Source organism: Setaria viridis, chromosome 9 (assembly GCF_005286985.2).
Source record: "Setaria viridis chromosome 9, Setaria_viridis_v4.0, whole genome shotgun sequence".
Taxonomy (NCBI): Eukaryota; Viridiplantae; Streptophyta; class Magnoliopsida; order Poales; family Poaceae; genus Setaria; species Setaria viridis.
Window position 1 is genome coordinate 18033086 of NC_048271.2, and position 143373 is coordinate 18176458.

The window sequence follows — 143373 nt, forward strand, 5'->3', positions numbered from 1 at the left end:
GGACCGCCTCTCGCAGCCGGCCTGCTAGGGGCGGCGGGGCACCGGCGGCGGTGGTCAAGGCCATGGAACGACGCGCGGCCTGTGGGCTCGGCAACCGGCGCGGCTCGGTCTCCATCGGGGGCGCGGCTCCCGCGACATGCCATACGGCCAGCAGGGGCGTAGCTCCTCGCAGCGCGTGACCTGCGGCTGAAGCGTGGCGATGGGGGAGGCACAAGCGACCGAGGCCTCGTGATTGGCGTGGGAGCGCACGGGCCGGCGGGGCACGTGGCGGCCGGGACCGCCTCCCGCGGTCAGCCTGCTAGGGCGGTGGGGCGCCGGCGGCCATGGCCAAGGCCATGGAGCGGCGCGTGGCCTGCGGCAGGAGCACAGCGTAGGGGGCACGAGCGGCTACGACCGCGCAGCCCACTTTTTTTAAAAAAAACTTTTTAGTTCCGGTTGAACCGGGACTAAAGGAGATCTTTAGTTAAATAGGGGTAAAATCATAAAGTTATCTAAAAAGTATGGACATATTTGCCGGGTCAAATTTGTCTTCTTTGAGCTCATTTGACACGTTATGTGGTGATCACGGAGTAGGGGCAAACATGGAGTTTTGTAGCATCCAAATTCCATCACAAAATCAACTTAAGCTTCATGCGTGGTCTAGATTTTTTTAAGGACTTAATAAATTTTCTTTAGATAAATCCCAATCTTTAATAATTTAAACAACATTTGAAATAATTTTAGAATCGACAAGTGGTTGATAGTGCAATTAGTTTGCATTTGTTTGAGGTGTGTTTGCAAAACTTGAATAAAAAATCACTCTCAAACTTCCCTCTCTCTAGCCCAACCCAACCGGTCCTTTTCTTTTTTTTCCCGACCCAGCTGTAGCAACTCGGGCCACCGGCCTCCTTTTCCTCGACGGCCCATTCCACCAGCCCACCTCCCCACCCACACCCGCTCGGCCTCCCGCACCCGCGACACTCGCCCTCCCCATGTCCCTCCGCCTCCTGCGCGCATGCTATCGCCCCTCCACTTCCCCTCCCTTCAACCAGTAACGGCCGCTCCACCACCACCGCCGCCATCAATAGCCAACCGCCGCCCGCCTTCTCCCCTCCCACCTATGCCACCTCTGCTTCCCCATGGCCTATAAAGCCTCCTTGCCTCCTCCTGGTGCTCATTCACCTATTTTCTAGCCGCCAACCCTCACCGGAGCCACCTCGCACTGAGCTTCGCCACCGCCATCGTTCGGCCCTCTGCTGCCAGGACAAGTCCGGCCACCCTCGTCCGCCACTGCCGCCGGTGAGCACCTCCCCAACCTCCTCTCACCCTTCCTCCGCGCCTGCACCCACACCTGTGCGCCACTCCATGCCGACGCCGATCGAGTCCCACCGGCCGATGGATAGGTTTAATCGAAGGAAGAAGATGAGGTGGTGTTTTTGCGTTCAGGCCCCTGAAGGAAAAGAATATCTAGATCTAAAAGTATGTGTCTTGCGCCTTTTGCAGAAAAGCCCTAGAAGTTTTAGTTTCTCGTGATTCAGTCCATCTTAAAGCTTTTGCATGTTAGCCCTTGAGTTTCTATACAAAATTAGATTTATGCCCTTAGTTTCTTGTGTTATGCCCTTGGAAGTTTCTAATCCTTGCCAGCAAGTCCCTAGAGCTTAGTTAAGCCATATCTTCTTTGTTTTAACTCTGATTTTAACGGTCAGTCTCTGCATGAACATTAGTTCTAGGAGTTTGTTTTAAGTCTTCAAAACTGTTTGGTGTATTGTTTCTTATTTATTATTTGTTTTGCTTGTGTGATCGGGTAGACGACATGTCGTTCGAAGAAGGCTAGGAGCAGCAGTTAGAAGAAGAGTTTCCGTAGTTTGTCAAGGAAGAAAAGTGGCTCCCCCCTTCATATTCTTTTTCATCCCGGTAACAGCATATTAATTCATTTTACTATTTCCTGTATTGCATAATTTGACGGGATACCTATTAAGGACTTATCTAGTCTTTTTCCCCAACCCTTGAACACCGAATTTTAATCTTGTTGGGTAGAAATGTTTAGCTACTTACTTTGGGATGGTAACATCATAAATTTTGTGAATATTAATCATGACTTTATTTGTTGTTATACCTGGTTAATTAAAGATCATTTATTTTAATTGGAATATGGAGAACCTCCCAAGAAAATAGTACAACCACAACATCATATGGCTCTGATCTTAGCCAATTAATTAGACATGTTGTTGACTAGTAGTCTTATCGAAAGGGAAATGAGGGGGAAGGTGTTGGGTATAGCCCGGTCCTCTTGGAGTAGTAACCTTGGCTAAGGTGCTGACTCATTACGGAGGGTTATGGTCCACACCGCTACTGAAACTCTAACGGGCTACTGGTTACCTATGTGTCTTTGTAAAGGCTTCGTAGTAGACCCCAGCCACTCACCAAAGGAAGTGTTTATGGGCTTTGCAAACTCAGGCGACACGGGGAACACCAGCTGTGGGTAAAGTGTACAACCTCTACAGAGTGTAAACTAGTATATCGGTCATGCTCACAGTTATGAGTGGCTTGGACCCTCACATGATAATTGAATTTAAAGATGAAAATAAATCGTGGTTCCTGATTTTTGGGATAATGTTGATTCTTTATACTTAATTGGGTTGGTATAAACTTACACCTAGTAAATAGGTGCTTGCTAATAAAATGTGACCAACTAAAAATGCTAACCGATGAAAGCCTATCAACCTCTCCTTGTTAACCTTGCATATTTCTCCCACTTGCTAAGTATCAACCATAAGTGTACTCATCCTTGTCCAATGCTGCTCAGAAGTTTTTGACGACGCGGAGTACTTCGACGATTACGAGGAGTTCTAGACATGCGTTCACCAGTCAAGTGCCTGTGGAAGAAGCTGTTGCTGCTTGTTTGTGGTAAGTTAACAGTGAAACAATTAAAGACCTTTGTGTCTATTTACCGGAGTGTAATAAAGTTATCTATTATTTTATTTATGTTTTGAACACTGTCTTTTGATTTATTCACTTAAGACGTCATGAGAACGGATCCTGACACACATATGCTATGCATTCGATTTTGTCCTAAAATCAGGTGTGACAAGTTTTTTATTAAAAGTAGGGGTAAAATTACAAAGTGGATGAAAATGAGGATAAAATCACAATTGGAGTTTAAAATAGGAGAAGAACACAATAACCCCGAATATAGTCAATGAAGTCATTAGAGGGCTTCACAAGCAACATGCATATTACGTTACCTTTGTAGCTCAAATGTGAGAAGCTGGAAATTCTTTTAGGGATTAAACTTCAGCGAGGCACCCAAATTGATCTCACATTGTGATTCAACCCACTATATTCACTAACCACGTTAGTCATTTGAAATGAATAAATAGGTCAAGGACAACATAGATAAACATTTTGATATTACTCATATGTATCTCGTTCGGATGTCTAGTGCCATTGCTGATAATCTTTGTAGTCGTATCGGTGTCATGTTAAAAAATGTTATTTACCTCTTACTTTTATTGCTGTTTTCTAGCTAATGCAACATTTGATAAAAATAAATACGCAGTCACTTCGGAATAATCACTGCCCGTCTAGCTCAGTCGGTAGAGCGCAAGGCTCTTAACCTTGTGGTCGTGGGTTCGAGCCCCACGGTGGGCGTGTTTTTTTTTTATGTAAGCCAAACTGTTTGTCATATTTTTCACCGGGAGAAGTTCCAAACACAAGTACACAAAGGCTCCTGACAACACCAAAACCTGAGAAGCCTTAACTTACGATACCAGCCATCCTACCTGAACTAGACCGAACGTTTTCGCCTTAGAACAGGGGTGCCGACCACTTCGTCGTGCATTCATCTACTACAAACCTTTGCCCATTATTTGCCTTAGCAGATGGGCCATCCGACGCCTTCGCGCTTCGCTTGCGTGAACATTACACAAACATAGAACAATTACAACGTTACAACAGATACCTATCAGTACAACATCTCTTTCCCAGGTACATTCCCATCTGCACTGCTGTTTCCTTACTCTCTCAGTTACTCAGTCCTCTTGTTTCCTGCAGCATTCTTGCTGGCTACTGCTGCTGGTGCTAGACCCTTGTGCTGGTTTCAGTAACTGGCGACGATGAGGAGACCAATCGCGGTGACGATGATGGTCGATGGCACGCCGAAGCGGAGGTGGCTCCAGAAGGTGAGGTTGTACCCATAGAACTGCGCACGCCGTGCCTGCTCACACACGATCAGGTTCGCGGCTGAGCCCAGGAGAGTCAGGTTGCCAGCCACCGTGCTGACCCAGGCTAGAATGAGCCAGGCTTTCTTCTGTGAAGCAGGGGAGATCGCAGCTGCTGATGCTGCCACTCTTGAGCCGAGCAGCAGGACTGAAAGAAAAGTTCAGAACTCAGATTTGTTGGGGATTAAGATAGACTCTAAATTTCTATGTGCAACAAAACTAGTTCTGTACTTCTGTGTCCAACAAAAATTGCATGTATCATTTTAAGGTTCAGTTTAAGTTCGTCGACAGCCCAATGGGTTTAGCAGGTTACTGTCAGTTGATTCTGAAGACATGAGCTAAACGTGAATATAATGTTGTACTCCCTCCATCCCGAATAGTACCCAAATTACTATTCGTTTTGGGTTTTCTAAATACGTAACTTTTACTATGCACCTAGATATATATTATGTCTAGATACCTAGCAAAAGCTATGTTTTAGAAAAGCCAAATGAATAGTTATTTGGGACGGATGGAGTAGTAATTAAGATTTTCACCAAACTAGTACTGCAAGTTCCCTGCATCATATGACCAAATATGGGTCCACTACCACTACTATGATTCTGAGCTAGTCAGTAATAAAGCCAAGCAGCGTGTCAAGAGTAGTACCTGTTGGAACATTTGAGGCCACATTTGACAGAACAAGAATCACAATTGCGAGAAGCGCAGTGCCTTTGGCGCTGTCGATTCTCGAATACGGCTCGACCAGCTCCCAGAGCGCGTTCGGAATGCCGGTCCTGTTGAAGCCTTCGACCGTTATGAACATCCCACAGAAGAAGATTAGCAATGAGTATGACACCTGCAGGTATAAATCATCATCAGTGTCATGCCTTGATTAAAAAATGTCTTGGTCAGAGGAATGAAATGCCGAAAGTTCAGTAGGCCGGCCGTACCTTCTCCAGGCAAGCCTGTGCGTCAGTGAAATCAAGTGCCAGGAGTACGAGAGCAGCAGTGATGGCGGACCAGGACATGTTGAGCCCCATGAGCAGGGCGATGAGCATGCCAAGGGTCGTGAGGTACACCGCACTCTTCCACACGAGCACCTTCCACCTCTTCTCCTTGACCTCGTCGCCGTCCTTGCCCTTCTCGCCGTCCTTGGCATCGGCCTCAGGCGCGTCCTCGATGATGACGCTGCGTTGGTGGCTGGTTGTCCTGGTGATCTTCCTTGGTCCCACGGCGTCGTCGCGCCTGTCGCAGATGGTGGACACCTCGACCATCTCCTGCGACATGGTGGAGGCGCGCATGGACCTGATGGCGACCTGGATGTCGCCCTCGGAGTTGTAGCTCCGGCTCCTCATGCTGTGCGTGTCGGCCCTGTTGAGGCTGTCGCTCCGGCGGATGGGCTCGCTGATGCAGTCTGCGTCGACGCCGTTGACGGAGGATGCGTGCGACATCCTCGCCGGCGTGAAGCGGTGCGAGGTGACCTCGTCGTCGGCGATGACCTCGGGCCCCGCGGCGGCGCCGCCGCCCCCCTCCTGGTCCTTCTCCGGCACGGAGAGGTACTTCCAGAAGTAGCAGAGCAGGATGCAGGTGTTGGTGATGACGCCGACGATCATGGCCGGGAAGACCCCGATGAGGAACTGTCCGAAGGTGATGCCGCTCTGGACGGCGATGACGAGGTTCTGCGGGTTGCCGATGGGCGTGGCGGCGGAGCCGATGTTGGAGCTGGAGGCGAGCGCGAGGAGGAACGGCTGCGGCGGGAGGTTGTTCTGGCGCGCGAGCTTGAGGATGAACTCAGTGAGCACGACGCAGCAGGTGTCGTTGGTGAAGAGCGCGCTGGCGACGGCGGAGACGAGGCAGACGCGGAAGAGGAGGTCCTTGCTCCCCCGGCTCCGCCAGGCGAGCGCGGCGCCGAGGTACTTGAACATGTCGGCGCGCTCGAGGAAGATGCTGACGACCATGGTGCCGAAGAGCAGGCCGAGGATGGGGAGGTCGATGGCGGCGTAGGCCTGCTCGGGGGTCATGACGCGGAAGAGCACCATGAGCATGGCGCCCAGGAGGGAGCCCGCGGTGCGGCCCACGGGCATGAAGGGCACCGAGGGGAACACGGCCAGCACCCAGAAGATGCCGAAAGCGATGCACCCCAGCACCACCTTCTCCGTGCTCGCCAGCGCCATGATGGTCTCTCGCTCTCGGGGTCTCGTCGCGCGCTAAACCACCGGCAAGGCGACGAGAGGAACCGAATCGATGCCGAGCCCTGCCAGCGACGACGGCCAATGCCGCTCTCGTGCGATCTGCGCGTGGACCGGGACGAGCGGCCGGGCTTGTTCCTGGCTGTCTAGATCCTGCAAAACCGGAGCACACAGACAGAAACAGCGTCAGCAGCAGATGCTAGACGTTTCAAAATGCTAATCGGCGCAGGCAGGCAGAACCCTCCTCGGCGAGAACCGAGTCATCGGCCAAAGGAAACTACATCAGCTAGCCGCAGATATTTGGCGCGATCGGGAATATCCTTCGGCCACCGTCCGCGACTGGCGGCCGGCACTTCTGGAATGGAAGCCGCGAGAACCAATGGCAGCTAACGGTCACGTCTGCTAGGCTATGACACACTGCTACCACCAACAACCGGCACCTCGCCGTGAGCCGTGCCGTGCTGCGAGCGCATGCAGGCGTTCAACCCGAGAAGATCACTCGATCCACCGGTCAGCGGGGGCGCGTCCAGAAATAGGCCACCGCCCGGCCGCCGCATCGCAGGGGTGTCTACACGCTGGCCTCGATCGGGATCCCGCGCGCCGCCGAACCCCGCTCGGTGAGATGGGGGAAGGGAACTCCGGTTGGGATTGAGCTGCTCACCTCTCGCGGCCGCGCCGCGCCGTCTGCGGTTTTACACGAGCGGCCTCGGCTAGGACGGCCGCCGCTGCCTGCAGGGCTAGCTGCGAGACGCCGAGATATTACTAGGGCGCGTGCGTCGTCGTCAGCGTGGCTGCTGGCGCTCGCTGATCGATCGATATTATCTCCTCCAGGTTGGGACATGGGACGGGTATTTATTGCAGTCCGGCGGCTGCGGCCGGCGCCATGTCCATCCGCGAGATAGAAGGCGCGCGGCATCGTCAGCTCGCATGCTTGCGTCAACAACGGACAGGGTTGGGTTGGGTTGGGCTTGGTCAGCTTCGTTCGATGCTGAGGTTTGGTGGTGTGGCGTGGTGAGGTCAAAACCAGAAATTAATTCGTATGGTCATGAGGTCTCTCTACTGCTTTCATGAATACAGCAAAAGGAAAAAAAAAGGTGGGACGGGCTCTTCTTTCGCAAATATCTTTTTGAGACACATTTATACACCGTAACATCACCCTCATCTCTTTGGTTAACAATTTGAGCGTTTTACCATAGGTATTTTACTGCAAATGAACTTTATAGTTCCGAGAATATCAACGAATAAACCCTATGTTATTCATGCCTTAAGTGACCTTATTTCTTCCAATTCATCATGAACCCGAGTTAAGTTGTACTGTGATCTTCTACTGCAAATGAACTTTATCTTTTTCAAGAATATCAACGAAAGAAGAAAAATTCGAATACCCGTAAAAAAAATTTGCAGATATCTTTCGTATAAGCTCCCGAATAACGTCATGTTACTCATGTCATGTGTGACCTTATTCCTACAGATTCATCATGAACCCAGTTATTGTGCTCCACCTCACAGCCTTCCATTAACAGGACCAGATCGATCCAGCTATTTTGTCCTGTCTTCGGTGTGGGTGTGCTAAGTAATTGTCAAGGAAGCATCCATGCATGGATGTACCAAGTGTGCAACGCAACTATCTCGTGCTTATTTGTGGCCTCAAGTACACACACATACGGAATAAAGGAGGTGGTGGTCACGCCAAGAATGTCACAGCACTGTGTTGACTTAGCTTCTGTTTAGTGCTGTCCCTAGCTATGGTTCAAGTGACCAAAAGGAAGTGGCGTTATTCTCACTCGGTGGCATGAGGGGTCAGCAATCACACTGCTGGTTTAACTAACATGTTTCAGATTTTTTTTGGTCAACTCCTGTAAAATTTAATTCTATGATTCTATTGATATAAGGTTTCTGAAAAAAATAATCCGAAAAATTACGTACATTGCACTGTTGTTATGCATGATAATTGATACACTGGAATTTACTTGAACCAGTCGTATATATGATTCAAATTTCCAAAAAGATATAGATTTAAAGTAATATTTTTACTATCAGTATTAATTGCAAATTAGAATATTGAGATAATATTGGCCCCAGTTACCTATTCCCTACTGCAGCTGGACGCCCATTGGCTATATTGTACGGAGTAGTTGACAAGGAGGAAATATCCTACAAGAGTGCGGGTGGGGGTTACGATTCACTTGTTCAGCTTGCTAAAATCCTGCTCATCCTCATTGCAATTGCAACTGGCCAACTGCGTTTCGTGCTAGACAGGGTATTTGATATGGCCACTACCTGGAGCGCTCCGTGCAATGATATACGGCAAAAAGAAAAGTTGTCGCTGCTGCAAAAGTTTTTTCACGGTTTTCTTTTCCGTGAAAACCTTTCGATGGACCAACCATCACTTACTAGATCCAGTTCTGCAGGCCGACCAATCTATGGTGTGCGTGTGCTGGGGCTGTTGCCCAAGTGCCCCCTCCAACAACGTGGAAGAACAGAGCGTTTGTGGCAACCAGGTAGATCGCCAATACGGCGATACCAATTGCATGCAAGACTGCAAAGGATAAGGATCTGTAGCTCGGCAACTTCGGTTGCGGTGATCTTTTTGGTTCCCACGCACTAGCTAGCTAGGGTGGAAAGAGCACGTTTGAGATCTGCTCGGTTTGTATCCAAGCTGGGGATGATAACAATCGAGCTAGTATGATCGAGTTCCAACTTCCAAGTTGCTGGAAGAAAAGAGACAAGATTTTACAGGTCCATTTTGGATAACATGCAAATGTGTAGCTAGCCAACTTCCGATAATATAATCAGGATTAATTCTTGAGAAAGCAGACGCTACACCAGACAAGGCCTTGACTAGCTCAAAGCATGGCTTTATACACGTTAACAACGGAGCGCTGTTTCTCCTTAAACGAGCGATGATGGACGAAAGGACGACGTTCTACCTAAGCTTCCAGTCGTACTACTACTACTACTACTACACCAAAGCTACTTGGAGTGGCGCGTGCAGTGCGACGACGACTACATACGCAGCTCGGTGGTCGCGCGGCTGCCCGGGCCACGCACCGTCCGGCGATCTGGTCGCTGGCACGTTGCTGCCACGCCACAGGGACGCCCTGCGGGGTTTTTTCTGGATGGCCTCTGCGATTCCTACCCGTCCCCTGTCTTCCACCACCAGCTCTGCACGAGCTGCTCCCGAGTCAAAGCCTGCAGAAACCCCGCGCGCGCCATCGATGGCCGGCCACAACTATCCCCCCGAGATCCGATCGGATCGGCCGCCTGATATTTACCCCTGGCGTTACTGTCCAATCTCAAGTCGACGAGATGCTGCTGCTTGCTGGTTTTTTGTGAGGCCGAGATGGGAAAAATCTCGAGATCCGAATGCCCCGGAAAGTCCAAAGGATCCAGAGGCGCAAGTACACACGATCGTGGCGGGATCCATTGGTGCGTGCGATCGAGCCGCGTCGCGCGCGACGAACTGAGAAGCCGACCGGCCGGCCGGCCCGCCGCTCGTGCGTCGCTGTTGCCGCGAGCGAACGATGCCGGGACCAAGCGAAGCAGCGGCGGCAACTACCAGCAAGAGCGCGTGGCGGGGCACTCGCTAGGCTCCTAGCCGGCAGTTAGCTAGGCTAGCAACGGGACGTGCGTGCTCAAGCAACGGCTGGTGAAGCCGCCGTGCAGTGCGTCCTCGCCGCAACCGGCCGGCCGGCTAGCTGGCTCTTGGCTCCCTTTTCGGCTGCGCACTCACCATCGGAGTGTGATGGATGGGCGCATGCACGGACCGTTAGCGGTTAACGCCGGACTAATTATAATCAGCTGTCAAGCTGAACTGACCGGCCCGGCCGGACTGCTGCCGTGGTGCTTCAGAAGCTCAGACTTTGCCGAATTCGTGCACATAATCTAACAAAAGTCCTTCCTAGGATCCGTGTAGGAGTAATTCGCCCGTGTGTTTGGCCATGAGCTAAAAAAAAAGGAACTAGGATCCGTGCACATAAATCATGAATCCATTTAGCTAGGACACATACTGGCAAAACTTTATTAGCTTTGCCACTAACATCTAAAAAATGTATAGATTGACTACGACTAGCTTATCATGAGAAATATATTTATAATTTTAATCTGAAAATTGTATTTTTTTTTCAGACGTAGACCGACTACTGCTATTTTAGTGTAATGTGGGAGATCATGTCAATATCCTGATGAAATCATATCTAGGATGGACGAAGTAGTTTGCCATGCATGATTAGTCCTCGGAACGAGCGTTGGCTGCCCATAAAACTCATGCAACGGCGTTGGGTGGAGCCATCCTTACTTCCTTAATTACACGTCTCTACTAATGTATAGAAATGATTTACTACTACTAGCTTATCATGAAAAATATTGTATAATTTCCATTTGAAAATTGTATATTTTAACAAATACTGCTAAGTTAAGTAACATAAAGGAGATCATATCGACAACCTGATTAAATCATATTTAGGATGACAAAGTAGTTCGCCATGATTATTTCTCGGGAACGAGAGGTTGCCTGCCCATGTAAAACTCATGCAACGGCGTCGGGTGGAGCCATCATTACACGTCGTCTCTACTAATGACAGTTACAAATATGTATGTATAGCCGTAAGCGTTTTGTGTCGTTCAAAGATAGAACGGTAGTACTCCCTCTGAGAAAGACCGGACGTGTTCTAGCAACAGTGCGTAACGGTGATCAAGCTGATCAACCACCAGCCTTTTGGGTCGACAATTCCCAGGGGATCATACGCATGATACGCAAGTACGGTTGGTCGACAGCAAAATTATGGTGCAGCTGTACGACTACTACTTGACACCCGAAAACCCCGCCAGGAATTGATGATTTGGTCCAACAAGGACCTACGTACTAGCTAGCTAGCAAGCTAGTGCTAATCATCCAAATCTCAACCTACGTGTTGCTGCATGCATATTCGTTCTGACATGACACAGTACTACTCCTCCATACACATGCATATGCATCTATATATCTACGCCGCCGTACGTACTCCAGACAGATCGTCAGATCGGGATACGTACGGCCGGCCATGGCGTCGTCTAACGCTGCTGCCATAGTTGCCAAAGTAAACGCAGGACAGAAAGAACAATTCAGTGGAAAATTACTTACATTGCTATCACATCACCCGGCCATTGACGCCATGCCCGCAACCACCACCTCTGTCGCCTGCCGCCGCGTGTGGAGATCGAGGTCAGCTGCGGATGAAGAAGATCAGCTACATGCGTCCATGTGCGTCGGAGAAGCTGCTTCAGAGAACAAGCACGCACTGCACGGAGCCTGCAGAGTGTCTTCGCTAATCTGGATGTGGAAGTTTTTTTATACGGATTATTTCTGTGTGGAGAGAATAGGAGCAGGAAAGTCTACTGCGGCGTGCTAGCTAATATAATCGGCTGCTTGATCGACTGTCTGGACTGGAACGACGTGGCGCTCTCGCCGGCCGGCCACCGCGTCAGCCGGTGGTGGTGGTCTGGATCCTCCCTCTCTCCCTCTCTCTGTCCGCCGCTGGGATATGGCTTCGTGGTGGCCGAGCGCGGGCGTATAAATAAGCCGTGGCAGGGAGGCGCCGCGCGAGTGATGAGCTGGTGCGGCTTTGGATGGTCTCTCTTGATTCCCGCTTGTACTTTTCCCCATGCGTGTGATTAAGCCCTGCTTTTGACACTCTTGGTGGTAGCGGCGCGGCGGTTCGTTGTCCGACAACGAAACGTTTGTTCGGGAGAGAAAATGTGTCCCGGCTAGATCGAGAAGCTGCCTACATTTCAGCTGCGCTTGCGCTAGCTGCAAATGAATAAGTTGGGGTTAGTTACTCGGATTAACTGTTTCACAGCTTTGCATCCAGAGCTCTTTGCAGAAACAACCACAATCTGTTAGGAGCCCATCACTATCGGTTTTCCAACTGCCAGTGATTCTCCCCAACATTATTACGATAATCAGATATTATAGCTGACATGTTCCTGAAGCGTGCCAATGATGATGTTACCACTGAAATGACCGAAGATTCGTGGTTTTGCAGGGAGCTTGGCGTTCAAGGCTTAAGAGGGAAAAGAAAGGTGGGGCAATGGCAGCGAGAGGCAATGGTGTCAAAACAACTTTTAGGCCCAACAGGGACATGCGTGATCACATTGAGTTGACTGGCCGATCAAATGATGACTTGAAGAAGCTAAGCGAGATAGGTGGACATTTGGTGTGTGTATTTATCAGCATGCCACTATATACAAGCAATGTAACTGAAGGAGCAGTGGATGAGAGATTGGATGCAGTTGATATATAGGCATGATCAAGCTGGTGCACCCATGGCCGAGAGGCTCCGATAGAGGTGGAAGTGATGCTATAATTAAGCATGTGGGGTGTTTGTCCCCACGGTAGCACGGCCCGAGGAAGGAGGCATTGAATCTAGGGAATAGGTCGTGAAGAATGTACAATGGAAATGTAGCAATCAGCTGAAGATCTAAGGATGAAAATAAATAACTAAATCGATTATTGCCTGATAGCTGTAATATCAATTTTGCGTACACCGACCTATAGTTAAGTGAAGGTCCATTAGAATTTTGTCAATCTAATGCAAAGTGGAAGTGTAGAAACATTTGAAAAGATATGAGTGGATTATTCTTGAAGAATAGTTTTGTAGTAGTACCTTTTTGTGTTATACTTTGTAAATATATTGTGGCATGTTGGAGTATAATTAAGTCAAATACTGTCACATAGGAGTATTATATTTGCGATTGACAGGGAGTAGGCTGGATAATTTACAGGTTCGTTGCATGTCTTATTAAATGAAGTTGGTAAACAGTCAGCATAACTGAAAAGCATGTATGATTGGTACTGCCTGTAAGAGGTCGGAAAAACCGTCCATGAACAGCATAAGCGGAGCTACGTGGGGGCCAAAGGGCCACGGCCCCCCCTTACCTGTGAAGTTTTTCACTAGTAGATGGTTGCAATCCATTAGCACAAGCAGGCTATAGTACCACCTGAATCATTTCAGCATTAGGAGGAACTAGCAGCACATCATTTTACTTGGTACATGCTCATGATTGCGAACTTGATGATTATAAAGAACTAGCTACTTTAGATGATCATCTACTGTGTAAGAAAAGTGGAGTGTTTTGGCCCCCCCTCCAGTTTGTGCCTAGTTCCGCCACTGATGAACAGCGAGGACGACGAGTGTGATCTTGCTTGACTCGACTGGGTAAAGAGTGTGCTGCTAGCAAGGACATGGATAAAATGGATCGATGGCCCATTTTGTAAATGAGATGGTGAAGACTTACCAGAACTAATTATGCTAGTTGGCTTAGTCAAAGAAAGCTACTAAATCTGTCTACTAGCTTATTAAAGAGATTGAGCTGCAGTCGTCATCGTTGAAACAGATGCAGTTCCTCCTGTTACATGCAAGCAAAAATACGATGTAATCTTAGAAATTTCATGTTAGCATTTGGTCCAAGCTGCAGTCATAAGTTCTTCGCTAGCTAGGGTACATACGCCCGGAATAATGTAGGAACTTTAGGAATTTTGCAAAATAATCACACATGATGGTTCAGTACGATTCGCTCTAGATTGAAGAAAAATTTCAACTTTCCAAAGAAGGTCCTAGGTCCAAAACGAAAACATTGGGCCTATGCTCTAAACGACAATTGACAAAGAGAAGTTAATGAACTTCATCTTGTATAAGTAAATATGCAACCAGATACTTGTTTTTTTAAGTAACTCCATCAAATGTTTTGTTGCATTTTAATTTGTCTATGTATGTAGCTTCAAAATCAAGCACATTCCACCATTTTTACTTAATTCATATACCCCTGATCTGAAGCAGTCAACACAATTGGCATGAAAGATACATAGTTCAACATCGCTAATTGACCTATTTTTTGGTAACCTAATTGACCTTTACCATGTAACTATCGCTAGGTAAGAAATAGTGGTGACTCATTTTTCAAAGTTCTGATGCTAGCAGACACAAAAACAAAAAGGTTAAGACAACTGCATTAACAAGCGAAAAGGACACTCTGATCATAACAGAAGGGTATGTGGCCTTCCCTGTGCAAATTGTCCACCTCGACATGATCTTCAGCTACAAGAAGTGGACATGACTGGGACGATTTCACATAGAACTTTATCTCGCGTCGATCTTTTAGCACGATTAATTTCAAAGAATAACTGTAACTATATCTTGTTCTCCATATCGTTACCAAAATTTGCGGACTCTTGAGAAGTTGTTCTCACTATTCAAGAAAAGGGAAACAAGCAATGTCCCATTGCTATCCTCGCTGAAGCCATCGTGTTTTCTTGGGGTTTTCTTCTTGCACATGGTCTCCTTGGTCCAGATGCAATATTCTCCTGCATCTCAAAAGAACACGGAGAACCAGCTGTCATAGAAAACGAAATTAGCTGCAGAGCCCACTGTTAACTCGACAGATGTACTACTCGTGCCTCAGCATGATTGCATGAAAGAAACGACTCATGGTTGTTTGATAAAAACCCTTTATATGTTTATGTGACCATGAGGCAAATGTGCATATCCCAAATCTTATCTTCTTTTTATTAAAAAAAACAAAGGAAGGGGAAAACCTCTTCTTTGAGTAAAATGTTGAAGATGATGATGAGGATGATGGTTGCGCTTCGAAGGTCGAATACGTGTTAGTTGTTCTAAACTAGCTTTCAGAAACTCTGTTCCGTGGTCCCCAAGCAAAAACAATCCCCTCTGATCAATGCACGATCGCCCAGCTGATAGACACTAGCCAAGAGATTCGACACTCAATTAGGGCTGGATGATCCATTTTTGCTTGTAGGGAAAGCAATTATGGACACCCATAGGTCCTACTTCACTCTTGTCCAGGCGTTATACAATGACTGTAGCGTATTCACTAAACATATCTCTTCCTCTTGGTGAAAATGATGTAAAATGTAGGAGTTGTTTGAGCTGAAATAACAACAACATAAGGTCAGGAGGAGGAGATTTTGGTCACTGTTTGTTCTGTATCGAGAAAATGATCGATCATCCATGTCGTTTTTTGTCACAATTGTCTCATGCGCTCGTCTCTTTTAATGTTTGTTGACCTTGCTCTACACTTGTCATGCAAAGGTAGAGATATCTTGATTATAACTCTCTGGACTTTTCTTAAAACATAAAAAGGAAAAAAATGATGGACAGAATTTAGCTATGCTATATGGTGTTACGTCATATGACGCAGGTGGCCACGTTCTCTCGATTGATCTGAACTGTTGGTTGTCTGATCCGATGGTTCTTGAATCATGTCGATTCTACACTGGTGGCCTCTCTGCCGCATGAACTTTCTGAGAACATGTTTATAATATGACATTTTTCTCGAATCATTTGGGAATCGAATTGATCATGCAAAAAAGAAAAAACAAATTGAACTGAAAACATGTTATAAGGGAAAATTTCTTTCGTCTTGCATGATTGTCTAAATTGACGAAATTCTGTTCAGGATTTCTCAGGAATGCAGACGGTGATTCTCCTTATAGCACACGACCAAACATGTCCACTCTCCCGTGATTATCTTTCACTCTTTTGTTTTCAGAGATGATGGGTTCTTTGAACCATACTTGCCTTGAACAAAACATCATGTACTGGTGAACTTAAAGACTTCAATCAATTATACTGCACGAAATACTGTCAAGTGCCTATTTCACGTCAGAAGTTCAGTCCAAGCAGTCAGTGAACAGCTTCAGTCCCTTTTAAACGATAGCCCCACAATCGGAAACTTGCTGTATTAGATAAGTCTCGCTCGTTACAAAAAAGAAGTAATTTCTCGTTACGTGAAAGAATGCGCTTGAATAGAACCTTTAACCCATCATTCAAGGTTAAGACACAAACAAAACAAAATGTTTCAATCCAAAACTCTAGCGGTAAAACTGTTGAAAAGCTTCCCTTCAACGAACTGTTATGTTCTTTCATGTACCGCTAAAAGTGATTATTCACACTCCACAAATTTTCTGCTTTAAACACCACAAGCCTAGAGTATGCAACAGTTGTTCGTTCATATTTGAAGGACGGTACGAGCTTTTGTCAAGAAATAAGGCATCAACAAGTCTTTCAACTGACGGTTTTCCAAATAAATGACGTGATTTCCGTGGAAATCACAACATACCTTCTGACAAAAGGCAAAATCTTTTTACAGGGTGCTGTAAGGCTATTTAACGGTAGACAATTTTTCTCAGCAATGCTCATCCAAGATGAAACCTTGGAAGAAACTAGACCATGATGAAAAGCTCTGAAGGAGCATATAACTAAAACGGTTGATCCATACACACGTGGAGCTAGCTTTTATCACACAGTCTGACACTGGAAATTAGTTAGATGCATGCCTAACTTTTTTTTGACCGAATAGCAGGGAGGCCCCTACTGGATTTTTTTTATAAATAAATGAGGGAATATTTACAGTGTACAAGGTCCTAGACCCAAAAGAAGAGAAGAGCCATTAGTCTAACGGAAATTACAAAACCAGCTTCCTAACTCCAGCTTCAGAGAGGGTTTCGCTCTGTGAAGAGTGAGAGCGAATTCCTCTTTGAAAATATGCCTCTCCATGCATCTTCCAAGAGATAAGACATGTCCATCGAAGATAATGTCATTCCTGTGCAGCCTCGCCAAATGCACAAACAGGCGACCATAGAAATTTCTCTGAAGATCTGGGCGCCAAAGACATTCTTCGGGCATTGATGATCATCTCATCTGATGCCTAACATAGAAACAAAAATATATCAGGACGTACTGAGCGAAGTGAAAGGGTTCAGCTTTCTGTCCCTGGCATTACATCGTATCAACAAGTTGCCAGTCCACTCGAGCCTGTACGTTCACCAAAGCCCTCTCCAATAATCAGGTGTCGACCGTGTTTGTGTGGCTGGCTCCGCCGGCCTCGTTTCCCGTTCTGGTCACCCCGGCCAAATCCTCCACGTCGAGGGCACACCAGCTCCCGTCCCGTCCCGTGTCCATTTCTCGGACCCGACAGGGGAAGGCCACCCCCGGGCCCGGCGCGGCCCCCGCCGGATCGCGGTCGCAAATCGCGATCGGTCACGTACGCCGCCGCCCTTCCCCTTGTTCTCATCGGCGAAAGGCGCGTCACACACGGCCGTGTCTCTGCCCCCGCGCGCGCCTAGCTAGCTCTCTCGACCGCGCCCGCGCCGGCACCTGTCAATGACATGCCGCCGTCGCCGTCGTGCACCGGGCCGGCACGTACGCTTCAATCGCGGCACGGTACGGGCACCGGACACGGGGCATGTGTCGTCGGCGTCGTGGGTTTGTCGAAGCTCCGGCGTCCGGAGATGGGCGCCGGGAATTTTCCATCGGACAGCTGACGCGTCCGGACAGCACGGACGACTGTGCAGGAGGCCGGAAAGGCAAGTGTGTGCGACTGTGCGAGATACTGGGACAGCGAGGTGTCGTCACCAATCGGAAAGGTGTTGTGTTTTTTCTGAGTGAACAAGTACCAAAGAGGAGCCCTATAGTAGCTGCCATGTACACGGACGGGGATGTGTCGTGGCAAAAAGGGGTGGTCCGTCAGGTCGCGTAGGACCATCCTCCCGCGCTCGATCTTGTGACAACGTTGATAGCATGGCCGCCGCAAAAGTGTCCCAAGGCTATTATAAACGTGGGAGATTAGTGGGAATAATTCTCAAAGGGAATGGAATTATTCTCGTGGGCATGACGTACGATCTTACAAATTAAAGCCCTTGTGTGATCTGTTCACATTAGCAGAAGCAGCTTTTTTTTAATAATGAAAGAGTATTTCTTAGAAGAGGAGGAAACCAGTCCACACTTATTACAAACACCCACAAATAAAAGTTAAAAGGAAATTAACAACCAAATTCAATAACAATGCGCAAATTGAACGATCATCCATGCCATGCGAAGAAAATGTAGAGTGGCAAAAGTAGCTTGCACTTCTTGGTATATATGCGGCATGTATCAATGGTCCAAGATTGCAAATGTTGTAGTTCAAATGTTCGAGTTGAATCTTTTTAGATGAAGGAAGTTTTATCCAACATAAAGTTCGGTTTATGTAACAAGACAGTACACACAACCACTGGAAAAGGAAAAAAGGAATGAAAGAAGAAAGAGGTCCAGTAAGAGCTAAGAAACATAGAATCTCAAACTCAACATACATTTTCCATCTACAGATAAATAAATGGCATATGATTGACAATATCAAAAGATAACATATGCAAATGACCTGATAACTGATGTTCCTTGAGCAGTAATTAAGTTTCTTTCTTTCCCACAAATTCCAACAAATGGGAGCAAACCCTTCTCCTCTTAACCTATGGAAGCATAAGAACGTCGGGATGAAGCCTAAATTCTTGCAAAGTGACGCTGGGCACGACGCCACTGGAGCCGCTGTCCCCAAGTCATCAAAGATAAGATTTTCGCCTGCATGAACTCACAACACAGGTGGAAGGAGAGGGTGGATAGGGGCAATTGATTGATACCTCCAAGAAAGAACGCAGTGCCTGCGAGCGTCACCATTACTTGCTCGATGAAGGGTAAAAGGCTTCCCCCATAGCATCCCCAACCCACCTAGAGACATTGCTATTGCAAGGCTGATCTGTGTACCCGTGTCGTCAGTGCCGCCGGAAAATAGGCATGTCCACCACCAAATGTAGGCAAGGGCATCTCTTCCGCCCCCTCCATCCTCTAAGAGGCCGATCCTAGCGGCATGGCGGCACCAAGCTGCCACCCCTAGTTAGTATGGGGCTCGAGAGGATGGATCGATCTCGGCACATGACTACCGATCTGACCCTCAATGGCTAAGGGCATGTTTGTTTGAGCTATAGCTTTTGAAGTTTTTCTGAAAAGCTCTTGCTAACTTTTGGTTCTGAAAAGCCAACAATAACTTTTAGAAAAAATTTTTAGCTTCTGGACTCAGAAAGCTATGAAATCATGAAAAATTAAGCTTTTCAGCTTTCCAGATAAACTCAGATTTTCTAAGCTTATGACTTTTTAGAAACTGCACGAGAAGTTTGCTGACTTTTCACGCTGACAAGCTGCGCAAAAGGTGTTAACCATAATTGTTTATAGGAGAAAAGGTTGGATTTGCTTTAGCATATACGCTGGAACATTTTGTTTCAGATAGCACCCCGGATCACATGACCAGCTTCAAAAATTTTGGAATGACTATACTGCTCTAAGATGGCCGTGCGGTTGTGCAGCCCGAGGTGGCGATGGCACATACCGCCACGCCTTGGACCATCGGACGCACCAGATTTGCCATTGGCGAGCCATCCTGGAGGAAGGGAAAGGGTAAAAGAGCAGGGAGAGAGGGGGCCGCTGTGACCATGCTTACAGCTGACCGGACTTGCGACGGCGAAGCCAGGTTGAGGCGTGTCTCCGTGCGGAAGGGAGATGCTATTCGAGTTGATGAATTAAGCAGTAGTACACTGATCGAACCTCTTTTTTTTTCAATAGGCAGTACATTTTATTCCTACATCTACATGTAGTTTTCAATTCACACACCGCGAGCCCACAGCATTCACGCACCACGCCTGCAAACGGGTGTCCATGCATTCAGATTCCAAGGTTACAGTACGAGCATATCGCGTCACTGCGGGCGACCAAAGTCGTCTCGCAGGTCAATCTTGTTCGATCTCTAGAAGCCAAGAACGCTTTGTGTGCCGCCTACGCTCCCCTGGCGTCAACCGCGTCACGTCTAACGAATTACCATTTGGTCCATGAGTGACGAGCCCAAACCGTCAGTCCACTCCCGGCGTCCCGGCCGGTCGTCGCATGCCCCCAGCTGATCCACGTGCGCGCTCACGGCTGACGGCTCCGTGCGCGCTGCGCGGTGAACCGGTGAGCACACCAACTCCCGGGCGGGGCCGGCCGGGGCCAGGATGGCAGGATCGTACGGTCTCTATCGTCCACGCCGCCTCAAACCAAAGCCAAATCCTTCGCGGCAGGCAGCACCCGGCCCGCGCCTGCCCCGGCGCGTCGCTCTTGCGCTTGCTGCTGCGTCGTCGTACGGCTCTTTCCCATTCCCATCCCCATCCCAGGCGACCCGATCGGTGGCCGCCCGGACAAACACACGGGGACAACCGAGGTCGTTGCCGTCCCTCCCGACCTGTAACGCTCCGATCGAGCGGATCGCCCGCCGACGGGGACGGAACGGGGAGAGAGCTAGCAGCCCGCCCGCGCGCTGCGCCGTCGGGGTCGGGGGGTTCGTGAGCTTGTCCAGGACCGCGCGTCCGGAGGCGGCCGCCGGCAAATTCCTTCCGCGGGGCGGAGGAAGAGGAGGCGCTCCTCCTGGCGACTGGCGCTGGAGCGGGACACTCGCTCGGTCGACAGCGAGAGACGAGCCTGGCGGGATCGCGATAAGAGCGCTGCTGCTCAGGAGTCAGGAGTTAGGAGTGACAAGGCTCGTGTGCGTGACCGTGCACTTGTTGTTTTCTTGACTGGCTTCTACTCGGACAGGGAGGTGTCGTAACGACAAGTGGTTTTCGGGGGTGGACGTGCGTGTCACGGGGCAGTTTGGAACGTGGGAAACTGGCAGCGATTGTATATTTGCAATGATTCTCCGGGGGACCTGGGAAATTAAGCTCCCGGCTTCAGTAAACATGTTGGTAATCATATCGAATTAGCCTGGGCACCCTTGGGGCGCTAATTATTGCGGGAGTGTTCGGTCAAGGGAAACCTCTTCGTACTCCAGCTGTCTCCTAGTATAGCTGCGATTAAGTTGGTCATAAGTCCAACTATCTTAGGTTTGACCATTTTATATGAAAATATATCAAGATACGTGACACACACCAAATTTGTATTATCAAAAAAAAAAAATTTAAGCTACTGGCTTCAAGAAACATGTTGGTAATCATATCGAATTAGCCTATGCACTTGCACTTTATCGGCCACTAATTGGAGGAGCTTTAGGAGTGTTCTGTCCAGGGAAAATTGCTTTGCAGTGCTAAACTGTTATGATTTGCAGATTTCTACATATATAACCCCAATGATGTTGAGCCAAACACTCTTAGTTTCTGCTTTCTTTTCTGCGGAGTAAGAAATTATTTGACGAGTCAAGTGTAGCACTCCTTGAACTTCAATTTTCCTACGCCTATATGCCTGAAGGAAATTGGTTGGCACTACCTGTACAGCCGCCAATATCATTTATGGAAAATTTGTGCGGTCAATCTTCGTCTGAGGTCTGAAACCTCAAGGCTGAACGTTTAGTCCGTGCAGGGCCGGTGTTTTTGTTTCTGAAGCAAGACAGCATGCAGGTGCACCGTCCGGCACTCCGGCCTACCAAGATCATTAAATTCATCCACTTTGTCGATGTAACTAAATGAGCCAAGCTTTCTATTTTTAGATGTAGCTCGTATTTCCTAGTCAGAGGCCAGGTAGGCTACGCCACTACATACACAGTACAGGATTTTGTTAGAATGTCTTTGTCGTTTTAAAGAGAGCACGATTGGCATCGAACTATATCAACTTTGTTGGTTCATTAGGGGGTCTCTTGATCCTTGGCTAAAATTTAGCCTAGATCACATCGGATATTTGATGCTAATTAGGAGTATTAAATATAGACTAATGATAAAAATAATTGATAAATGAGGGCTAATTCACAATACGAATCTATTAAGCCTAATTAATTCATGATTAGCACATGTTTACTGTAGCATTACAAGTGCTAATCATGGAGTAATTAGGCTTAATGGATTCATATCACGAATTAGCTCTCATTTATGCAATTATTTTTATCATTAGTAACATAGTACTTTTAATTAGCATCAAACATCCGAGGTGTCCCAAGCTAAACTTTAGCCAACTTGGATCCAAACACCCCCAAAAAAAAGAAGAAAATAGCATCCGTACATTAAGCATATCACTATCATGTTTGTAATAGAAAGATGCTATACTTTTTTGTCAGGAAAAATTTGCACCAAATTAAACAATTTATCAGGACAAATGTGCCAAATTAAAGATCACAGTACTCCCTTTTGTCTACTATTTCAATAATACAAGAATTCGACTTTGCATACTGATACAGTGTCGGTTAGATGATGGTAACACATTCTCGTTGCAACATCAGCAAACATTACTGTCTTGCAGACGACTATCTTGCACATCATACCCACCGCAGAAATCGAGCATGGTTTTCGTCGACGGATCGATCAACAACTCCTGGTCAGGAACAAGCCTGGAGCAAATCTTTCTTCGCTGGCATCACTGTCGTCTCTGCCTCCAGCATTTCCACGGTAGAAAATTCACCAGCTCTCACTCACAAAAGGCTCGAGCGTTCACGAAGCAACACGGCATGCACGTTTTTCTACGACGGCGAGGGCGGTGTGGAGACCACAGATCTGTCGTCGTCGGCGACGGGGACGTACCCAACGGACCCAGGTACCGTCGCTGCCGTCCTCGTTGTCGGAACAAGGACAGGGTTGGCGCCTGCCTGGTGAGACTACTACTAGGACTAGAGGTGGCGGTCGAAGCAACGCTGCTGACCGCGGCGCAGAAAATTACGGCACCGAGCGACGCCGAGGGTCGCCGGAGTTGGTGACGACTCTTTCGGCTGCGCTTTCGGAACGCGATGCAACGGGTCCGGAGGAAGACTGGCGCGGAATCGCTTCAGCGCTGTCTGCTTCTATGAATGCAGCTTCAGTTCGAAGCTGCTGACTACTGCGACATGGGCCTAGGCTGACTGTGAATGGGAATGGAATCACTGTATCACCGAGTGAGAAACGAAGGCAGGAGCTCTGTCGAGCAATGCTACAGGTAGCCGGGTACTAACATTTTCTCAGAACTCAGATGAACATTGCAAAACTAACTTTATTGTTGGGGAATTTTTTCATGACTTGCAATCGTTTCTCGCCTCTTGAATATTATCGGTTTCTTTTGTGGATTTTTTTAAGATTTTCATATAAACAAATTTCATATGTGTTCCTTTTCCCAACTGGGTATTGATGTACTCCCTCCGTTCCAAATTGTAAGTCATTCTAACTTTCTTGAAGAGTCAAACCATTTTATGTTTGACTAAAATTATAAATAGGATCACAAAGATTTATGACACTGAATAGATATAGTATGAAAATATATTTAATGAAGAAACTAATGGTACTTATTTGATATCATGAATATTATGAATATTAGTACTTTATTGTATAAATTTGGTCAAACTTGAGATGCTTTGACCTTCCAAGAAAGTTGGAATGCCTTACAATTTGGAATGGAGGGAGTAAGCATTGATGGGACCAAAAGAAGAAAATGGAAGCAAAATGGAGATATTGTACCCGATGAGACATCATGTGCCTGATCTGAATTCTGAACCAATGGTGGCTGACAAGACGCAGGGGGTGGACATGGCACCTCGTGCAGCGACCACTCTGCTCGCCCCATGATTCCACACCGGTCATCGTCTATGTCTTTAGCTTAACCAACGAGATCAACGCCTCTCTGTTTGGTCTTCCACAGCTCTCAACTTTTGAAATTGAAATGGCACAACAGCCGCACCTATCGTCAGGTGCCTTTACATGTGATGGGAAAGAAACAGAAACAGCCGCAGCGTAGCAGCTAGTTCTGCTTATACACTGCATTTGATAGGAAAGAGGTCTGGGCAAGGACATACCTAGTCCTGAGCCAAAATCTGGCCCTACCTTCATCTTCAACAGGACAAGGTAAACAGTGAACAAAGCAACAAGTGCAGTGGCTGCCAAGTGATGTATCCTAGAAAACAAATATGCTAGTGACAATGAGACGATTTGCATGTTTTATCTTGGAGAAATAACAACAATGCTATATCTGTGACCTTTTCCTCATTACCAGCAATGCAAGGTATTTGATGAATTGTCTACCGCTATACCTAGAGTCCTAGAGATATGGTGCTGCTGGTGCACTGCCCACACATTGAAAAGTTGACAAATTGAATGGATACAGTTTTATCAATACTGATGGTAGGAAGCAATGAATAGTTTCCTTGAAACAAAATTTCTGGATAGAAATGATCCAGCTCAAATAATGTTACAACAATCTTGGGGTGTTAAAATCCATATGATCTGCACTTGGTCTTCCGAAAGGCGCACTGAAGCCATAAGTATCAAAAGCATCATTGCTGTCAGGGCCAGCTCCTCCCTCCAGCATTCCGAAACCTGCCATTGGAGTGGAAGCCCACGGTGCCGGCATCATGGTTTCAGAACCGACGACAGTCACCACGTTCTGTGACGTGTTTGCGCCAGGTCGCCTGTTTGTGGAACTGCTAGATCCTATCGTGGGTACCGACTGCTGATTCTTCTGTGGGGACTTGGGACGCAGGCTCTCGATTTCTGGAGTTGTCACCACGAGATGAGGAGCATCAGGAGGGGGGTTACGACCACCACCTCCCTGCCATACTTTTCCATCTCTGTCCGCGAAGTTCTTGATGTATGCCTACAAGGATGCAAGTTCTTAGCAGCAATTCATGGAGTAAATGTTCTTCAAACTCAAGACTTCATCTGTGTTCGGACCATACCTCTTTATTAAAGTTTGATGTAGACAAACCTTTACCAAGGGTAAGCCAACCCGGACGAATGTTATGGTCCTCGCCAAAGAGTTCAAGACGCCTCCTTCCAAGAGCAAAATGCTCAATGATCCTATACATGTCTTCAGGCTTTTTCGTTGAACCTGTATAATACATGAATATTACCAAGCTAGTGACGGTTTACCAATTTGCATGCCATCAATAATAAAATTGAAGTGAGTCAGCAATAAAAAGTGACAAGTATCAGATGACTGTATATAACAGTAACAGATAAGTTGAAGAACATATACATAAGATTGGATTCTTTCTGTGAACTCTCTAAGGGGGACCATGCTATAAAAAGGACAAGAAAAGGCAGCAAAGACGAGTTCTGCAAAAGTAATTATAACGGTTACATTGTTTTTTCACATTTATTTTCTCCCCCACCAATCTCCTTTGAGACAAAATGGATAAAAAGTAAGATGAACTACACGAACAAGATCAATTAGGGACAGAAGTCCACGTGCCCTCTGTATTATGGAGGAAAAAATTGCAAAAGTTACAGGGTCATCAAAAGTCATTCTAGATGTTTGCAGATAAATGGTATCAGGTAACCTGACTAGATGTTGGCAGGTCGAAAACTTGGTACCTATGCAGAATGACATTGAAAGGCAATTCACATCATAAACAAAACAAAATAGAAAATTCTGACATGAAAAAAGAGCATGCAAAATATGACAGGTGAAGAGAGTATTATTCACAAGGTACTAGAGGGCCATCTGATGAAAGATTGCGGCAAGGGCAATGCTACCACTTATTAGTTGGCAATTGGTAGTTAGGAAAGGGTGAACATGAAGCAATGAAGAATGCTACTGTGTATTATAAACGTTTATTAAGAATCAAATACCATCAGTAGGTTCCTCAGCTATTATTATGTCGGTGTCAATGTTTGCATGGATGATATGCCCGTCAGTGCTGCGCCGTACAGTTCCTTTTATGCCCATTAAGCAATGCTCCTGAATAAGGGGAAAACATATGCTTAAGAAGAAAGCCAGCTACAAGTGAGTTTATGAAGCCATTGAACATAGAGAATAGCTAACCTTTGAACGCTGGAACAGAGTATTAGAATCATGGCGCAGACCTGGTGTTGCATTTTTCTTGTTGGTTTTTACCCAACATACATCCTCACACCTACGGAATCCCCACTGCAGGAACAAATATCTCAGCACTATGCATCTCAATACTATTATTCACTAATTAAGCTAGAGTTTTCTTGGACTATTTTTTTTAAAAGTAACCTAATCAGACACCCCTTCATCTTTATTATGTAAATAGGGCACAATTCCAACAGAAATTGCAGTGTTGTGCACAGACAAGAACTGGCTACAGTAGAATATGGAGTACAACACATTGTGAACAGCAGTGCAGCATGTTTCAGAGTGATGAAATCATTAATGTAATATTATTTGAATAGCAATTCGATAGAACACCCCTTAGTATTTATGAAATAAATAGGCCCTTTTGTGAACGAAGCATGGGGTTTGGGTCAAAACAAGTAGCAGCTACAATAAATGAGATGAGTAAAGCACATATTGGGGAAAATGGAAAGAATGATTCAGAGCAGATTATAGGAGTCTGGATCTGGTCTTCTAGAAGTTGAAATCAATGCTAATGTCCCCAAAGAACAGGTCAACTGTGATAAATAAATAAATAACACTTCAAAAAACATATGAAGAACTTCTGTCTCATTATTTGTACCCTAGGCAGAATTGTTTTAGAGAAATCTAGTAATTAGTAAAACATATACAAGTTACAGAAACAGCAATTTTGAAGATACCAAGTTATACAAAGAGCCAACTATATCCCACCTTCTTCAAACATTGTCTGCCCTGTTCAAGACCAACACCATCACCAACCCAAAGGAAGATAAATGAAGGCGTATCAGCTATGGCCTGTTGAATCAAATAACTGACTATCACATAACATCTCCACAAGAAAAGGACAAGCACCCAAAGAAGAAGAAAGGCTGTAATATTCACTAAAAATAAAATTATGCAGTAATTCAAGATAGAGAATGACCTCGATTTTCAAATTCATAATCTCCTCAGCAGTCCAATACTCAATGTGATCTGTGATACCTGGAGCACGATGAACATATTCCTCCCACGGAGGATCCACAAGGATAACATCAAACTTTGTGCCCAAAAAATCTGGGGAAAGCACATGCTCCTTGAGGTCACACTTGTAGTACATTGGTGCCGAAGCTGAGTTAGAAACTATTTCATCTTTCCTCTGTATGAGTTCTCTTAGCTTAGGATAATCCTCCACTACACTTGTAAGCTCTAGTTCCCTAATGAAATTCTGAGGTCGCAAGCCAGTGTCAACAAAGTTCTGTGAATAATCATTCTGTTCACCCCTTGAAGGAGCTTTTCGAGCAGGTCCGCTATTCCTCTGTGGTGTCCAGCCTCCAGGAGGTTTATCATGCAGCATTTCATGACTTGGTGTAGCCACTGGGTTGAAACCTGGTACTGGAGCATCTGTTGGACCTCCCCTTCCCGTGTTTGTTTGATCTAATTGAATATTATGGTTTGGGCCAGCTCCCACACTAGGAGAGAACCCAGGTCCAGCTGCTAGAGGAGGCATGAGAAGATTGGGTGGAACAGCAAGCATATTCACATCCATACCCCTTGCTCCAGCCCAAACAAGAGGCCCTTGAAAAGGCGGCATGAAAATACCAGGTCCAAGAGGGCTTGGAGAATGGGACATGTTTGGGCCCATTGGTTGCATTGGGCCTGGTGGCAGACCAAGAGGTCCAAATGGAGGAGGTGGCATCATGGGCACCGGCCCTCCCATTCTCTGAGGGTCCCTTCCATTTGGCCTCCCTCTTACACCTCTATAAAGTTTACTGCCTTTTGATCCTTGCTGATCAATTGGAGAAGCCAAACTGCTGCTACCACTTTGACCAGCTACTGGTGTATCGGACGTCATTGGCCCCTTCAATCCTGCTCTCGCAGTTGGGGAATCAACAGAACCTTTACCAGTATTCTGATTCCTATTTTGAGCATCATCATAGTATCTCTCTTTCGAATCTTCTTCACTTCTATAATTCCTTTTGTCCTCTTCAGCAGGATCATTTGTTCCAGCTGTTAAATCCTGATGTGCAGCCATGCTTGTTCTTCTCCCAGAAACAGAGCCCTCCCTTCCAAAATCAAGATTCCTGTTAGGCCTTATTTCTATAGAATCAGAATTATCATATCGATTTCCATATGAAGAAGGGCCTTTGCTGCTCTCATATCTGCCCCTAGAATCTTTGCTGTATGCAGACCGGCCCTGGAAACTTCCACCATCTAACCTTTCAGGCCCATGACTCCATTCTGTAGTAGTGCCATAGTCATTTGTGCCTTTAGAATCTTCCCTTTGATGATTTCTCATGTACTCTCTAGATTCTTCAGATTCTTTGTTGCGCTCCCTCCCTCTGTGTGATATATAATCATCTCTAGGTTTCTCTTTCACGTTCATACTTTGTTCCCTGGCATTTCCACCATCATCCAAATATGGCAACTTACCTTTCGTTCCTAAATTGTCATTACTTCCATATGTATACTCAGCTTGGTGCCTTAGCTTCTCATCTTTCTCTTCCCGTTTGGCAGTCCTATGTTTATCATCTCTTTCACCGGATCCATCCCTGTAGTCTTGAGCCTCTCGTGCACTTTTGTGATTATTCTGACCAGAAGATGGCCTACCACTAGCTTGATCAGAACTTGCTTCATCAGCTCTTTCACTGGTGTAAGCGTCATCCAGTCCCCTCTTATAATGTTTCTCCTCTAGGTCTCGGTGCCATTGCTTCTCCCTACTCCCATCTATTCCCTCTGAGTGCCGTACATCCTTCTCCTCGTGTCTCCCATGATTGTATGGACCCTCAGCCTTGCTTCCACCTTCACTATGAGAAACATCGTGGCCAGAGGTTCTGGAGCCAGATCTTCTTGATGAGTCCGAATCATTCTCATCTTCTCTTCTTCTCCTACTGCTGTCCCCACCTCTATCCTTGTAGACATCAGATGATATCTCACTTTTCTCTTCAGGGCTTCGCCTTGGAACCTTGGACACCCGTGAATCCTTTCTTACATTGTAGTCTTCCTCATCGTCGCTGTAGGCCTGTCCTGAGCCTGAAACAGACTTCCTTCTAGGCTCGTACCTATTGGTAGAAGATCCCCGCCTAGCATCATCTGGATCCTCAACTCTATCTGCACAGCCATGCTTTCTCACCTTGCTTGACTGGCTCTTTCTGCCGTCAGCATCCTCTCGCTCATCGTCTTCCTTCCAACTGCCCATGGCATCAATGCTGTCCTCGACATCTCTCTTGCAACTCCTGCTAGATTCGGACCCCTCCATTGCAGAGTTCTTGTACTGTATATAGGCTTCCAGACTCAAAACTTATCTGAATTTGTCCATTTCGGCCCAATTAGACAAAATGAGCATCTCCCACCACAGAAGGAAACCTGAGATTTCACCTGAACAAATTAAAACTTTGCTATGTTGCATAAAGGCGTCGCCCAACGGCATAAGTAATCAGGTAGTTGTTAAGGAACACAAATAAAATTATAATCACCACTTGCCCACTGCTTTGAGCATCAGCAGCAGACAACCATATCAAAATTGAAGTGATAAAGGAGAGCGAACTGCTAGTTTTTGCTAGTTCTGAGCAAGATTAAAGCAAAGGCCACGCTTCACCAATCTAAATTCGAGTAGACTGAGGGGAGGTGCCGCCGTACCTCCAAAGCGCTGCAGCTGAGGCGGCCGCGACCTGCGGCCCACAGCCAAGGTGAAGCCGCTGCTCCAGTTAAATCAGGGGCCCGGGCACGCTGCCCTCGGGCGCTCGAGGCGACCAGTGGAGTCCTGCAGCCTGCTGCCGCTCGCGAGCGGTGAAATGGCCCGACCCGCCGAGGGGGTGTGTTGGCAGGGGTAAGAAAGGAGGCACGGGGAGGAGGGGCGTCGTAGCATGGCGCGTGCGCGGCGCCGATGGGGAGCGACGCTGGCTGGCACAAGGGTTGGGAGCGCGCCGTGCCGTGCGGGCGGCGGGCGGCGGCGCGGTGCGATCGCGTCCGGTCGGCAGCTTCGCGAGCGAGGCCGCCGACCGAGGGAGAACGACGCCTTGGAAGTTAGTTGGGATCTGGGCCGAAACCGTCACTGGCTGGGTTGGGCCTCGATGCTGTGTGCCGTTAGGAGGCTTATGGGGTTTGGTAGCCTGTGGGCTTGTGTGGGCTTGGTGCTTGCTTGTGGATCGATAGATTTGCATCGTGCTTCGCAAACGAAGGAAGGGTGAAAAAACTTACTCCCTCCGTTCCAAATTGTGCGTCATTCCAAGTTTCAAATTGTACGTTATTTCAAGAATTTTAAAAAATCAAAGTATATCAAGTTTAACTAATTTTATATAATAATATAATAATATTTATGATGTCAACTAAGTATCATTAGATTTCTTTATCAATTATATTTTCATATTATATCAATTTGATGTTATAAATCTTTATATTTTTCTCTATAATTTTAGTCAAATTTAAGATACTTTGACTCTTCAAGATTCTTGAAATGACTTACAATTTGGAACGGAGGGAGTATCTGCAAATTGAGTATGGTATGAGTAGTATGACTAAAGAAATGAAGTGGGCTAGTGTGAACAGAATCTTGCAAAAAGAAAATTTAGCAGCAATCCTCACAACCATCAATGCTAATCAAACAACTTGTCAAATTGCTAGTAAAACAACTGTTGGTTGGTTAAACATGCAAGCAATCAATACCCGTCATGCCCACATCAACAGCCAATGGAGGAAGCTACAACCATAGTTTATTCCCTGAAACGAAACCTTTACGAGACAAACGAGACAATGTAAGAGCTACTGCAAATTCAACAGGTTGACTGAAGAAACAGCATAGGATAACATACAGGGTACACTTATTTACATGACATCCGGAGTTTTTTTTAGTTTTTCAGTTTTTTTGTTTAATTGCAATTTCTGCAATGAACATTGTATTGATTTGTTGGGAGCGCAGCTTCCAACTTAGACTAAGGATCGGGATTGCCGAGTATAGCTTCGTCCCCAGAGTCATCTTCCTCCTCACTAAGCTCCTCGTCACTGGACTTGTCTTCTGGGGTTATGCCAGCATCCTCTGGTTTGGCATACTTCTCACAGTATTCTGCAGAAACATGGGAGGGCAAGTTAGCACTGTAGTGTCAATGGGGCAGTAGTGACAGGCATAAGGCTAGTTGGCCAATAATGAACAAAGTAGTGCTCCAACATATGTCATACGAAATGCGATAAAGATAGAATATGCTTGTTGGCAGCATGATGCCACCAGACATAAAGAAACCCTGGCTGATATAGCACCAAACAACCATGTCACTAGAAGTCTCTGTCAGCATGCATACCAACAATTTGAGATAAGATCTAACATCAGGAATATAGAAATAAATTGTCCACTAACCCAGTAGTTGTCCAGCAGATAGGTAGTGCAAGCATTAACTTATTCAAGCAAGTGACTAATTTCAAGATCAGTATTTATCTTAGCAGGTGAACTTAACTCATTATAGTGTCATGGAACTGATAGAACTGGCAGCCATAGGAATAAATCATGTGCCATAGGTTTGTCGTCAGTTAGAGAACATAGCCTTGGTTTCACAGTTTCAAATGTATTAGATCATCCAACCAACCAGACAGACTTCATTAACTGGTTTAGGCAAGTAATCAGAGTGCGCGTTCATTTATTTATCTGATCCCAAACCCCATCAAATAAAAAACAAAAAAAAAAAAACTTTCTCCTCAAACATGCAGGAGGGCTGCGTATCATTTCATTCAGAGAAAAGGTTTGATTTTCTATCTTCTGTATAACCACATACAAGGTTTTACCAGGTCTCTTCTGCAACAAATGATAAGTTAACTTGCGAGTCTGAAGATGAGGAGGGTTTGTTGCCATCTTGATTAAAGCCCCAAACCATCAAGAGAAATGAGCAATATTGTGTCTTCATTCTCTAGCGACACAGTATTATGTCCAACTCGTCTTGCTAGAAATCATCTTCTTTTGCATTCAGATCAATAGATCTAGCTCTTAACATTAGAATCATCTAGCCCACCCTTACACACAAATTTGCAGGACTACGCCCCCCCCCCCCCCCCCCCCCCCCCTTCAGTACCTGAAACCACCACATGCGTGACAGGACAAGTCCACTGCTCTAGCTCAGGTACATGAAAAGAGAGCAGTATAGGAGGAAGCGTGCAACACAAGAGGAGGAAGAACCCACTGCAGCAAGCAACATCTATGGTGGAGTGGTAGGACTGCACAGGAGTTCCATGAGCTCACTGGCTCCAATGGTCCCTACTAGTGTCCTGTGATGCCTCTTACTCTTTTTGTTCAAACAACATCAATGCCAGAAGAAGAATTGAAAGGTACATTGGAGATAGGGTACAACAAGACTTGAGATCAAAGTAATTTGACTAGGATTTAGTAGAATTGGACAATTGGTAGCAGAGAAGTAATATGATGATAGACGTTGGTGATGTGCATTATATCAAGGGACATATTTTTAGTAGCAAGTTTGAAGTTCAAGCACCAATTCCTCAGACAATGCAATACATGCCCTCTTATGTTTTCTGTTCAAGACAAGTAACTGTTTGTGCTCCTATCTTTTCTCAAACTTGATAATTGTTATTAGAATGTCCTCTTAGCAATATGACTCGTGGCGTTAAGTTTTGGACGGCTTAGTAGACAATTAGTTCGGGTGCAACTACTATTCATTGTTTTTGTTGCAGTGTAACTGGAACATGTTAGGTTTGAGAGAAGAGTTAACTAACGCATGCATGCATTACGGGAAAACGATCAGAACTTTTCATGTTGATTTGTTGCATATACGGGCCAGGTTGCAAGAGAACATCCTAGTGTGGGTTTACACTCCATAAGTAAATATTTCAAGGTTGCAATGCATATTGCAAAAAAGCTGAGTTTGTAGTAGAACATAACAGACAGACAGACCTGGTGATGATTTTTCAATCAAACATAATCTTAGAACTATAGACTATGTACCAAAAACAATCAGGGATTTTGCTGAATCACATTACCTTTCACTTTCTGTTCATAAGCAGGACGGTCACGCATCATCAATGCTGCAGCCTCCCCATTTAATGGATCAGAAGGATTGGGATAGAGTAGAAGCTGTGGAAGAAATACTTCAAAAACATTTACTAAATCTGCAAAAGGGGAATGTGAAGAAAAGAGGAAGTTCAGGTTATAGTTGCTACAATAGGAAGTGCTCATAATGACACTGGAATGGAAGGGACTATCTAACCAAACATTGGGCTCCATGTCTGGTTTATGACATCCAAACAGACAGAACCAGACCTGCATTTTTAAAGCAAACAAGAGCAGGTCAGGAAATGCTAGTCCCACGAGCTTCAATTGCAATGAAGAAGGTGGTTCAAGATCAAAGTACTCACATTTCATCAACATTCGGGTGATAAATCTTGTTGATGAAGCCGATGGATGGGGATTTGTAAGGATATGCATCAGGTAATTCTACCCTAACCTTCCAGACGCCGCCTTGATAGATACCTACCAAATTGGGCACAAATTCATTAGGCAACGCAGCTTCTCAAATCAGAATAGCCTACTAAAAATTCACTGTAACAAGAGGATGCTTCAGGTCAACTGAACAACTGAGCAATCAACCCAGCATAAAGCTAAATCAGTAGTTGCCCAAGTGATCAACAGGGGAAATTCACGGTTTTACTTCATATTCGCTTCCTCTAACTAAATCTAGATCAGGAACTGGGACGCGGATCACCAGCCCAAGAGGCAGGAAGTCAGGTAGGAGAGGAAGCGGGTTGCAAAAGAGGGCTCGTACTTTCTGTCGGCCCCTTGAATTCGACGAAGAATTCCTGCATCCCGTCGTTCACCATCTCCACCTTGTAGTCGCTCATCATCCTGCAACGCCAACCCAAGAGCGCCCCCAAGAAAGGCCAGATCAAAAACACAAACAAACAGAACCCATCAAGGTGAAATTGAAAGACGAATTAGAGCTCCAAGATCCTCACAGCTTCATGAGGTCCATCTCGCGGCGCTTGCTTGGTGACGACATCTCGGAAAGCGGAGGTGAACAAGAAGCGCCCCCCTCTCCTCGCCCTCTGGAGTCCGGAGACGCGGCTCCTGCCTTCGGGATAAGAGGGAGAAAGGGATTGCGCAGCCCTGTACGGTGCGTCCGCGTCGCCGTGCGCCCCTCCCCCCACAGCACGAGATTTATTTTATTGTTGCGGCCGCCGGGCCGAGACCGGGAGGGCCGTGGGAGGGCGAGCGGGCGGGACAAGGAGATGCGGGGAGGAAAGGGACAAAGCGAAGCAAGAGAGAGGGAAACAGGAGATGATGGGAGAGGAGGATTAGGGACGCAAGCGCAATCAATCACGCAAATGGCTTCCGGGTGACGCAGAGCACGTCGACTAATCTCGATCCTCTCCCTAATCACGCCTTCTTCCCCGTGATCCAACCGCGTCTTCTTTTTCTCTTTTACTAGTATTATCTGGCCCCTTATTTTTCTTTTTGCTCTAGAATTGTGCTCTGCCTGCGTGAGGAGGAGGAGGAGGAGGAGGGTTTGTTAATGGAGGCGGCGAGATCTGGCTGGCGCCGGTTATGATTTGCCTCTGCTCTCTTCTCGTGGTTTCTGTGTGGGGCTCGGACTCGGGCCGGCCGAAACCGCCGCCTGCTTTGCTTCGGCGGCCGGTGACTGACAGAGGCGTGTGCTGGCAACTTTTCCCGGGCCCCGACGCGAGCGCGTGGCACCCCAGCAATGGACGGACGCCTCTCGTCAAGGTGCTCGGCGGTTATTAGCACAAAGCACGTGCATCGCCAACGGATAATGTGCCAAATATACAGCGGAATGAAATTGTACTTGCATCTACTGGGAATGCGTAAGACTTGCAGGAACTTTTTTTTTCGAATAGACTTGCAGGAATTTTTGGGAATAAGTCAGTTCATGTACATAGCAGGAGAAAAGAAAAGTGCCGGTGTTCCTCACAAATTGCAAATTGCTATGCTTGTTTCTGGTCGAGGTGGTGGCAATGCCTCTTGAATGGTTTTACCAAACAATTATTTAGCTCTTTCGCAAAAAAGAAAAAAATGTTATTTAGCTTTTGCGGTGCCGACACCAACTGGCCCACTCGCCAACACTACTATCTACCCATACTCCTTGATTGTTTTTTGACCTTTCTCCTGAGATACAAAATTTCGAGTGCAACATTCGTTTAATTTCTTCCAACCGAAACTTTCGAGAGCCACCAATTAGAAAAATGCAGAGAATCAAAACAAGATCCAACATTTAATTAGAGCTTTACCAATTACCACTTTTATTTAACTAACTTTGTATACATCTACTATCATTCAAGCGTTTGAGAGTGTTTTTCAAACGCCATGGTATGAACTTGGCTTGCTAAGGTTATGAAAGCAGAGTTATTGAGGTGGAGCCTCGCCATGACCTTAGATGAGGCTTCGCACGTAGCATGCTTGCTTGAACGACGGAGGTGGACGCAGCTGTGGTGTAGCAAGACGGCGGGACGCCATTAGACATGGGAGAGACAAAGGATGACCAATAGGCACGAAAAGAGTGGGAGCAGGAGGAGATATACTGGTACAATTGGTTTGGGCGTCGCCAAGAATGGGAGGAGGTTGGTAGGAGGCAAGGGAGTATCTCGCAGTCGCGTGTGGAGGGAATTGCATTGGATCGGAACAAAGTTGAAGAAAAAAATATATATAATATTCTATTTTCTCGGATTCATATCGGAACGGTAAGATTGATTGGCTAAGAGATGAAAAAATTAAGATACTTAATTATAGCATCACCTAACTTTTTATCAAGATAATTAAACGACCAACTTGTTATTATAGGATCCCAGGAAGTCTTTTTCTTGACATAAACATGCTCACCGTCGGAAGCACCGGTTTAAGTTACTGCATATGTAGCCTCCCTAAACACTAATTCCACTCGGTGTATGGATAAGAAACCATAAGATCAGTGTGGCATACATGGAAATTAATGGGTAGTCCTTTATCTAACAACATGGAAATTAATGGCACTTCGATCTCAATCTGCCTGGAGCAGTGAGGTGGTAGTATGCCCGTCTACAATTTTTTTTTGTTTGAACATGTGTGGAAGGAAAAGAAAATGCATCTTCAGTGATGTCTAAACATGGAACCCTTATGGTCTGTCGACAAACTATTTGCCGCTAATATAAAGAAATCTATTTATTGCAATAACAATTACATCTACCGCTTCACCTAATAAACTTGCGAGTAGAGGAGTCATGGATCGTTACCACTAGACGCGCGACACAGCGGAATAAGAGTTGGAGCAGCCGGTCCAACGTAGATGCACATCGGTGTAAAGGAAGTAGTCGATCGGATCGTCTCGTCCTCGCCTCAGCAGCCGCCTCGCGCCGGTGTAGCCGATCAGCACAGCAGCAGCGCCTCCACGAAGTCCACATGTATGGGGAAGGAACGCCGTGCGACGATGTGCTAGCACCGCGCGCGCGGCAGGGGTCTCAGACTTAGGCCGAGAGGAAGCGACGGCTAGGGTTGCGGCATGGTGGGATGGTGCGCCCCTAGCCCCACCCCTCATATTTATAGAGAACACTAATGGGCTTCCAAGCTGAAGGTCCATCTGTTACCCTAATCCCTCATGGATCAATGATCCCGTGGGCATTTAGTCTGAATTGTTATGATTGCCTCTTGGGCACATCACCAACAATCTCCACTTGCACTCAAGACAATCATATAGGCAAACTTTTCCAATATTTAAAACCCCTTAAGTGTGTGACCCGTTAGGTTCATATGCAAACGGCCGTGAATGGAAACCGTTTCTGAACCACAAGTCAGCAGCGGTACCTAGTAGGACATATTGACTCCCAAATGTACATAAAGATCGTATCGGCTGAACCTAGGTATATTTACTCACATACTAATCCTTTTGCCTCACGATACTAGTCAAGCTCAAGGCAAGATGTGTGCCACCCTTGTGATAACTCGACCATTCACACGATCAAATAGTGAATTCAATTCATGACTAACCTTTAGTCATCGTAATTAACTCTTTAATCATATTAGCATGGCCATGCACTTCCCAATTCAACAATCTCGAGGGGCTAGAGATATCTTTCTTGTTATTTAGGAGGGACAAATTCCATCTTGATCCGCTCACATCGCATTCCATCTTTCATGATACACCCGAAGACTACTTTTATGACTACCCAGATACGGAGTAGCGTTTGGAAGTCCCAAAGTGCATCACTACACATAATGAGAAACAATGGTGATCTCAGGTCTAAGGATCTAGCAGGTGTACCACTCGAGACCAACTAATGGCACATACAAAATAACAATCCCAGCAGTGTCTCGGGGTGGGTCAATCCAACACCATGTTCACTAACATGTGTTCACATTATTAACCTGATATCTCCATATCTATGATCCGTGAAACGTGATCATCAATTAATACATGTGCCAGTCTGTGTCATTATTGTCCCACATAATAATATAGACTAGGGATCATTTAGAATAACATCATAATCAACAAAGAGTTCCACGAACCAAGTCACATACTTGTCAATCAATGTAAATGATAGTTACTCAAGGAACGAATAACACTTTATTCAATAGTACATAAATATACTCATAACACAAGTCTCCCACACACACTAGGATCACTTATGTAAGTATCTAATACCCATAGATCTGATGTGCGCCTCATGCTTTGGTTGTAGAAGAGGCTTCATCAACGGATCAGCAACATTCAAATCACTGTGCACCTTGCAAATCCTCACATCACCTCGATCAATGATCTCCTGGATGAGGTGATAGCGCCGCAGTATATGTTTGGACTTTTGGTGTGATCTAGGCTCCTTTGCCTGTGCAATGGCTCCACAATTATCACAATAGAGATCCACTGGACCGGACGCACTAGGGACAACACCCAACTAGAAACAAATTTTCTGATCCAAACAACTTCCTTCACAGCTTCAGAAGCTGCAATATACTCATACTCTATAGTGAAATCTGCTATCGTCTCTTGCTTGGAACTTTTCCAGCTCACTGCCCCTCCATTGAGGCAGAACACAAAATCGTACTGCGATTTGGAATCATTCTTATCTGTTTGGAAGCTAGCATCGGTGTAACCTTTTACAATAAGCTCTTTTTCACCTCCAAACACTAGGAACACATCTTTAGTTCTTCTGAAGTACTTAAGGATGCTCTTCACAGCTGTCCAATGAGCATCATCATAATCTGATTAATACCAGACACTTAGAGCATAGGAGATATCTGGGTGCATGCATAGCATGGCATACATGATGGATCCAATAGCCGAAGCATAAGGAATCGCTCTCATCCTCTCTTGCTCATCAGGTATCGACGGACACTGATCCTTGCTAAGTGTAATGCCATGTGACATTGGCAAGAAACCTTTCTTAGAATCTTGCATATTGAACCGATTCAATATCTTGTTAATGTACGTGTGTTGGCTTAATCCAATTAGCCTTTTCGATCTATCCCTATAGATCTTTATGTCCAAAATATATGCCGCCCCTCCTAATTCTTTCATTGAGAAACTCTTTCTTAATAAAGACAACTGCGCTCCCACTGACCTTCTTGTAAATACAAGGCTCTTCTACATTTTTGATGAAACCAAACCTTTTGACCACTTCATCAAAACAAAGATTCTAATTCCGAGATGCTTGCTTCAATCCATAAATGGACTTTTGAAGTTTGCATATCTTTCCAACATTTTTAGGATTGACAAAACCCTCAGGCTGTGTCATGTACACATCCTCACATAGGTTTCCATTAAGGAAAGCCGTTTTGACATCCATTTGCCATATCTCATAATCAAAATATACAACAATTGTTAGGAGAATCCGAACAGACTTTAGCATTGCAATGGGTGAAAACGTTTCATCATAGTCAACACCTTGAATTTGCTTGAAACCTTTCACCACCAATCGCACCTTATAGATGTGAACATTTCCATCCATGTCTGTCTTTTTCTTAAAAACTCATTTGCAATCGATAGGTCTCACACCGTCGATCGGATCAACCAAGTTCCAAACTTGATCGTCATGCATGGATTCTACCTCGGATTCCATGGCTCCAAGCCATTTCTCAGAGTCAGGTCCCATTATTGCTTCTATGTAGGTCATGGGCTCATCATTGTCCAACAATAATATGTCACGCTGCTCCATTGTTAGGAGTGTCAACTTTTGAGTTGCGCGATATGCCCTTGTAGACCTTCATGGGGCTGGTGCTTCAACAACAAGTTCAGGTTGCACAACATCTTGTATATCCTGTGTAGGTTCAGTGGATGTTGAAATATTTTCAGGTGCTTCTTTAATTTCTTCAAGTTGCACCTTGCTCCCACTAACTCCTTTTGAGAGAAACTCTTTCTCCAAGAAGATATCACTACGAGCGATAAACACTTTGCCTTCCGATCTATTATAAAAAATAATATCCTTTAGTTTCCCTCGATACCCTACAAAGAAGCATTTGTCTGACTTTGGAGTAAGTTTGTCTGACATCAAACGTTTGACATAAGCCTCACATTGAAAAAAAATTTAGGATGCTTCCTGATCCACATCTCATATGGTGTCTTCTCAATGGACTTAGTTGGAACCCTTTTCCATGTAAACGCAGCAGTTTCTAGAGCAGAACCCCAAAAAGATAATGGAAGATCAGTCTGGCTTATCATCGACCTAACCATGTCTAACAAGGTTCGGTTCCTCCGCTCGGAGACCCCATTTCATTGAGGCGTTCCAGGCGGAGTCAACTGTGAAGCAATTGCACATTATTTTAGATGATCACCGAATTCATGGCTCAAATATTCACCTTCACGATCAGATCGCAAAAATTTAATTGTCTTGCCTAGTTGATGTTGTACTTCATTCTAAAAATCTTTGAATTTTTCAAATGATTCAGACTTGTGCCTCATTAGATAGATATACTCATATCTATAAAAGTCATTAGTGAAAGTGATAAAGTACTAAAAACCACTTCTGGCTATAGAACTCATTGGTCCACATATATCAGTATGTACAAGTCCCAACAAGTCACTTGCCCTCTCACTTTGACCAGTGAAAGGAGCTTTAGTCATCTTCCCAAGCAAAAAGACTCGCACGTGTCAAGTGATTCAAAATCAAATGAGCTCAACAAACCATCTTTATGGAGTTTTTCAATACGTTTCTCATTTATATGGCCTAAGCAACAATACCAAATAAAAGTAGGATTCAAATCACTCGGTTGAGCCCTTTTTTATTAATGTTACAGATAGATTTATCGTCAAGATCAAGAACATATAATCCATTCACCAATGGATAATGAGCATAGAAAATATCATTATAATATATTGAACAACGTTTGTTCTTTATTACAATCTCATAACCATCAACTTCTTCCAAACATGAAGAAGAGAGCATGTTCTTACTCAAAGAAGGAATGCAATAACAATTATTCAATTCCAAAACTAATCCTGAGGGTAGTGACAAGTGGTAAGTGCCGACGGCTATGACCGCAACCTTTGCTCCATTGCCGACACGAATATCCAACTCGCCTCTCACTAACCTTCTAGTCTTACTTAGTTCCTGCAACGATTTGCAAGTGTGAATCATCGATCCAGTATCAAATATCCAAGATTCAATAGAAGATGTAGCAATATTAATTTCTATAACATTTATATCTAAAGTGGAAGTCTCACTTCCCTTCTTCTTCTTATCCTCCAAGTATTTCTTGCAGTTCCTAGACCAATTTCTCATATTTGCCCTTTGGCTTAGGCTTAGAGCTTGGGGGCTCATTAGGAACGATCTTTCCCTTGCCTTTGCCTTTTGGAGGCGTCCAACGCTTCCTCCTTTTGTTCTCCTTTTGGACCATCATCACATGAGTGGGGTTTTTCTTAATGCTTTTCTCAGTTGTCTTTAGAATGCCATGCAACTCAGCCAATGTTTTCTCCATGCCATTCATCTGATAGTTCAGAATGAATGGCTCATAGCTCGCCGGGAGCGACTAGAGAATGATGTCTATACCTAGGTCATCCTTGAGTTCAGAACCAAGTTTGTCTAGAGTCTCAATGTAAGCAATCATTTTGATCACATAGGGACTAATCGGGCTACCCTCCACCAGCTTGCATGCAAACAAGGACTTTGAGATGTTGTACCTCTAAGCCCTAGCTTGGTTCTCAAACATTCCACGCAGCCCCTCAATCATAGTGTGAGCATCCACATGCTCATACTACTTCTGTAGATCAGGAGACATGGTGGCAAGCATGAGACAACTGACGTTGAGTGCATCATCACAATGCTTCTAATAAGCTCTGCGGGCTGCAGCATTGGCATCAGCAGGGGGATCATCTAGGTATGGTTGCTCAAGAACATACTCAGTTTTCTCTTGCCTGAGAACAATTCTTAGGTTGCGGTACCAATCAATAATGTTAGCTCCATTGAGCTTTTCCTTGTCAAGCACAGATCGATCTACAACATAGGATAAAAATGCAAAGTTTTAGCACTAGGTTATGTACCAATCTTTTATTAACCAAATTAATAAAAGATACTTCCACTGTATCAACATCGTCTTCCCTCTAATGACATATAGTGGTCCAAGATCCATATTCACTAAAATCGTAGTGAGCTTTGGCTTCACTGCTAGAAAATTTAGTGACATAGGTAAACAACAGTTTGTTAATCATATCCCTATATGACTCTTGTTTGTTGGGCGGCATCCAATGCCCCGGCTCCCAACTCTATGCCATAAAGCCCAAAACCATTTTGATAACTTTGCTGAGTAAACCAATACTATGCTTGTGAATGTCCGACATCCACACCCTATTCATAATGATAGCTGATGGTACTTTACTTTGGTAAACCTACCACACAACGATCAAAATTGTAGGTGCAGCTAATGGTAAAAGGCATAAAAAACTCAACTTTTTTAAGGGAAGCTATTCTACCATGATAAAAACATCCCCCACATGTAAAGCATGAATAGAATAGTAAGATAGAAAAATAAACATCACAGGCATATAATCATATTATATCGTGAATAGTATGGCCTTTGGAATCATAGTGGTCTCCATCGCCATGGTTCCACCTTGATCTCCATCGCCATGGCTCCTGTCTTGTGGTGATCACCATCACCACCATGCTTGATAAGGCCTACTACACCTAATAGTTGATATATAAATTACATGAGAGATCAAGCATCACAAGTCGATACGCAGGTCATTGTACAATAAAGGGACAACCTCAACCCGGTTGTGTTAACTTGCAACATCGCAGGTTGCACAAATGTTACATACAAATCATCACATGACATTGAGTCCATACCATTCACATCATACCTTGCAAAAACAAGTTAAGCGTAGAACGTCTTCTTCCGAAATGATGCTAGGATATCACTACAGCAGATAGCAATGGCGGTTAGGGGGGAGCCGTCCCCCGCGGGTTTCAGGACCTGAAAACCTCACGGAATTACATAGATCGCATCTATGAAATTGCTATGGAAATCTCATCGGATTGATCACAACAACCCAATTTCTGAACCATTCAGAATATCTCAATTACCACTAGATCAATCATATTGATTAGTGTGACATGTGTACATGAGAAGACTGCAACACATGACCTCGATCTGCTGGCTCAATCCACTGACTATGCACACGACTAGCTCTAATGGTGATTCCACACGGTGGGGACAAGTCACGCGCACAATAGAGAAGGAGCACGAACTAATCTTTTTGGTCACATGATGCAATCTACTCAAACCCGTTCCATCCCCTTATGACCAAAATATCTAATCAAACCGTGCAACATAAGATCCATCACATGAACCTAACCGTAATAGATCATATCTACTACCATCACATATCACGTATATGTGCAAGATCCAGACTAAAAACTACGCAAGACGGCTCTGATGTCACTGTAGGGAAACGTGGGTACGCTACTCTAGCAATAACAATTACATGTACCACTTCACCTAGAAAACTTGTGAGTAGAGGAATCATGGATCGTTACCACTAGACGCGTGGCGCAACGGAACAAGAGTTGGGCAGCCGGTCCAACGTAGATGCGCGTCGGTGTAGAGGAAGTAGTCGATCAGATCGTCTCCTCCTCATCCTCGCCTCAGCAGCCGCCTCGCGTCGGTGTAGCCGATCAGCATAGCAGCAACACCTCCATGGAGTCCACACGTACAGGGAAGGAACGTCGTGCGCCGGTGTGCTAGCACCGCGCACGTGGCAGGGGTCTCGGGCTCAGGCCGAGAGGAAGTGACGGGTAGGGTTGCGGCGTGGTGGGATGGTGCGTCCCAGCCCCATCCCTCATATTTATAGAGCACACTAATGGGCTTCCAGGCTGAAGGTCCATTAGTTACCCTAATCTCTCATGAATCAATTATCCCTGGACCTTTAGTCCGAATTGTTATAATTGCCTCTCGGTCACATCACCAACATTATAGCGGAGCACTCTATATTCTACATGCATTGTTATTGCCTTGCAGTTCTTCCAAGCTCATTCGAAACTAAGGGTGAGCAACCACCCAACTGTCGTATTCTCCAAAAAAGGGTTTTAGTGGGGTCTTGCTCTTCCACAATTCCACTTAAGAGGATCGCTTGTTAATTGTTACAGGTCATACATGTACAATTCGACGTCTTTCAACCTCTCGCGACCTCCGGATCAAAAACAAACAAAGGACAGTTTGGTGCAACCAAAATAATACTGCATGTAGCGACTACATTCCCACAGGATTACAGGAAGACGCTTCCGTGTGCCGTCTACCTGCCTTGGGAGCCAGAGAAGGCAGAGGATTGCAATTGGGAGGTCCCTTTCAGAAACAAGGCAAGGACCCCGTCCAGATTCAGTTTTCTAGAAAGGTACGGTAGAGTTGAATGAATACAGTACCACAAACCGGGCATGTGCAGCTTAACCTAGAGACGTTTCTACTTTCCACACAACTTTACCTGAACTGGGGCTTCCAAAGCAGAGCGCCCTTCACATAGACGCAAACAGCAAAAACCACGCGAGGGTACATCATAGTCTGCAGAGAACTGGTAATCGGCCATTGGGGAACAGTCACTGAAGAAACTCGGCAGCAATAATGCTTGCCTTCCAATGCCATGCAAAGCTTACCAGGTGAAGAACATGCTCTGAACCATGTGCTTCAATGAAGAATTGTACCATCATTCAGCAGCAACCATGTCGACATTAACAGATAAACTCAATGCTCCACGTTCTAAAAAGAGTAACATATCACTATCGCATTCATCCAAGAAACAATTAAAATGGTAAAAAAAAGAAGAGAAGATAGCCTAAATGTCAACATTAAGATTAACTCAGACCAACGAGGGGGATAATATAACAAATCACCATATTCATCACCAAAAGGGAAATTAATTAATAAGTCATCACCGAGAGGGAAATTAAGTCTCAACGAGATACACAACAGAAGTGTACCATCTTCAATCACCAATCTGGTGACTACAACTCTAACATTTGAGTTCAATAGGAAGCAGCTGATACACTACAGGCAGTGATTGCTTATCAGAATCAGACAGATCGAGCTAGCCTAGGAGCTTCCCCTCTTCCGGGAAGCAGCAGCAGACCTGGAGCTACTCATACCGTCGCCTTGACGGGAGTATATGAAGCCAGGCTCTATGTTATCATCGTCACTATCTGCATCCAGGGCGAGGTGATTCTGGTAGGCCCGTCGCTGGACCTGGAAAACATTGTGGTAATAGCTTACAAGGCCTTTGCTGCCTTTAGAGCGGAAGGCGGCACGCAGTTTGCCCAGAAATTGTACTTGGATGTAGGCAGGTTGTCCTGGATAACGGTGTTGAATCTCCTCTCGTCAGACTTTGTCCATGTGAGTGCCGCATCCTCACCGGTTTGATGAAGCCCCATTTTATAAAAATGCTGAACCCAGACCAAGCTTCAGTTCATCTTTTTTCTCTGCCACATGAAGCCTGATACAATCAATGGAACCTGGTAACTGACAGCTGCAATCATCTTGTCTCCCCTTGCCAATGGAACCACCATCAAGGGCTTCATTACTTTCTGGAAGTAGAATAGGTTCTCCAAGAAACCTCAATTCGCGTCGGTCTTCAGAACGTGATGAAGGCTTCCCAGTCCATTCTGGAATGTCTGCTTGGCCACAAGGACGAATTGGTGCAGCAAATAACCTGTCAGTGCTCCGAAGTTCTCCCTCATTTGAATGTCCACTCTGCATGAACAAGGAACAATATGTTAGTGTTGTATATGCTCACTAGCTAGATCATTAGCACAAATTCTTACTTATGTATGTATAACAGCGGACAAGATTACATAAAAATAAAGATATTTCAGCACGAATAATACACTAATATCAATGACGTATTGTACTGACCTGAAACAGTGTATCTGAAATTAAAGAACAAGCTCAATTACGTTGTTAGCAAACAGTACAAAGGTAACAAATAAAATTTGAAGCGCAAAATTATTTATATTTGCATAGTGTAGAATTGGGAATTCAAAATGGCTAGAAAAATCTAACAAATAGATTGTACCATCACGAGTCATGACACAATGTTTGCTAGCTATGGTGGCCATAAAAGCAACTAAAATACCACAACTAATCGTGGTTGAGGCCAACATGCTAACATTAAACCAGTTTTACATGTAAGCAATACCACTTCGATTTAAATCAGCAAAAAAGAAGTTTTTGCAATTCAAATAGTTCATCTCTTGAAACATATTAGAAACCAGACATGAACCTAACAAAACTAGTGACAGATAATAAGACACTACAAGAAAAATGCTAATCTGTTAACAAAAGTATGGGATACCAGATCATGTTTCTTGTACTTTATGGATCATTATAGATCATTACATGGTTTTTGCAATGTTAACAAAGCAACCATAGTTGCAATCTTGGAGCTAGAGCACTAGCATGAATAACCAAGTGAGCATCTCACTTAACAATCAGTTAGAATTGTGGAGTTCTATTTATTATTTCAAAAAACACAAAATGGATCCAGGAAGAAGCCCAAGTACGTGTAGCCATGCACCTGAGATATGGATGACCGGGATACATGGAGCAAATTTCCTAAAGAGAAACAGGTTTGCATCCATTTTTTGCATTTGATATATATTTTGTTACCTCTGTGAATTCTGTAGTTTTAGGAAGGTTAGCAAAGTTAGTAACATTAATAAGCCCATTGCATCAAAATGGATGCACTGGCATGCATGCATAGACACCAACAGGACAACAATTAAGATTATGGGGTTGTGGCACGTCATTGCAGATAAATATGAGTGAGTGGTGGAAGTTGTGCCAAACATTTGAGTCCCTGCAACATAAGCACACTCTGAGGGCCTCTAGGTTATTTAGGTGGCCGTGTACAAATGTTGTTACCAAACCACCACCAGCCCCTCCCAGGTCGGTAAAATAGTTGACTGAGGGTTGATTATGTTGCGAACCGAAAACTTTTAGATATATAGTCGTATCGATATGGCTCAACCTGTAGTCACAATGTTCTCGCAAGGAAAATGGTATGCTACTTGTGAAAGGTTTTTTCAAGGTGGGGACGGGATTGTTCCCACATTCTCAAAATGTGGGATTTTTTGTTGTTTTAGCGGTGAGTTGATTGACTAATAGTATCGAGAGACTGATTTTCCTTAAATGGAAGGAGACAAACAAATAGGACTCTTGCCGGTAGAAGAAATTCTATCATAAGAACGGAAGGCCTTGGTCAATCAAGTCACGCCAAAACAACCATAACTCTCCTAAGAGCTGAACAAAATCTACTCACTTGACAAGTTCTAGATCTATCGGGTGAGTTGGGAAGACAAACAAATGGCATTGAGTGCAAACATGTGGACTCGAGCGGGCAACATGTGAATTAAGTGCTAATGAATGGTGAACTAGTTGCGTATAGAGACCATCTACAGGCAATGACAACGACAATCTCAGGAGATGGCTAACAAGCGACTATAGGTTGTTTCATATAACAAAGCATTCATTGAAGTTCCTACCATCTTCACACCGGTTATACTGGTTAGAGCAGTGAGCTTGAAAACCCCCTTGTCGATCCATGTTTCTACGCCTGGTATCGCTTCTTAAGACACACACCCAATGTTACGGTTGAGTTTTTTCATTAAAGGATCTGTAGTCAAAATCTCAAGTTACAAATCTTTGATCTCAGATTGAGATTAGTGTTTTGAATCTAGAGAAGCCATGAGCATGAGTCGAACCAAGGTGCATCCGCCTCAACTTTGCTAGTGGTGCCGCCAAATGTGTTAGCCATTGCGCTCAACATCATTGGTGAGCTCTAGCTCCACGCTCACGGACTTCTCTCCGGGGTGGAGATCCTGGAGGTCGAGTAGTGCTAGACTTCACATTAGTTGCCAAGAGAAGCCCGTCGTGTTCTTGCTAGCTGCTACTTGAGTTTGGCCATGTATGTGGCACTGCTAGAGTAAGTAACAATAGTGGCAACTCCATTCTAACACTTTAGTGATCCAACATGAAATGCATCATCAATCCAGGCAAAAATGAGCTAGCAAACATTTAAAACGTGATCCATCACCTTAAATAGACCATTATAATAGGGTGAGATCTTCCCTTGGGTTTTATAGGAATGGGGTGGGTGAAGAGGCGCAACCACTTGCATGGCTTGAAGGTATGGTCATGGTTTTGATGGTCAGAGTAGTGGTGTGTGAGCACCTAAGCTTGGAGAATACATTCATGAATGCTAGCAAGAAAGATGTTACAACCCATTAAGGTGGCATCAGCATCAGACATATCTACAACTCATCATGCATCAAAGTATACAAGGTATGTAATGCCTCTATCCCAAATTACAAGAAAAAAATTATACAAATTATGGAAACTAATGATTGGTCTTCTTTGCCCCTCATTGTGCTGCACCATTCCTCCGTGTCCACGAGCATCCCATCCCACCTATACCTGCCACTGCACCTACAAGCTTGCCCACTTGGCTCCCCTTCAGTGATCCTCCACATCACGCCCACCCCACTCGTGAGATGCTATGAGAGCCTCCTGCGCTCGCCTTGGCCGCAAGGATTGAGCCCTCTACCTCCTCTAGGTCTACGAGCATGACATGCGCGGTGATCCGTGACAGTATCAAGCTTTGCCTTTGCCAATGCCGCTACAATCTCATTGGCATTCTGCTGCAACTCCTGCAAATGCAACTTAATTTCCTTGTGCGCACGTGGCTTCTCAATTTGTGCTTTCTCTGTGCTTATGATGCTTCCCTGCCGACCTCCCTGCGTAGTGTGCAGCAGGCTCTAGCATGGGCACAGCATCATGGCTGATCCAGATGGAGATCTTGGTATCCACCAGTAGCGCACTTGAGATGGCCTATGCCAGCTTGAAGCACGACAACCCCTCGATGAGTAGCTTCCCAAAGCCCACGGAGGAAGACTTGCTTGGATCTGTGGGGGCAGAGGGAGCAAGGCGCGGAAATTTTAGGGAAGAGTCACTTTGAATCATAGGAACGAATTGAGCGGAGGCGAGGGCAGTCTCAGGAAAAGAATCGGAATGAACCTCAATGCACACAATGAATTTGGCAAAAATGACGAAGGCCACAACGACATATATTATGATACACAGGGAGTACATCACAGCCATAAAAGGCACATCATGGTTAAAGAGCTATATGCGTCATACCTAGCGATGAAAGGCATGTTTACATCCAAAAGCAGCAAGAGAGGTATTACACCCTTGCGTGCCTCAAATGTTGATGTAGTAGTTCCTTTTCTTGTGGAATGCTTCATTTATTATACGAGTAAGTTGGGCACCTCCCCTTTAAGTTCGGAAAGGATGGATTTTGGACAAAAAGGACACCAATAGACAAAGGATGCTAAGGAAGAAGGCAACACAATATTTGACCATGCATGACATATCCACCAGAGCTAATGATGCATTGAATGTTGATGATGGTGCTATGGTAGCCTCGACATCTCTCATTAGACGTCTTGCATTGGTGAGGAAGCAACTCTGCCAACATCAAAACTTGCATCCTTGAGTGGTGGTGGAGGAGGCCAACTTGGTCACGACCACTAATACTTCCTTTATGTATTAAGCCATGTTGGTGCTCTCACTATAGGCCATGGTGGAACTAGTGATTCGCTCAGTTGGTATGGGCTAAACTGATATTAGTGCATAGAGTTGATGTGGCTGGATTATTGGATGATGAATACGAACAGTAAGGATATAATGGTGCTCTCGCCCTCACGCAGGAGGCTCTCAGATGAGATTGATTACTTCTTGATTGCCTAATTCGAAAAAAAAAACTTCTTGCTTGCCTAAAACAATCTGCCGAGTCCTCTTAAGAAGAGACGGCCCTAACCAACCTGTAAATAATCTCCTAACGTTTCTCACTAAATCAAAACCAACAAAACAAACTATTCCATCCTTATCTCTTAAAGGAACTGAACCACGCTAGCCACTGCTAGCTGACGCCTGGGCCATCTGCTCCTTCTTCTTCTTGCGCAAAAACTACATAGCCATTGGCACCCCAGAACCATCTCATAGCCTGTCAATGGGGTCACATAGATGTCGATGTAGAAACGCTCTTGGCCAATGGTGATCGGGACCGCCAGACAGATGCCCGACGACAGGACACGATCCCCATTCGCCATGCCAACCGTAAGTCCGGAGCATGGCGTCGGGTGCAGTCCCGAACGAGTGGCATTTGTCGGTAGCAATGAAAGCAGTGCATCGACCCCGAGTCGACCAGGGCTTCTAGAGTTGAGGATGCAACGTTGGTGGCGAGTTGGATTGTGTCGCCGGTTTGCACACCTGTTGGAGCGTGAACAGACACCTTCGGATCGTCATCGACATCATCTCCATCTTCAACGTCGTTGGTGGCCACCTCTAGGAGGTAGATACCCCGCATCGGGCACTACTTGCAGTGGTCGCGGGTGAACTTTTCAGGGCAATTATAGCACCGGTCCTCGAGACGGCGTTGTTCCATTACCTCTGGCGTCCACACATGAAACGCGAGCCGCGCGGTGCCGCGGCGTGCTCAACAGTGGTGGTGTCGAGCCGGACACATTTTGCATGGCCAGCCACTACGGGAAAGACTAAAGTTGCCGAGTGTAAAATGTTCGCCGAGTGCATTACCTCGGGCACTCGGCAAAGGCCGTGTTTGTCGAGGGTATCCACGAAAACACTCGGCAAACATTTTACACTCGGCGAAAATACTATTTGCCGAGTGTAAAAAAAAACACTCGGCAAACTCACGGGGGACACTCGGCAAACAACAGACACTCGGCAACCCTTAAGCACGTGACCAGCACGTGCGGCGTCCGTTAGGTGGTGTGTGCCGAGCGTTAGTTGTTTGCCGAACGGCAAAGATCAAGGTTTGCCGAGTGTTAAATGCGACACTCGGCAAAGATCAATGTTTGCCGAGTGTTTTGATGGGACACTCGGCAAACATGAAGATTTGCCGAGTGTTTTTTGAGACACTCGGCAAAACTAAAATATTTTTTCCCTCCTCTACCCTCCAAACTTTTTGTACTCCCCACATATGATATTTGGCACTGCATGTTAGAAGGTGGACTATTTATTGACCTGTTTGCTATATTTAAAGAATTAATTTCATTTAGAGTAATTTGTTGATTTAAGACAAATTTGAACTACATGTGGTTGGAATCATGGAATAATATGAGTGGAAAAATCATATTCATGTTAGTTAGTCCAAATTGAGGTCTCATCCGAGAAATGAAAAAAAATTTCGAACATTTTGTTAAGGAAACACGATTACGAACGTGTGATCGAATGATTTTTTAATTCTCAAAAATACAAACAAAGTTTGAAAATCACGAGATTTTCCAGGATGCTATGATTTCATATGCGGAGGCTGTGGTAAAAAATTGAGAAGGTTTCGCACAAATTTTGACATATGATGCTTAGAATTCGAAGCATCTCCGGAGAGGATTCATAGAAGTTGGAAGGATCCGGTAAGATTTTGAGTCGAATTGATACTTGAATTTGTCATTTAGTTTAAATTTTTTTATAGGCCCTAGACAACATAGATTGGTTCATGTCAAATTTTGGGAATTTTTCGGATCCGTTTGATAATTTTTATTTATTAATTGCAAGTATATGAATTTAATAGATATAAATTCATGAGCTATAAATCCATGAAATAATGGAATAATATTAGTTAAAAAATGAAATACACAATGTTTAGTGAATTTGACTAGGTTTTTGCAAAGTTTATAGACTTTTAATTACTAAAACCGGTTTGCACATGGAATATAACTACCTATTTGCCGAGTGCCGCAATGGGGCACTCGGCAAAGCATTGGTTTCCCGAGTGTCACCCCTAGGATACTCGGCAACGTGTCCGTGGGTCCACCAGCGACGGCCCCGTTCCAAAATCTGAAAAAAATAAAAAAGGCCTTTGCCGAGTGCGTGCGATCTAGCACTCGGCAAAGCCTAGAGATTAAGCCGGCCCACACCTCCACCCTAACTCACACACACGCACACACCCACACACCCACACGCGCCACCCGCCCGAGCCGCCAGCCCCGCGCCGCTCGCGCCGCCCGCCGGACCCGCACCGCCTGACGCGCCGCGCCCAGACCCGCGCCACCCGACGCGCCGCCCCCAGACCCACGCCGCCCGGCCGCCCGCCCCGCACCCCCCGCGCCGCCCGACACGCCGCCCCCGGCCGCCCACGGGCGGCCCCTGCGTCGGCCCCGGCCGCCTCCCTCCGTCCCCGCGGGCTGGCCCTTGCGCCGCCCCCGGCCGGCCCCCAACCCCTGGTCGCCGGCGCGCTCCGCCCGCCCCACCGGTGGCACCCCGGCCCCCGACACGCCGCCCCCAGCCCCGGCACTAAGGTGAGTTGATTAAAGTGAATATTATCTGCAATACTTGAATATTTGAAATATTATCATGCTTAAACTGCATTGTCTGAAGGAGTTATTCTAATACACCATCTTTGTGTGGCATACATGAAAATGAAATCCCAGGGTAGCTTATAACTGACTTGTCACTTGGAGGTTTGCATTAAGTATCAATGCTTGTTGTGGAGTCGGCCATCGTGCCGTTGTGTTTGTTGTAGATGTGATTGTCGGCCATTGAGCCATTTATTTGATGTAGGTTATGGAAACCTCCCCGTGCAGGGGAGGTGCTGTTGAAATTTTAACTTGATAGTAGTATGTTCTTTTTTTTAGGAGAGCCTACGTTACCGTCCTCGAGTCGCCACTTTGCAGGATAGAAAGGTGAGGCATCCTACACCTCTCTTTTCGTATGATGTTCGTATATCACGTAACCTAGTTAGGTGTCTCCTGTACGAAAGAGATATGGTTGGAAATATGCAAATCTTTGCATATCTATAACCGTATCTGTTTCGAATTGTCCATGTTTTTTGGACAGCCCGAGGATGTGTAGGTGGGTTTAGCATCCATGGTCTATTCTGATCCAAGATGAGTTTCGGCAGCACCTCCCTGTTGTTCTCCGGATACAAAATCTCCCATCAAGGACGTGTATCTGGAGAACAGCGGGGAGGTGCTGCCGAAATTCTATCTCGGGTCGGAGTAGACCATGGATACTAAACCCACCTACACATCCTTGGGTGGGATTACAACCTATCTTCACCTAATAGACAATATAGAAACGTGTATATGCAATGTGAATTTTGTATTACTTGCTTATATGCTAGAGGATGGAGGATCGTCAGTGGATGTACACGGGTCGCACTAGTCAGAATACGTTGACCAATGAATGCTTTCTTTGAACGGGTGTTTGCAAGTGTCAAAGGAGCTAGATCGACTTGGTGTCCGTGTAGCAAATGTGGAAACATGCGTCGGCAAACCAAGCTAGACATGGGCAAACATCTTGTGAAGAACGGATTTACGTCAGACTACACCAGGTGGATCTACCATAGTGAATCTGATCGTGGGAGAGAGGAGGTCTTGAGACAACGCATCGAGGATTATGATGATGATGTCAGGGTGGGAGACATATTAAATGACTATCATGAAGCACACTTCGATGAAGCACGTAGGGAGGAGGAGCCAGAGGCTACCGCAAAGGCTTATTACGAAATGTTGTCTGCGGCATAGGAACCCCTTCATGGGCATACCAAGGTTTCTCAACTAGATTCCATTGCACGTCTAATGGCCGTGAAGTCCTAGTTTAGCTTGAGTCGAGACACCTTCGATATTATGTTGACAGTTTTTGGGAGCCTGAGGGTCACATCTTGCCAAAAGGCATGTATGAGGCACAAAAACTCCTTCCTGCACTTAAGATGCCATACGAGCAAATACATGCTTGCCCGAAGGAATGCATCTTATTTAGGAAAGAGTATGCGGAAGCAAAGTACTGTGTGAAGTGAGAATCGTCTAGGTTCCTGGAGGTAGACTCTGGTGATGGTCAGAAGAAGCAGCTTGCAATCCTCGTGAAGATCCTACGGTACCTTCCTTTCATACCGAGGATCCAACGGCTTTACATGGCTGAAGAATCTGCCAAACAGATGACATGGCATAAAAACGGATGTCGATACAATGCTGAGAAGCTGGTACACCCATCCGATGGTGAAGCCTGGACAAGGTTTGATGCGATTTATCGTGAGAAAGCTCTAGAGGCCCGCAATGTACGTGTTGCGCTGGCAACAGATGGGTTTAATCCTTATGGAATGGCGGCCGCCCCGTACACCTGTTGGCCCATTTTTGTTATCCCCCTGAATCTCCCACCTGGCGTCCTCTTTCAACGATATAATATATTCTTATCGTTGATAATTCCAGAGCACCCAGGGAATAATATGAGTGTGTACATGGAGCCTCTGATTGATGATTTGCTCCGTGCTTAGGAGGAAGGGGTATGGACATATGATCGAGCTACAAAGACAAACTTCAAGATGCATGTTTGGTACCAGTACTCCCTGCATGACTTGCCGGCATATAGGATTTTCTGCGGATGGTGTGTTCACGGGAAGTTCCCATGCCCAGTATGTAAAGCATCTTTGAAGTTCATTTGGTTGTCGAAAGGTGGCAAGTATTCTTCGTTCGACAAACATCGACAATTCCTCCCTCCTGACCATCCATTCAGATGAGACATCAAGAACTTTACGAAAGATGTCGTAGTTACAGACCCCGCACCGCCGATGATGACAGGGGCCGCAGTTCATGCTCAGTTAGACACTCTCGAGGTTAATAATGAAGAAGGTGGTTTTTTGGGATATGGCGAGCAACATGCTTGGACGCAAAAGTCATGCTTGTGGAACCTCCCCTATTTTTATGACCTTCTTGTTCCACATAACATTGATGTAATGCACACGGAAAAAAATATCGCCGAGGTAATTTTTGGTACAATCATAGACATTCCTGATAAGACAAAGGATAACGTTAAGGCTAGAGTGGATCAAGCGAGGTTGTGCAACAGACCAAAGCTAAACATGGTGCCTCCAAGAGCTGGCAAGTCGTGGAGGAAGCCTAAGGCCGATTTCGTTCTGACGAAGGCCCAAAGGAGGGACGTACTAGAATGGTTCCAAACGTTAATGTTCCCTGATGGCTATGCAGCGAATTTGAAGAGAGGAGTGAATTTAGCAACTATGCGAATCAACGGGCGCAAGAGTCATAATTACCATATATGGCTTGAGCGCCTACTTCCGGTGATGGTTCGAGGCTATGTCCCTGAGCATGTGTGGCAGGTGCTAGCGGAGTTGAGTAATTTCTTCCGCCAGCTTTGTGCGAAGGAGTTATCTCGTACCGTGGTTGCAGAAATGGAAACAATGGCGCCTGTGTTGCTCTGTAAGTTGGAGAAGATCTTTCCACCATGCTTCTTCAATCCAATGCAGCATATGATTCTACACCTCCCGTGTGAAGCACGAATTGGGGGGGCCTGTGCAGGGTCATTGGTGCTATTCAATTGAGAGATGTCGAAAGGCTAGTCGAAATTCGACAGTCATCCATGTTACCAAGAGACGATGTCTATATTGTGGCTCAACAGGCCACGCAAGTTTATTATTTGTCATACCCGTGCCAAACCGACAACCGTCTTAAGGGTTGGGATGTTGTGTACAAGGTATCGCCACACGGTAAACTACCTGTACCAAACATTGAAGATTATAATATAGACCCAACACGTACGAAGGAGAGTTATTCCAAGAAGATGGGCTCGAAGGGAGTTTTGTGATAGTTTTAACCAAAGCGATCGGAATGGAAGTAGACAACGAAAGGGTTGCTGAAGAGGACGCTGGAGACGAGGTTCAGAATGTGAAGGACTTAGAATTACTTCAACGATTACAATTAGCTAATGACAGTGATGACGACATTCCTCCTTTGGAGCACGGGCTTGACTATATCGACACGCGTGATAGTGATGATGAGACTTATGATCCAGCTAATCCCGGTCATGATGATTATTTCTAATACATTTATGAGTCGTACTAATTTATTTATAATTTATTTATAATTTGCATATCTTCCTAATTATGTTTTGTTTATCTATGCTGACTAGTTTACTCTTTTTAATTGCAGGTCATTGCAATGGTGGGCTTCACGTCGATTTGCAAGAGACTGGCTGCTACAGGGACTGGTTCAGGGTCAGGGTCACGTTCAGGGAGCGGTCGAGGAAGGTGTCGAGGTAGGCCTCGACGTAGGGTTGAGGAGGAGGAGGAGGTGGTCCAGAGGCCTCGAGGGAAGGGTAAAGTGGCGAGGCCCCCGTCACCTGAACCTGAGGTGGAGGAGGAGGAGGAGGAGGAGGAGCTACCTTCCGCACACGCCTCTGGGGACGACGAGCAGGAGGAGGCGGAGGAGGAGGAGGAGCAGGAGCAGGAGGGGGACAGGGAGGCAGGGGATGCCCAGTCCAAGATATGGTTGCGAGGTCATTCATCCCTCCCGAAGCGTCCGATACCTGAGCATTTACGCCCGCTGTTTAAACCGGTTGGGACCAAGTAAGTAACTTTAAATATTCTCAATAATGTTCTTATGTTGAAAGTTACAAAAACTAATAATTTATATTAATCACTTGTGCAGGAGTTGGATTAAGCTCAGTGGGGGTGACCACAACCGTAAGGCCAACGGGATCCTTGGCCTTTTGTGCAGAGTTCACTTCCCTGACTTGGTGGTGTACGCCGGACAGCAGCAGCTAGCCTACACGTGGGACCACTACGTCGCCGCCCCCGACGTCCCTGATCGTCAACAGAGGAGATTCCCCAACATAGCAGAGCGGGTGAAGGCCGAGCTGTGGGTAAGTACTCCTCGCACTAAATTGCTCAATACATCACCTACGTTCGACATTCTTGAAATAATAATTGTATACATCGCGTCTATATGCAGGATTTCTATAGATGCCAAGAGGGATTCGAGGCCAAGTCGAAGGCCGTCTCTGATGTAGCCACCAAGAAGCTCGTGAAGGACATGCATTACGAGGCGCGCATCTAGGCCATCATCGAATTCCACGCTCAATACAGACGGATGAAGGTTAGTAAAGAGAAGGCAAGGACAATGAACCTGACCAAGGACCAATTCATGAGGGTAAGTAAAGAACGTTGATACTTACTTTATTTAAGATTAATTAGGCTCAATTTATTTTTTCATATGTCACACGCTTGATGATGTAGGTGCCTCCGTGGTGGTGTCGTGCGCATATCCAGTGCTGGGAGAAGATGGTCGACGTGTGGTTGGAGTCCGGGTGGTTGGAGAACCACCTTGCTTGCCGGCAACGGCGTTTGCAGATGCCGACTGCACCACACCATCAAGGTAGCCTAAGCCTTGATGAATATAGAGAAAAATGGGTACGCAACTTCAATTCTTTATTCTAACGTTCAATTCTACATAATTCCTAATCATTTTGTATTTTTTACCGCAGTCGTCGTCACATGATGGCCGACCTTGCTCCCAGCTCAAGGCATGGGTCCTCTCCAAAAAGGGCAAGGCAACGGCCGATATCGATTTCAACCCGGACGACCCGTCCGAGGCGTACAACCATCCTAGCATACACAATCACGTCACCGAGTATACAGCGATGGCTAGGGAGGTTCACGGGCCAAACTTCGATCCGAGCTCCAAGGACATTGATGGAGAAATCGTGATGAGGGTGGGAGGAGGCAAGAAGCATGGCTGATATTGGATTGGCGATGACGTAATCGACACGGCCTCTACTCCCACTCTCTCCCAGATCCGAGCAAGGAGCACGGACTCGAGCCCGACGATATGGCCACGACCCACCACTACACAATTCCAGATGGAGGCTCTCCAGGTTCTTTCTCTTCCATTCATCGTTCGTTTGTTGTTATACTTTAGCTTTGCATTATAACATTGCAATGAAATATTGTAGGCCCAAGTGGAAGCTGCAAGGAAGAAACAAGAGGAGATGGCGGCGCAGATGGAGGACATGCGGCGAAGGATGGAGGAAGAAAATCGGATGAGGATGGACCAGATGTTCCAGTACATGCAGAATTTTGCTTCGAGCATGGGTCAATCTTTGCCTCCACCACCGCCGATGCTGTTCTCTCCGCCTCAGCCACCCACAACTACTCCTGTGAGTCACTTGACACATTGTGCTTAAGATTGAATACTTTAATTTTGACAATTTTAGATGTTAGCTCAAAATGTCCTATCCTATGTGCAGAATCAATTGGCGGCTTCGAATAATGAAGATCAAGATTTGTCGCAGTGGTCTCCTTGGCCTCCATGGAACTAGACTTGGTTGTGAACTTGGTTGAAACTAAATTGTGACTTGAACTTGGATTTATGGATTGTTTTGTGCTTATGTTGGATTATGCCTGTGATGTTTATGAATAATGCTTCTAATGGTGGTTGTGAATTATGCCTGTGATTGTTTATTACAAATGCCTGTGATGATGTGTATTGTGAATTGAGAGGGGTCCGTTATACGTGACAAAACAGGTAAAAAAGAGGAGCCTTTGCTGAGTGTTTTGGCTTTAACACTCGGCACTCGGCAAATTAAGTGTTTCCCGTAGTGAGCGTGTTTGGCGTGGATGTATACATGGCCAACCGGACCGCACGGCACGGCATTGGCACGGGCACGGCGCGGCACGGCACGGCACTATGCGGCACGGTGGCTTAGCCCTGCTGTGTCGTGTAGTGCCGTCGTGCCGACATTTTGGCCCTGGCATGGCCCTACGGGCGGTTAGCCGTGCCGTGCCGTGCCGTGCTGTCGAGCACGGTAGCCCGGCGTGCCCGCACCGACCTGAGGTTGCACCACCCGCTCCGTCGTCGCCGTGGCGCTAGGTGCTGAGGGAGGCTCGCCCGCGGGGGGCCGTGCTGCCGCCGCCTGCGCGCGCCCGCGGGCCGCCTGCGGTCGCGTGGGAAAAACAGAGACGTGGAAGAGAATAGAGAGTGAGGAACTCTAGGGTTTCCACGATTATATATGACTTGATGTGAATCTAACGGCTCTGGTTTAGTTAGGAGGTCCAACGACTGATATTTATCAGGCCAGCATAGTGCCGGCCCATTAAGCGTGTCGTGCCCGTGCCGGCACTGCGGACCAGATTGGCAGCCCAGGCTCGGCACTACCTACAGGCCGTGCCGGGCACTGGCACGATGGCGTCATGCCGGGCCGTTCCTGGGCCGTGCTTCTTAGTGCCGTGCTTGGGCCGACCCGTAGTGCCCAAGCCAAATGGCCAACTATATGTGGATGGAGGAGATGCAAAACTAGCTACGGGACATGGCACAGTGCACGCTGGCACCAACGTGTGGCCATGCCGTCCTTGACCTGGAGACGGTGTTTGTGCACCCGAGCTTATGCCATGGCGTGTTTGAAGGATTCTAGCTTGAGCATCTCAATGTCCATGCGGAGCGCGGTGAAGATATCTATTTGCTGCTCCTCCATCACACCAACATAGCATGCTAGGAGTTTCAAGAATGGTCCTGGTACTCGTCGACTATGCTGGTGTGCTGGCTCGCCCAAGGGGTTGCTGCGCACCGGCCCATTAAGCGTGCTGTGCCCGTGCCGGCACTGCGGGCCAGATTGGCAGCCCAGGCCCGGCACTACCTACGGGCCGTGCCGGGCACTGGCACGATGGCGTCATGCCGGGCCGTTCCTGGGCCGTGCTTCTTAGTGCCGTGCTTGGGTCGGCCCGTAGTGCCCGAGCCAAATGGCCAACTATATGTGGATGGAGGAGATGCAAAACTAGCTACAGGACGTGGCACAGTGCACGCTGGCACCAACGTGTGGCCATGCCGTCCTTGACCTGGAGACGGTGTTCGTGCACCCGAGCTTATGCCATGGCATGTTTGAAGGATTCTAGCTTGAGCATCTCAATGTCCATGCGGAGCGCAGTGAAGATATCTATTTGCTGCTCCTCCATCACACCAACATAACGTGCTAGGAGTTTCAGGAATGGTCCTGGTACTCGTCGACTATGCTGGTGTGCCGGCTCGCCCAAGGGGTTGCTGCGCACCGGCAGACCGAATCGCTTGTTGAGGCCATCAATGAATTTCTCCCACGTCCATGCGGTAGTACCACTGTTGCGCTGCTCCTTCCATGTAGAAGGAGGCCGTCCAGACCTTCTGGTCTTCTAGTGTCCCTTGGGAGCGGAAAAACTGGTTACACTTGTGCAACCAGCCCAGCGAGTTGTTGGCGCCATTGTATCTTTACCACTAGGGAAACGACCATTTATACTGGTCCCTAACCCCCCTAGTCACGCGATTTTCACGCGTAATATGCGCGTGCGCACTCCATGGGATTCGAACTCACAACCTCAAACCTCGCGCGAGCCTTCCTTACCATCTCACCTACTACACATCACATGTGATGAAGGTATATATGCTTTTTTTAGTAACCCGTGGAGAGACATTTGGTGTTATGACCCGGTACTAAAAATTCTAGGTCATAACACCACCCGGTACTAAAGGGTCACTTTTAGTACCGGGTGGTGTTATGACCCAGTACTAAAAGGCCTCCAGGGCCTTCCAAATTTGGATCCGGTACTAATGCTAACATTAGGGCAAGTACATTACTACACGTCAGCGGTCTCATAGGTCGTCTCATGCAGTGCCATGTAGAATTTTTGATGATGTGGAGGAGAGAGAGCGAGGAGAGAGAAAGAGGTCGTTGCTTCGCAAAACAACCACCTTATGAGCTAAATTGTAGGACTACGAGACAACTTAACAACCATTGTACGAGTTATTGTTGCCATGCAACTCATAATATTTTATTTTTCTTATGCACAAATTAAGGAATTATATAAGACAACTTATAGGACAACCCATTGTACAGGTTACCTATTGAATCGTCTCAAGATTACGTGTCAATGCATGAGACCGTCTATTAGACGACACCAATGTACTTGCCCTTAGTATCGGGTCAAAATGCAACCGGCACTAAGGCCGATAATGAATGCTCATATTTCTAGTAGTATTAGGAAACTGGAGCTTGTGGATGCCATGTGGGGGTGGCGCGAACTTGTGTTGATCGTTGGCGGATGATGATGAGTCAAAGCGGCCTTGTTTATCCAGGATCTAGGTTTGAGATTCTTCAGGGAGGCCGAGATCGCGCCATTCTCTTGCCGATGGGTCACCAACGATTTGCCGCCCAGGTCACCGACGACCTTAACTAGCCGGTCAATCTCGTCCTAGAAGTCGTCGTGTTTGACATACTCATCTCCCATTGATGCGTGGATGCGATGGACTTAGCAGCGATGATGGAGAGGGTGGATGGGTGGTGGAGTGCACAGGATTTCCCGGCTGATACCAGAGTTGATATATCTAGATTATTGGATCATGAATACGAACAGCAAGGAGGTAGCTCTTGCCTCTCGCCCTCATGCAGGAGGCTCTGAGATGGCACGGATTACTTCTTGCTTGCCTAAAACAATATGTCGAGACCTCTTAAGAAGAGCCGGCCCTAACTAACTTCTAATCAATCTCCTAATGTTTCTCGCTAAATCAAAACCAACAAAACAAACTATTCCAGCCTTATCTTTTAAAGGAATTGAACCACGCTAGCCACTGCTACTAGCTGACGCGTGGGCCATCTGCTACTTTTTTTTCTTGCGCAGAAACTTTGCACCGAAGAACTTGTCCACAAAAAGATTGTAGTCGTGGGAGGTTTAGGGACGGGCACTGGATAAGGTTCTGTGATGTAGCACTCTTGATGCCATTCCCAACACCCAATAGGAGATAGCAGAATGGTCCTCGCCCACAGCGACATGATGCTGTCACAGATGGGTGATGGTGAGGCAGACGCACGATGGTGGTCAGCAAAGAGAAGAGGAAAGAGAGGCTTCTCTTGATGTAGTTGGACTCAGTTGAAAGAGCTGGGCCTCTTTACACAGGTAGCTCCCTAACACCATGGAACAATCAAATAGTGAAATAGAGACCTGATATGGTAGCATTCTAATCTTACCCAATTTACTCATAGTAAATCTAATATAAAAGATAAAATGTTCTTCCTTAATAGATATAATTCGCCATTGGTACGAAGACCTTTAACAGAACAATATTGTAATTGATGAAAAATGACCAAATCCTATATTGAGTGAAACGAAATCAAAATGGTCAAGCGATGTATTACCTGCGGCGAGGTAGGCTCTTTTGCAAGCATTCGGCGGCTCCGTAACAGAGCCACTGTGGAGATGTGGACGCAGTAGTCCTCCCCCATGACACCGGGTTCAGCTGGGCTCTTCGCGACATGGCGTACCCAGTTGAGCATCCCCTCCAGCCTCTCACCACTGAGGCAAGCATTATCCCGTAGCCAAACCGCGGTGTCGAAGTGGTCCCGGGGATCAGTATCAATCCCCGGTGCAGCTGGGCTCTTCGCCATGAAACGCACCCAGTTGTGCATCCCAACGAGCTGGTCCCTCTTCCTCTTCAGGTGCGCCGATCCAGCGTTCGTGGGGTCCTTGGTCGGCGACAGGAACCTGTCCTTCGTCGAGCCCAAGCGCTGGCCGGCATTGCCGCTGCTCTCGACCACCTTGTGGTCCTCTAGTGGTATATCGAAGGTCTGATCCAGGAGCTCAAGGTACTTACGATACATCAGCTTGACGGCCATGTCGGCGGCGGGGTCGAGTCCGACAGCCTCGGCAACGGCCGCCCAGGACGCGACGGCGGCGAACCCTCCGCGAGCGCGCATGGCGAGGAATAATCGGAGAAGCTCCACCTTGTGGCCGCCCTCGAGCGGCGGCGTCGGGATCGTGAGGCACGAGGCCGCCTTCGGGTCCCACGCCTCGGCGAGGAAGGCCGCGAGCACGGCGTCGAACAGAGCGGACGCGCTCGCGTCCGTGAGCTCGGCCTCCGGGATCTCCAGCTTGGCGAGGAGCCCGCGAGCGCGGAGCTCGCCAACGACGCCGAGCATGGCGACCAACGCGTCTGATGGGACGTGGACCGGGGGCGCCGCCACCGCCGCTTGCGATGCAAACGCGCCATGGGCCGGCTCGTGGCCGGGACTTGGGCCCGAGGCGTTTGATTTGAACGCGGGCGCGGAGGAACCGCAATTCGAGGGAGGTGATGGGGGTGGGGCAGGACTTCCGGCCGAGCCCCTTCGACTTGGGGGAAAAATAACTCGGATGCTTCTCCTACCTTTCCATCTCCAAGTTGGGAGAAGAGAAATTAGTTTGGAGGAGAATGGCTTTGCCTCTTGAGCTAAATCTTGACCTACGTCCTTTCAATGATTGGGGAATTGCACTTCTTTGAAGGAAACCCTAGATTTATTTGGTGAAGGAGGAAGGGAAGGAGGAGAGAGGAAGGAGAAAGGTTAAAGGGTTATGTGGCGTCGCATATGGTTCTAACTTTTGTGAGGTGGACCACCTAACGGACATGTTACCAGTGATGCAAGTTGTATAGCAGAAACGGCAACAACAACATATAAGCTATCATATTTAATTATTTATAAACATATCACAGTTCTTCTAAAAGATGACTATTAGTCGTTAGTGTTTTGTTGACAATGTGATGTAGCCTAGATTTTTTAGCTGCTTGGTTCGTTCATGGTTGGCCGTTGGCGTAAAAGATTCCTCTTAGTACAAACTACAGAGTATCAAAGCATGTTAACAGTCACGTCCTCCATGTTTCTCGTTTTGCATTTCTTATCAATCATTGGGCTTCCCGGCCGGGTGTTTAATATGTGATTACAGAACTTTTGAATTGAAACGTAGACTAACAAATAAAGAAAACATTCACCAAGAGCGGTGCCAAATTCTGGCATCTTTACTTTTGCATTCTAAAAGGTGGGCCATGTAAGAACATGAGTTCAAGCGGAGATTATATCCAGCCAAACAAAATCTACCCACAATCACCCAAACAGGCAAATACCCGGTGGACCCGGATTGGCGCAAAACGGGATGCAGAAAACACAGAACCGATGTTTCTGCAGCGTCCCTCTCTGCCTGCGGCGGAATTGAATTCCACGCGCACCGCCCCAGAGTGTTTGCGCACCAGCGTCGCAGCGTACAAAACATTTCCGTCTTTTGTCGTTCCTCCCCACCAAACCTCGGGTGCGTCACGCCGTGACCGTGATCGCGGCAGGTTCCTGCTAGTGCTAGTGCACGCGCGTCGCGCGACGCCCACCACCCTCGCGTCCGTCCTCACGCGCGCCTTCGATCGCCAGCCGGCGCCGGCGCGTTCCTCCCCGCCGTCGCCGGCCGGCCAGCCACCCGGTGCGGGGGCGATGATGACAACCCCACCACACTGCTTTGTGTTGTATGGTGACTCAAATCCTACTTAATTAGAACTTAATACGGGTGTACTATTAGGACTCTTAGTTTTACTAAGACTTAGCGTTGAATCTTATCCGGTGTAGGACTCCTACTTGCATGTATGAACAAGGGATTGGAGACTAAGAATCAATAAGTAAAGGGCAAACACCAAGATCTTATCCGAGGCTTGTGAGAGGCAATTAGGATCGCTCAAGAGGGATAGGCTAGACAGTTCTATAGCACTAGATTCTTGTATAAGGCAAAAATCAGAGAGTATTAAAAGGGTCAAGTAGGGTTGTGAGGAAGCAACAATCACTTGTACTCTTTTGGAAGTTATGCTTAAAGAACTCGCGGTCAGTTTTGCCAAAATCCTATTCTCTTTGTTGCGGTTATTTCAACGCTATCATTTACGGTTTTCCACGAGATTCATCTATGTGGTTATTGATACGGTACAAGCTCGTGTCGTACATGCAATATCCTTTCTAGATCCGGACGATGTTGCACATAATGAGGAGTATCAGATTCTAACACTTTGCACCATCATCGGGTGATCGACAGACCAGTCGTACCAGCCTGCAGGTCGTCCGCTCCGTCTGCGTCGTCGGCTTGTCGCCTGCAGCCATGAAAGCTCTGACTCGCGCTGTCGCCGTCCACCCGCCTCGCGCTTCGAGCTTGCTAATCACCGGGTCATCAGCAAAACGAGGCGTACCACAGCCGACTCTGTGTTTGCGTTGCCGCCGGCCAGCAGCCGTGCCTTCGAGCCCGTAGCCAGATCATCAGCAAAACGAGGCTTACCAGACATTTGATGATTTCGGTACCATGGAGCTCCCATACATTTGATCCAAACAAGGTAACTGAAAACATATCTGCAATTTGCAACAGTTTCGTACATTCGAACAATGGATTCAGGTATAAGGTTCCATGCATGCTTGATGTACCAAGTAGAAAAGAAGTTACTGAGATACAAATGTTTAATTTTGAGTTTTGCTATTTATCTATCGAATTAGATGTTGCAAACATTATCCTTCGATGTTTCAAACTATTTTGTGATTTTAGGGGAGGAAATATGGCAGATTCTCTTGATGTTACACATGCTATTTACTATATTTCAATGTATTGTTCTCACATGTTGCAAACTACTTCATGTTTCATCATATGTAACATAGGAGAATAACATCAGTAACATCAGAGAACAACATATGCAACATCTTAAAATTCAACAATCAACAGATAAATAGACACTCCCTTAACACAAACCTCAGGAGACCAATACCAGAAACTGCCATGTTATCTTCAAAGTGAACTCGGAGGACCAAAATCCACCATGGCAGATGAGTCCATGCCGCTAGCTATTAGAAACCTACTAGAAAGTACTACTTGCTAGTATATACAAACCAGCAGACACAGATCCAGATTTTCCTTCCTCTTCGGTGCCAAAAGACAGCCGGAGAAGAAGAAGAACCTAGATGGAGCGATGCCAAAGAGAGTCACATGAGATTCACCCTCTCATCACTGTAGAAAGGGGAGGAAGACTCACAAAAGCCCCCTTCATGTAGTTTACAAAGGATTAATTGATTGGGAATGTTGTCACACATGTCACCGACAGTAGCCTCTAGGCTTTTGAGGTGGCTTCGATGCATGGGAAGAACCCGGTCCAAGACACTTCACATCCACATGCTTCTAATTCGTGAGGGGAAAAAGTTTATATTTAGCCCCTCAACTCTTCAATTTGTCTAATTTTGACTTCCAACTCAAATACAGAGCAATTTCTAATTTGATTATCCCTACTTTAATTCTGTTTTGCTTTGGCCGCTGAGCACAGGTATAGTGGTTTACTGGTTTAAGCCAATGTGGCATCGTTTTTTTTAGTGACTAGCCATCACTTGGGTGATTTTCACTATTTTTTCATTTGGAGTAGATCTTACCTTTATTCTGCTGGCGATTAATAAAAAAATTCTCCTGCCTTCGGAAAAAGGAAAAAGAAAAAGACTAATGGAGCACGGATGGGCCTCCCGGACGTCCGCTTACAAGCCCACTCGCTCAGCGATCCTCATTGTCATCATCTACTCGTGCCCGGTGGCTCCACCCACCAGAAACCACACCACCACTCCACCAGTCTGCCGAATCCACCAACACCGACGTCTCGCCTCAGCTCCACCACCCAGGCCACCGCAAATCCTCTCGATCGGATCCCCTCCCGCGATTCCGCCCTTCGTCGGAGGCGGCGAGGCCATCCGGCGATGGCGTCGCCGGTCCGGTCGATTGTCCCCCGCCTCGAGCCCGCGGCGTCGCCGCGGCAGCCGGCCGCCCTCACCGACGACCTCCTGGAGGAGATCTTGCTCCGGGTCGACTCCTACGCCGACCTCGCCCGCGCCTCCACCGCCTGCGTCTCCTTCCGCGGCCTCATCGCCGACCCCAACTTCCTCCGCCGCTACCACTCCCGCCACCCGCCCCTCCTCCTCGGCTCCCTCGGCTGCACCATACCCGTCGGCTTCCAGCCCGTGCAGGCGCCTCACCCCAAAGCTCCTGCCTCCCGCGCACTCGGCAGCGCCGCCGGCTTCTCCTTCGACTACCTCGCCAACAGCAGAGATCATGTGTGGGCTCCCAGCGACGTCTGCGACGGCCGTGTCCTCTTTTACGGCGTCCCTAACGATGGGAACGACGATGACGGCGAATACGTCTTCGTTCTTTGGGACCTCGCGGTGTGCGACCCCTTGTCCCGGCAATACCTGCTGCTGCCAGTGCCGGTCAAGGGGCCCTACGGGCGAAGTCGTCGCGCGGCCCTCTATAAATCTTATAATATATATGCGTTATTTTTTTTTCAAAACGAAAATAAATCAAGTGATATATTTTTAATTTAACATGTTTGATAATTATCAAGGAACAATATAGACTAAAACTAATATAGACTAAAACTAATATGATTACTTATGTACAACACCTTTTTTAGATTCAATAAATTGATCTACTTTTTTCCGTTTTCTTTTCTATAAGCACTCGACAAATATTTCTTAGGTAACACTATAAGATTCTAACACCTAAATTAGAAGAAAAACACGACTATATGAGTACAGAGTACTAGAAGTCCGAAGTAATTAATTTAGATTAAAAACGATCAAGAAAAAAAATACCTAGAGTCTGATCGCCGCCTTGCCGTGCGCGGTGCTGTGACTCCGTGCGCCACACGGTCGTCCCGAAGGGGAAGGGGGCTCTCCATTCGTCTGCGATGCCGCATGCTTGCGCCAAAAGGCCCGAGGGAGCGCTGGATGGCCAGAGCGGCGCGCGCCGTCCGCGAGACCGCGACGAGACGAATACGAATAGACGATCCGACGACGAGTCAACGACGAAGCGGAAGGAATGAGAACGGCGATTCGCATTCGGCCTCAGCAGTGCAGGTGCTCGCGTGTCGCGTGACTCGCGTCACGGTCTCGTACGCGATAGGTGTAAAGCCTAAAGGGCCGGCCAGCCGTATACCGTATACCTGGGGTCCTGGGCCTGGGCCCTCACTCCCGTGGGCTCTAGGCCATCGCACCTCCAGCACCCTTGCAGGGCTGGCATTGCTGCCTCGCATACATGAGGATCTTCTCGCCTCCGTTCAGATCAAGGAACGAAACATCAGCGATTCCAATGCCTCTCTTGTCCCTTCTGGAGACTGGGGGCAGCGCCAGGTTGCGCCTAGAGGGGTGCCCGCCGCCACCGGGTGCCACTGCGGCTTGGAGGGGCGCCCACCGCCACCGAGGCGGTCGCCTCAAGGGGCACCTGCCGTCGCTGGGGCGGTCGGGGCTGCTGGATGCGCCGGTCGGAGCGGTCGAGGCGGCATCAGGATGAGCCTGGAGGGGCACCCGCCGCCGCCGGGTGCTGCTGCGGCCTGGAGGAGGGGAGGGTCGCCTGCCGCCGCCTCCGGGGGCCTCCGCGGCCTGGAGGGGCGCCCACCACTGCTGGGGGCCACCGCGGCCTGGAGGAGTGAAGAGGCGATTTGCTTGCTACTTGACCACGATCGGCACGGCGAATCAGAGGGATCAACCGCGCATCCTACGAGGGCTCTACCCCGGCGGAGATTGATCTCCCCAGGGGTGGTGCGAGGGCAGCAGAAGCCGGAGGCCTAGGGTTTGTAACCTAGACTCGTGATACCATGAAAGCAATAGAGATTGCGTATAATGCGTGGATATATTGCTTGAGCCCCTTGGGCTGGAGTACATAACTTGGAGGGCAAGTAGCCTCTCCTAAAGATAAGGAAGGTTATCCTAGGATTACAATCAATCCTAAACTAATCATTTTCAGAGTTGCCTAATATACTCTAACAATTCAGAGTGCTGCGCACGATCTATAGCAGGACAAGTTTGGCGGTGTGTGTCTTTTCTTCGACCTCTGGCTGCTGGAGCGTTGCTGCATCTACTAGTTGGGTTTTCTAAGCTTCTCCATACAACCAAGACAACCTGAGTTGGGGAAGCCCCAATTTGCGTTTGGCTGCTGCTACTGGAAAGTAACAAATCTAAACAAGTTGCTCAAGCTTGACATGAACACACTGGAGTTCTCCACTGTTGATCTCCCGCCTGATCTCGATATGCGAAGTTGGAGTATTGCCATTGTGGAGGCAGGCGAAGGTAATATTGGGATATTTAGTCTGATTTATGACGTTGAAGGTACATATCTGGTTTATCACAGTTTTATGCAAAATCTCAGTGGATGGCATATGAAGAAAACAACCCCATCATATGATTACATCATTGGCTCAGCTGAAGGGTATGTCTTCCTAGTACACTAATATGAAGAAAACAACCCCATTGTTTGATGATGGTTCCTATTATTACATTATTGGCTCAGCTAAAGGGTATGTCAAGTTGGGGTCTGAGGAAGGGAATTCCTAGACGGCCTTGCAAAATTCTTTTGGCTCAGCTAAAGGGTATGCCTTCCTAGTACACCTAAAAAAAGGTGTACCCAGTGCGAATCAAACCCTAGACCTCTGGCCACAAGTGGAGAGTTTTACCACTGCGCCAGGTTCACCCTTCTTCCTAGTACACCTGCCAGAATTAAATAGTCTGTCACATTTTGAGCATGTCTGTTTCTCACTTGAGATTAAAACATCCAATATTGAGAGGGTCAGCAGAAATGAGGACCCTGCTTGTTACCCGTACTTTGGATTCCCACCATCTATGTCACCAAGAAGAATTCAAGGATATGAAGTGGTAAGCTATTTTTTTTTATCAGAGTCTTGCCGGCTTTTTGCATTCCACAAACCTTTAATTTACTACTCCCTCCATCCCAAATTGTAGGTTGTTTTGACTTTTCTAGGTTCATAGATGTTTGTATGCACCTAAATATAGTGTATACCTAGATGCATACAAACATCTATAGACCTATAAAAACTAAAATGACCTACAATTTGAAACGGAGGGAGTATCATATTACAGTAACTTGTAATGTAAAGTATTTGGCATTTACAGTTTTTATGTTAAGCATGGAAATGTAGGTCAATCAAAGTCTTCTCTAGGTCCTTGTTCATAGTTATCATATGAACGTTTTGACGGTTTTGGTTTTTGATGTGCTGGCAACTTATTTCCGATGGATCATGTTAGCAGAGTTTTTTTTCCCTAAGACAGGTCCCTATTGATATATGGACTGTTAGCTGATGATTTAAATTTTTCCATATCCTTGTGACATTTTTTTTTCTCAAAACACAGGAAAGATGCGTGTCTTTGTATTAGGTATGTAATAGAAAAAAAAACTGGTTTGTTTACACTGCCTCGGATGGCAATTCTCAAACACAAAGACCCACACAGATATACACCACACAACGGCAATCAGCAGAAACAACTTACCCCACAAACAGTATACAAATGACCAAGAACTCAAACTACAACCCTGCCTGAGATCATCTAACTTATTAGCGCTCGCCATGATCCATAGCTGCCCTTTATGAAGAAGTGATTAGTTTGGGTGATGCTGGGCTTCTGTCTGTTCACTGCCTCCTTTTACGGGTTTCCTAAACATCTACTGAAGGGTCAATTTGCTAGATTTTAGGGCCTTTTGGCATAGGTTTCTGAAACTTCATGTTTTCTGGTGTTTGTATGCATAATGCATGGCTTATGACCAATGAACATCTGAGCTGAGCGGTAGTGGACTTTACCAAACAGCATTGCGAATTTATAAAAACGATGCCTAGTTGGGTTTATTTCCTGTATAGTTAGCTTATGAGATAAGTCTAATTTCAGGCAAAGAGGCCTTGGGTTATAGCGGGCTCTAGTCTCTATTGCTTTTGCTACTCATGCGTGTGCCTGGACTCTGATGGTGTTTGAGTTTTCAATCTAGCTATTTCAATGCATTACTTTTGTAGGCGTGTTCTTAGTTTAGTTTTGTGACAAATTCATCCCTAGGTGCTAGACTAGGAATTTTTTTTATAAGCTAATTGGCAGTATTGTGTGTCCACTTACGATGATTACTTTTCTTGATATAACTAACAAAGTTAAGCCTGGTGGCTACACTACCGGAAACAGTAGATATGCTGAGTGTTAAATTTTTGCCGAGTGCTTTTTGTCGGGCATTCGGCAAACACGCCGTTTGCCAAGTGTCTCCGCCTATACACTCGGCATACATAATACACTCGGCAAACATCCTAGTTGCCTAGTGTCACAGAGAAAACACTCGGCAAACATCCAGACGACACTCGGCAAAGATTTGACACTCGTTAACTCTCCAGCACGTGGCTGGCACGTGCGCCGTCCGTCAGGGGGTGCGTGCCGGCCATTAGAACTTTGCTGAGTGTTCGTTATCGACACTCGTCAAACTAATAGGTTGCCGAGTGTTTTTCCTCGACACTCGGCAAAAGTACTATTTTGCCGAGTGTTTTCTCACGACACTCGGCAAAGTTAAAAGTTTGCCGAGTGTTTTTGTAGGTACTCGGCAAAGACAAAACTTTTTTTTTACCTCTGCCCTCCACACTTTTTCTACTCCTCACATACGACATTTGGTACTGCATGTTAAAAGTTGGTCTATTTCTTGGTCTATTTGCTGTTTTTAATGAGTTAATTTCATTTAGAGGAATTTGTTGATTTAAGTCAAATTTTAGAGGAATAAATCAGTAGAAAAATCATATTCATGTTATTGAATCTGGATTGAGGTCTCATCCAGGAAATGAAAGAAATTTCGAACATTTTGTTCAGAAAACACGACCACGAACGTGTGGCCGAATGGTTTTTAAATTCTAAAAAAAGCAAATGAAGTATGAAAATCACAAGATTTGTCAAGATGTCATGATATCATACGTGGAGGCTATGGTAAAAAATTGAGAAGGTTTCGCATAATTTCTAACATATGATTCTTACAAACCGAAACATCTCCGGAGAAGATTCGTAGAAGTTAGAAGGATCCGGTAAAATTTGGAGTCCAAGTAACACTTAAATTGGGGTTTGACTTTAGAACTTTTTGTACAGGCAACAGACAACATAAATTGGCTCATGTCAAATTTTGCGAATTTTTCGGATCCGTTTGATAATTTTTATTTATTAACTGCAATTATAGAATTTTAATAGATATAAATTCAATTTGAGCTATAAATACATGAAATAATGGAATAATATTAGTAGAAAAATCAAATATGCATTGTTGAGTGAATTTGACAAGGTTTTTTCAAAGTATATCCGAAAAAAGTTAGTAAAACACATTATTGAAGGAGTATACATTAAATACTTTGCCGAGTGTTTGTAGATGACACTCGGCAAAGCTAATACTTTGCCGAGTGTTTTCTCTCGACACTCGGCAAACTATGTCTACGGGCCCGTTGATAGGCGCGGGTACCGTTTGAAAATTGAAAAAAAAAATAAACCTTTATTTTGCCGAGTGCCAGATCGCGGGCACTGGGCAAACCCCCTGACTTAAGCCCCGCCGGCCTTCTCATGCGAACCCTCACACGCCCAAACACTTAGCCGCACTAGCTGTGCCTTTTCCGCCGCCGCTGCCCAGTGCCTTTTTCGTCGCTGCCGGCGGCCGTCCCCGCCGCCCCACCCGTCGCCCCTGTCCCCGGTGCCCCGCCCGCTGGCCCCGCCCCCGGCGCCCCGCCCGTCGCCCCCGCCCGGCGTCCCGCCCCCGTTGCCCCCGCCCCCGGTGCCCCGCCCGCCTCCCCCGGTGCCCCGCGGCCGCCCCTGGTGCCGCCACCCCCCGTCCCACCTGCTGCCTCCGCCCCCGACGTCCCGCCCGTCGCCCCCAGTGCCCTGCGGCTGGCGCCTCCCAGAGCCAGCGCCCTGCCCTGGTGGCCCGCCCCCGGTGCCCTGCCCTCGATGCGGCCGCCTCCGCTGGACATCCCCTCGCCCCTATCGGCCGGTGCCCCTCATCCCTTTGGGTAATTCTTCAATCTTTATTGTTCAAGTTAGAAAATAGAAATTAGAAATTAGAAAAGGATAGAGAGGTGGTAGGATGAATTAGAAATTAGAAATTGGAAAAGAAATCAGAAATTAGAAAAGGATAGGAAAGGATTTTTTTAGAGAAGATAGAGAGGTGGTAGGACTTTTTTTAGAAATTAGAAAAGGATGTTTGACTTGGCAATCTAAGGTATAAGAACTGTACGTGGTTGTCGGCCATCGTGCCGTTCCTTTGCTGTGGATGTGGTTGTCGGCCATTGTGCCGTTTTATTTGATGCAGGTTATGGAAACCTCCCCGTGCAGGGGAGGTGCTGTCGAAATTTTGACTTGACAGTACTATGTTCTTTTTTGCAGGAGGGGCTACGTTACCGTCCTCGAGTCATCACTTTGCAGGATAGCAAGGTGAGGCATCCTACACCTCTCTTTCCGTATGATGTTCGTATATCACGTAACCTAGTTAGGCGTCTCCCGTTCGAAAGAGATATGGTTGGAAATATGCAGATCTTTGCATATCTATAACCGTATCTGTTTCGAATTGTCCATGTTTTTTGGACAGCCCGAGGATGTGTAGGTGGGTTTAGTTTCCATGGTCTAGTCCAATGCAAGATAGAGTTTCGGCAGCACCTCCCTGTTGTTCTCCGGATACACAATCTCCCTTCCAGGACGTGTATTTGGAGAACAACGGGGAGGTGCTGCCGAAATTCTATCTCGGGTCGGAGTAGACCATGGAAACTAAACCCACCTACACATCCTCAGGTAGGATTAGGACCTATCCTCACTAGGAACGTGTAGATGCAACGTGATTTTTTGTATTGCTCACTGATATGCTAGAGGATGGAGGATCGTCAGTGGATGTACACGGGCCGCTCTAGTTAGAATTCGTCGGCCGATAAATGGATTAACAAGACCGATGCTTTCTTGGAACGGGCATTTGCAAGGGTCAAAGGAGCTAGATCCACTTGATGTCCATGTAGCAAATGTGGAAACATGCGTCAGCAAACCAAGCTGGACATGGGTAAACATCTTCTTAAGAACGGATTTACGTCAGACTATACCAGGTGGATCTACCATGGTGAAGCCGATCGTGGGAGAGACGAGGTTGTCAGACAACGTATTGAGGAATATGATGATGATGCTGGGGTGGGAGACATGTTAGATGACTATCATGAAGCACGTAGGGAGGAGGAGCCATAGGCTACCGTAAAGGTGTATTACGACATGTTGTCTGCGGCATAGGAACCCCTTCATGGGCATACCAAGGTTTCTCAACTAGATTCCATTGCACGTCTAATGGCCGTGAAGTCCTAGTTTAGCTTGAGTCGAGACACCTTCGATATTATGTTGACAGTTTTTGGGAGCCTGCTCCCGGAGGGTCACATCTTGCCAAAGGGCATGTATGAGGCACAAAAACTCCTTCCTGCACTTAAGATGCCATACGAGCAAATACATGCTTGCCCGAAGGAATGCATCTTATTTAGGAAAGAGTATGCAGAAGCAAAGTACTGTGTGAAGTGCGAATCGTCTAGGTTCCTGGAGGTAGACTCTGGTGATGGTCAGAAGAAGCAGCTTGCAATCCCCGTGAAGATCCTACCTTTCATACCGAGGATCCAACGGCTTTACATGGCTGAAGAATCTGCCAAACAGATGACATGGCATAAAAACGGATGTCGATACAATGCTGAGAAGCTGGTACACCCATCCGATGGTGAAGCCTGGACAAGGTTTGATGCGATTTATCGTGAGAAAGCTCTAGAGGCCCGCAATGTACGTGTTGCGCTGGCAACAGATGGGTTTAATCCTTATGGAATGGCGGCTGCCCCGAACACCTGTTGGCCCATGTTCGTTATCCCCCTCAATCTCCCCCCTGGCATCCTCTTTCAACGACAGAACATATTTTTGTCATTGATAATTCCAGAACACCTGGGGAATAATATGAGTGTGTACATAGAGCCTCTGATTGATGATTTAGTCCGTGCTTGGAAGGAAGGGGTATGGACTTACAACCGAGCTACAAAGACAAACTTCAAGATGCATGTTTGGTACCAGTACTCCCTACATGACTTGCCAGCATATGGTATTTTCTGCGGCTGGTGTGTTCACGGGAAGTTCCCATGCCCAGTATGCAAGGCTTCTTTGAAGTTCATTTGGTTGACGAAAGGTGGCAAATATTCTTCGTTCGACAAACATTGACAATTCCTCCCTCCTGACCATCCATTCAGACGAGACATCAAAAACTTTACGAAAGATATCGTAGTTAACAACCCCGCACCGCAGATGATGACCTTAGCCGCAGTTCGTGCTCGGCTAGAGTGGATCAAGTGAGGTTATGCAACAGACCAAAGCGAGACATGGCGCCTCCCAGAGCCGACAAGTTGTGGAGAAAGCCTAAGGTCGATTTCGTCCTGATGAGAGCCAAACCGATGCGTCTATGAATGTCGAGTTAAGACAGGTTGCCGATGGCTGTGCCTATAGGGTCAGATCGTTTACCGGTTATGATGTCAATGGATATCACTTTCACACAACAAGCCACGAGCAGAGTCGGTCCAATCGAAGAACCACAAATACCGGAGTTTTTATGCCAGGCTTTGATGGGGTCAAGTACTACGGAAGAATTGAAGAAATATACGAACTAACTTTTCATGGTTGCAAAGTTCTTAATCTAGTCATATGCAAATGCCATTGGTTTGATCCATTAGTCGTGAGACGGGCCCCTAATCTTGGGCTAGTCAAAATTCGGCTATCATCCGTCTTACCAGGAGATGATGTCTATATTGTGGCTCAACAGGCCACACAAGTTTATTATTTGTCATACCCGTGCCAAACCGATGACTGTTTTAAGGGTTGGGATGTTGTGTACAAGGTATCGCCACACGGTAAACTACCTGTACCAAACAATGAAGATTACAATATTGACCCCAACACATATGACAGAGAGTTCTTCCAAGAAGATGGGCTCGAAGGGAGTTTTGAGATAGACTTAATCGAAGCGATCGGAATGGAAGTAAACAATGAAAGGGTTGCTGACGAGAACGCTGGAGACGAGGTTCAGAATATGAAGAAGTAAAATTACTTCAGCGATTACAGTTAGGAGAGGACAGTGATGATGACATTCCTCCTTCGGAGCACGGGCATGATTATATCGACACATGTGATAGTGATGATGAGACTTATGATCTAGCTAATCCCGATCATGATGATTATTTCTAATACATGTATGAGCCGTACTAATTTATTTATAATTTTTCATACCATGTTATTTTTGAAGTATGTTTAGTTTATTTTATATATCTTTCTAAGTATGTTTTGTTTATCAGTGCTGATTGGTTTACTCTTTTTAATTGCAGGTGATTGAACAATGGTGGGTGGTATGAGGAAGATTGCAGCGCTTTACGAAAAATTCAATGCTGCAGCTTCAGGGTCAGGTTCAGGGTCAAGTATAGGGTCAGACGCATCAAGGGGGTCGAGGCAGGGGTGAGGCACTGGTCAAGGAAACGGACGAGGCACAGGTCCAGGGTAGAGGCAGGGGTCGAGGGAAGGATAAAGGGGTGAGGCCCCCGTCGCCTGTACCTTCCCCCCGTCGTCTGAGGAGGAGGAGGTACCTTCTGCGCACGCCTCTAGTGACAAGGAGGAGGTACAGGAGGAGCAGGAGCAGGAGAGAGAGGAGGGGGAGGAGGCAGGGGATTCGCAATCCAAGATTTGGTTGCGAGGTCCCTCGTCCCTCCCGAGGCGACCGATACTTCTTCATAGACGCCCGCTGATTCAACCCACTAGGGCAAAGTAAGTTACTTTAGATATTCTCAATAATTTTGATATGTTGAAAATTACAATAGAAACTAATAATTTATATCAATCACTTGTGCAGAAGTTGGATTAAGCTCAGTGGGGGTGGCCACAACTGCAAGGTCAACGGCATCCTTAGCGTTTTGTACAGGCTACACTTCCCTGGCTTGGTGGTGTTCGCCGGACAGAAGGAGCCGGCCTACATGTGGGACCACTATGTTGTCGTCGCCGATGTCACTGATCGTGACAACAAGAGATTCGCCAACAAGGCGGAGCGGGTGAAGGTCGAGCTATGGGTAAGTATTCCTCGCACTACATTGCTTAATACATCACCTTCGCTGGACATTCTTGAAATAATAACTGTATACATCACGTCTATATGCAGGACTTCTACAGATGTCAAGAGGGATTCGAGGCCAGGGCGGCCTCCGTCTCTGAACAAGCTGCCAAGAAGCTCGTGAAGGACATGCACTACGAGGTGCGCGTCCAGGCCATCATCGACTTCTATGCTGAATTCAGAAGGATGAAGGTCAAAAAAGAAGAAGCAAGGACAATGAACCTGACCAAGGAAGAATTCATGATGGTAAATATAGAACGTTGATACTTACTTTTTTTGATATTAATTACGCTTAATTTCTTTTTTTATATGTCACACACTTGATGATGTAGGTGCCTCCGTGGTGGTGCCGAGCGCATACCCGGTGCTGGGAAAAAATGGTGGACGTGTGGTTGCAGCCCGGGTGGTTGGAGCACCACCTTGCTTGCCGGGAGTGACATTTGCTGATGCTATGTGCATCACACCATCAAGGCAGCCTGAGCCTTGATGAATATAGGGAAAAATGGGTACGCGAATTCAGTTCTTTATTCTAACGCTCAATTCTGCATAATTTCTAATCATTTTGCATTTTTGCCGTAGACATCATCACATGATGGTCAAGATTGCTCCCAGTTCAAGGCATGGGTTATGTCCAAAAAGGGCAAGGCCGCCAACATCGACTTCAACCCAGAGGATCCGCCCGAGGCGTACAGCCATCCCAGCATCCACAGCCGTGTCACCGAGTACACAACAATAGCAAGGGAGGTTAATGGGCTAGAGTTCGATCCGAGCTCCCAGGATATTGATGCAGAAATCGTGATGAGGGTGGGAGGAGGCAAGAAGCATGGCCGGTATTGGATTGGCGATAGCGTAATCGATATTGCCACTACTCCCACTCTCTCCTAGATCCGAGCAAGGAGCACGGACTCGAGCCCTACGATACGACGACAACCGACCACTGCACAGTTACAGATGGAGGCTCTCCATATTATTTCTGTTTGTTTCATCATTCGTTGATTTTTACATACCTTTTGCTTTGCAATAAGACATTGGGATGAAATATTGTAGGCCCAGGTGGAAGTAGAACGGAAGCAACGGGAGGACCTAGAGGCAAGGATCGAGGCAGATCGGCAGATAGAAAGGCAGAGAACGGAGTCGATGTTCCGGTACATGCAGAGTGTTTTTCAGAGTTTAGGTCAAACTCCACCAGCTATGCCATCAAACCTATTCCCTCCACCTCCACCTCCTGCAGCTACTCTTGTGAGTCACTTGTCAACCTTACAATCAATCTAGAATTAAACTAGAAACTACATGCACTGGAAACTTACAATAGAAAAGTGACTTATCCAATCTCTTTAACTTTGTGCAGAATCAATCGGCGGGATCCAATGCTTTCTCGGAACCATCAGCTTGGTCGCAGTGGCCATCGTTTCCTCCTCAGTGACTTGTTTGAACAGCTAGTGTGTTAAGCATCTACTAGAATCTATACTTGTGAATTACTTGTTTAAACTAGAACCTATACTTGTGAATGTTATTTGTGTGCTTGTGATGCTTGTGATGCAATTTAAATGCCTGTGATGCTTCTGTGATTGTTATTTGAGAGGGGTCCTTTATAACAAATCTATAAAACAGGGTGAGGTTGGACACTTTGTCGAGTACACTCGGCAAAGAGGCCAAATTCTGTTATTCTGGGACTACTTTGCCGAGTGTTTTAGCTATAACACTCGGCAAAGGTGCCATAAAATGCTGGCGATTGGTGCTTCTTTGCCGAGTGTCCTTGGAGTGACACTCGGCAAAGAGGCCAAACTTTGCCGAGTGTCAAAACTACGACACTCGGCAAAGAGGCCAAACTTTGCTGAGTGTCACAACTATGACACTCAGCAAAGTATGTAAACTTTACCGAGTGTCAAGGCGACAGCACTCGGCAAAGTATTTAAACTTTTGCCGAGTGTTCTTCCGTCTGACACTCGGCAACAACGTCGTCACCGTGACAGTCCGTCAACATCTTTTTGCTGAGGGTTGACACTCGGCAAAGGCTTTGCTGAGTGCCCGATATTTGACACTCGGCAAAGCTACTGTTTGCCGACGGAAAATTTGCCGAGTGCTGGTCGCCGAGCGTTACACTCGGCAAAGCTTTTGCCGAGTGTTTTTGGGGCTTTGCCGAGTGCCTAGGGCACTCGGCGTCCCTACTGTTTCCGTAGTGCTAGTGATGCCATAATAAATTTTTTCTTAATGCTGTTATCTCAATTCATTTTCATAACATGCAGAGAGCTCAAACTGGCAAGTAAATTGACTAGAGAGTAGCAATAAAGAAAGCTAGATCTGTTCTCTGCACAAGTAAATTTGTTAGAACTACGTCATTATAACTCTTGTAAATCTTTCATAACTGCAAACCCACTATGGCAATATATTGTTCAACCAATGCGTGTTACCCGAACAAATGGCAACATGCATGGGGAAAAAGAAGAGTGTTGGGAACCTCCCTGTTGTGGAGTCAAAAACCACCCTTCAAATCATGCCTTTCGTGAGACTATGGAAGTAAGAATTTTTGCCCTGCATATGCAATGGTGGTTCCAATTAGGTTTTGTTGCATCCAGCTGCAGGGTTAAATTCACATCCAAGTTTGGTGGCTGCTTCTGTGAGTTGGCATGGGTGCTGCTGCCATGGAACAGGCGACGATGCAAGATTCTGTCCACTGCTGCCAGGTGCTTCTGCCGTCTTGTTGTGGAACTAGCTACAGTTGCGTCTGAACTTGTTGGGGACCTAAGCAATTAGTTGGTCTGCAGTCATTTTCTGTGCTGTCTATAAATATGTATCAAGCGCGAATATATCGGCTCGGTATTTTTAAAATCCGGTGTGCTGCCTTGATGCTTCGGAGAACTTGGAATTTCTGCAGTGCTGCTTGCTGGGTTTGTTCAATATTTTGCTCTTACGAGCACCCATATCAAAAGTTAAACATTCAGGCTGGTTACACAATCACAAGGATCACAATCCCGCACACCAAGTTAGATAGGGTTCGTGGCGTGCCACGTCAACCGTCGCGGCGGGTAGCCGTTCCGGCTTGGGCTCCAGCTGCACGTAGCCACGTGCTCAGCTGCTCGCCTGCTCCGCACTGGCCTGACGCCGGCGGTGGCTGCTTCACTCGCGCTTGGTGCTACCGCCAAGATTACGAACAGGCAACGTGCAACCGATGCACACACATATCTGCATGTATGCATACGTACCTTGGACTTGGAGATGGAGGGTGACAGTTTGACAGAGGACGGTTTAACCGTGGTGTGAGTGATCGTCGCTCTTTTAGCCATGGCTTTCCTCGGTATATTTGGTATGAATTCGAGGACAAGTTATCTTCTACATCAGCAAGCAATGCTTCGTGCTGGCCGTGCTGGGGAATAAAAAAGTTGTGATATCGGCGTACAAGCAAAAACAATTTGGTTCAAATCAACCGAGACAAGGAATAGGAGAGAGCAACGATCGTACCGGAGATATGAAATTTGGTAACGGAGTTCAGTTGAAATCTACATCTTCGGGACCTGCTTATGGACGCTCCTCCCCGATATAGTGACACCAGCCAACCCAGACACCCACAACTCGATTGGAGCCCCCTCCGAGCCCGTCACTATGGGCCTTCTTTGCTGTGGTCATGTAGTGTATGGTTACAAGAGTGGTCTCTTTTTAACACTAAACTCTAGCCTATATCATTAATTACAACCAAGTCTAATATAACCCCTTTAATAGAAATAAATATTCACCATAGGAAGCATGTCATGTCATGCGTGAGCAACTATGTACCACTACTGGAAAACTGAGCATTCATCCGGAGAATTAGTACCGATTGCATTTTGGCCCGGTACTAATGTGAGCATTAGTACCGGGCCTAACGGATAGTCCCTGAGGAGCCCCCCGTGACCCCCTTTATTACCGGGTGGGGTTCCCACCGGTACTAAAACTCCCATCCGCCTCTATCCCTCTCTCCTATCTCTCTCTCCCGTCCCACCTGCTCCTTATCCCGTCTCCCCCCTCTATCTCTATCTCCTCTCACACACACACACAGTCTCCCTCTTCCTTATCCCATCTCCCTTCCTCCTCCTCCTCCTCCTCCTCCTCTGCCTCCCCCCTCCCCCTCCGCTCGCCCCTCACCAACAGTGAGGAGCAGCGGCGGGGCAAGGTGAGGCGGCGGTGGTGGGAGGTGGGGCGGGGCGGAGGGCGGCGGGGTGGGGCGGGGTGGAGGGCAACAGGGCAGAGGTGGAGGCAGGGCAAGCGGAGGGGTGGAGGGCGGCGGGACAGGGTGGGGGCGGGAGGGCCGAGGGCGGCGGGGCGGGTGGGGCTGGCAGGAGCTTTCCTTTTTTTAATTTTTAATACCTCTTTAGTACCAGTTATTTCAACCGGTACTAAGGCCCCCCTTTAATACCGAACTAGTAGTACCGGTTGCGAAACCGGTACTAAAAGGGGTTCCCAATCGGTAGTGATGGGACTTTCCCCAGTAGTGTACTTTAAACTTGGGTTGTCGATTTTACCACTCTAAATAGCAGCCCGACAAGTTTGACTTGGCCTTATACCCACTATCCCTGCAACTCCATCCTCATGCATGACTCCACCTGCAACAGTGTACACCCTCGCAACTTGATGCGAAGCCATCCTTCTTCCCACCGGCCATCACAATCATACCATCCTTCATGATCTTCATGGTTATTTTATCTGGCTCATCTTGGAACATCAGACCATCAACATGTAAAGCACCAAGTGAAATCAGATTCCTCTATAGTCTTGGCATATGGTTCACTACACTCTGCTCTACTCCATCCTGCATCTTTGTGTCACCTACTCCAACGACACAAGTGTCATCACCCAAGTAGGCTATGGAAAATCACCAACCTTGCAGGAAGAGAACCACTCCACCTTGTAGGTCACATGAAAGAAACTTGCTGAATCTAATAATCATACTTCATTTGATTGCTTTTCACTGGTTTTCTGAGAGAAGGTTACTGATGCCATCGTCCGAGTCACACGATGGCATTGCAACATTAGCACTTCTTTTTCCCTAGACAATCCTTCACGTCTCCAATCTCCACACTTGAGACATGACAATTTCTTCATTTTCCTGCTCTTGGCCTCCACCTTCCCCTTGCTAGGCTCACCAGTCACCACTGACGTGTGAGGCTTGAGCTTGAGGAACCTCCATTACATTGTTCTTCGTCCCTAGTTCCAAAGCAAGCAATGCTGCAGTAATATCTTTGGTGTTGATTGATTATTTGTCATAAGTCACTATAGTAATCACATGCTCATATATGATGATGGTAAAGAGGATAAAAGAATAATTGCCCCATCTTCATCATCAATTGTTATACCTCTAGACATGCTAGATCAGCAACTGTGTGTTATCCTTATAATCACAAAAAGAAATAATGCATATAGAGGGAAAGAGGCATCATGCAGTTGGGAAAATATGATATTGTTTCAGATAACAATTAAAAAATTACAAGATCAAAACCAGAGAAAGTGGTTGAGTGTATCTCACTACATAAGAAACCAACAAAGAAGACACTTGGATTCTATCAGGTCCCGATCGCGTGATCATTCCTTGTTGAAAGAGGTCATTAATGAGTGAGTCATCTCCTAACCTTCCTTTAATTCCTAAATAAACTTTGTACAGTAGCATAACCCATGTTGCATGCTTTGTAGGTCATATCTTTCATACTCCAGACTCAAGGGGTTGGATGAAAACGTCTTGGTACATGTCTTAAAGTTCCCAGTAAGTGCATGAACATATGTTAACTTTATGTTTACTTTAATTGAAGCAATTTCTCTTTGTTTTGGGTTGATTTGTTGTTGTGGTTGTGCTCCCATGTAGAAGTCCCTATAAACTGCAGAATAGCATCAGCCGTGAATAATTTTGTTCTGTCGTTGTGCATGATCTTCATCTTGATAGAGTAGCATATCTTCATGATCTCTTTAGTGCTACATTTGGCGTAGCAATGTTTTGCAGTGCCACCAGCAACCACCTGGCAACGCATGTGGCTTCTACACAGCCAATCATATGTTGGATCGATGCTATGCGAATACCAGACGTGGATGATCCCCAGGTACATATATATGTTCTGAACTTATCCTTTTTTACATCTTGTGAAGCTTGTCATTTACAAAGTAGCTAGATCCACATGTGCTAAAATTTTTATTGCTGACTATATATATATATAGCTTGTCATTTGTAAGTTAACATGCACTTACTTTAATTTGTTATATTTTCCCAAACAACTACACATGATTTCGAAGTGTCAACAACTCCCCTTGACAATGATGTGTTGTGCAGCGTCCAAGAAAAGATTGCGTCATTCATCATGCACCAGGTCTCAATATCAAAGGGAAGTTCCACTGTCACAATCCAGGGCTTCCGGTATGTTAGGTCATGACCTGTGAAGTACCAGAACATGTGATGGCCTGGGTGAACCTAGTTAACTATGTGATAAGCATAATCCTATGGGATGTAATCTGTGATGAATCTCTGTTATGTTGCTACCTGTTTATGTGAACCTACGTGATGAACCTATATGATCAGTCTCTGATAGAATGCCTGTGATGGAATGCATGTGATGTCAACATGCATGGTGACGCTAAAAAAAAACCTTGATATTGCGCGTATGTGAATACATAAGTCATAGTCGACGCATTTTAGTTACTCGCGTCTCCCATACAAAACAGATAGGTGACATGTTTTCTTTAACCCGCTAAGAGCCTTGTAGGAGACGCGCTTTGAGAAAACGCGTCACAGCTAAAGCTCATCCGAGATGCAGTTTATCTCAGACACGTCTGTGATAAAGCTTAGCCCTTATTTAGTTCACCTCAACTCCCAACTTTGGCACTATGCAAAAAGAAGATTCCCCATCACATTAAACTTGCTGTACATGCATGGAGTACTAAATGTAGACGAAATTAAAAATTAATTGCACAGTTTTGTTGTACTTTGCGAGACGAATCTTTTGAGCCTAATTAGCCAATGTTTTGATAATAATTCACAAATACAAACGAAATGCTACAGTGTTGCTACAGTGCTGTAACAGTAATTTGACACCTCCAAACTTTGGCAACTAAACAAGACCTTATAGGAGGTGTGTTTCTTATGTAACCGCGTCTCCGATGTGGTCACATCGGTGACAAAATTTGGAGACGCGATTTTTTTTTGTTTCCAATGAGAGTTGAGCCGCGTCTCCTATTAAGGATTTTGGCATGGTGTCTGCATCTCATAAGAGAAGCTAAATAAGAAGCTAGCTTGCTGGAGGAAGGCCCTTGCCGCACAAAAAGAACGTTATCGGTCACATATTGTGGAGCGTTGCAGACGTGATGGGGAAATGGCTTAGTTGTTTCCAAGGCTGAGGCGGGCAGCCACCGAGAACGAAAGAAATGCGACTATGCGAGCCTCATCTTGAAGTGGACGTAGTAGCTCAGCAGCTCCTTACCTTCACTGGCATCGCCCATCGCTGCGGCCGATTCTCAGCGAGGAAAACTAATGGACTTGAACGCCAGCATTCCCAGCTAGGAAAGACAAAGGGGAGGGGATCAGCCTGCCGGCCACGGTCATCCCGTCCTATGGACTAAGCAAAAAGAAAAATCGGAACAAAGAATTATACACAGGTCCATACTGCACGGGCAAGGGTGATTTGAATCCCGTACAACAAACTGGACATATGCAGCAAAAGGGGTATATGTCAACAACATAGCATTAAAATCAGACGAACAAAGGGGGTATAAACTACTAGATTCACAAAAAGTTAATCAAGTCTCAAGGAGATGCCGAAACTTTAGTCTACCGTCTCCAATCACCAATTTGGTGAGTATAATCATAACAACCTTGATTTGAGTTCCATAGGAAGCAACATGTGACCTGGATTTACTGATACATGATAGGCAGTGACCATCTATCAGGATCAGACAGCCTAAGAGCTTCTCCGGGTTCTGGAAGCAGCAGAGCTTGACCTACTACTCTGACCACCGCCTTGATTGTGTAGGAAGCCAGGCTCTATGGAAGCTTCATCACTATCTGGACACTTTGGAGTGAGGCGATTCTGGTAGGCTCTTCGCCGGACTTGGAAAACGTTGTGGTAATAGCTCACAAGGCCTTTTCTGCCTTTGGAACGGAAGACAGCACGCAGTTTGTCCCAGAAGTTGTACTTGGATCTGGATGAAGGCAGGTTCTTCTGGATAGTGGTGTTGAACTTCCTCTGTTCATCCTTTGTCCATGTTAGTGCCAAATCTTCACCCATGTGATGAAACCCCATTTCATAAAAAGCTGATCCCAGCTCACACTTCAGTTCGATCTTTTTCTCTGCCACATGAAACCTGACACAAGCAATAGAACCTGGGAATTGACAGTTGCAGTCATCTTGCCTCCCCTTGCCAATGGAACCAACATCAGGGTCTTCACTAGTTTTTGGAAGCAGAATAGGTTCTCCAAGAAACTTCAATGTGTGTGGATCATCATAAGGCGATAAAGGCTTCCCTGTCCATTCTGGAATGTCTGCTCGGCCACGGGGACGAATTGGTGCAGCAGGAATCCTGTCAATTTTCTGAAGCGTAGGTATCACATCCCATCCATTCTCCTGCACTCCCTCCACATTTGAAAGGCCATTCTGCATGAACAAAGAGTACTATATTAGTGCTATATTCCACAGTTGATCTTTAATTATCACAAACTGTAAATTCTATACACTGGTCACACCATTACATCGAAGAAAGGATATTTCAGTATACATGAGGATATTGTAGAACACATGACAAGTAATTTTCAGTTTTCTAATAACTGTATGTAGTTTGTAAAGCATAACTCTAAGAAAAGTTCAAGTGGCCAAACAAACAGAGAAAAGCATAAGTCTTCAACTATTTACATGCCAACTGAATTGCACATGGTACACATCTAGTGTTCAATGACAATCAGTCAGAAGCATAGATTAAGTGGCATAGTACAGAAAAAACAACCAGATCATTAACCATTGCCATCGTCTACAGAAGTAATAACACCAGGAAAGGTTGAACAAACATAAATACACAATCCACCAACAATAGGTTTAGAAAATAGGAGACAGTAAACTGGACTTGGCCAAGTTCATCCCCATGGACCACATTTCATTTCGGTTACAATCGGAATGTGCAGTGTCCAATTACCAACTTCCTATCACTATAAATTCTTCGAATTCCACATGCAATGTAGTGATGATGTTCCCTGGATGGAACTACTGCCAGATATCAAATTCGTTCATTTTGTTTAGTGCATACGTAGATAACTTGAATACTTAAGGTCTTTCACTTGTTACCTCAAATGCACATATAAATTGCAAAATACACCAAAGGCATAAATGTTTAAAATAGTATATTACCAAGTACCAACACACAGTGATGAAGCATTTTTTTTACCGACCTCCAACAGTATAGCTGGAGGAACACGCTCAAAATGTTAGCAAACAATACAAAGTTATATATCAATTCTGAAGTACAAAATTATTATTTTTTACTAAGGTAGAATTGGGAATTTAAAATGGGTCAGAAACAAAACAAATAAATAGAATGTAGCATCGCAACACAATGTAGGCTATGGTGGCCATAACAAGCATCTGCAGTGAGACAGTTGCAATTCCTTTCTTATTTGAGGTCAAAATGCTATCACTAAACCAGATTTTGACTAGTAAACAATAGCACTTTAATTTAAATCAAAAAAATTTCTGCAATTCAAATAGTTCATCTCTTGAAACACATTAAACACCCGACAAATAACCTAAAAACTGATGACAAGGTTTGACAGTGGAGAAATCAATTGGGACACGATGGCACGTTTCTATTACCTTTTTAGCTCTAAGGACTACATCATCTTTTGAAATGTTAACAAAGTTACCATAGTTGCAATCTTGGGGCATTAATATGGATAAACAAGTGAGCATCCCTTGAAAACCAGATAGGAAAGTGGAGTATAATTTATTATTTCAATAAAGGCAACACATGGACCTAGGAGACTTTGTAGCTATGCACATGACTTCTAGAGCGACACACGGAGCAAATATCCTAAACAAATAACATCGCTGCATGTTTGGATTTTGCTCTTTTGTTACTGTATTGGATTCAGTAGTTTTAAGAATGTTATTAATGAACTGTAAAAGCCATGTAGTAAAATTAATAACCCCATAGCACAAACATGGATGCTCTTGCAAGCATGCAAAGACAATCATAGGAAAACAACTAGGATCATGTCTTGTGTTCTGTTTTTGTAGTGGACGGTTAGCTGTTCTATGGCCTTTGCATTCGAGAGTTGAAATGAGACATGAAATTTAACGTGTTTTACATGTCGAGAGGCACAATAAGCCTAGTTGTGGGACTCGAACATCGTACTATTTATTGCCTTCTATCCAGTAATGCCTTGTGTAGGAGATGAGTGAGTGGGGCAATAATGCCGTCACAATGTTATATGATCTTTCAGTAATATATCCTCCCCTTCAAGATATGAAAATACAGATTTACAGGGGACACTGACAGACAAGGATGCTAGAGAGAGAGGGTAGCAACATGGTGGCCATGACATATTTGGTGCGGCTGGATGATGCACCAAGGGGCTGTTTGGCTGCAGCCTGCCAGGTAGCTGTGCAATTTTGGACTCCAGACTGACGAAATCATGCACTCGGGGCGCTGTATGTGCCAGGAAGCTTCTTTAGGACTGGAAGCAAACAAGCCCTGAATTCCATGGATGCCTATGGCAAGATTGACTACTGACATGGAAACCTCAACAATTGATATGCACTACCTAGTCAATACCTCCACAAAAACTAACACCTGAGTCCTTGAGGAGTAATGCAATCCAAATTGGACAAGATCTCTGCTGGTCATTTTCCAAGATTCGGTACCCTCACTACAAGTCATGTTGGAAGTATCTATTGGCTTAGTTGTTATAAGCTAAAGCTAAACTAGTCTTAGAGCACAGTCATGGGAGGTTATGTTTCAGGGACGAGTAATGCATAAAGCTATCTAATATAGCATTCTTGAAGCCATTTCCATTAACAACTAAGTCACGATAAGATAGAGCCATGCTGCGGAGAAGGGAGGTGTGGTTATGTGATAGGTGATGCCCACGGAAGGTTCGGTGACGGGCAGGAAAAAAGAAGAGGAAAGAGGGACTTCTCATAATCTGGGTCTATTGAAGGTGCCAAGGCTCTTTCATAGGCAGTGCCTTAACAATTAAATCTAAGGATTTGATATGATAGCAGTCTAACCTTACCCAATTTTCGCATAACATATCTAATCTTACCCAAATTTGTAAATAAATCGATGTTCCTAGAGATAAGAGTGTTGGCTCTGCAGTGCACCACCTATTGTCACGGCTGCCTGCAGTGTGCCACGCTTCCTAGCGCAGAAGCTTTACCATCGCTGCTGTACTACACCACACTCACAAGTGACAGCACAAGTAAACAATTCTATATGGCCTCGTTCCCGGTGAGACATAATGAATGGAAGATCCAATGTGCAAATGCTATAATTGAACAGACTGAAAGGAACTCCTCTAGAATCTAGATGCAATTTTATGAACACAAGCAACAGAGTCTAACAGTAACATTGCATCCAAAGACCAAAACAGTGACGCAGTGGATTACCTGAGGTGAGCCACTGCGGCAATCAATGTTTGAAAACATCTGGCGCCGAAGCAGAAGCGCCGTGGAGATGTGGCTACTGGAGTTCCTCTTCCTCCCCATGACCCCCGGTTTATGAGGGCTCTTCGCCGCTAGGCGCACCCAGTTGAGCATCTCCACCAGCGGGTCCCTCTTCCGCTTCAGGTGAGCAGATCCAGCGCTCGTGGGGCCCTTGGTCGGTGACAGCAACCTGTCCTTCCTGGAGCGCAAGCGCCCGTCGCCATTGCCACTGCTCTCGACCACCTCGTGGTCGTCTCGGCGCGTACCGATGCTATGCTCGAGGAGCGCGAGGTACTTATCGTACAGCAGCTTGACGGCCGCGCCGGAAGCAGGGTCCAGGCCGACCGCCTCCGCGACGGCCGCCCAGGACGCGACGGCGGCGAACCCGCCGTGAGCGCGCACGGCGAGGAACAGGCGGAGAAGCTCCACCTCGCGCCCGTCCGCGAGCGCCGGCAGTGGAATGAGAAGGGACGGGGTTGCCCCGGCGGGCCCCGCCTCGGCGAGGAAGGCCGCGAGCACGCCGATGAACAGGGCAGGCGCGTGCGCGTCCGTGAGCTCGGCCTCTGGGTTCTCCAGCCTTGCGAGAAATCCGCGAGCGCGGAGCTCGCCCACGACGCCGAGCACGGCGAGCACCGCGGGGGACGGGACGCGGACGGGCGGCGCGGCCGCCTCCGTCGAGGCGGGAGCGCCCACGGCCGGCGCGTGGCCGGGGGTTGGTCCTGAAGCGTTTGATTTGAACTCGAGCGCGGAGGAATTTGAGGGTGGTTGGGCAAGAGGGCCGGCCATTTTTGCTTAAGCCCCTTCGACTTGGGCGAAAACTTCTCTCCTTCTCCCACCTCTTGATGTCGACGCCGGAAGAGAGATTTTTGGGAGGAAGGAGAAATGATTTGGTTACTTGAATCTTTTTTATTGATATAATCTGTATGTACAAAGCCCTAGATCTAGTTTAGGATACAGAGAAGGAAGATAGGTGGTGGGGCATGTGGGACCACACTCATTCTCGATGCTTATAAGATACTTTTTGAACGATGTGATATTAATAGATGAGTTGTAAAAGTTGAAATAGTGTGAACGGTCATATTTTAGTAATCATTTATCTTTACGTAATCTTTATATTTACTTAATATTGTCATTATTCCAACCATCAAGCACACATTTTATATAGAAGTACCTAATATCTTTCTTAATAAACCCGCAGCCTAGCGATCCATCGCTCTTTCTTCCTCGCTCGTGCTGCCGCCCTTCCTCCTTCACCGCGCCACCACCAGCATCTGCAGCCCTCTCTCTACCTGTACACATCTCTCCCCGTTCACCACCACTACATGCGCCTGCTTCTCTCTCCTCGTCCGCAAGCTAGTGTCCCCGCGCCACAACTAAGAACTCCGGCAGCGGGTGTCCCTGCGCCCGAACTCAGAACTCCAGTTGCATCGACGCGCCATCGCCGCTATCGGTGTCCTCGCCATCGTGGGGAAGCACACGCACCGTGCACGCGTCAACGACTGCGGACATGCACAACAGCAGGCGTGCCTACATGATGATGCCCACTGGCTGCGCCACGAGCTCAGTCACCCACCTGTAGCCCTGGGCATTCGGTATTACCGAACCAAGCCGATTCCTCAGTTCTTCGGTACTTCGGTTCCCAGATACATCGGTACTGATCGGTTCTTCCAAAGAATCGGTACCGACCGAATTTGGTTTCGGTTAGTTCAGTTCGGTTTCGGTTCCGACTGAACTACCGACCAAAAGTCTCAGAGAGCAGGCGCGCAGCGCAGGGGTAGCAGCCGCGCACGCCGGGGCGTGCGCGTGGCGGCGGCGCGGGCAGGCCGGCCGGAACTCCGGGAGGGCGCGCCGGGTGGGGATGCTGGATGCGGCGGGAGGACGCAGGGGAGGGAGCCGGGGGGCGCCAAGACTCCGGGAGGCGGGAGGGTACGCCGACCGGGGTCCTAGGGATGCAACGGCCGGCGGGACTACGGGAGGACGCAGGGGGGCACTGGCCGTCGGGACTCCAGGAGGGCGCGCCGGCTGAGGACACGTCGGCCGCCGGGGATGCGCCGCAGGTGGGGAGGCGGCATAGGTGAGGAGCCGGGAGGTGGCGCAGGTGAGGAACCAGGATGACTAGCGGCGCGGGTGGAACTGGAGACTCGGCGCTTGGCGTTACGCTTGGGGTCTCAAGCAGAAGCAGAAGTGGGCCTTATTGGGCCTCGGTTCCTCGGTTAGTTCGGTTAATCGAGAGGAGGAATCGATTTATCCGAACTTGGTTCGGTTCCTAGGAAATGAGAACCGAACAGGAACCGAGATTTTGGTTCTTGGTAAATTCGGTTCGGTTCTCAGTTTTTTCGGTTCGGTTCTCGGTAAAATTTTCCCAGGGCTACCCTCCTGCCACAGGCCGTAGACCCCACGAACTAACATCGGTGGCGCGTTGAGCTCCAGCTCGATGGCCTCGTGCGCAGCGGCGGACTCCACGACCAGCTCTCGGTTCCAGCCCACGGGGCATGTGTGCAGGAGTGCCGACCTCAGTTGGCCCAATGGCGGCCCCTTCAGTGGACGCTGCACCACGGACCTAATATGGAGCGAGAACGTACCCAGCCATGCCGCTACTCGGTGAACACCTATGCATGGAGAGGAGGAACACGTTTGGTGCCACGCCACTGCCGCGAACCGTGTGCCTAGCTCAAAGGCCGTCGAGGATGTAAAGCATTGGAATGACGAAGCCTACTGTGGTGTGCACCGCGAGGTGGAGCCGCTTGTTGTGGCCGGGAAGACAAGTGCAAGCCCAAACACTACGAGAAAGGATCCTGGCGAGGGCAAGGAGGTATGGGAGAAGGATCACCACAAAGGTGATCTCCAAGAGCAGGACCGTGTTGGTGGAGAAAATGCCAATACGACGACCGCTGCCTGATAGAGAAGATGTAGAAGATGCCAATCCTGATGCCTCTCCCACTGTTAGGCTGATGCCCTGGCATGCGAGCAAGCGAGTGAGGTGGTCAGGGAGTGCAATGCACGTTACAACATCGACTTGGTTGGATGCATACTAGAAGCGGTAGTGAGCGATGGAGGTGTTTGGGTCTTGCGAGAGTGGCAAAGTTAAGATGAGGCAGCCTAGCGCGAGAGCAGAGGACGTGACGAGCCGTGGTGTCCTAGCAAGCGCCATGTTTGTCGTTTGAGATGAGATTTGTGCTGGATTATGTTACTGGCCTGAGAGAACAGCGCAACAGATACCCGGTGAGCTGTAGCAGCAGACGTGGACGCGTGCGAGTCTTTTGGGTTTGGTTCATTACACTTGTTGAGTTGCGACCTGCTTAGGCTCAAGCACTCAGCTCCCCATTGCCGGACTTGACAAGAATAATAGATCGGAGCGTGTTGGAGAGCAAGTGCAAGCCATAAACTCTGAAGCTTACAAGAAGGTGCATACTCAATTTTACAAAGGATGGTGCGTTCTGTATGATTTTTTTCACTATTGTCTGTAGATTAACACGAGAATGGGTAGGACCCGTAGTTCTGCTAGTAGATTTAAAAATAGCTATAGCTATTATTGTGTTTTTCCTATTTGTGTATCGTTGCTTTAGGGGTATGGTGGGGCCATGTATTACCTCGATCTTCACAAAGTGGATTATGTGCGCTGGATGTACGAGTTGTATTCGATAATTAATTCCTTACATGTATAGCAACGGTATACATTGGCATAATCATATGAAGATAGTGCTTGTATAGTCATTATTGTGGCGTACACACTATGATATACTTGTTCATCTTAGTTTTTGTTTGATGTTAAGTGTGCCTTGTAGTAAAAGAATCAGAACATTTTGTGCATCTACGTTCAACTTTCAATTTGTATTTTTAAAATCATTCTACTCGAAACTACACTAACAACTAACAAACAAAATACAATCTACTTGAATTTAACAAAAAACTAACAAGAAAATATCCCACAAAGTAGCCTCTTATACTATATAAATTATAAAGTAGCATCTTATACTTATACATTATAAGAGCAAGTACATTGCTACATGTAGGTGGGCTCATAGGTCGTTTCAGACAATTTATAAGACAACTCATTGTGTGGGTTGTCTATTAAACCGTCTTAAGATTACGTGTTAATACATGAGATCGCTTATTAGACGATACCAACGTAGTTGCCTTGAGAGGATCTCCGGTCGTACTTCCCTTAACAACGACTGGTATTGAAAACATATTGCTCTAGTAGTCATCAACAAACTCATTTTTCGTTAATAATTTTTTATTTATCCAATACTTGAGTTTGTACCCTTTTGAAAAAGATCATTATTTCATGCTCGCGTTCTCTTTTCCCCGTCAGACCAGTCCACGCCCGAACTTGTCAAATTATGAAATACTTTGAGTTTGCTCCATACATAAAAACTGTGATCGTGAAGAGATGTGCTTCCATAGGAGACAAACTATCCAGGGCAAAATTAAAAGCTGCAGACCGCTGATGCCCGCTGCCGGAGGAGCGAGACAAGCAAGTCGCTCCGCGCGCCGGTTCGAGGGGGTGTTTGGGAGGCAGGTGCTAAATTTTAGCACTTGTCACATCGGATATTTGAACACTAATTAGGAGTATTAAATATAACCTAATTACAAAACTAATTGCACAACCCCTAGGCTAAATCGCGAGACGAATCTATTAAACCTAATTAGTCCATGATTTGATAATGTGGTGCTACAGTAACCATTCGCTAATGATGGATTAATTAGGCTTAATAGACTCGTCTCGCGATTTAGCCTAGAGGTTGTGCAATTAGTTTTATAATTAGGCTATGTTTAATACTCCTAATTAGTGTCCAAACATTCGATGTGACAGGTGCTAAAATTTAGCACCTGCTATCCAAACACCCCTTATCCTGGTCGTTCCAAACAGTGATCAGCTCACGCGCGTTTCCAAGACGCCCGGTAGTCTCGGCGGAACGGGGTCAATCATAGGGTCCGTCAAGGCTATCAGAGCCTGGCAACTGGCCAGTTCCATTGACAAGACTAATATAACGTAACGACATTAGTCATGTTTGGTACAACGGTAAAGGTAAGTTGCACAAATATGGAAAAACATTCCCGGAGAAATGGAGTATTACGTTTCAGTACGAATAGGCACGACCAGAAGAAGCTGAAAACCACGCTATTTGGCTGCTACTTTCTTCTTATTTTGGCCATAAGCTAATTTTAAACTGTTCCAAACAGGATCATTATGATCCGGTTTAAATCCACCCCAGCTATAATAGTTAGCTGGCTGACTAGAGCTTTTTATTATCTTCATTAGTTGGGATAAGCTGGTTCAAACCATCTATTTAAATAGTATCAAGCCAGCTAGATGGGCATTAGCTGGTCCATTAACTGCACCGTTTAGATCCACTCCAGCTAAAATTAGCTAGCTAGCATGAGTAGCAGATAAGTGGGTCCAAACAGAACTATATACTATAGAGGTCTTGGCCTCATGATGTGTAATAACTCTACACCTTATTTGTTTGAGTACTTGGAGGTTTCTTGTAACTATGCTTCGTCAAACTCACTATGAGTTCGAATACAAATTAGGTGGCTTTCGTCAGATATTGGAGCAGTAAGGGTTCTCGCCCTCTCTTTGCTCATAATGCAGTCCAAAGTGACATTATGGTTATGGTAAAGAATGGATCGAGGCATCGAGCGTTTATGAGACTCGTACTCCAACAAGCGCCAAACTCATAAAACACAAAGCAAATTCCCAAATAAAGAGACTTGTTCCGTTTTGGAATAACGTACGTTTACAACATTTACATGGTCACCACGTTCTCAACGAACGTCCCACAAAAACATCATTTAGCTGCACCACGCTATTTACAATTCTCATGAGATACAGCTGACCGTGAAGTTCCCAAATCCCTCTTCTACGATCGCGTTCTTAAGTTATTATACGCCCCAGCCTGCGACAGAAGCCATGTACAACTACATAAACAGGCCTGCATACTGTTGAACGAATCTGCCATAACCCAACTCTGCCAAAACGAATCAAGCCAAAATCCAACTCAGCCAATTCTTGTATGGAACCATCGTACATTGACATCCAAATCGCTACCAGAAGGACGTGGACACCGTACTTGTGATCATCCTCGTTCCTTAACTAGTTCTCCCTTGGTTGAGTTTCTGACCTTGGCAATGAGTCTTGCCTCGTTAACTCATAGTTTGACTCTGGATTGCGGTTCCTTGCATTCACACGCATGGAGCACAGGAAGAAAAATGAAGACGTGTAGATGGTTATGTGCCACATGCTGCAAAAGAGGGAAAAAATATGTTATTTAGGTGACAAATAATGATAAGGTAGAAAACATAGCAGAGGAACACACTGCGAAAAAACAAATATGGTGATTATGGTAGAGTCGCATTTGAGTTCTTCAATGCCATCCTGGGACGGGGGCTGCTTGACCTCCTGGTTGACCTAACCATGCTAGCCTATCCGTTTACTGTGGATGAAATCTGGAACATCATAAGAGAAATTCCTGCAGATAAATCCTCCGGACCAGATGGATTTACAGGTCACTTCTACAAAACCACATGGCCAATCATCAAACATGATGTGATCAGGAGTTTTCATCGTGCTGGCTCAGCTGGACAGTACAAGTTTTCATCACCTGAACAACTACCTAGAACTGATACCCAAGAAGTAAGACCTGACAACGTTGAATGACAAGACAAATTAGCTTAATCCACAGCTTCAGTGACCTCTTCTCCAAACATTGGCGAACCGTTTAGCCGTGCCCCTAAAACTAATGCAGATGCAGTTTTGTTGCAAGCCACGAACACAGTTGGGGTGGGGGGGGGGGGGGGGGGCAATGCACAGGTTTTTTTTCATATGGCTTGCTGTTGGACTCCTAACTGGCTACTCGTCACGGCCTGTGCACAGGAGCCAGAAACCATCAACCACCTTATGCTCAGTTGTGTACATGATCGAGAGTAGTAGTTTAGGGTTCTCTACGCCACATTTGACTACAGCATTTGTGCCCGACAGAGTGACAGCCGCTTGCTGATTGGTGCCTTCAGGCAACGAAACCAATTGAAAAAAAAAAATGTAACAGAAGAATCTTTTACATGCCAGCTCAGCTGCCTCAACTTAACCTGCTTTCTTCTTAAGGAAGAAGTCTACATAATCCCCCAACCTATTGCAACTAGACTACTTCACCCCCCAAACTATAAAACTGGATATTTACCTACCTCAACTTTGCAAAACCATTCACTTAGCCCCCTTCCCTGGTTTTGCATGAGGGTTTTAGCCTCGTGGTGTGTTGAGGTGGTCAGAGACGCTGACATGGACCATCTGTCACGTGGGGGCCACTTGTAAGTGGCCATGTCCGGACGTAGCCGCTCTTTTCCTTCCCCAACTCCACCACCAGTTGCTGGAAGTCGACGAGACATGCCACATCTGCCCCCGCTGTCCAACTGCAGAACCTGGCCACCGCTGCCACCCTGTGGACGCCTGCCCCCTGCAGCTGTCGCATCCCCGAGTGCTGGCGCCTCAGCGGAGGTCAAACGGGCTGTCACGAGTGGCCTCCGCGTAAAGCTGCAGGGCCTCGTCCGTGCACTCATCGCGCGCTGTGAGGAGCGCAAGGAAGCGGGGGTCGACAGCCACGGCAGGGTCATGACGTGTAGGGACTCAGCCAGAGGAGGCAGATGTGTACTGTGCAGTCCGGTTGAGTACATTCTCCTCGAGCCCATGTGGAAACACTGGAATCCAACACCCTGCCGCCCAGATCGAGCTTCTCCATGCTGGAATCGAGATCTCATCAGTCATCACCCAAATCGAGTTTCCTAGTGCTGCAATTAAGTTCCCCATCACCCAATTCGAGGTACTTAGTGCTGCAATTGAGATCCCCATCAGCTTTCCGATGACAAGCTGGAGCTTTCCGCTGCCGAATGTGGAGCTTTCCAATGCACAAACTGAGCTTTGGCCTGCACACATGGTCTCCGACCTGAATCTCGTGGAGGAGAACAAGACCATGGTCTTCGAGTAGATGGGGCTGCCGTTGAGTGTTGGCACAGAGCTCGGAGAGTCTACTCATCTCAGAGCATAGGGACGGCTCCAAGACGTCGGTATAGAGGTCAGAGCTTCGTGATTAGACAGCAGGGGCAGACGTGGCATGTCTCAGCGGCTGGCAGCTCAAGTTTGGGGAAGAAAAGGAGCGAACTGGAGTTAGACCTGTCCACTTACAAGTGGGCCCCACGTGACAGCCAGTCCACCTCAGCACGCCATGTGGCTAAAACCACTATGCAAAATCTGGGAAGAGGGCTAAGTGAACAGGTTTGCAAAGTTGAGGGAGTCAAATACCTGGTTTTATAGTTTGGGGGGTGAAGTAGTCTAGTAGCAATAGGTTGGGGGGTTATGTAAGACTTCTTCCTTCTTCTTAATGAAAAATGTGCTCAGCAAATCCTCTAAAACAAGCAAAAACCACCCAAGCTTTCCAACTTGAAGTTATGTTTATCGAGGGAAGGTGATGATTCCATACCTGTGCCAAATCCAGTAGTTGCTATTCGATTCCAGCTTCCAGCTCGTAGCCGCAAATGATAATGTGATGAAACCCAAAAGTAGAAATATCCAACGGAAGCGTTTGTTCAACACCTCCAGAGTATTCCGTAATAAAGTGCCGAAGTTTGGCCAACTACACACAAGATGACAACTGAGTCAGATCACCAAAAGAAGTGCTGGATACAGTGAGTTGTTAGTACATGATCACCATCAGCCTGTTCGGCTGAGATTGCTGGACCAAGGTATAAGTTCCAAAAACAAAAATACAGCATGTGAGGAAGCTTCCTTTAAAGTTTAAACTAAAATCCGGTACATAGAGCACATGATATTTCTAACACCATGTGTTTGATACAAGCACAATACCTTTGAGGCATATTAAGATTAATTTGCCAGGGCCAGCATATAAATCTTCTTGCTGTAGAGAATTCCAATAGCCATCCCATAAGCAGGCCAAGAGAACCAATCGCAATGACGATTCCAATATTTGCAGATCTGAGATGATAACTCAATCAGACACCCTATGTTCACTTAGTATTTTAGAAAAATGTAACCAGTGATTTGCATACCTTGTTGCACCAGTTGCAGCTAAAAGAGCTGTGAGTATAAATACGGCTGTATGCATTGCTCTCTTTGAAGCTTCGTCAATTGTAGCCATACATATGAATGTACCCACAACAGCCATGAAGGAAAGCCAGAAGTCCAAAAACTGGATTCAGATACAATATAATGGACAGGAGTGTATCAGAAGAATTATGTATAATTAAAAGGTCAAGTAAACAGGACTTTAATACAATCAACATAACATGTAAAACAAATGTATTTGGTCTACTTTGTTTGGATAAACATGACCACTAGTGATGAGTAAAAACAAAAACTCGACCAGAGGGAAAGGCTCCCTCTGATTTTTTCTTAAAAAAAGGTGGTACCAAGATTCGAATACGGGCCGGCAACACGGTTTTGATCGACCCCCGGAGTTCAACGCTTCAACCGTTACACCGCGAGAATCTTTGGTGCCACTAGTGATGAATACCGACCATGCCCAACAATCTTTACACTAGCATTGAATACGTGTGTGCCAAGTAGCTTACCTGTAATACACGAAAAGATAGAATGCACCAGGTGCCCACATCACATGAATGGTATAATGCACTGGAAATTCCACTAGATGTGTAAAGAATCCATTCTGCAAATGCCTTGGTGGCAAGAAAAAAAAAGGTTAGCATCTGATCAAACAAACCTCTTACATTCTATAAAAATTATTTCTTTTTGTGGAGTACATATTCTGTCATTGCCCATAGCAGACATTTGAAGAACGAAATGAAAGCCATCTGATGAGTGCAAGGCAGCCTTTCTTCACATCTGACACTGACAGATCCTAAGAATTTCACTACCAACTAGAAACAATACTTACTTAATTACTTTATGTAAGCAATTTAATACCCCAAGGCTAAAACAGATTTAGCAATGTACAATGGTGATTCCAATAGAAATGGTGGTTTGAAACTAAGTATATTTATCTACTCAAACATGTATAAGTGAATGAAGTACAAAAGTAGTTAGCCTTCCTAGCATGCCTTCCACATAGCACCAGCGGGAGGGACCACATCCACTCAACGGCCTGTGCCCACATGAAAACCATGCCAGGAAAGGAAAAACATGTGTTTGGGCTATAGTGGGCCAACTTAAACAATCATGCAGTGTAGATTGACTAAGAAAAAATGCTGGTGGTAACTAAACGTCAAACAGGTCATTTCAGGCCACCATGACAAGTGAAAAGCATACCTTTTGCCGGAGGGCCCAGAAGGCAGGTAAAATAGCTGCACCATTTGAGGCAATTAGAAAGACAGACTGCCAAATGTGCCCTACATAGATGTGACCATGTTAGAGTATAATTGTGCTACATGGATGCAAGAGCATGCATTGCAACTGGTTGAGAAATAATGCTTCTATTGCTAAAAGAAGGAACTACATTCTCCTTGAAAATATCTGCTACCTAAATAAACAACATTGGACACAAGATTCCAGTTACATTTGGCAAAACTTTGGTAAATATTGGTTTATTTCTTTCATTTTCCATCCTCTAAGAAAGAGTATATGGCACAGTTTGCCTCATCATGATTTGCAGTGCTGCATCACAGAATCACTTTAATTATTTAAAAAAATTACTCGCCAACAAATAACAGTGCAGTCTGAAAAATCAATTATGCATTTAGTTCTCAATAGTTCATCATCAGCTATGAAAATTTTAGTGTATCTTGTTTGGAACGACAAAAGTTCCAAGTGAGGTATGAACTTAAATTTGTACCTTACATAAAGGCATTCATTAGCATTACACTGAGATTCTTTCATAAGCAAACTATAGGGTTAAGCATCGTTGAAAGGAGACCGAGCTTTGAAGTAGAAAGACACTGGGCATCGACAGTTGGAATAATAAATCTTTAAAAGTTGGGCCAATGGTTGAGACATGGAAGTGACCTCTGGGGTTTGGAAATTTTCTTAATTTATCTTTTATTTATGAGAAAGGATGGCAATGCCCATCTCTAGTTAACCAGCCCAAGGGGTGTAGCTGCTGCTCATTGTGTGCCATCACGTGGGCCACTAGTTTACTGGTAGTCAGAATTGTGAAGGTACGATCTGCTTCTGTATGCTAGTCTAACTAAATAAAAAATTCACAGGAGACCATTAGAAATGTAACGTAGCAAATCCTAAATATTTTACCTATCACAAATTTTATATTAATAGTTTAACGAATTTGTAACACCCAAAAACTATTTCAGAGGTATTGATATACATTTGTTAGCAAGCTATATGTCCTGCGTATGTATGGGCCTGTGCTCGTGTGGCTTAAGGCCCAGCTGGCCCCCTGGTTAGTTTGATTAGAGACAGAGAAGAGATTTCAGCCGGCTCTGTTTCTATAAGCCCTAAGATCTCCTCACCCCTATATATCTCCCAATCAATCTAATCCAATATTATACGCAATCTTCATTGCTTTCAACATTGTCACATGGGATTTCTAAAACAAGATATGAAAGTTGTTACCATTAGGGGAGACTAGCTCATCGCTGCAATCAAACCCACCATGATCACGATCACAGGTGCAGAAGCTGGAAAAGTAAGAAAAATATTATCACACTACCAATAAGATGTACTTTATGTCTAATATTATATTGGAAATCAATTATTAAAGAATACATGGCACAAGAAATAGGAAAACATTCACATGATAGAAAAATCTTTAGAACTCACCTGTAGAACGTCAGCCCACTTTCATCAACTGAGGAATGACACACACCTTTCTGATTGCAGTTTCTATGGCAACCCTGAAGGGATACAGACATGTACGTCTGAGAATTTGCCCTACCACTTGGATACTTCACCCCAAAGCACCAAGTTCCCTCTTTAGCATAAAAAATTGATAGATCCATGTCTGAACTTGTGGAATTCTGTAACGAAAAAAATAGTGAACCATTACTGCTGCTTGTCCTACTCGCATAATAATCCCAAGTATCATTTGATGGTAAGCCACCATATTTTGAGTACAACTCGTAGTTCAATTCTTTATCCGACTTAAGCTGTACATGGATAAGTGCACCAGCTGAACCTTGAGGAACATCCAAAAAGAAATATGTCCATGCAAACTGCTCACTGGATGAGTTACTTAAAAATTGCTCCAAATAGAAGTGGCTATCTTCCAGTGATGCCCTTTCATCAGTAGGAACATAATATGACTCAAATGGGACTGAAGGACTTCTCCTTGGAACCCTCTGCATGTTGGAAGAAATACTTGATTAACAAAGATGTATTTTCAGGGAAAGAAAATGTATATTCACAAAGAGTGCACAAAAGCAATCTTAAATGAGCGTTTGCCTAACATCCATGTTGTAGTGTATATAATCCTCAACCCCACTGTCCACCCCTAGCCCTCAAATCTCTCTTCATAGTTGGTTGATTTATTCGCATTTTAGCACACTGAAAAGTTATCCTGTTTTGAAAAGAAAAACTTTCATTTACTACCTATGAAGGGAAAACACCACATCTCAAGTCCAGGTGTTTCAAACATAGCTGTTAAGAGACTGTGGGTATAATTTCCACCTTTCATCAACAACTTAAATTTTTAAACAAACTGCTCAGAGCATGAAACTTGAGACAGTAAGGAACCAAAGGTCTAAGTTCAAACATGAGCAGAATTTTAAGAAACTATAACTGAAGTCACACTTTCAGTGCACATCATAGGCTCGGGGAAGCCTAGATGTGGGCACTGGTGTTGCCGTGTTGCTTAGCTTCCTAAGATGTATCAAGCATTAAGATGACTTAGTGCATGAAACTTAACAGAAACGTAGTTAACTTGGCAGTTCATTGGATCTTTTATGGGAAGATAAATATAAGGGCAAACATAGTATCACTTGGATTATTGCAAACTGCTAGTCAGGTGCACAATGAATTTGTATCAGTTGATATTGTATAGCAGTAATACAGACTTACCTGGAGCCCGTATGCCTCCCAAGAGCAATCTGTTCCACTTTTTCCATTCAAGCATCCAGTCAATTGCCACTTCAATGAGAAACACATAGTATCTAGAACAGGCTTTGATGCTGTATTATTCGTCTGTGTTTTATTGACAGTCTCAATAGCAATATACCAACGCCCAATATTCGGCGACTTCACAACTAAAGGATCATGGCTGATATCACCTGAATAGTCATGCAGATCTCTTTGAGGAAAGGCATTATACCGCAGGTAACAAATCAAGGATGGCCCTAGAACTCCAAAGTTTGCAGCTGTAATTTGAAACTGCAATGCTAGGTTGACTACATCCAAGAAGTAGAACTTCATGTCGCCTTGCCTGACGCATAATGAGTCATTAGAAATGGAACAAGTGATTGAGTTCTCCATTCTAACCAGGGCTGTAACATTAGACCCAACTTCCTTTTCTACTAAATGGTTCTGCTGTGATAGGATATTAATACGCCTATGATGCTCTCTAGTATACCTACTGTTCCTCCTCTCAATGTTCAGATCTAGAAGGTTCCTTGAGTTATTATTTATTGAAGGTTGAGAACAACCAATCATTTCAACTGTTTGGTTGCAGTAGGGCCCCCAAAATGCTGAAGTGGGGCATCCTCTTACAGTAATGCGAGTGCTCACCAAGCGTGCTTTTCCTCGGCTAATCTGCAAAAGTATAGCCATCACAAATTCAAATTTTCTTCAACACATTTTTGTGCAAAAAAAGACAAAAAATAGATAAATTCGCAACTAATACCAGCTCTATAGAAATGTTCTGATCTAAACATACCATCTTCGATTGTGTGCGAGCAGGGCCAAGGCCATGAAAGTACCCAATGTACCATACCCCTGGAGATATCTACAGAAAACAATCAAAGGTTGGCATCTCAGAGGTTGCATTGCATACAGTGCAAGGAGGCAATCATAGTAACTTGCACGAAAACCATTTCCAGTAAAGTGAGGATGAAAGGACAAAGTTAATATGTTTTCAGATACTCGATGTAAAACAGGATTACAATTTCTTTCCACACAACAGAAGATCACAAATGATTCATTATTGGGACTAGATTAACCAGATTGTTTTACCATTGATGGTCTAGGAAGTTTTATATGTATATTTATGATTGGGTCCACAAGTAATCAGCCAAGAATCAGTTTCAGTTACCTAATCGATTACTAATATGTCTGGGAGGTGACTATTCTAGAGAATGTCAATACTAATCCCGAAGACTTGAGAAAAGCACAGCATCACTATTAAAGAAGCAGTGTGACTGGATTAAACACAGAAAGCACTGAAGTGTCATAAACCCCCCAGAATATTAGTAGTCCTCGAACTGGATTTCTAATAATTGGAAATATGAGCATTCAGATTTCAGCATCGCTATCAGAACTCAACATAGCAATGTGATGCTACAAACAAGATGAAAGGACCACATATTGCTCAATAAATCTCCACACAAGAAAGATATTGTTTTAGTAAATCACAGTATAAGGATAGTTTACCTGGTCGTTTGTTAGCACAACTGTTGTGTTTTTCTGAAATGGTATGCACTGCGCCAGATTTGACTGATTAATTATATTGCCGTTGCCAAAAGGCCCAGCTGGGAGAAAGTTTGATACTGCAATAAAGAACCTTCCTGTCAAAATTAGTTGAATGATTCAGAAATCTATTTAAGCAATTAAAAATAGGTTCTAAAAAAGGAACAAAAAACTGACAGAAGAATGCCCCTAAGATCAACTACTTTTCTCCACAAAATATACTATTCATCTGAACCAAACAACTGGAAAGGTAAAGTACTTTCACTTGATGAAAAGTTACCAGCTCACAGAAATAAATATGCTGCTAAACACCAGCAGGATATAGCACAGATGGTAGATGGCCATACAGTTCAAAGCCATCGACTGGATGAGAAACAGCATAGAGTGCTGATCATCAAAATATTATAATATTAAAATTAAAATATTAAGTGATGAGCTTTCAGGATGAACAAGTAGAAAGATCTAATAGTCTTGAATTAGCAATGTGACAGAGATGGTCTTTCTTATTTTCTCACTCATTGCTTGCAATAAATTTTTACTAGAACTGTGAAGATATATTACAACACCATTACACTAATAATGATGAGCTTAAGAATAATATTAACAGGGCATAAATCCTCCATTCAATTTAAAACAGAACAGTTGCAAACTACATATAGCGTGCCTTAAACCAATTTGCCATACAATAAAGCAGGTATAAGAAGAGGTTCAAAAGGAAAATGAAAACATCAAAGGCGACAACCATCATATTAGGAAATGTATATGGCACTCACATAAATTGTCCAGATAAGAATCAGATATATCAGGAATAGGAGGGTTGGAATTCATCAAACAGATAATAGCAAGCTTGCTTCTTGGAATGCCTTTCAAGTGCTCCCTCTGCTGCATTATGTAAAGAAACATTCCACAAACTGTACATAAGTCAATTATGCGATCTATGATACAACGTAGCCAGATCTAAACCAAAAGGAGGGTGCCACACCAAGAAGTTCTTCCATGAACAAGACAATATTTGTAGAACGGAAAAAATCCGCTCACACTGCTATGCATCAGAACACAACTTAAGCCAATGTTTCATATTCGTTTGATCCCCATTACATATACAAGGCACTGAGCTACTATGCTTTTCCACCTAAACTTACTGTCCATAAACTGTGATAGGAAATTGCCAACATACAAGCTGTTTGCTCATCGCTAATTTGGTCACCTTACTTGCTCATTTGGTCTTTGTAGCATAATATGCTACTCCAAAAGAAAGGGAACACCAGAACTCCTCTCCTCCACATTAAGACACTTACATGTGAACTGATAAGCAGAAACCCATAATCTGGGTGCTGTTTTTAGTTTTAGCTACTCATCAGTGCTTGAGACTAACATCACCCAGCTACTAATAGTAGCAAGTACCAACTTATCCACTCAACAAATCTGATAGCAGCGAAAGTAAGCTCTTAGTACATCAGAATTTAATAATAGTCGGGATGCCGGAATCTTTCACTTACAATGTCTATGTCAGTAGCGAAATCCATGGTGACAGAGGAAAACGACGGCGGCAACTCAACTGCCAGTACAGGAAGTAAAGTATTAAGATGGATCCAAAAAAAGGGAGACAGGGAAAATAGAATTTCGACGGATGAGACAAATTGACAGGGTTCTGCTCTACTAGCAAGAAAGCCGTGTCAGAACGGAACACCAACCAAACCAATCTTCTCCGCAACAGCTGCTGAAAGGCAAATCAAAAAATCGGCAAAAACGAGTACGGCGTTGTCCGTGAAAATTCGCGACAGCAACACTACGGTCCTTCAATTCCGTCGCCACGAGCGCTCTGGCGAAAGGAAACGGAAACGCCCAAAACCACCCGTACTCTATAGAATAAAAACAACAACACCCCCCTGCATACTGAAATACAAAATCGGAAGAAGAAGACGAAATTCTCGCAGAGGCGATCGCAGCAGGGAAACGCGGGAGCCCAAACCGAGAGAATCAGAGCACTCGAAGTGTCTCACCGCGCAGGTAGGTCCAGTCGTAGGGCTTGAGCCAGAGCCTGTCCTGCCCGTAGCTGGCCACCACCACCTCCTCCCCCTGCGCGGCGCACCCGCGGGGGCCCGGCGCCCACCCCGCTCCCATCACCAGCACCAGCACCGCCGCCGCCGCCGCCGCCGCAGCAGCCATGGGCGCGCGCATCAGCCCCACAACAACAACCCACCCGCGAAATCCGCGGGGCGAGCTCTGACTAAACCCACGCGCTCGCACAGACCAGCTCAACTGTTTCTTCAGGAGTTCAGGTGGGGGGGATCGTGGGGGGATGGGGAGAGGGAGGGGCTTTTCCGGCACGGCGCTAATCTAATCTGGGCAGCTTTTTCTTTGCCGATCTTTTTTCTGCTTTTAATCGCGGGGGAAAAGAGTGGAAAAGACAGAAAACGACAGGGTTGAGCGGATACTGCTGCTCTCGTACGGAGTAGACCGGGGAGTAGAAGTCAAGGGGGGAGTATCTACGGTTGTTGGTTTTTGTTTATGTTCTCCAGATGAATGTTCTAGGATTTATATTCTTTTAATTTGAGATGTTAGATTACGATTTTTCATTAAAAAAGCAAGGATCTGCATCATGGTTCAACGTGGTCTCCTTTTTTAAATAGTACTAACATCTAACAAGGGGGCCTTGGATGGTGTGGTTAGAAAATTGATGTTGAATTGTTAATTGATTATTCATGACACGACTGATGAGTCAACGGCGTGGAAAGATTGACGGTGAACAAATTTTAAGGGCTGGTAAGGCTTCTGATGGATTTCTGTTCACTACAGATTAACAGATACTACGACAACTTTTTTCAAATTTTTTATCAATAATATTTACTTACTCATTTAATTAAGTAAAATAAAATAGTACCATTAGATCTAATATATACCAAGCTCTCCGGCGTATAATAACTTTTAATTTGAGCGTGGAATCATCCATCACTGTTGATACCACTATCGTGAGATTTTGATCCTTATGAGGACACTTGGCTTCTTTGATGGGTATATATTAAAAGAGAGGTTCCTCCCCATGAAGTTTTAGCTCCTGTCACATCGAATATTTAGATACTAAATAGAAGTATTAAATATAGACTATTTACAAAACTCACTACACAGATGGAGGCTAAACGGCGAGACGAATCTATTAAGCTTAATTAGTCCATGATTTGACAATGTGCTGCTACAGTAACTATTTGCTAATTATGGATTAATTAGGCTTAATAGATTCGTCTCGCCGTTTAGCCTCCACCTGTGCAATTAGTTTTATAATTAATTCATATTTAGTCCTCCTAATTAGTCTCCAAATATTTGATGTGACACGGACTAAACTTTAGCTCGAGGAACCAAACACCCCCTTAATATATAATTTTAAGATTTTCCTCTGTAACCAGAGGAACAAGATATACTACGTGAAAACCTCTCACAAGTGTCGGGCCAAGATGCAGGCCGTTCGGCAGCGCTGCAGCTGGCTGCCGCTGCTGGCTTCAGCTGCAAGCGGCGGCAGCGCAGCTGCCTAGCTGCTGCTTCTGGCTTCAGCTTATCAGCGGCAGGAGAAGCTGCTGCCAATCACTACTAGTTGTTGCTTGGATTTTTCGGGCTGTTTTTCCTACTGATGCGCTGCTACATTTCAAATTTAAATTTGTAACGGTAAAAGGATCTACAACATTCAAATTTTGTCGCGTAAACTTAACCAACACAATTGAAGGTACGAACGTACACAATAACTAGTACAATTGCTTACATACACATTACAACACAAACATACACAGCATGCACCCATCATTTACATCAAAGAGATTCCTGCCGCAATCTAATCTCGTACACTGGCCATATCAGGAGTAGCATTTGCTGCCACCCATGCGGACACCCCATAGTCCGGAGTTCGCGCCATGTTCGAAGCTGCAGTACTTGCATCGGCAAGGTCCAGCAAATAATTGTGGAGTGCGAAGCAAGCAATAACGATCTTCGTTTGCCGCTCTCGATAATATAATGGAACTTGCCGCAGAATATGCTACCTGGATTTGAGCACGCCAAATACTCATTCGACAACATTGCGAAGACTGGAATGGTGGAAGTTGAATTTCTCCTCCAAAGTGTCCGCTGCTCTTCTACTGAATTCCTCCAAATGGTACCTGGTACTTCGATACGGCCCCAGATAGCCTTCTCGAACTGTGTACCCCGAGTCGACCAAATAATATCGTCCATAATCAAAAATATTCACCATTAGTGCATCAATTTTTGCAATTACAGCGTCATGTGCGTAATTAGGCAAGTACCATACTTGGAGGTGGATGCGGGTAGTTCGGTGCCTCCATACACTCCCGCAACACCGACATGTCATGACAGGATCCTACCCTCACCGCTCTATGTACGTGAATCGCATATCCATATCCACTATAGCTAATACATTAAAACTTGTCCACCCTTTTCTGTTAATAAAATCCAAACGGAACTCACGCCCGACCTGGACGGGAACGTGTGTTCCGTCTAGAGCACCTATACACTCATCAAAGAACGGTGCATATTGGTTCAGCCTATGATTCACCTTAGAGTACGCAGGATCCTTTGGAGCGATTACTGTCTAGGCAAATCAAAACATTACATTTGCCACATGCGCCATCTTCCTACTAACTGTGTTCAAACTCCGGTCAAATCTATCTCTAATTTGACGACAAGCCTGTTGTGTCGCACACGCCCACACGAACATACCTAAAGCCTCAACAGATTCTACCCCTTGTGACGTTTGCAATCCATGATTGGTAACCAAGATGTCATGCAACTGAAGGAACGCGTCGGGATACATACGAAAATTGTCGAAGCACCTCCAGCTTTCCCGCATATTGAGCTCAACCCATTGCCGTCCGGTCATGCGTGGCAACTCAACTGGCGGGTTCACCACAGGACGCTGCCTCCTGTTCACCTCCGCATATGCGGCTGCAGCTGCTGCTACACTCGCCAGGTCGTACACGATGGAGCTGCACTCACTGCCGGTGTCACTGTTTGGTTCCTCAGCACTACTCATACTTGAATGAACATGTGCATGCACAAGCGCAGGGGCATTAGCAAACACACCCTATGTAGTTGCACCACATTTTACAGATGCATTCTCGATACTGGATGTAGGGCTTCCCTTGCCCGGACCAGTCTAAACCCGTGTCTCCCACGCCACCATCTGAAGCCTTACGCGCATAAAAGAAATTTACTAGTCTAAGTCTTGATCCGTCAATCTTGACAACGACAGTTGGCGCGCCAGGTAGGGGACCTTTGCGCGTACATCTCCGGCCTCAGATGGCCAATTACGATATCAGCTTCGCTCCGGGCTCCCTGATCCATTTCGGGAGCCTGGACTTCCTCGCCACCGGGGAAGGGATCGAGCTGATCCCTATCCTCGTCTTGCCCGCTCGTCCCGCCGTCCTCGGCCCCGCCGCCAGGACAGCGGCGAGCGGCCGGGCGCGTACCAGAAGGCCCTTACCAGGAGGACGGCCCTTCGGGCTACGCAACGCCACGGGGGCTTACGGCCACCTCCTAACACGGTCCATGACCGCGTCGCCCGCGAGCAACGAGCTCGCAGGTGCGGCGAGGACGATCTCCGACACCGGCTCCAGCAGTGGGAGCCCCCACCCCTCGCGTGAGTGTCTCATGGCCGACGCGCACTCTGAGGGGTCCAACGGCAACGGCGCCGAGGGGAGACAGAGGACTTCCCCCTCGCGCGCCGCGGCTACAACCGGAGCCTTACTAATGGCACCAGAGTGCTCTCGGCAGCCGGAGGCGCGCGCGGGCTCCCGCCAAGAGATCGAGCATCCCCACCACGAGGGCGGAGCACGACAACGGGCGCGCGACGTCCAGCAGCGCATTTGCGCGGACGAAGAGCGTCCACAACTCTTCGCTCGCGCCAGCCAAAATGTCGCAGCCGCGGCGGTCTTGCTCCGGCAACTCCCTGAACCGGCGACACCTGAGGAGCAACGGGCACGCCAAGAGATGCGCAACCTGCTCGAATGCGCCGCCGTCCAGCAGGCAGAAAGTTCCGCATCTCGGCGACGCGGACAGAACACCAGCAGGGCGACGCCCGACGCGCCCCCGGAAAGACGGGGGGAGTCTATCCATCAACCCCCTCCTAGGTTGAATCAGGCCGCGTCCGCCCGACGGACGCCACCACCCGCGGGAGGCGAGGCTCGATCCGTCCACCAGCGCGTCGGCCCCGTCCGCGACGCCCGCGTCACCCTGAACGCGCGGAGGCGCTCCCGCGCGGACAGGGAGGACGGGGTGGATCGAGGCTACCACGTTCACCGCGGCGGGCGCTACGACAGCGGGGAAGATCGCAGCCCGAGCCCCGGCCCAGCTGGGCCCCGGGCCTTCTCTGCGCGCATCTTGAACGCGCCTTTTCCGCCGCGCTTCAGGCAACCAACAAATGTAGCCAAATACTCAGGGGAGACGAACCCTGGGGTTTGGCTCAGTGACTACCGGCTTGCATGTCAAGCTGGCGGGGTGGATGATGACCTGTTTATCATCCGCAACCTACCCCTCTTCCTGGCTGACTCAACGCGAGCTTGGCTGGAACGTATCCCTTCGGGACGGATCCGCTGCTGGAACGACCTGAAGGAGGTCTTCATAGGAAACTTCCAAGGCACGTACACGCGCCCCGGCAACTCCTGGGATCTCCGGAGCTAGCGCCAGGGAGCGGACGAGTCCCTCCGGGATTACATCCGGCGCTTCTCCAGGAAGCGCACTGAGCTCTCCAACGTCGCGGGCGCCGACGTCATAGGGGCTTTCCTAGCGGGAACCTCCTGCCGGCCCCTCGTCCACGAGCTGGGGCGCCGAGGCCCGCGAACCACGGAGGAGCTCCTCAACATCGCCACCAGCTACGCCTCGGACGAAGAGGTTGTTGGAGCGATCTTCGACCGCTCCAAAGGCAAGGCAAAGTGGGAGGAGGATGTTGACGAAGGCACCTCCAACCGCCAGCAGAAGAAGAAGGGCAAACAACGGCGACTTGGTGCTCCGCCTCGTCCAGGACAACAGGGGTCGGCATAAGCTAACTCCCCCGTGGGAAGGCCCTTTCATCGTCGCGCAAGTGCTGCGGCCAGGCACCTACAAGCTGGCGACTCCCGACGGGCAAAGCTTCAGCAACGCCTGGAACATAGAACAGCTAAGGCATTTTTACCCCTAGCCTTTATTTCCATGTCTGCGCAAACTTGTCTGCAATTTCGATAATTTTCTTTTTGCGGAGAAAAGAAACCCCAAGCCGTCTCGGTTCAGGCTTTTCCCGTCAAGCTCAGGGGTATCCGACCCTAGCCTCGTTCCAGGACCGCATACCCCTCGAGGGCTATCAGGGGCTCCGTCCCAAGCCACTCGGCACCATCTAAAAGAAACATTTTTTCTTTCAAACCGAGCCCCCCTTTCTAGACTTTTGGACGCAAAAAGAAAAGAATGCGCGAACGGTGCTCAGGCAAGATTGATCGGACTGCGAAAAAACCTACGCCCCAGCGGCTACGGCACCTTCGCTCATCAAAGCTTACTGACACACCCGACAACGTATTCTAAACTTTCAAGCCCAAAGGAATAGTAAAGGGGATCGGAAACTTTCGCACGGCAAAGTTATAAAAAAGGCCCGTATGGCCATCAGAAACAAGTTCGAAACTGACATAGTTACAATTTGGGCGCAAGCCTGGTACAACTAACTTGTCGGGGGGTCTGCAAGAGGGACGGCCTCATCCTCCAAGAGCTTCGCGAGGGCTTCCGCCGGGGTGAACACCGCCGCATCGATCTCGTCCAGCTCGGCCTCGGAGTAACCGGCGGCATACCCTCCGCTCATCCTGGCAAAGTTGATGCCGGAATAGTGGGAGCCGAAGACCCCGAAGGCTCGCCGCACGCCGGTGTGAAGCGCGTCCACGGTGATCTCGCGACTCCGGCGGCGTACCCCGAGGACACGAGCCGACAGAGAGCTCGACCCCTCCTCCGGAACCACGCTGAAGTCGTCGTAGACGACGCGGACCGCATCCCGCAGGGCGCTATGCTCACTACGCTCCGCGTCGAGCGAGTCCTTCAGCTTGGCGAGTTCGCCTGCAGGAACCATCCAGAAAAACCCATCAGGTCAGGAACCACCGCAACACCACGGGAACGCAGAAACGGAAAGGAGTCTCACCGTCGGCCCAGGCCTTCAGCTCGCGCTCCCGGTCGGCTCCTTGAGACACGGCGGTCTGGAGTCCCTGCACTTGCGACTGGAGGTGACCGACCTCCGCGCCAAGGTCAGCCGCCACCTTCTCGGCCGCCTCCTTCTTGACCTTCTCGGCGTCCCGGTCCTGCAAAGCCTTGTGCCGCTCACGCCGGATGCGCTCGACGGTCTTCTGGAGGGCTTCATGCTCCCCCCTCAGCCGTACGAGCTCCTCAGCATCGCGGCGGGCCCTCTCAGCGGCAGCCTGGAACTCCTCGTGGTCAAGACGGGCCTTGTCGATGATGGCTTGGAGCTTGGCCTCCGACCGCCGTGCCTCCTCCTGCGCCGCTTCCTCGCGCCTTTGCAGGTCACCGATGACCTCCTGGGTGGCAGCGACCTGCATGGACAGCTCCCGGGTGCGCTCCCTCTCCACATTGAAGCGCTCCCAGAGCCCCCGCTCCAGCCGGAGGAAATCAGATTTCCCCCGACTGCACTCTTGGAGGGCCTGCAAAGCAACGTGCCATCAGGGACAAAGCAATGGGAAATGATGATCACCAACAGGAGAAGCAACATACCTGGTTACCAGGGAGAACGGTGTTGTCCAAAGCCCCCAACGCCGAGGACAGAGCCGCGCGGGCGTGGGTGAGGCCACCCTGCACCGCCTGCCACTTGTGCCACTCCGCGGCGTCATCGAGGGTGAAGAGGTGCCTCGGCGGGTCCTCACGGGATGCCCAGCGAAGGACGGACCCTCTCCACGCCCTGGGAACGGTGGTAGCCGAGGCCGAGGTGGGAGCCGATCCTGACGCTGCCGTCGAAGTTGGCACCACCACACCAGAAGCCGCCGGGTTCATCGATGGCCCCGGCGCCTGCACACCCGTCGCCGCCGAGGCCGCCGCGAGGTCGCCCAACGGCGGCGCCGCCTCCGACGTAGGCGGCAAGATAGGTATCCCCGCAGCTACCTCGCCCTCCGCCGCAACCGCCAGGGGAGGCTCCTCCGCCCCTGCCGGAGTCCCTCGAGCGGGCCTCTCCGCCTCCGCCGCCGGAGCCACCTCCGCTGGGATCCTCGGGGCGGAGGTCCCCGCCTCCATCGCCGTTGCCTCCTCCGCCGCGGTCGCAGGGGCAGGCGCTCCCTCCTCTGTCGCCGCCGATCCCGCCACGGCTGCGGGGGCATCCGTCCCACCTCTCGTCGCCGTCGTCTCCTCCGCCTCGTCGGCATCCAGGTCAATCACCTCCCCGGCCTGAGGACCCGTGGGAATGATACCCTGCGCTGTAGGGGCGACCGGGGAAACCGAAGGCGGAATGGGGTCCGCTCCCCCTCCCGTGACCGACGCCGCCGTCGCTCCGCCAGCCGCCGTCACGGGGGCCGCCTCCGCGGAGGGGTCTGCGGGCTCACCAAGGACCCCGCCGCTCGCCGCGGGCGGGACCACGGTCCGTCCCCCGGAGGAGGACGATACCCGCAACGCCTTCTTAGGCGCCAGCTGCATTACGAGGCCACGAGGAGCGGCGCTGCACATCAACGAGCAAACGTCAGCAGGAACGAACGCGAGAAGGGGAGAGGAACGAGACACAAGGAAGGCCAACTTACGTTCCTGAAGCGCAAGGACAGCGCACGCGCTTTGCCTCGGGGCCCGACGCCGACCCCGGGGCATCTGGCAGCGGCCGCTTGTCGCCGCTTCGCTGCCCTCCAGTCTCGGGCGTGATGGTGGAGACGACCTCCACGGACCCCCGGGGAATGCCCTGGGCGGACGCCTGGGGGCGCCCCGCGCCGGCTCCTGAGCAGCGGCGGGGGCAGGCTCCGAAGACCCCCGAGGGGCGCTCCACGCCGGCTCCAGGAAGGAGCCCCGTGTCGACCCCTGGGGGGCACCCCTCGCCGACCCCTGGGGAGCGTCCCGCGCTGGCTCCTGGGAGACGCCCCGCGCCGGTCCCTAGGGGGCGTCCCGCGCCAACTCCTGGGGGGTGCTCCGTGCCGCCCCAGGGCCTTGCGGAGCCAAGGCCTGGGTGGACGCCTCCTCTGCTTCACCCCCCGCGGCCGTCCACGAGCGCACCTCCCGGATTACAAGTGCGCCTGATCGGAGGGAGGAAATCAGCTCCTCCCCCTCTTCATCATCTTCCTTATCTTCATCCTCTTCATCATCATTATCGTCGTCATCGTCGTCTGACACGACCTGCCCCCTCCGCCGTCGTTGGAACTCCTTGGCGGCCTTCTTCCTCTTCTTCGCCGTCTCCTTGTCCTTACGGCGCTTCTGCGCCTCGGCAAGGAGACGGTTGCGCGTCCGCCGATTAGCGTCCTCCGGCACCGGCGGGAGCGAGTCCACGACCCAGGTCAGCACGCCCTACGAACACAAAATGGCCCCACGTCAAAATGACAATTACAAGACGCAAAGAAAGGAGGTCGGCGCCCCAACCCCTTACCAGGTCTATGAAGCCCGCGTCCGGGCGCATCGGCGGGTGCCCGGGAATTGGGTACTTGGCGTCCTTGTCCTCCAGCGCCTCCCGAATCCGTTGCCGGATCTCGGAGGCGGCAAGAGCACCCGCCGCCAAGGCGGTGCCCTCGGTCGGCGCGTCCGGAGTCATGGCGGCAAGCGGGCGGACCCGGAGCATCAGCGGTGCCACTCGCCGGGCATGGTACGCTCCGATGACCCCGGCGCCGCTAAGCCCGCTCCTCTTCAGCCGCTCGATGGCCTGCAGCAGGTCGAAGATCCGCTTCTTCTCCTTGTCCACCGGCCCGTACGCCCACACCTCCGGCGCCACGTCGATGGTACGGCCGGTGAACTCTGGCAGGGGGGAGTCCGAGTAGTTCTTCACGTAGAACCACTGGTTGTTCCACCCCTTGTGGGACACCGAGGTCTTCATCGCCATATACTCCTTGGAGCGAGTATGGCGGAGGTGGATCCCGGCGCACCCAATCGGCACCGGAGGCGACCGCTGCTGGCTCCCCCTCTTCTCCGTCTTCTGGTACAAACTCACTGTGAAAAAGTACTTCCACAGCGAGAAGTTGGGCTCGATGCCCAGAAACCCCTCGCACAGTGCGACGAACGCCGCAATGTGCTGGATCCCGTTGGGATTAAGGTGCTGGAGCTCGAGCCGATAGTAGTGGAGGAGCCCCCGGAAGAAGCGGCTTGGGGGAGTAGCGAACCCCCGCTCATGGAAGTGAGCGAAGGAGACGACGTAGCCGGGGGGAGGTGCCGGCACTTGCTCCGGCCCCGGCAACTCCCACTCGCCCGCCTCCGTCCTCTCGCAGAGGAGGCCTTTCCGCACCAGGCCCTCGGCGCGCGAGAGGTTGAAGTGAGAGATCCCCCAAGAACCCATCGCCGAAAGAGGAGGAAGCTTGACGGAGGTGGGAAGAAACTGCGCGTCCGGAGTGGAGGAAGGCGAAACGGGCGCAGGTGAGCTAAGTGCGAGGAAGGAGGACGAAAAGGCTCGAATGCAGAAGGCGGGCGGAACCAGCAAGGCGGGCTTCCGTTTTTATAGGAAAGGCGCGAGGGAAGCCAAATCGACGCCCCTGCCGCCATAAATGCGGCGCCAGGTACGCCCCTGCTACACCCACTTCCTTTTCGAAAACCGCGCACACGATCGGCCGCGAAAATATCCTATCCTCCTCGATTCGCGGGACGGCGCTCCCCGTAACTCCGTCTCCCGGATGGCACGCCCACGACGTCCCCCACGTTCAGCCCAAACGCGACGACCGCTCCGTTCCGGCCCGAGGCCCACCGAAAGGTAAGAAAGGGATACGAGGCTGAAAACGCCCCTACGGCCCATTACGGTCCAGAGGTTCGAAGGCTGGCCCGCCACGGGTTCGACAGCCGCCTCAGGACACCCCCCGAGCGAGGGGTGAGAAGGGACGGGTCCGCTAGCGGCCAACACCCAGGCGAGCGAAAGCCAAGGGCGTCCCGACCTCATGTTCGAGTCCTGACCGGCATGAAGTTCATGGTTTTTCCACGGGGAAAGGCAACGAGCCCCCGGATCCGGCCGATCGGACCCGGGAACTATATGAACTTGCCGGCGGGAGATTGGAGTACGCCACCAGCTTGGCCCGAGCCGGACCCCCCCGAACGGGGACCGGGACTCCACTCGAACCTACCCGTTCGCAGCTCAACGAGCACCACGGTTCGTCCAACGAGGATAGCGTGGCACGGCTCAACCCCTCCGTCCCAGCGAACGGACGCTTGAGAGGCAACGATCAAAAGTCGACCTGGCCTCCCGACCGGTCTCCTGCAACGCGCGGGGGCTCGGGGGCTAGCGTCGCAACCTACGACCACGCGTGTGGTCGTCATTCGCAGGCTCCCCGGCCAAGCTGGGCTAAAACAAACGCACCCTACCCCCAACAAGATCTCCGGTGAAAAACGACGAAAGGAGCCTCTGGAGGAGCACTCTTGCTCCACCACAGGCTCGGGGGCTACTGTTGGGGGGAAATATTAATGATCTCCTAAATACCGCTTAAAGGGACAAGCATGAAGGCTCAGGCCCATCCAGGATAACAAACTCACCATCAAGCCCAATATGAGTAAAGCTCCGCCTCGCCCGACCACGGTCTCGGGGTCGGGAGCGTCCGACCTCCCGCCACGAGGCTCCGCCTCGTCCGACCGCGACCCAGGGGTCGGGGGCGTTCGATCCCTTGCCACAAGGTTTCGCCTCGTCCGACCCCGAGCACAGGGGTTGGACTCACTGGGGCCCCAGAACGGATATCCCTCTCGGGTGCGGACCGGGCGGTCAAGGTAACGATCCCGTGGGTCCCCCTTGTCGACCTCGTCATAAATGCGCCGCAGGCCTGGCAGGGAGAAGAATGACCGCGCTCCTCACGCAACCCGTTGCAAGTACCCATGCACGACCACACTGTACAAGCTACAGTGCTGGCGGCTTCCTTCCATTCGTCGCAGGATACTCATGGCCTGCGCCGATCGGAGCAGAGGGAAGACTCGCCCGTCCTCGGGCCCCGCGTGCCCTCGGGCCCCGCGCACCCGGCAGCAGGGATGTGACGCCCTCTCTCCACAAGCCATCATGAGGACGATGTCATCCACCGTCCCTCCCAACGGACGCCGGAGTGACGACGAAACGCCTTCATCATCACCCGACGCCTACGGACACCGAAGGGGCTATCTGTAGGGCGCGACGACAGTTGGCACACGGCCGCCCTCCTCCTGCATGCACGCCGGCGCTCGTCAGGGGCCGGTGAAGGCGCCGGGCGCCTAAGAACTTGGTTTCTCCCTTCTTGCCGTGTTTTTACCGTACTACGTTTAAACTCTTACCACCCGGTTTCAAGATGTAACCCCGGCAGCCCCCTTCCGATATAAAAGGGGGCATCGGGGGCCAGAGACGGGGATCGGCTTCTTCTCCCACAAGCCACAGCACATTACTACTTTCCCTGAGAGCACAAGCACGAAAGAGACTTGGGACCAGTCCCTCTCTCGTCGATCTGTAACCCCTACTACAGAACCCCGCGTGGGCAATACGAGCATCCTCGATACTGGATGTAGGGCTTCCCTTGCCCGAACCAGTCTAAACCCGTGTCTCCCACGCCACCATCTGAAGCCTTACGCGCATAAAAGAAATTTACTAGTCTAAGTCTTGATCCGTTAATCTTGACAACGACAAGTTCGCTGCATTGCCCTCAGTCCCCACGCTAGGTGTCGCCTCACGAATACCTCCTGCCGTCAGCAAGGTGCCCCTGTCTTGGGGGTCACAGCCATACAACTCATACAATTCATCGACGAACGGTGGAGGCTTAACAGAACTCGACTGGGAACTCGGCTGGGCAGCACCACCACTGGTTTTCTGCAATGACGAACAGTACATGTCAGTACCAAAAATATGTTGCTACAAATAAGATGAGGAATAACTTATGGGACTGTCATAGGACATACCACTTCTTCGTCTTCCCAAAAGGTGGGATCAGCAGCAACACCACCAGTTTGTTTGTCGCGCCCTAAACCAGATTGGATTTGCAAGTCCCTCCAGCTCACGAATGTTCTCCGCAGGGCGTTGAGCTTGTTCTGCAGCTGCTTGCTACCCAAATTCATCCCAGTCTGTTGGTTGAAGCTGCGGTACACGTTCTTCCATCCCAACTTAGTGAGGCATCTGTTGCTCCAATTGAATTGGTTCTTCTGAGCAATGCACAAGTCCAGCAAAGTTTTCGTCATGCCCTCATCCCAGTTGGCACGGTTATGATTCATCTGAGTACACAGGAGCTGCAATTATATTGCACCGAAGTACGGATAACCAGGAGGCATACAAGTACACAATCTCAGCATCAGTGGATATGTTACTTGCCTTAGCAGTGTTCTTAGCACGTTTGTGGTGAAAATTGTACGGACAGACCGGTGGGGGAGAGCACGACGAAGTGGATGACGATGCCAGTGTGGGCACTGTTGCTAGTTTCTCGTGGTTGGGCTGCTACTAGGCTTGTAGCAGTCGCCTGGAAAGGTGAAAAAACCAAATACAGGCACATCACTTCAGTTCACTGTGTTGTAGAAAAGTTTGGGAGTTTAAGCTGAATAACATGCTGGAAGCACAATGCACACAAGTGATACCATCATGACCATGGACAGAACCAGGTAAACATAGATTACATGCTCATGGTCTCTAGTATGATCAAACATGTCATGTATGTCTGTGTGTCATGGTAACGCAGCTATGAGGTCATACATGTATGGCAAATTTGTAGTAGTTCAACAGCAAAGTACAAAAATGGAGCATGTGCACCCAAGTAGCAACAACAAGCTAAAAAAATGCTAATGCACATAACATGCAAGCATTAGAACACAAACTTCATAATCACAGGCAGTTCGACAGGGCAGTTCATAAAAATTTGTAATGGTAATGGCGCTTGATCAACCGCGTCAGGCGTACCTAGGTGACCACCTGCACCTGTAGGTTGTAGGAGGTGGGGTGCGGGGGGGGGGGGGCACGGGGAAGTACGCGACGGCGGAGAGCCCGGATCCTGGCTGCCGTGCTGGTCGACGACCTTGCTCCCTAGCGGCGTCGTTCACCCCCGGTGCGGCGGCGCTGCGGTGGGCCGGAATAGCCCGCCGACGGCGAAGAAGAGTCCTCCCGTGCTCCGGTGATTATAGCCCTCCTGCCACTTTGGAGATTTGGGAGCGACGGCAGCGGAGCGCGGTCGAGGGGGTGGGAGCGGGGGAGATTTGGGAGCGACGACGGCGGGGAGCGGGCGAGATCTGGGAGCGCGGGCGCCGGAGAGCGGGCGACAACGCGGGAGCGCCGGCGGCGGAGAGCGGGTGAGCGGCGGCAGCGACGGCGGCAGGGAGCGGGCGATAGCGCGGCGGCGTCGGAGAGCGGGCTAGATCTGGGACCGACGGCTGCGGAGAGCGGGCGAGCGGCGGGAGCGGGGCGGCGGATCGGGGGCGAGAGGTAGCGACCGGGCGAGAGGGAGGCGAATGGATAAGGACGCCAGGCGATAGCAGCACAAATGAGCCTCTTCGCGTCGGTGCCATCAGCCGCTCGAACAGCTTCAAGCAGCGCACCGAACGGCTGGGCTGAAAAGCCCAGCCAGAAAAAGCCTAGCCGAAGCTTTTCAGCGCTACCGAACGGGCTGTCAGGATGTTGCTTGAGTAAATAGTTTACTTGGGAGTACAAGAGTAGAATCAACCTTAGAGCTTGTTTCTAATCTGGTCCATGCGTATATTCCATGTTACATGGTGATATCGGTTGTTCATTTTGGAGCAGTTCTGTTTTTTTACTCTTCTATGAGGGTTTACTCTATGATATTACCGTAAGTACCATAAGGTCTGAATGTTCCAAGTTCCAACCATTTAGTCCACCTCTAATGCATACACTTCTATGAGCAAATTCGTTTTATGTGCTTACCTTTTCACTTAATGGTATAATGGCTTTTATGTACTCCCAATTCAAAAAATTGAGTCCTCTAATGGTACAATTACTTTATTTTGTTTATCCCTCCTTTGGCTTCTGTGATGAGAATGGACAAAAAAGATAAATTAAGGAGAACAGAACATATTATAAAAAATATCTTAATTGGTCATGGCTAGCCTTTCTGAATTCAAAATATATCCCATATTGCTTGATAATGGGTCCTTACTATCTGGGTCATCTTTTGGAAGCATATGTTATCTTTACCGTAGCGTTAGCACGGGCATTACACTAGTCAACTTATAACAGGTGTGATGTGGTACTAAAAAATTTACAATTGAAATACATTTAGATTGATAATCAATTTAATTTATTTATGAAAATCTAGGGTGTAAATCTAAGTGGATTTTAGTTAGAAAAAGGGTTAAACATACATTTATCAAATTAATATTAAATTTAATTTTCAAAAGTGAGAACGTCACTAAACAATGCTGCTACGATAGCTGACGCTAACGAAGATTAACGCAACAAAAACGAACTAAAAACGAACTAAAACGGAGCTACAACGCAAAAGTTATAACGTTTTAAAGAAATCAGGGGCCTAAACGTAATTAACCGAAACTTATGAGAGTACAGCTCGCGAAAACAGGGTTCTGTAGGGATTTATGTGCAAAGCCGCAGGGGTCAGACTGGTTTGCAAAAGGCGGGATCTTTCTAGGGGCTTCTGCACAAAACGGCCATCAGAGAGATGATGGTGGATAGGATTTCCGGGTTCTATAGGGGCTGTTTACAAAACATGCGGCTGAGTGGGCCTTTCGCTGACTTGGACGCCTGGTGCACGCCGCATGGCTGTTTCGGCTGACGTGGTGCTGATCGCGCTCGCGGACTCATGAACCATGCTGACGTGGCCGGTTCATGGGACCATGGTGGACCGGTAACAGGCGGGGTGAAGGGGTACACCGGGATTAAATCTCGGCGGCCCACTGGCGATCTAACGGCTGGGAAGCGCCGCTCCTATGTGGTCGCCGATGGGCAGAAGAACGCGGCGGCGCTGCCGCGCTGGTGGTCCGCGGCGGCAGCTCGCCGGAGTTGAGGCGTGTGCGCGCTACAGGCAACCATTTTCGACGTGGTTTGGACGGGGAGGGAGAGGGAAACGGGGCGCTGCTCTCCAAGGTGTTCTAGGCGCCGATTTCACGGTGTGGAGGATGCTCGACGGCGCGAGGCGGACGTGGTGGCGGGCGCGTGCGGAGGACGACGTCGGGGCCTCCGGTTCATGCGTCGGGGGCGTCGGGGTCTTCTTCAAGGAACACTGCGCGTGAAAGGAAACAGGAAGGATGATGAGGGACGGCTCGGTCGTGGAGGAAACGATGGCGGCGGAGCTCCTTACCTCGGTGGGTCTCCGCTCCGCTTCGCCGGCGACAAGGGCAGGCAGGGGGTGGCGTTTGGTTGAGAGGAAAAAGAGGCGTGATAGGCTCGGTCTCACGGCTTTATAGGCGAAGGAAAGCTCTGGAGGGGAGGGGAGGGGAGGGGAATCGGAGGGCGGTCTCCACGGCCGTGATTGCCGCGGGCGGAGGTCGTGCCTGGCTGCCTGCCGTTTGCGGTCGAGGAAAGGACGGGGACGGGATTGCGGCCTAGGGGGGAGGAAGAGGCGAGGGCAGGGTGGGCCTGCGTTGCGGGAATCGCGGCGGGGGTGAGCAGATTTCGAATCCTCGCCGCGGTTTTGCACAGGCGGGGCGGAGCATAGGAAGGTGGGAGAAAGGAAGTGGAAGGTGGAAGAAAGACGGGCGGGATTGCGGGCCATTCTGGGCCTACGGCCTGGTTGGAAGTCTTGCGGCCTGAGGAAGGGAAAGGGAGAGGCAGGAGGCGCTGGGCTGGTTTTGTGCTCGGCCCGTTAGAGAGAGGCAGGTGGGAGAGAAGCTGGGCTGGATTTGGCCCATCTCGGCTGGTTGCTCGGTCTAAAAAGAAAAGGAAGGAGAAGAAAGGAAGTTTGGGCCCGATGTTTGAAGAGGTTTCGGCCCAACTCAAGATTTGAGACTTGGGAGGTTTTCAGGTGTTTTTAATACTAGTTTTAAACTAATACGAAACCTATTAGAGTCCTAATCGAATTTGAAACTCAAAACTCGTTTTTTTCCAGCATGCAATGCAGCAAACACCTATTATAACCTATGATGGATTTGGCCATCATGCCAGGGGCCACCTATGTGTCGTGCTTGTTCCGATGCTCGATGGGGAAGTCCTCTCGTGCTACAAGTAGCAGGGGTGCTCAAAGTGGAAGTGCATGACGATCTCATTGGGGCGGTCGAAGTGCGATGTGAGCTCCATCCAGGTCATGGCGATTCTCACCTTTGACGGCAGCATCACACGCACACGCTTCCTGGAAGGAGAAGACAACTATCCTGGTCCAGTGGAGGTGGGGATGATGCGATTGAAGATCCCACGCGGGATGGAATTGAGGACATTGCCGAGGTCGGACGCCGGAGGGTCGAAGAAGGAGAAGGCATAGTTGTCGAATGGAGCCTAGTCGACCGGCGACATGAAGACTTCTTTGTAGTCCGGGCAAAAAGGCTCTAGATCTCCCCCGATCAAGAGGTAGGGAGAGGTCCATAGCAGCAAGAGGCTACTGCAGCGTCAATCGCATTAACTGCGACGAGATGAGGCGGAGAGGCCGTGCTCAAGGCCATGATGGGCAAAACATCAATGCTATGCCCACCGCGTGGGAGGCTGGTGACCCGATCAAAGGCTGACAGCAGGCCCAACCGCGCACCACGCCAGCTGCGTTGTCAGTCCCGATCTGAATCTCTAGGCGGTGAACAGAACAGCGATGGCGCGCTTAGCGGAGAGGGAGAGGGTGAATGGGTGATGTCGCGGAAGAGGAGGCGCAGCACCCGCCCTATGGTTGCTACCACTTCCTGCCAAGCGACCGACGCGTGAATGATACCGCCCCCAACGTCGACTGCGATGAAGGGGTTGCGCAGGAGAGCTGAACTAGAAAGGTCGGGGAGAGGCGGGGGATGCGGTCGTGACGGTCTTTTTTTTTTAAGCTCTTTTTTTCAAAAGATTCTCACAAATACGCTTCTGGCGGAACCAATTCTAAAAATGGACCCTTAGCTTGACGCCATCCACACTGGCGCCAAGCTTACATGTCTCGGCGCCAGCCATCCTGACGCCAAGGTCCATGTGCAGCTGCTGACGCAGAAGCCGATGTGGCGGGCCTTAACGCCGTAGGCCTTGGCGCCGAGCAATTTACCCCATACCTCCTGGCATTTCGAACGAAACAAGTATAATTATTTCGAGGAGTGTGCAACAAACTACGCTCTAGTTCAACTGGTTAGGATGTGGGCTTCTTATTCTAAAGACCTGGGTTCAAACCCTTGTGTTGAATCTTTTTCTCTACATTTCTTTGGGATAAGAAGCCCATGTCCTAATCAGTTGAACTAAAGCGTATTTTGTTGCACACTCCTCGGAATAATTATACTTGTTTCGTTCGAAACGCTAGGAGGCATGGGGTAAATTGCTCGGCGCCAAGGCTTGGCGCCATCATGGATGGCGCCGCTACGTCGGCATCCGCGTTAGCAGCTGCGCATGGACCTTGGCGCCAGGATGGCTGGCGCCGAGACGTGTAAGCTTGGCGCCAACGTGGATGGCGCCAAGCTAAGGGTCTATTTTTGGAATTGGTTCCATCAGAGGCGTATTTGTGAGAATCTTTCGTAAAAAGGGCTAAAAAACAAAAAAAGTCGGGCAGTCGTGATCTAGATCACGACAGCGTGGCCCACTGGGGACCATGGGGAGAGGGGAAAAACCACAGGGATGTGGAAGTCCTCGAGGCAGCGGTCGAGGAACTTAAACCCAAGCCAATTAAACCCAGGCCAAGGGGCTCAGGCATCGTGGTTCGATACAAGGTGCTAAACTTTAACAATGTTATATCAGATGTTCGGATGCTAATTAGGAGAACAAAGCATGAGCTAATTATAAAACTAATTGCAGAACTTTATGCTAATTCGCGAGACGAATCTATTAAGCCTAATTAATCCATCATTAACAAATGGTTACTGTGGCACCACATTATCAAATCATGGACTAATTAGGCTTAATAAATTCGTCTTGCGAATTACACTCCATCTGTGCAATTAGTTTTGTAATTAGCCTATGTTTAATCTTACTAGTACTAATTGGAGGCTCCTTTTAAAGCTTCTAGGTGAAGCCACCTAGGATTCCTAGGTGGACACTTCAGAAAAAGAGAGAAATCCTAGAAAATTCTCATAAAAAAGCAAAACATCCGACCATCAATCGATAGATTCAAATCATCATAACCATTAGATCTATTATATTTTCTAAAAAATTACCCACCTATACCATTATGAAAATAGCCTAAATCTATATATAAATTACACACCTCTGCCATTATATAAAATAAACTAAAGTAACCCCCTAATCTTCATCAAAATTACCCACTTATGCCATTATAAACAATATTTAAAATAAACCCCTAATTTGCAACTGAATTGTCTCGCACTATTGCTTAAAAAACTTAAAGTGACCCCTTAAATTTGCATCTATATTACCCACACATGCTATTCTTAAAAATAACATGAGGTAACCCTATGTTTGAATCAAATAACCTTAATTAAAAATATACAGTAATATATGATTCTAAATCGTCTATATCTTGGACTATTGGTATACGATATAATAATTAAGGTCTATACACATGGTGTGTGTCACCATTTATAAGGATATAAAGTGATGGGAATATAGATTTCTATGCTAAAATTGTATCTCAAACTTAGGGTTCATTAAACAAATTCAAGCGCAGGAATACGATCCAAAGTGAAAAGTTAAAGAATATAAATGTGGATGAAAATATTATAGAGTAATTACTAACTAAAATCTATCACAATTGGATGAAGATATTAAGTATATATCTATATTTAACAAACGAGAGGTACCTTATGGTAATAGTTTTGTAGCAATGTAGTCTTATTTTTTGTTCATTAGAGACTCCACATTAGTTCCCACGGGACAAGCTAGAAAAAAACAGAGAAATTCTCATAAAAATTAAAAACATCAAACACCAATCCTGTAAACTCTAATAATCATAGCCATTGATCTATTATATTTTCTAAAAAGTTACCCACCACTATTATTGTGAAAATATTCAAAAATAAGCTCTAAACCTATATCTAAATTATCGAGCTCAGCTATTATAAAACATAATCTAAAAGTAACCCCATAATCTTCATCCAATTTACTAATACACATCATTATAAAGCATAACTTAAAATGTCATTCTAAATTTTATATATATTACCCCACTATGTCGTTATTAAAAATAACCTAAAGTAAACACCTAAATCTTAATCTAATTATCTTCATTTGCATCATGCAGAAATATTCTATATCAAAAAGTAAACTAATATGATTCTAAATTACCTATTTATGCCATTGTTAATATAAAAATACTAAGTTAAAGTATATAAACATGATGAGTGCCACCATTTAGATAATTTATATATGTATGTGCGGAATTGATGAGAAATATTGATTTGTATGCTAAACATAATGTATGAAGGATTGGAGGTGTGATACAAAATGGAAAAAGTATGAATATAGATGAAAAACTGCATAGAGTAATTATTAATTAAAAATCAATCACAACTAGACAAAGATAGGTACATATCTATATAAGTATTATGTTGAAGTATTGGAAAAATAAGAGAGCAGTAGGTAAACAATTTTGATTATTAGCTAAGAGTTTAATTTCTAAATAATTTTCAAATACAATAGCTTCTAAAAATATTAGCCCGTGCGGGAGCACGGATTGATGGACTAGTATATCTAATTAGCATCAAACATCTGATGTGATAGGGGTTAAACTACCAAACACGCAGGAAGCGATGGCACAACAAGGGAGGCGAGGTGGGTGTGCTGGCAGAAGGGATGTAGGAAAAGGAAGGGCCCCGAGGCCTCGGAGATCGAGCAAGTGGAGGGGGCGGTGGGCGCGCGAGGAGAGCGGCGCTATCTGCGGGACCCTCGGAGACGAGAGCTGTGCAAAGTGGGGCAGTGGGTGCTAGGGCCGAGGGCGTGGTTAGTGGCTTGGGAGGCTGAGGATAAAGGAGAGGCGAATGGTGTCGGAGGGCGCGCCCTGCTGGAGCTAGCGTTGGAGCCGCAAGCCATCCAACCCATAGATCTCATACACCTCAGACCTTACCACCTGCTCGTCCCATGCATGCTAATAACCTAGTGGAACATAGGCAGGCTCAGATTGCTCAGATGGACACTGACCCCCTTCAGTCGCCACCATGAGGAAATATTGTACGAGCTGCTCAATTCCATTTTATCGGGACCTTGTGCGTCGCTGAGCGAGGGAGCCACACCACTGGAGGAAACATCACATGAGATAGGTCATAGGTGAGAGGAGCACCAACACATCAAGGTCAATAGTAGCTAGCAGCCTAGCACACCAGACCATAGCAAAAGGCCAAACCCAAAAGAAACACAAAGCCGACCGAATCGAACGCACGCAAAGACCACCACCTCACCCATCTCCCTCCCTCCTTCGGTTTCCGCTATTTCCCTCGTATCCTCGACAGCTCCCGCCTCCACCCATATCCCAAACTCTAGCGTCCCTCAGCCCCTACACAAATCCCTTCACGGACAATAGCATGCATGCCATGCAAATCCGTAGGAGCTCCGCCCGTCTTCTCAGCTTTGCCTACTCTGCCTCTTCCCCGACCCGCCCCTCTATGCGGCGCCCCTGTCTGACCTCCTGCCACCACTGCTGCACCTGGTGCCATACTGCCATGCTCCGCGCTTGATGAATCCCGCGGTGAGGCCAGCTCCTCGAGCCCCGACGCTGCCTTCGGGGAGCGCTGCGAGCTCAACCACTTGGCATGGGACCTCATCACTGAGCTCTCCCTATCCGACCCCCAAGTCAGCTTCTCTGCTCCCCCATCCCCTCCTCCAAACTCTCATTACTGCAATCCGAGCTGCTCTCTGGTTACACACAGGCTCGCTACTCTGGTGAGAGATGCTGTGTTTCGACAGTCGTGTTGTTCAGTTTCTTGCATGCCGCTGGGGTTGGTAGGCGGGTCTTCAGCTGTAGATGCTCATTTTCCTGCGCTCTATGAGATGTTAGCTATCGTCCCGTCGTGGTAATTTCGGGCTGGTAGCACACCTAGGTTTGGAGTCAACAGAGAAGTGGCTAGGTTGATCCCTAGATCTGTGCCCCCCATTTTAGTGCAGCTCTGGGAGTTATGAGAAAGACTTCATAGGAACACAACCTATTTCATCCATTAGTGCCAGAACACACATCAGACTTCAGCATAGATGACACAAAAGCAAGAAAAAAGTGAGGAGATGAACATAACAAAGGAGACCACCCTCGAACTGGTTGAAGCAGATGGTGGCATCAAGCACACCCATGGTGCCGCCCACTTGGAAAAGTAGCCACCAGGGGCGGAACCAACTGAGGTACATGGTGTACAGATGTACACCCAATAATTTTGACAAAAAAATTCAGCTACTATGTATATACATATAGGTATATGTATAACCAGGCCAAATTGTGTCTATTTGAAACCAAACAAGAGATATAGGCCTATGGGCCGGCCTTCTTTGCTGGGCCTACTGCTTTCCGATGCCAATTTTCTCCCTGAGACATCGTGACCCCAGCACCTAACCCCCGTTGCCCTGTTCTGTTCCTCTCCTCGCAATACAGGACCTCTCCAGCTCTCCTCATCCCGTTTTTGCTTCTGCGTCGCTGCTAGCCACTAGCCACGGACCATTGTATGGGTCATACTACGCGGAGCTCATGAAGTTATGTACCTGTGAAATCCCATGTTCCATCTCCAGGATTGAACCTATGAAAACAACTTTAAACCGGCCTCTCACTTGTGTCACTCTAGATTTGAGAGGCTCTCATTTTTACCTACCTTACCCCTCACATGTAGGGGCTCTTACTTGAGCTCTCATCCATCAAAGGAAGCACCTACCATGTTGTTCGCTTCTCCTTGTGCAATTTGATCGTTCCCACGCCACTCACCTTGCATGGGCGCACCGTAGTGTCACCCTAATTGTTGATTATTTTGGAGATATTTACCTTTAACAATATCTTTCCAAATCCCTTCTTCGGATTCTAGCCTCCACCACCACTTGCACAGTAGGCTCACATTCATTTTTCTAATGTCTTTCACTCGTCGGCCTCCTTTTTTTCTTAGTTTTGCAAATTATTTCCCATTTTATCGGATGCTACTTTCTTTTTTAGTTGACACCTTGCCAAAAGAAGATTTTTTTTTTGTTAGTCTAAGTCAGCAGTTGTTGTTTTAAGCAAGAGGTAAATGGACATGTGGTAAATAAAGGCATTGGGGAGGCTAGAATTGATCAAGTTAGTTCTCCCAACAATTGACACGGTATATATTTTCCCTTTCACACTATGTAGTGTGGAAGGGAAAATAAAAGTTTTTAAAACATTCCTTCTCAGGGGAAACAAATTTCTAACATATAGTTTACCAGGGGTAACTGGCACCCCTAGATACTTGATAACTTCCAACTTGGCACCATTGGAAAAAAACTTGATGGAATGCACAGAGTAAATGGTATAGCACATGGGACAGGTGACTAGAGCACCAACATGGCAAGACCAGCTAGCAACATACCACACCTAACTAAAGCAAACGGCCACACCCAAAAGAATTACAAAGCCGACAAAATCCGACGCACACAAAGGCCACCATCCCACCCATCTCCCTCCCTCCTTCAGTTTCTGCCATCTCCCTCGCGTCCTCGACACCTCCCACCACCACCCACCAAATCCCGAACCCTAGTGTCCCCCAGCCCCAGCTCAGATCCCCCCACCGCCACCGCCGTCCACACCATGCGAATCCGCAGGAGCGCCGCCCGCCTCCTCGGCTCTGCCTATTCCACCACTTCCGCCACTCCGCCCCTCGGCATGGCACCCCCGACTGACCACTTGCCACCACCGCCGCCGCCGCTACCGCACCTAGCACTGTGCTCCACAACCGAATCTCGTGGTGGGGGTAGCTCCTCGAGCCCTGATGCAACCTTCGGGGAGCGCTGCGAACTCAACCGTTCGGCATGGGACCTGATCGCTGAGCTCTCCCTCTCCGACCCCCAGGTTTGCACCTCTACTCCCCATCTCTCCTCCTAACTCTTGGTACTATACTTCGGGATGCTCTCTGATTGCACACGGGCTCGCTGCTCCGGTGAGAGATGTCGTGTTACAATGGTTGCAGTGTCCAGTTTTTTCCATGCCACTAGGGTTCGCAGGGGGTCCAAATAGCCGTCCAGCGGGCCGTTTTGGCTGGAGATTCCTATCTGCCTACACTCTACAAGGCGTTAGCTATCGTTCCATCATGGTAATTTTGAGCTGGTAGTGCGCCTTGATTTGGAATCGCCGGAGCAGCAGCCGGATTGAGCCCTGGATTTGTGTCCCCCATTTCAACGCGGTTGCATTCGGGGAATGAGTTTTTGTGTGCTTCTGTTTCCATTTATTAACCTGTTTCATTCATTTAGGTGGAGGATGACCTCGTGGACAAGTATTTCGTTCATGTCACGACTCGGGCGAGCTGGCTCTTCTCACCCACTGTGCCAGCAGTCTCTGCCAAGAAGAAGAAGAAGAAGAAGCAAGCCATGGTTGGCGCAAGCAGAGTGCAGCTGCGGTCTGAGTTTGAGAAGAAGGCTATTGTGAATAGTAAAGTGAAGAAGAACCAGAATGGTGGCCAGGCCAAGGACACAAAGGTCAGGCAAGAGGAGCATGAGGAAGGGGCATCAGAGGTTTGGAACTGCAAGAAGAATGACGGCAAAGGGTGGCAGTGCCACCGGAAAGTGAGCCGCCCAGACTCCCTCTGCGATTACCACTTCATGAAAAAGCGCTCCTACTTGAACCCAGGTTTAGCTTTGACAATGGAACAAGAGACGGTGATGGTGGCAGCACAGCCAACAGCCTCGAAGCCCTCCACAAGCTCCAAGTCCAAGCCACAGAAGATGAAGTCTGGCAATGACTTCAATGCGACGGAGGGCTTCTACTACTATGCTGGGTTTGGATTTCGCAACAAGAGGCACTATAGGAGCAGCGTCGATGATTATGTACCTATAAAACAACAAGAAGAGGAGGATTCCATCAAAAAAGAACATGCTTTGTATCTCAGTCAGACTGAAGTTAAGGGTCATGAAGATGAGACCAACCAGACTACAGCTTTCGGTGATGACATTATGGGGATCGCAGATATTGATGAGGATAGTAGCGATTATGGCTATAATGGGATCAGTACTGCTGGTAGCAGCATAGCTGGAGCTAGCAATGGTGGCAGCAAGAGGAAGATCCGGAGGAAGAAGCAGGGGAGGAAGCCTATAAAGGCCCGATCGCTCATGTCATTGATGTGAGTACCTAAGGGCTCTTACATCCTTGGTGTAGAAGAAAAGCTAGCTAGCTTTGCTTAGCTTAATTGTTCCGTTGCTGTTTTGTTGTTAACTTGTTGCACTATTTGACTTTCAGATACTTTTTTCTATGCTGGCTTGATGGTTACTCCTTGCTATGTTTTGGTTAATTATGCTAGCTTTACTGCATCTTGAGGTTGATTAGTACCAATTAATTCTGCCTATGTGCTTCCTTTTGGATCAAATGATAAATATGTGTTATTTGCTCCTCCTTATGCAGTTTGATTGTTCCTGCGCCACTCACCCTGCATAGGTACATTGTAGTGTCGCCCCAATTGCTGATCAACTTGGTTTGGATATATTTAGCTTCAACAATGTCTTGACAAATCCTTCTTCGGATTCTAGCCTCCACTACGACTTGCACGGTCTCACATTCATTTTTCTAATGTCTTTCACCCCTAGGCCTCCTTTTTTCTTAGTTTTGCATATTATTTCCCATTTCACCATATGGTACTTTCTTTTTTTGGTAACCACCTTGCCAAAAGAAGGTTTTCCTTTTGTTAGTCTAAGTCGGTAGTTGTTGTTTTAAGGAAGAGGTAAATGGACGTGGTAAATAAAGGCATTGGAGAGTCTAGAATTGATCAAGTTAGTCCTCCCAACAATTGACATGGTATTTTCCCTTTCCCACTAGGTTGTGTGGATGGAAAAATACTAGTCTTTTTTTAACATTTTCCCCCTCAAGGGGAAACCAATCTCTAACATGCAGTCTACCAGGGCTGACTGGCACCCCTAGATTCTTGATAATTGCCAACTTGGCAATTAAATATCTAAGCATATTGCACACATTTACCATCATGTGCATGAATCAGGATTACCTCACTCTTAGTGAAATTCATTTTGGAACCAAACATCAGTTCATATAAGTATAACAATAGTTTCACGTTTATAGCCATATATGTGTCCTCTTCAAGGAAGATAATGGTTTCATCATCATACTGTAATATAGCAACCTCTTTTGGTATTAGGTTATCAGCAAGACCAATTATTAGGCCATTATTTTGATCTTTTGTAACCATCCTAGACAAGCAATTAGTAATAAAGTTGAATAGAATGAGAGATAAGAGATCCCCTGATTGACCCCTTTTCTACTCAAAAAGTAGGGCATTGTTTTATCATTCAACTTAACACTGATGGTACTCCCTTTCACAGTTTCACTACTTTCCTAATCCATTCACACCTTGGGGCACTGAAGCATCTATTATGCAGGCAATCAAATAGAATTCCCAATTGATTTTGTCATATGATTTCTCAAAATAAAGTTTTAGCACAATTCTAGTCTCATTTTTCCTTTTTGTTTCATGTAATACTGCATGCAAAGCCATAATTCAAGTCATAATATTTTTACCCTTCATGAAGGTAGATTGAGTTTTAAGGAATCAACTTCTTAAATAAAGGTCCTATTCTCAAGGTAAGAACTTTGGTTATCCATTTTTACTAGCTGTTCAACAAGCATATGGGCCTATATTGTTGGATTTTTTTTCTGCATCTTGTACCTAGGATAAGAGAGTTATGATGTCATAGTTCAATTTGCTGACATCAAGGTTACCTTTATGGAACTCATCAGATAACTCTACTATGTTAGTTTAAGTGATCTCCCAATATGATTGGAAGAAATCAATGGGTATACTATTAGAACCTACATCTTTATTTATCTCCATCTGAAGCAAGACCTCCTTTATCTTTGTTTTAGAGAAAGGTCTAGTTAGATGTTTATTATATTTGTTCACTCACCTTCTCCCCTGCTCCCATAGCCTGGTATCCAAGGGGAGTGAGTTGCCACAGGTTGGGTCAAGGAGTTATGTATAGTAATTAGTAGCATGTTTTAGTATATTCTCATCGGGCCCTTAAAAATATTAACTCCATCAGTAAATGATATAATAGTATTCTTCCTCTTCCTCCCATTAGCAATTCTGTGAAAATATTCAATGTTATTATCATCTTGAGGGACCCAAGTTTCATGCGACCTTTTGAACTAATCTAGTTCTTTCAACATTTTCATGAAATCACAATGTATATTAGTTTTTCTATGCATTTGTTCATGTGTCAACATATCCTCTTTTTCAATTTGTTCCAGGGATTAATTCATGTTGGGAAATTTTTAGCTTCCTTTGTTCTCCTTGTTTGTTGAAGCCCCAACCCTTAAAGTATTGTTGGAATTTTTTGAGTCTCATTTGGATTCTGTATAGAATTGTTTTGGCATGGTATGGTTTTTTCCAATGCTATTTCTCCAAATGTGAGAAGTTTGGATGTTTCACCTAGGACAATTCAAATCTAAAGGATAGATTTGTCAACGAATGCTGAACATAGGTGGTTTGGATAAGAGGACTATGATAAGATACTTCTCTTGGAAGCTTGTAAACCATAGCTCTAGGAAAAATTTCTTCCCAGTTTTTGCTAACTAAGATTATGTAGCTTTTCAAGGGTGGGCATATATTGCTTATTTAACCAAGTGTACATTCATCACGACATTTGCAATTTTTAGCAAGTCCTAAGACGCTATAACATAGCTGAATAAGGCAAAATGTATAGGAACTCCACTTTTCTTTTTTTCTAGAAGCATATCTTATGATATTAAAATCCCAACCAACTAGGTAAGGTTCACTGCTTTTGCTGCAAAAAAATTAACCACCTTAGCAAGTAATTCATTCTTGTGTTTCCTCATGAGCAGCCCCATAAACATTGAGTGAGTTCCATATTATTTTAATTTGTTTGTCCCATAAACTCATCTGTAGTATGTAGTTTCCATCTTGAAAAGATCCCACATCCATTATTTCAATATTAATCCTAGTTAGTATACCATTAGATTTGCCCTTAGAAGAGAGCCACTTCAAAAGATATTTTTATGATGAACCAATTTTCCTAAGAACCTAGTCATCTATGCTAGCTTGCAGGGTTTTTTGCAAGCCAACAAAATGAAAAGTATGTTCCAAAATTAGATTCCTTATGAAAGTGGAGACACCAATTTTTTTATGCTGTTACAATTCCAAATAAGTCCTTTCCTTATTAACCTTTTTCTAAGGTTTGTGTTTAATTAGACTTTGGGGCTCAAGAGTTCCCTAACCTTTACCCTTGCCTTTTTCATCACATGTATATGTCACCTCTATTTATTTTCTTTAAAGAAACACTTGGTCTTCTTGGAGGTTTCCATTTCCTTTTTGGTGTAATTAGTACAAAGTCATCAAATTCTAAGGTTTCCACCTTTGCTAATTTATTGAGAGCATCATCCCGAATTTTCAATATGAATATACACTCATGGGTACTTTCCTTACTGTCTAGAACATGAAAGGAATTTTAAGTGAATAGAGTAGTACACTAATGGGTACTTTCCTTGTAACCCTTTTGCTATGCCTCCAATGAGTTTCTCAAAGTCTTTCACTCACCCACCTTTCTTCCCTCATGTTCTTCCTCATTTCATAGGGGTTGATTAACTTCTCCACGTTAATCTCATCCCTATCATGTCGCCCACCATCAATTATTTTGTGCGTTTTGCTGGATCATCATCATCAGACATATCTAAAATCCTTATAGAAGATTTGTTTACTTTGCATCCGTTTAGCATAATTCTATTAACATCATCCTCATTCACCCATGTGTACATTCAGATAGCCAGCAATTCTCCATGTTTTTTTATGATTCTACTTCATCTCCAAAAGATTTGTTAACTTGAGCCCACTAGAATGATCATAAATTGTAGTGTCACTCCCATAACCTGAATCCTAACCAATCAAGTACCCACTTGGTTCATAAGTTGCAGCTAGAATGATCCATCACTTGAATCTTGTCCAATCAAGTCCCCACTTGATTCGTAAGTTGCAGCTAGAATGATCCCTCTATTTTTCATCTTCTTCAATCATATTCGCATCATACACTCCATCGATGTCAGTCCTTGAAGTCAAGCCTAACTTAGCTACCACAACTTCTTTTGTAGCATTAAGCTTGGTAGGAGCAAATCTGGATAGTTTGATAGGATGGATCCATGCTCAAGTTGGCATGTTTACCAATATTCCCTCAATAAGCACCACATCCTATAGTTTTTGGTGCTGCTTTAAATGGGCTACTTGTAGTATTTAAGTTGTTGCTGGTGGCGTCAACTCTCAATTTCTTGGGGATTGCCTGCACTTCTAGATCACTGACTTTAACTACAGATTCCTAGCCTTCTCTCCTTCATAATTCTAGGGTCTCCCTTTCAAAGAAGAAGTCTTTGATGAAAAGACCAAGAGTACTCTCAGCAGAAGCAGGAACCAAAGACATTTCTGCAGGCAACCTTGACACTCACATATTCTTTATTGAATCTTGTTTGTTCATCAATCTTCATTATCTCGCCACCAATTTGCAAACTTTATTAATCATTCTCAAGCCCCTTTGGTCAACTGGAATTCCTTTCACTCTAAACTAGTCTTACTGCAATTTCCCCTCAACCCCCATGATTGAACTCTAGGGTTCAATGAGTATTTGACCATTCACACTCCTCATCCCCAACTTAAAGTTGGTGTAATCCTAGACCATCTTAGCACTAGAAAACTTCATTGCGATCTTTTTATCATCAACCTTCTTAGCATGTGACCTCCATTAACTCTCGATTTGCCCTTGTTGACTTTCATGAAAGTAGCAGTGGATCTTTCTCTAGCTGTTTTGGTGTCTACATGTTCCTCGATGAAGAAAAAGCATTGATCTGGGACTTGTGCAGCCCATAACTCAGTCATGTTCCAAAGTGGTCCTCTCTTGCATTCTAGAGTAGTATGGTTCGCATATCCACACAATTTACAAAACAATTTCCTCCTACACCCCCTTGGTGGGGTGATTTTTCAATACACAAATGTTGCAGCCTAGATTAGTTGTAGGATTACGAGATTCAATTATACCACTCTTTGAAATTCCTGGTGAGTGTTGCCGATATTTTCCTTCTCTCCTTTCCCTTCTCATTTGTGTCTTTTCAAGCATCTTTCTACTAATGGAAGTAAGCTTCAATCTCTGCTTTGTGCCCCCAATCGAATCTATCATGAGAATGCTCACCTTGATTTTCTACCTATCTGAACTTGTTTGCCACCCACTCCCATGTAGACGATTACCCTTCATGATACTCCCAAAATTTGTGACCTCATTGGTCATGCTCCTACTCCATCCTCTGCCAAATATTCACCCTCACCTCGCTGCATCCAGCATCTCGTCCATATATGCCCGGCTATGAAGCCATATGTTTTTCCACCCCATTATCCTCCGATGGGAACACCATCCTCGGTGGAGATTGTTTCTCACCACTTAGTCATAGGATTTTGGTTTGGTGGCGCTACGTTTGCTCTTCTGAAAGTATTCGATGAATTTGCTAATGTTTACAAACTAGGGATCAAAAGAGGTAGGTGAAGGCTATTGAACCGTAGCCGATTCTATGAGGAGTCAACACCAGCATGGATTCCATCACCTCCCTGCTTTAAATGGAAAACATCAATGAGTATGATAATGACAGGGTTGCATTTAAACATTGAATCTTAGTACCAAGTAAGTTGGCTTAGGATAATAATCCAAATTCTAAATATGAACTGAATCTTGAAAAGGCATGAAACAATCCTACTCTAAACAGTCACATGAGGGAAAAAATTAGTAAAGACAATTACATTACATTTTTCATGAGTGTTAAGTAATCAGTCAAAATACACCTATCTCCCATCTGATCCATCTAGAAATACATGGAATTTGGCATCAACATTTGGTCAACACATGGTGCGGACCTTCTCGCATACCTCCATGGTTTCTATAGTATTGGACATGATGTTCTGATGACCAACTTTTTGAGGACTCTAGCATTGCATTTGAATAGTGGCTCCACAAATTCAAGTTCTTCATGAAAATTGTAGTACAAATTGATTTCTACCACATCAAGTGAACCCAGATTAATGCCATCAATCCTGCAACTCTCTTCCAAGCAACAAGGGAAAGATTACAGGCAAGTCCTCTGCAAATAAGAAAAGGCCAATATCAATGTCTTATTGTGTGTCTTTCTAATGTGCTATTTTGTTGATTCTAAATCATGCCTGATCCAAGCAAGCACTCCACTATACACCCCTATCCACCTTCCTTTTTTTAGCTAAAGTGAACTCAAACCTTAGGTTGATGAAGAAAATGCCACTAGCAAGAGCATGAATCTTAACATTGCTCGAATGATTGATATAGCATAACGGATTTTCAAATACACTAATTAAATATATCCATAACCTCATCACCGCATCTCAAGAATAAACATCAAGACTCTCAATTCTCAAATAAGCAATGAAAGTCGCAATCAATCAAATCATTGACTGGCTAGAGTTAAAGATATTCCAATAAAAAGTAACAAGAATAGAAGTTACCAATGAGCCATAAGAATAAAGCAATAGTAAATTCTTTTTACCGTTGCAGCACCTCAAGAGAAAGCCATGTTCTCAAAAGAGTTTATAAAGGGAGAGAGATCATACAGAAAGGAGTTTCCATTTCATCCACCATATCCATACACATGCACATCTTGATCTGACTGCATGACTTGTTTTTCTCCTTGGATCCGGTTTTTGACTTCGCAATAAATGTGATGCAAGTATGCCTTATCCTTCATACCCTACCTTGAGCTCCACATATAGCCATCATTAGAAGTAGGATGAAGAAAGGCAAGTCCAATACCTTGGTAAGGACATATACACATTGTGTGATCTAAGAGAATTAAATGAGGAGTTAAGCAAGGTTTGTTTTAAAAACTTATTGAAAAATCCCAAGTTGCTTGAATTAAGGAGTTGAGGCGACTTGATTCAAGACCGTTCCATTCCTCAACTACCCAAGATGGCATGTTAGACACTTCAAGTTCACAAGTGCAAGTAAGGATTGGAATATCTCTTACACTCGCTTTATACCTTTTGAAGTTATGTTTCACCTTAGTCCTTTCCCGTTCACATGAGGACGAGCAAAGGCTAAGTGTGGGGGTGTTGTTGATGGCTCTTAAGTACCAAATCTAGGCCGTCAACTCCTACATAGACACATAAAGAATGAGCATCAATAGTAGTGGTAGTAGTTATCACTAATGAATTCCACAAGTGTTGGTGAATATTTGTATGCAGGTCCATTAAAGGAGAAAACACACCTCAAGAGCAAGGAAATACACTTTCAACCAATCAGGAGCAAGCACGCGGATCCATGGGCCCACAATTGGAAGGAAACCGACTACATTCACCGCCAACCACCCTGTACCCACATGAGGACCCACAAGGCAGTGACACAGAGCAAAGGCTGTGCGAGAGGCGGTTGTAGGGGGTCGGCTGAACCACTTGTTCGACCGAACCGCCCTTGGCTCCTCTCATCCCCAGTTGACGCGTGGTGACAGTTGACGGTGTCCCTATGGCGGTTGTGGAAGATTCCCCTAATATTCCTGCTCGGAACCGACCCCAAGAGCCTGTAAATAGAAGGAGTGGGGTCTCATTTCAAGACACACCACAAGTGAATCATTCTCTCCCTCTTAGTTTCCAAGTTAGTGGAGTTAGGCTAGACTAGCTCTCCTTCATGTTCCAGATCTTCTTGGAGTCTAAGGTATGGCTCTTGTATCTTACATTCCTATGTTGACTTTATTCTATTCAAAGTATTCATCTTCTTTATATAGTGTTACGCTTGGTTCTTATATGCATGAGTTAGATTTATACCCTTGCTATGTTGATGCAGTAGGTTTATATGCTTGTATGCTAGTCATATACCCTTGCTACCATAGTATAGGCTTATATACTCTCATGTATGCCTTGAGACCATGCTTCAATACATACTCTGTATGCGTATATACCTTGTATAGCTTAGTTGATCTATGCTACGGCATCGGTTAAATGGCCATGCTTATGGAGGCTTTAGCCCTTGTCACAATAGTTCAGGTCAGCTGGAGTGTTGTTAACAATGTAAGCATGGTGCTTGGATTGATTGGTTTCATTGGATATGAGTTTGCCCCATGGGTTGCTAGGGGTAGGCGGTAGGTGGTGATAGCACTATTTGTCCTTCGTAATCCCCCACGTTCAGGTATGCTGTAGGAGTTTGGAAATTAGCAGTAACTTTGCTTGGCGGAACTGGTACATGTACTGTCTCCTCGTGTGTGCCTGGGTGCATAGGCCTGAGTTCTATACAATGTGTATGTATGTTATGCTTGTATGATCTATATAGTATATAGGAAATACATATGAACCTAGAACTAACTCTTAGTCCTTCTCCCAAGCTTAGTTATCTTGAGATGATTCCTGTGTGTGTCACACTACTCTTCTATCATTATCTTACCCCTGCCTTGAGTATTGTCTCTATCCATCTATGGTATACTCATATGCATAGTAAACTCTTTTGACCTACCCACCTTCCTTTGGGAAATACGATACCCTTGGGAATACTCTTGGGTGAAATGCTACAACGGTATATCCGTGCGCTTGCGAATTTATTCGTGGTCGTAAATATACCAACAAGCTTTCTGGCGTCGTTGCTGGGGAACAACAGGGGTAAGATAATGATAGAAGAGTAGTGTGACACACACGGGAATCATCTCAAGATAACTAAGCTAGGTAGAAGGACTAAGAGTTAGCTCTAAGTTTATATGTACTTCCTATATACTGCACAGATCATACAAGCATAACATATATACCCAGGCCTATGCACCCAGCATAACATATAACATGGGGGATTACGAGGAACCAACAGGGCTGTCACCACCTGCGGCTTACCCCTAGCAACCCATGGGGCAAACTCTTATCCAATGAGGCTAAGCAATCAAGCATCATGCTTGCATTGTTAACAACACTCTAGCCATACCGGGCTATTGTATCAATGGCTGAAGTCACCATAGAAATGGCCATTGAACCGATGCCGTAGCATAGATCAACTAAGCTATACAAGATATATATGCACACAAAGTATAACATGTAGCATGGTCTCAAGGCATACATGGACGTATATAAACCTATACTACGATAGCAAGGGGATACGACTAGCATACGAGCGTATAAGTCTAGAACATCAGCATAGCAAGGGTATATATCTAACTCATGCATATGAGAACCAAATACAACACTATATAAAGAAGATGTATACTTTGAATAGAATAAAGTCAACCTAGGAATAAAAGATACAAGAGCCATACCCTAGACTCCAAGGAGACTTGGAACTTGAAGTAGAGCTACTCTAGTCTAACTCCACTAACTTGGAAACTAAGAGGGATAGAGTGAATCACTAGTTGTGTGTGTGTCCTAGAATGGAGCCCCTCCCCTCATATTTATAGGCTCCAAGTGGTTCTGATAGGGGATCTTTTGGGAATATCCCATAACGGACGTAGGGGAGTCACCACCAGTCGTCACGTGGAAGCAGATCACGAGAGGAGCCAGAGGCGGTTCCACCGATCAAGGGTTTGGCCGAACCCCTGCTGGCCCCTCTCGCAACCGCCTTCGCGTGGTAGTCTGACATGTGGGTCTCAATGGCGGTTGCGTGCGTTATCCGGTGGATTGAGGCGGTTGTGGTAGTTTGTTGGCCCTTCAATCCATGGGATGCACACGTGGCGACCTCCCATTGACCAAATGTTCTCCAAAGACAAGTGGAACTACATTATTTGAAACCAAATATACGTGTAGTAAATGCCAATCCTCCTTTATTCTTGAGTATATTGACGGACATATTTGGTACTTAACAACCGTCAAAAACTCCCCCAAGCTATCCCTTTGCTCGTTCTGAGCAAATACTAAGACTTAGGCTGGTTGATCAGGAGTTGCTACTATGTTGTATTCCTAACTTATGCCAAGCCTACAACAAAATATTCTACCAAGAATTGAATAAGTTGGCATTGATCTTACCTCTTGCCTTACTTCTGTGGGGCATGTAGCTTCACCTTGTCTTGGGTGGTTGAGAGCTAGAACGGTTTTATAGAACACCATTCACTCATCCTTTGATCAGCGATCAATCCGGAGGTTTTGCAATTTTTTTCAAAAGAAATCAAAGTTCCTCAAATGATACTGTCGGATCGCTCAATGTGTATGATTCCTCACCAAGGCATAGGGTTGCCTTTCTTTCACAACCTACTCCTAATAGGCTTATATGTGGAGCTGTAGGTGGGAAAGAATGAAGGCATACATGTTCCTCATTTGTTGCTGAGTCAAAGACTGGATCCTTTGGAGAAGCAAGCCATACAACCTAATCAAGATGTGCATGTGTGTGGATGGTGAATATGGTGGATGGTGTATGGACTCCTTTTTGTACGATCCTTCTCTCTCCTTGGTTTCTTTCTTTTGAGACATGGGCTATCTTTTTTCTCTTTCTTTCTCTTTTTTTTCATCATGCTTTCATGAGCATGTACTTTATTTCTTTTTGCATAGCCCAAGTCTCTTTTGCAAGGATACTTTGGAGAGAGAGGTCATAGAAAAACATGGAGCTTTATTTTGTGGATGAATGAAATGATATGATTGCTAACTTCCAGTGTAGAAGTTTAGCATATGGTGGTGGTGTGTACGTGATCTTGATCATGGGAGTACGACAAGTTTCTCGTCAAGGGTCACAACAATTTGACAAAGCTCAATGAGAAAACAAGTTGCATATGTGGAGGCTATGTAATAGGATCACATATGGCCTTGCATATGAATTTCTCATCATTCAGGAATTTATCGTTTTAGCATTTTCAAAAATAAAACTCCGGATATCAAGCATCACGTAGAACAAGATCATAGCAGCTCTATTCTACCATATCATATCTAACAACAACCTAGACTTGGATCATGCCTTTTGCTACCCACAAGTTTCAAGATAAGGTTTGATCATGCAAGCCAATAAACTCAAAACTTAGGTAGGATACTAAGTTGTAGCAAGACATATGGGAGGAAATAAACAGAGCAACTATTTATCATTTCAACCATGGAGAATTAAAACATTCTTACCGTGCATAGGAAAGTAGTACATATTTTTTTTGGTCTTTTTAGTTTTTCAGATTTTTATTTGTTTTTATCATGCATATTCTGAAAACGGTAAAGATACAAGTTAGCTCTTCTGTGGGGGGTCCTCCCCCAAGCTAGCTTCATGCTCACTGTTACTGGTTGGGGTTGTACCCCGTCCAAAAAAAGTGTTGGCGCTAGAAATCGGTCAACCGAATCCCCAGCGTCTGACACACGACCCGGGAGAATCTGCTTAGCTCCTGTTCGGGTGATCGCCCTGGTACGGTTCGCGCAGCGTGCCAGCCAATCTGACCTGTTGATTGGCAAGGTAGAATACGTGTCAGGTCCAGAAATCACGATCGGCTAAGTTTCCGATCTCGAGTGAGCTTATCAGCGAATCGGCCGATTTGCCGTAATAAAGAAATCGGCTATAAGGCAGCCGATCACTGTAGCCTTGTGGATAGAAAACTACTAGAGTAATCGACACAATGCTATGATAACAACACTAGGAATAGATCTAATCGGCAATATATAAAATAGATGAATTTAATAGCAGAATGTAAAGAAAGCCGAAACCACCGATTCCTAGCTGGATAACTGGTGATAAAACTAGAAAAACAGGTAAAACCTATGATTCTAGTAAATATCGATAACTAGTGAATAAATCTAAACGAAACAACAGCGATGCGCTCGAAGTTAAAGCTTAGATATTACTCGATAAGCGGAACTTACAGAATCGACCGGAGATCAAGTTGATGCAGCCCTGCCAACCCGCACGAACTCGTGAAAAAGAGAAAAGTATTGGCGAAGTCGCCTGCTTGAAAGTAAGTACGAGGAAAAAGTAGTTTGTTGTATTGACTTGTTGATGATTATAGATCTACAAGGGTAGCTATTTATAGCCCCGTACAGATGACTCCTTAACTGACTAGAATTCTATCCCTAATTCAAATAGAAAACGAATATTTACAAGCACGATTCGTGCTAGGTTGGTTATTATACGCTTCATGGGCTGATCTCCCCTTCATCCTTCTATTCCTTTCCAACCCCATACCGGCCCAATTACCCCAACCTCCTTAATCGGCCGATTCCTTATCGGCAAAAGGTAACCGATCGGGAACCTGGCGTGTCCGATCCGGAAGCGAGGCAGAAGTCACTGGCCGATCCCGCACTGTAGCATTGGCCGATCTTGGACTGTAGCGCCAACTAACCGATTCCCAACTGTACTTTTCCAATTTCCTCGTCTCTTGGCGCCGATTCTACTAGTGACGAAATCTGACGTCAACACATGCCCCCCCAGTTTCGGAGTAAAACATAGTCTTTTACTTCGAAATTCTTTTCAACTTCTCCTCCAAAACAGCCGCAATGAAAATATCCTTCCGTTTCGCGGTCTTCCAGCTGATGATTGCAATCTTTTCGAAACGGGCGCCCACGACAACCACTACTCCCGAAAAACTCGAAACGCCGGCGCGGTAAAAATTCCATTTTTACCCCTATTCAGGCGCCCTTTAAATAGCAGTTCACCCCGCATTTCATCTTCAAGCTTACGTCTTTCTTCCTCAGCGCGCGCGCCCTCTTCTTTCCTTAGCACCTTTCCCTTGTCGCCGAAGCTTCCTAGCGCCATCCTCCTGTTGCTTCTTCTCTTCCTCTCCAATGGTGGCTCCTTCTGGCAGCTCTCCAGCGCGCGATGCTCCGGAAGTAGCACCTCCGGCGGTAGTGGCGACATCAGTTGCTCCATCGACAGAAGAAGGAGCTTCATCGGAGATCCCAATGGCGATCCCCATCGCGGCCTCATCGTCCGCATCTGCACCGGCGACCACGCCGACCACACGGAACTTCATCCCAGAGGTTATTACCGAATCCTTCTTCTATCGGCAATGCATTTACTTTAGATCTGTTTCTTACCTTTTTACACCCTCCTTTCCTTTTTTAGGCGGTTAGGCATCGCATTACTATCCATCTTACGGGAAATCCCGACCTTATTTGCCTTGGACCTATGGGGAACCCAGATCCAATAGAGCTTATCAATTTAGAAACCCACAGAATCCCCTTCAAACAATCCGGCATGGACCTGGATCACTGGTTGGGCACTTTTAGGTCCTGGCCGAATGAAACCCCAGGTTGGAGGGAATGGTACCAACGGGTAGCCGCGTCGAAGAGTGTCTCATGGGACGAGCTCAAAATCGGCCAGTGTATCAACCTGTCTTTATCCCAGATGGATAGAAATGAGCTGTTGGTAATAGCGGCTTCTTACTTTTGGTCTGATGCCCTCAATGCTTTCTTATTTGGGCATGGACCTATGACCCCAACACTGGCCGATGTGGTTCTGTTGACCGGCCTTGACATTTCCTCCCCGGACACACCTTTCCGCCTCTTAGCCGCAACGTCACATCGGCTGGACACAAGGGGAATCGGCGGGTGGAAAGGATTCATCAGATGCAATAAAAGAGCTGGGTCTGTTGAGAATAGGGAGCACACGGCTTTCTTAATGATGTGGTTAGAAAAACACATCTTTTGTGGAAGAGCAGCTGGCCCATCAACCAACACCCAAGCTTTAGCCGAAGCACTATCCGGAGGGACCCCTGTTCCCCTTGGGAAACACCTGCTAGGGGCGGCGTACCACATGCTCCACCAAATCGGCATCAAACTATCCAAGGGAGAGCCGATCGGAAATCCAGGCGGACCCTGGTGGTTCATCAACTTATGGCTGAACCTCTATATGAGCAAGATCACTCAGCAGAGGGTGGACCATATGATGTTCCCCAACATTGAATCGGCAGAAGATCCTACTGATCGTCGCCGATGCATGTCTTTTGGTGAAGCAGCATCGGCCTTTCCAGGTTGCACGTATTCTGCTACAAAAGTAGCCGAGTACTTCCGATGCTTTTACAACGGCTTTAATGAAGATGCAACCGTTTGGTTTCCTTATCAGCGGGATGACCCAATCTTTGAACTCCCAACCTGCTTCGACTCAAGCACTGGCCGATTCGACGAAGAACTCAACGACGAGCTAATCAAGCCAGGAATCTTGCCAGCCAACTTCTTCTCGGGGAAAGATGCCCCCACGTACGAATTCTACAACCCCTCTGTTGCAGCACGTCAGTTCAGCATGGGTCAGCTACCGATTCAAGTGTATTTTGCTGGCCGAGTCAAGTTCAGAGATGGGCTCACAACCGGTCTGGACTACAGTCGGGTACGAGACCGGATTCCGGACTCCAACACCATTGACCTGAACAACTGGATAGTAGCTCCCTTTGCTGTCCAGCCATTCAAACTCTGGTGGGCCGAATGGAAACAATTCCTCTTCTGCAATTCGGCATCGGCATACTGCAACCTCCTGGATCCAGCCAACATTGACCCGAACGCCGAGGTATTTTCCTTAGTCGATTTTTACTCCTTTTTCCAACGCGACTGAACACTAATGTTTTACTATTTCTTCAGGCTGAGAATCGCACTCCTCCAACACACAGCCGGAGTGGTCGGCTAATAGAGGGTTATCATCCATACACCTCCTAACCTCTCATCGGCTATGATGCTCCGTCCGTGGACGTGATTGCTGGCCGATCGAAACAAGCTCAGAAGAGAATCGCCAAGAAGACCAGTCGCCGAGTCCGAGCCCGTATAGAATCGGCGGATTCTCCTATGCTCGTATCGGCAGAGACTCCGGCCGCGCCACCCCCTCAGGCCACCAGAGATGTCGATACTCAAGTCGTCGCACAAGCTGGGGCAGCCACCGCGTCATTGTTGTTAGAGGCCGTTCAGGTAAACTTATGTCTTGTTCCTCCCGATTGTTGTTTTGATATTAATCCTTCTTATCTTAGACTGCACAGAGCACTCCCATGGACACACAACAATCGGCAGCAACCCAATCGGCCATCGACGCGCCCCCGCTTCCATCCGTTGAGGTACAGCA

At 46.8% G+C, this 143373-nt stretch overlaps 7 protein-coding genes, 1 non-coding gene and 1 pseudogene across 10 annotated transcripts; 2 read left to right on the forward strand and 7 right to left on the reverse strand.

Moving 5' to 3' along the window:
* The first annotated feature begins 3557 nt into the window (after window positions 1-3557).
* On the forward strand, window positions 3558-3630 carry TRNAK-CUU (transfer RNA lysine (anticodon CUU)). Its single transcript has one exon. It is a non-coding gene; the product is annotated as a tRNA-Lys (tRNA).
* Window positions 3631-3710: 80 nt separating this feature from the next.
* LOC117838925 (silicon efflux transporter LSI2) lies at window positions 3711-11899 on the reverse strand. 2 transcript variants are annotated; one of them, XM_034719128.2, is made up of 4 exons: window positions 11493-11899; window positions 5132-6523; window positions 4848-5037; window positions 3711-4347 (listed from the first exon to the last, which is right to left on the reverse strand). In XM_034719128.2, the coding sequence occupies exons 2-4, from the start codon at window positions 6353-6355 to the stop codon at window positions 4079-4081; spliced, it is 1683 nt and encodes a 560-aa protein (XP_034575019.1). In that variant the 5' UTR covers window positions 6356-6523; window positions 11493-11899; the 3' UTR covers window positions 3711-4078. The 2 variants fall into 2 exon arrangements, with proteins under 2 accessions (XP_034575019.1, XP_034575020.1); XM_034719129.2 differs by lacking the exon at window positions 11493-11899 and adding an exon at window positions 7032-7191.
* A 12323-nt stretch (window positions 11900-24222) lies between these two features.
* LOC117838123 (uncharacterized) lies at window positions 24223-29947 on the reverse strand. The gene is made up of 7 exons (XM_034718023.2): window positions 29584-29947; window positions 26891-29310; window positions 26680-26763; window positions 25912-26016; window positions 25719-25827; window positions 24824-24975; window positions 24223-24741 (listed from the first exon to the last, which is right to left on the reverse strand). Exons 2-7 carry the CDS (start codon window positions 29201-29203, stop codon window positions 24337-24339), a joined length of 3168 nt encoding a protein of 1055 aa, XP_034573914.1. The 5' UTR covers window positions 29204-29310; window positions 29584-29947; the 3' UTR covers window positions 24223-24336.
* A 759-nt stretch (window positions 29948-30706) lies between these two features.
* LOC117839599 (ubiquitin-conjugating enzyme E2-23 kDa) lies at window positions 30707-34179 on the reverse strand. The gene is made up of 6 exons (XM_034719980.2): window positions 33895-34179; window positions 33705-33784; window positions 33298-33412; window positions 33150-33202; window positions 32923-33051; window positions 30707-31006 (listed from the first exon to the last, which is right to left on the reverse strand). The coding sequence occupies exons 1-6, from the start codon at window positions 33936-33938 to the stop codon at window positions 30876-30878; spliced, it is 552 nt and encodes a 183-aa protein (XP_034575871.1). The 5' UTR covers window positions 33939-34179; the 3' UTR covers window positions 30707-30875.
* Window positions 34180-44440: 10261 nt separating this feature from the next.
* LOC140221123 (AT-rich interactive domain-containing protein 2-like) lies at window positions 44441-62146 on the reverse strand (annotated as a pseudogene).
* A 3313-nt stretch (window positions 62147-65459) lies between these two features.
* LOC117835385 (uncharacterized) lies at window positions 65460-77379 on the forward strand. The gene is made up of 8 exons (XM_034714747.2): window positions 65460-66232; window positions 67064-67456; window positions 67885-68128; window positions 68310-68316; window positions 75702-75915; window positions 76005-76076; window positions 77004-77195; window positions 77305-77379. The coding sequence occupies exons 1-8, from the start codon at window positions 65489-65491 to the stop codon at window positions 77377-77379; spliced, it is 1941 nt and encodes a 646-aa protein (XP_034570638.2). The 5' UTR covers window positions 65460-65488.
* A 6255-nt stretch (window positions 77380-83634) lies between these two features.
* On the reverse strand, window positions 83635-88416 carry LOC117836720 (AT-rich interactive domain-containing protein 2). Its single transcript, XM_034716199.2, has 2 exons — window positions 87560-88416; window positions 83635-84559 (listed from the first exon to the last, which is right to left on the reverse strand). Exons 1-2 carry the CDS (start codon window positions 88379-88381, stop codon window positions 83867-83869), a joined length of 1515 nt encoding a protein of 504 aa, XP_034572090.1. The 5' UTR covers window positions 88382-88416; the 3' UTR covers window positions 83635-83866.
* Window positions 88417-93296: 4880 nt separating this feature from the next.
* Window positions 93297-104484, reverse strand: LOC117838257 (uncharacterized). 2 transcript variants are annotated; one of them, XM_034718210.2, is made up of 14 exons: window positions 104138-104480; window positions 103634-103692; window positions 102908-103016; window positions 102099-102214; window positions 101386-101454; window positions 100575-101261; window positions 99339-99856; window positions 99132-99196; window positions 97875-97954; window positions 97181-97285; window positions 96659-96798; window positions 96456-96584; window positions 96073-96225; window positions 93297-93843 (listed from the first exon to the last, which is right to left on the reverse strand). In XM_034718210.2, the coding sequence occupies exons 1-14, from the start codon at window positions 104313-104315 to the stop codon at window positions 93696-93698; spliced, it is 2556 nt and encodes an 851-aa protein (XP_034574101.1). In that variant the 5' UTR covers window positions 104316-104480; the 3' UTR covers window positions 93297-93695. The 2 variants fall into 2 exon arrangements, with proteins under 2 accessions (XP_034574101.1, XP_034574103.1); XM_034718212.2 differs by lacking the exons at window positions 93297-93843; window positions 96073-96225 and having other exon boundaries at window positions 97181-97275; window positions 104138-104484.
* Window positions 104485-111778: 7294 nt separating this feature from the next.
* LOC117835387 (uncharacterized) lies at window positions 111779-116432 on the reverse strand. Its single transcript, XM_034714749.1, has 3 exons — window positions 116157-116432; window positions 115938-116067; window positions 111779-111801 (listed from the first exon to the last, which is right to left on the reverse strand). The coding sequence occupies exons 1-3, from the start codon at window positions 116430-116432 to the stop codon at window positions 111779-111781; spliced, it is 429 nt and encodes a 142-aa protein (XP_034570640.1).
* Between the last annotated feature and the right edge of the window lie 26941 nt (window positions 116433-143373).

Bases quoted from the DNA above. Each gene is read 5' to 3' on its own strand.
- LOC117839599 (XM_034719980.2), bottom strand. From the start codon at position 33,938: ATGTCGTCACCAAGCAAGCGCCGCGAGATGGACCTCATGAAGCT. The intron at 33,785-33,894 runs GTGAGGATCTTG...TTGGCGTTGCAG, and splicing joins GAGATGGACCTCATGAAGCT to GATGATGAGCGACTACAAGG. The intron at 33,203-33,297 runs GTGAGTACTTTG...TTAAAAATGCAG, and splicing joins CACCCGAATGTTGATGAAAT to GTCTGGTTCTGTCTGTTTGG.
- LOC117835387 (XM_034714749.1), bottom strand. From the start codon at position 116,432: ATGACGAAAACTTTGCTGGACTTGTGCATTGCTCAGAAGAACCAATTC. The intron at 116,068-116,156 runs GTATGTCCTATG...TCGTCATTGCAG, and splicing joins TTTGGGAAGACGAAGAAGTG to AAAACCAGTGGTGGTGCTGC. The intron at 111,802-115,937 runs GTATTCGTGAGG...GTTGATGTGCAG, and splicing joins CACCTTGCTGACGGCAGGAG to CGCCGCTCCTCGTGGCCTCG.
- LOC117836720 (XM_034716199.2), bottom strand. From the start codon at position 88,381: ATGGCCGGCCCTCTTGCCCAACCACCCTCAAATTCCTCCGCGCTCGAG. The intron at 84,560-87,559 runs GTAATCCACTGC...TTGTTCATGCAG, and splicing joins GCCGCAGTGGCTCACCTCAG to AATGGCCTTTCAAATGTGGA.
- LOC117838257 (XM_034718210.2), bottom strand. From the start codon at position 104,315: ATGCGCGCGCCCATGGCTGCTGCGGCGGCGGCGGCGGCGGCGGTGCTG. The intron at 99,197-99,338 runs GTGAGTTCTAAA...TTACTTTTCCAG, and splicing joins AGTGGGCTGACGTTCTACAG to CTTCTGCACCTGTGATCGTG. The intron at 96,226-96,455 runs GTATTGTGCTTG...TCTTGTGTGTAG, and splicing joins AATCTTAATATGCCTCAAAG to TTGGCCAAACTTCGGCACTT.
- LOC117838925 (XM_034719128.2), bottom strand. From the start codon at position 6,355: ATGGCGCTGGCGAGCACGGAGAAGGTGGTGCTGGGGTGCATCGCTTTC. The intron at 5,038-5,131 runs GTACGGCCGGCC...TTATACCTGCAG, and splicing joins CACAGGCTTGCCTGGAGAAG to GTGTCATACTCATTGCTAAT. The intron at 4,348-4,847 runs GTACTACTCTTG...CTTTTCTTTCAG, and splicing joins GGCCTCAAATGTTCCAACAG to TCCTGCTGCTCGGCTCAAGA.
- LOC117835385 (XM_034714747.2), top strand. From the start codon at position 65,489: ATGGGCCTCCCGGACGTCCGCTTACAAGCCCACTCGCTCAGCGATCCT. The intron at 67,457-67,884 runs GCGATTTGCTTG...TGCATCTACTAG, and splicing joins CGGCCTGGAGGAGTGAAGAG to TTGGGTTTTCTAAGCTTCTC. The intron at 75,916-76,004 runs GTAAGTATTCCT...GTCTATATGCAG, and splicing joins GGGTGAAGGTCGAGCTATGG to GACTTCTACAGATGTCAAGA.
- LOC117838123 (XM_034718023.2), bottom strand. From the start codon at position 29,203: ATGGAGGGGTCCGAATCTAGCAGGAGTTGCAAGAGAGATGTCGAGGAC. The intron at 26,017-26,679 runs GTGGGATATAGT...TTGTTCCTGCAG, and splicing joins GCAGACAATGTTTGAAGAAG to TGGGGATTCCGTAGGTGTGA. The intron at 25,828-25,911 runs GTTAGCTATTCT...CCCCTTATTCAG, and splicing joins CTCTGTTCCAGCGTTCAAAG to GAGCATTGCTTAATGGGCAT.